Genomic DNA, 144,179 nt, shown 5'->3' with positions numbered 1-144,179 from the left:
GAAAAATGTCTAAAATTTTCATTAAAAAATAAAATGAACGAATTGCCATAAAAAATAAGTAACATGATGATAAAAGGGGATAAGAATAGTCTCATTGTTTTTTTCTTTGCATGATCTTATATCAAGAAAGTAGATCTAAGAAAACAGAAATCAAAATACAAGGGAAGGTGTAAATTGCATTCTTATTTTCGGTTATATTCCCCTTTCTGAACGTGCTTTGGGGACCTTAATGCTGTACCCAACTATTGAAGACCAAGTTTACCCATCCCCTATAAAACAAAATAAAGAGCGATTGAATAGAATGTAATCAAATCATGAATTGATTTAAATTACATTTAAAGGTTAAGTCTACCTCAACACAAAGTTGATTTGAATATATGGACAAAAAATTGAAAAGGCATAATGCTGAACATTTAATGAAAATCTGATGACAAAATTAATATAAAAGTTTTGACATTTTAATGTTTCGTTTAGGAGATATGCAAATGAAAGAGCCGATGATATCACTCACTCAATTTGTCTTCTGCATTTTATTATATTATGAATTAAAGAAGAGAGTTTTCAAGATTTAAAAATAAGGAAGTTCGTTTTTTTGTTGGATAATAGGTTGTGCCGATGGCAATCCCACATGTTCGGAAGGAATCAAACATTGCTTCACATTTAAATTAGGAGAAATGTCATTTTATATATGAAATACATGAGAAATAATGAGTGAGTGATGTTATCAATGCCCTTATTTGAATACCCACCGGGATCTGCATATAACTGTTTTTGTGAAACAAAACAGTTATTTTAAGTCCAATTTTAATGAAATTTTCTTTTTTATTCGAAACAACTGTTTGTTGTGATGGACGTGCCCTTTAAATAAAAAATAAAACATCAAACATTTTCAAAAAAGAAAGAAAGTGGAGGTAATGTATAAAGTATGTATTTTTCATGAATTTCAAATATTAAGTTGAGTGATGTGAAGAACAGCATACACCGACGGATTCAAAACCAATTTCGTGAAAAGGGCAGATGTTTAAATTAGAACTATAACAGATCAATCTCTTCATATCAATATGAGATCACAGTCTCCAAAATATCTACATTTATTTGGTTCCGGGTTTCATAATTGTTTAGGTTATCCATTAGAATTAAAGTTATACCTTATGAGAATTATGATTCATGTTAAATTCATATTACCAAGTCCATGAGTACTTTTACCATTAGAGAGGAGTACACTTCCTTCAACACTCAGAGCTACCCACAAGCTCACCCACACGCTCACTCTCAAGCCACGCACACTTCTTTCCATGAAGACCACCTTATCCTTCCGTTCTTTGGGATTGGTACGTGAGGCTAGTCGCTTCATCGCACGGCGCCTTGAACTCTAAGGCCAATTTAATCCCGTTAAACCCCTCAACCACTTCGGGCGACAATCTTCTTCAGATTTGCCGAAAATGGAGCGATTCCTAAGCCTTTTAAAACGTAAAATTGCCGAACCATATGGTCCTAGTATTATCCACTTTTTGTACTATCGGTTTGACGTTGAGTTCATACATCAAAATGGTTGGTGATTTCTTAAAATCAGGGAGTTTCCCTGTCAAAATATAAGTCTGCATATTTTCTTTTCAATTCATTTTTTGCTATCTAATTCATTTTGTCCATGTCAGATATTGATAAAACTATAGTGTTCGTATTGAAGGGGGTTTTCACTTAGGGTCCCGCCATGGACAAAAAATCTTCTACTTGATATTGATTGAGCCAATGGTGGTGTCGATCTTTTATTGGGTTTCGTTTTTCTCTCTTTCTACTTCTTGATTTATCTTGTTGTATATATTCAAATTGTTTTAATGTATTCTTGGCTTAGGTAAACACATTCCCAATTCACCTTTTTCTAACATTCGATAAAATATGTTTGCAGTTTACATGATTTCTAAAAGATGATTCATCATCATCTTCTTCATAATTATAAAGATCCAAGTCCATTCTCTTTCGAAAAAGATTCTATGGCGTCCATGTGTCCTTGTCTCAAGAATAATACACAAAAGAAATTCAGAATTAGTGACTTCACACATCTTTGTCGCATTGCCAAAGGGAGAATCTACATTTCAATAATGATCTAAACTTCAAATGCTCATAACTTTCTTATTTTTTATTCAATATTTCTCAAACTTTCGTTGAGCTGTTTCTTTAATTTTTTTTTTGTTTTCGCACAAGCTAACTTGTTCCAAAGGTTTCATTTTTCCTTTATGCTCATAGATTGACTCTAAACTAAGTAATAATGTCTCCTGCAAAGACCAATACTAATTTCGCAATATCAATTGTGTAAATTCAAAACTGATCACACGGCTAGCCAGCCCCTAATATCCTATCCCAGAAAGAATGTTCTATGTTGTTCATTTTATCTCTTTTCTCTCTCCCTCTCTCTCGCGCGCGTTCATACTCAATAGTCATCCACACTCGGACAGCATTGATAAACTAATTTATTTTCATAGAACAGTGGATTTACAGCAACATAGCAAATGATGTTTTTTCTTCTTTGTTTACTTAAGTCCATTCATCCTATTTAAAATGTCGCCGAGTTGATACTTCCTTTTATTTCGTTTCTGCTAAAATTGGCTCAGGTTTCGCGCCTGAAAATTCTGACACCCATCTGAGCTTGAAACATATTTCAAACGCGCGGGAAATGTGGCTTCCTATTTTCTGATCTGCTGATGTCGTCTGCTTGACGCCACCAAACACTGCCATTGAGAGTAGGCGATGACTCTAGCTCCAGGGCTATTTTCATGTTTACATTTGTCATCCCGCCACTGAGCCGGTACAATATGGACAGAATTTGTTTCTTCTACATTCAGTATTCACTACAAATTCTGAGTACATAAACAAAACGAGAAATCGTCTTCTCTCGCTATCTCTCTAGCCGCTTCTCCAACTACCCCAGCCCCCCCCCCCACACACACACAGACCCGCTCTCCATCCCCACCGTACCTTGTCAATAGGAGACGATGAAATCTCCTATTCAACGCCGAAATGTGTTGATGTTTGCTCTCCCCGGCCGTCCTTGTTATGTAAAAGAAGATATCGCATTTAATTTCTTTGCAAATTTCTGCGAGACAATTTCAGGGCTACCATAGTATTTATTATTCTGAATGGAAGGACCATTACCAGTACTTTCTGTGTTTGTTTCAAAATCAAAATGCCCAAGTTTCATGCAATTATACAAAATAATTTATTTAATTAAAAAAATTACATTTTTTCCAATTCAAGAGGTGAATAAATCAATATACATGAAGATAAATAAGTATGAATTATTTAGGGCAATCCTCAATTAGCAAAATGAGTGAGTTTACTGGAACTCATTTCATCATCATAATAGTCTTATTCATTATCAAAACAATACAGATTATGGTACGAGGTTAGTTCCAATTTGTTTGAAAGATATCATACGCATATCTTGATTCACTGTACCTTTTGAATTGATATTCTAATATTATTTTGTCGATGATGTATGTATAAATTTTAAATGCCAAATACAATGTATTCTCAGATCCGTTTAAACCTGAGCAATAAACAATAAGCAAACTTATGAGTTACACTTAAACAGTGACCTTGTTTCACCTGGGGGGGGGGGGTACAAAATAAAAAAGACACGCCTGTGCGATATCAGACGGATCGTGAAATATTACCTGGCTTTTCAATTCATCTATGTTGTCATGGACAAGTCACAGTTAATGAGATTAGTTCAACTTGAACCAAGATTCTTCGGTCCATTGAACTTTTAGTTGAGGTCACCGAGGAGGGGGAAACCTTGGTGTCTCAACATTGTCATGTCAGTAGTGTCGAGTGACACGGTGTCACATTACATCAATGTTCAGGATCAGAGAGGGGTAATGAATGTGCAGGGGTAAGCGGAGGGGTGTAAAATGTTCGGGTTTAAGAATGTGTATATACACGTGAAAGAAGCAACTAAGTGAATAATTGGTAATAATTTTGTTGTGAATTTCAATTGAGTTATTTGTATCAATGTGAGTAAAATTCCAGTGCATTTGTTCAGCTTTATACTTAAAAACAAGGAATGATATTTGGGTGCGAACATTCCTTTTTAAAATAAAAGACTCATAATCGTGTTTGGGCTATAGGAAGCCTAATAAATCGGATATTTCATAAAAGTATGCCACTCAATAAAGGTGGGATTTTTTGTCGATAAAAGTCAAACACTATTTATTTTATAATATTTCTTTCTTTCTTTTACATTTGTCGGTATGGAATGTAAGCCCAAATAGCGGTAGAGAATAACAGATATAAAAGCGGATTATTGTTATTATTATTATCATTATTATTATTATTATTACTATTTTATCATTATTACTATTATTATTATTATCATTATTATTATTATCATCATCATTATAATTGTTATTGTAATTATTATCATTATATATCATTATTAGTTATAGTATCATATACGATATGTTTCCATTTGAATATCAAAATGTTAAACCATTTTTTTTTCCAGAAAGAATTTGTATTTCTAGATTCTCTATCATCACCACAACGCTTTCGAAGTACAGCAGTCGTATGGAGTCTGTGGTTAGCCGAGAGCAAAAAGGCTTTCTCAAAGATAAATTAACAGTTTCTCCAGCAAAAGAAAATTCCTAAATAGAATAAGAAAATGATGGAAGTGATGTATGGCAAAAGTGCATATTCATTGAATCTCATGTATGAGTTTGGTGCTAGTTGTGTCAAATGTCATTAATGTAACATGCTCGTATTTTATTCAATTAAAATGCAAGCAGGACGAGTAGAGTAAGCTCATTATTTAGTCGTGTTATCACCACGTAGTGAAAAATTCAAGTCGTACATGACTTACTTTCTGTAATTCAGTTTTTCATACAGATTTGTATCATTTTTATCTTATTATAAATGAATTGGAATGACACACTCTTGGCCATTTTATTTATTTCATTTATGGTTTGGGTGTTAGCGTAATAAGGCAAAAATTCAAGGGCCAGACATGGCATATGGGACAAAATTTCTACAAACATGCGAGTTAGCAAAGCAAATCGCCAAACATTTTGACATTTTAATACAAAACTATCTTTCTGATATAGATTTTGACATAATATCGAGAAATAGATATAATTATCGTTTTCCTTTCCTTTTCTTTAGTTTTTTTTCTTTTTTTTTCTTGCTAGTAAAAATTTTGGTTCTATGTCACCAACCCTTGAACTGTACGCCAGTGGTATTTATTAACAGTTTTAACAAATATATTTCTGTTCTTTAAAGCAGTCAAAATACATCCCTCTATAGCTTTATTGATAATTGATGAGAACAGAAAACTGCCCTTCCAAGATAACCATTGTTGTTTAAAAAAAAAATCGAAAATAAAAAGGAATGTGATATAAATGGATTAATGAATTAATATAGGACTTTGAAATCAATCAATTAATCAATTCACGGATTAATTGATGAAATATTGAGTGGCTGTCCAATTGAGGACATGGTTAAAGTGCATAACAAATGCAATTTAAGACGATCAAAAGAAATTTATAAAAATGAAAATAAGAATTATAAGGCAGTTGAGAAGGTGGTTGAGTCAGAACGAGTTGGTGTCTTCCTTTTCTAGGCAATCTCCCCGTGTCCCAGGCTAGCTGAAGGAGCTACTTACCTATCGGTATACAGGAAACATGGCCCTTCGCCACCTTCTCCTCTTACCCGGCGGTCAAGGACCCTCTGCGCCGGAAAACACGGGACAGCTCATCGCTGGATTCAGCTACTTCTTCTCCGATGGTTTGTCGCTTCTGTTTCAAGATATTTAGTTGTAAAGTTACTTTCTCACCTGGGAGGAAAGAGATTGGTGTCTTCAATGGGTGGACATGGGATGAGAAGCTTGTAAGGAAACAATTAATTAATGTATGAGTGGCTTAATCACAAACCAACTTAATAATAAACCAACAATGAAGTGACAAATGATTAGTACTGCACGGGAGTTCGATGTCGCAATTCATTTTTCACGTCGAGAAAGAAGGTTAAGGAAATGATATATAAAAGAATTGAAATAAAAAGGTAAGGTATGTTGGGGAAGTCACTTAAATGGTAAATTCATACACTCTATAAAATCGAATGTTAAATCAACATTTAAAAGGTTGGAGGAGTGACGACATTTTCTAAATGTTGCATTTATGGTTCTACCCAACACTTAAAATGTTGGATTCAGCTTTATACAAGGTTGGATGTAACATTTGGAAAAGGTTGTCACTCCTCCAACCTTTCAAATGTTGATTTAACATTCGATTTTTTAGAGTGTATACTCTTCATTCCAGACCCATAATGATATAAAATTAACTTAAACAATACGGTGTATTTTATGACCCCTTGATCCTTAATCTAAATAAGAGAAACATTCATTTTATTTCTTGATTCATTGATCACAATGTTTATAATCCAAATGTTATATATATATATATATATATATATATATATACTATTTTATTTGGTATATTAATGCTTAAAATTAACCTGAAACCCAGAGTAGTCAGTTATACCTGGCGACTGGCGAGGTGGCTACCCCCCCCCCCTCGCTCATTGGTTTCGTTTTATCCCTTGATTAGTAAAAACGATGTCTTTCCATTTTCGTATGAAAATTGTATTGTGTACCAAAATAATGAAAATGAAAGCTCAGAGTGTTTGTAAGATGATAAATTAGCATGTTTGCATTGTACATAAAATATTTCTAGTTTTGCACAAAATTATGATGTCCTTTTTCAAGATTCAGCATTATCCATATTTTTGTCAGTTCTTCAGTAAAGCGCAATCAGACTTCATATCCTTAGATTTAGGAATAAAAATAAAAATGGTTATTATAACTTAATAAAATCATAGAAGTGTAATGTTATATTTGGTTCGGTAATAAAATGGAGAGAGAGTAGTAACTGCTGGCGGCAGTAGATTATTATCCAGGTTGATTAGGACAGCAAATTGAACTGGTATGAGTTGGTAGAGATATGACCAAGTTCATTATCCTCATGATGTTGTGTGATCAAACCTGACATCAAATCAAAATTCACTAAATGATACACGACTTCACCAGAGAAGGACATTTTCTTTTCCAATTCATTCATCACAGACAACGTCACTATACGTACAACTCCTGAAGCAGTGTTGCCAATTGGTGATCTCTGTCACCGAATTTTCCAAACATTTGTGATTCTGGCTGACGAAAAAGTAATTTGATTACGAGGACAAATTCAATGATTTTGCTTTCTTTTTGTCTATTTTTTTTATCCTAAGCTTTCAATCAATACATTAAGCCCTGGATCTCTTGAACTACAACCCCCCCCCCCAAAAAAAAAAAATATATATATATATTTATGAAAAACAGTCTTTAAAGGGTCGCTTGCTTCCATCGCTCACATTTGTTGATATTTTATGTCATTCATTCAAATTGGATCGCGCGAGATATAAATGTTTGTAGTATTTCAACAAAAAATAGTTATGGGCACTAATTACACATTTTAGTTGGGGTAAAATCTCAACCTTAGATTTGGACCAAACTGTTTGTCATAATCCTATAACCTTAAACCTATAATCGAATTCCAAGTTCAGTATACCGTCTCAGAGGATAAGAACAATATTCATGATAAGGGGGGGGGGGTCACGTGTCCTGTGTTACACTTTTGATAGGATCGTGGATGAGACAGAGTGTCTGGGAATGGAATAACTGAGATTAACTCAGCACTTTATACAACATCAATACCACCACCAGAACGTAAACTATACCCAATTTTTCACATTTCCGAAAATAATATATTTTCATCTGACCGCGTTGGCATCAAGTCCCTCTCTACTCCTCCCCCTATCCCCGTTTGTCTTTAAATACATGTAGGTTATGCAGGGAGGTGTTGAAATTAGGCGGCTTAAATTGGGTTTGGTGACGGAGAAGTTTATTTAGAGGGGCGGTGAAGAATGGCTAACAAGATGGTTTAGGGGACGGGAGACTGGTGGCGAGTTATAAAGAAAGTAAAAAACCATATCCAACAAGGTGTGAAAGAGGAGCTTGTCCGACATGTTTATACCACACAGGGGTCTGACATCCACATACCCCGTTCACATTAATATGAATTTCAAATATCGTTTTATGGAAAAGTAATTCACATTGGAATTACGCTCAATTGATATATATGAAAAGATATCTAATGAACTTCGTAATGGAAATGACTTCCAATGGTTGCCTTATCAGCTTCAGTGGTCTTTTCCTGATATCCTCGTAAATTTCGCTGGCGATCCAATTAAACTATGTACAGAGTACAAAATAACAATATTTGTCTATACAAATTGCGATTCCCAAAGAATAATTGGCTTGAATAAGGCGAATATACTCGAGGGTTCTCATCAAGTATCTTGTTGGTCAATTCATATTGAGCCTTTGAATCTACGAAATGAGGCAAAATGGTTGAAATCACAATGACAAGAACATCCCCCTTGCCTTTTTCCGGTCCTGATCTATTCATGGTCCATATTACGGACCAGGAGAATGAGTATCATAGACCACTGCTACATCGGGGGGGGGGTGGGGGTTGGCTTTCGTCAACATTTTTCGTCCAAGTTTTCATTATATGACAACTTAACTTGATTTTAACTGGCTGAGAGCCAATGATAGAACAGATTTTTGTTGAATAAAACGTCCGACAAGTTTTTTCATGAATCGCGATGACTAAAAAAATGTATTATATGCATATTATATTAATAATACTAATATTAATTGTGAGCAACTCAAATTATTGGCCTACGACATGGATGACATCCCAGTATAGCTTCCAGGAAGGTGTTTTGAGAGGAGTGGTCACTCCGCCAGAACTTTGCTGGAGCGGTCCTTGAACGATAGGGAGAGGGGTCGAATTTCGACAATGCTCATCACCGCGCGCAAAATGGAAACAAAAATCGAAAACACGGGCGTTGCCTTAGCGATGCACCGCTGAAGCCGACGTTGATTTAGCGTTGGTTTAACGATAGCGAGCGTTGGTTTAGCGGTGACACCTCCATACCAACAAACCAAACGAGTGGTGATGAATTTTGTTCACCGCTCCAGGACCGTTCCAGCAAAGTTCTGGCGATGTGACCATGACTTTACTTCAACAAGTAACAAGCACTACACGTCAATACGTTTTTGGTGGTCCCAGTGGGTTTGTCCTCAGATTTGGACATTTCTATCCAGCATTATCTTTTACATGTAAAAGACCCTTCTAATTCAGTGTATTTGTCCGCATTATTAGGGGTCCGCTTTGACGCCAATGCGTCAAACATATACAAATAGTGTATTCTGTTTCGTCGGAATTCTGCAATGAAAGAAAACAAAATATTTGCATTCTCCAAAATATTCGTTCCGTGAATTCCGGTCAGTAATTGGAATAAAATAAACTACTTCTTCATCATAACAACAAATGTCACAATTCATGTTATTTCTTTGTTTTCTCTCTCTCTTTCTGAATAAAGTATTAATGAATTTGTATGTAATTGCAGCCATATCCAGACAACTAAAACTATATTTTCTGATATCCACCTGAACAGGGAAGGATTACAGCACGAACAGCAGTGCCTATTGAAGTTTTGTCTTCTTGTGAATCATTTCCCCATTAATGAGGCTGGGGACTCGATGTTTCTTAAAAGACTCTAAATGACCACCCACCAACACAACCAACTAGTGACACCAGTCAAAAGAGCATTTCATGCGGTCAGAATTTTTTTACGGATTAATTCCATGTTCTATATGTAATATCAAACGCCGTCTCCGATTGGTTTTCATCAACCATGTGACAGATTGAACCGGGTAAAGGTGATTCTCTCTCAAAAGTTCTATATTCTTATTGGTGATTAGTTTTACATGGGATTTTCCCGTTTGTGGTGAGATGTTCTAGATTTGCATGATCTGTGGTGTCAGAATATTTCTTTATATTATTTTCACCAAACATGTGAAAAAGGATTATTCAATCTGACCCTAGTAGGTCGGCCACTTAACGAAGCATGAGTATTAAACCACATCGATCGCATCAGTCTCAGATTGACGATAAATCCCGGGTGTTTCCCAGGTAGGCCTATGTCATGTGGTTATTTAAACATGGTATACTTTTATAACGTTCAAAAATTAAAACTATGTATAAATATTAAAAAATGGAATAGAATAGTTCAGAATCGTTTGATTGATGAATATACATCTGATGCTGATGATAATTTTTATCTCAATTCCATATCAAATATAAATATTTCCTGAACTAAAAAAAGAAACAATCGCAAGAAAAACCATTCCTGATTATTGTATTTCAGTTAATATTCTTTTGATATTGTTTATCTTTTTAAACGAGTTCGAAGAGAGTTATTGTATGTTTTTGGTAATGCAATTTGCTGCTTTGGACATTTGGATGTTCCGCGAGAGGGAGGGGGTGTCATCACTGATCTAATTCAGTGGGTGTCATATAGGTGTTCGTAAACTTATGAATGACTGTAGAACGACTGGAATATGGCAAGCCAAAGTGGAGGAAAGCCAAAACCAAAGTGGATTTGCTAATCATTTTAGTTGCAGTAGCTGAAAGTTTAGTATGCAGATGGGTAACAGAGTAGGAAACTAGATATCTGGCGCTATTATTGTTGTAAAGTTGTAAACATACATTTTAACATAAAGTATTTTAGTATCATTTGAAATATCGCAAATATTTGTTGAAAAGTCGACAAAGCGTCATTGGGATTACATTTGGCTTTACAGTTTCTTACTGCCATGGCAAATAATGCCAGTCACGGCGAACGTTCCATAAAAATTGTTGTAACTTTGCCATTATGGCAACTACCATGGAAACCTCGCTTGACCATGTTGACTGCTGACCCCTGTTACCATGGCAGATTACATAAGATGTAAGCCCTTTATGAAATGGGCCCCTGGAAATATTTGCAATTAAATGTATATATATAAATCAACAACAAATCCTAAATGGACGCTTGTGATTTTTGAAACTCATATTGATATTTATTTTGTTTTTAGTTCCGTTTGTCCACCCCCACCCAAAGTTTTAGTCCATCCTTCCCTTCTACACACACACACACACACACCCTCACACACATTAACACCTTCATTCCTGTCCAGTTTGAATTATTGTTTGTGTGGTTATTTCAAAGGGCAGAAATGTCACACGAAATATATATTAGTTTTTCAAAAAGATGGCTGCTAAAACAATAGCTTTAAGAACATCTGCTGGAAGGAGACAGACGTCTGATTCCTTACCAAATCGATTTATCATTTTGGAGTAAAAATAACTATTTTTAGGATAATGGATATATCAGAAATTCTGTCAGATCGATTCGATCTAGTTTGTTTACAAAGTCCTTTCTTTAGTCTGATCACGCGGTTTCCTTTTCTGTATGAATAAACAATCGTTACTTTGTTAATTTTCTGTTTTCATTATTGGTGCCCTCATGCTGCATTTAAATCTTAACGCTTCCTTTCAACGAATCATGTTACGACTGATTCGTTATGTATACATCGGATTCGATGTAGCACCCAGCGTATAATTTGACGTTTTAATAGAAAGAAATTGTCACTTGATTTTTATATAGACTGATGAAAATATTAAATCGGCAAACAGAATGTCAAGTTCTTGTTAAACATTTTGACAATACATTATTTAGCTTCATTGGCGCTCTGTTGAAGGCGTTCTGTCGTGGCAGATACCGTTCCAAATGTTCAAGCTTTTACACATTTAATGCTTTGGATCACTGCATATTCAAAAGACATTCTTGATGCCAATTTCACACTGTACTCTATATAATACCGGTGTGTTGGTTCAGTTGGTAGAGCGTCCGTCTCACAACCGGGAGGTCGGGGTTCGAACACTGGCTGCGTCAGTCCAAAAGACGTTAAAAGATGGGAGTTGCTGCTACCCTGTTTGGCGTTCAACGAAAAGGGATAGAGCCTCGTCGATCTGGCGCTGCACAGCGGCTGCCGGGCCCATGATCAATTGGGCAAAGCAAATTTTCGGAGTATTTCACTTCATGTCTTTTTCGAACAATAAATTATGGATTTTCATCATTTTCTTTTTCATTTCATCATCATCAACCACATTTTGTTCAATTCAGTCTATTTGCAGATTTATTTTGATATAACTTCTTGATTTTCTCCTATTCTTTTTATTTTGTTGTTGTTGCATAAATCACTCTATAATGTACGTCTTTAATCCCGTATTCTTTCAATCGAAATTAATCCCTGGTTTTCTTTCCCTTTCTCCTGTTTTTTGTCGCTTGATCCCTGAAACTATCATATTTTCAAGTATATTGAATTTCTGCTTTCAATAAATCGAACCTATTCCAACTGCTGATCTACAAAAGGACGTTAACCATGCCACTCGAAGAAGTTTAAAAGCACAAACGGCCTTGTGACTCCACTATTGTCGTTCTCTTCTCCACCATACGATGGGATACCAAGGGATACAATGTGGATCAAAGGACTAGCTATCAGCTAACATAGGTACTCTCTGTTCCTCGAAAGAATGCCGGTCACTTCAAAGGCATATCTCCGAGTCAAACACAAGAATGGGTGTACCTTGATGATCTGACGTTGATACGACGAGTCGATTGAGATAGAGATGAATTACATTGAACATGGGTTGAAGGATAGGTAGATGAGATGGGAGAAATTTTCAAAGAAAGATGAGAAAGAAAGAAAAAGAAAGAAGACCGCAAGAACAGTTGGGCTGCAAACAAGCGAAATACAAACGGTCTCCTTCCCCGCTCTCTCCCATTCACACTTTTTCTCACCTATCTACATATTTATCTACATTTTACATACTTACTTACATCTTTAACATACATCTTTATCGACATCTCTTTCATACTTATCTACATCCTTAACTAAGAGTCTTTTTCATACGTATCTACATCTTTATGTACATCTCTTGCATACTTATTTACATCTTAATCTTCGTCATGTCATACGTATCCTCGCAATCTCACATCTAGCCAGACATCCCGATGTGTGACTGATCTGACGACGTGGGCGTGGTCACCCGTCAGTTACGATGCCATGATGGGGAAGATGATGAGTACCTCCCAAGGTCGTCATGGTAATAATGATGATGAGTAGGAGGAGGAACGTTAAGCAGATATGACAAGGTTTAACCCCCGTGCTCTTTACGTTCAAGGTGTTAGCAGTGCCAATGTACTTATCGTATTCACGTATCCACCCCCTAGAATATGAATACCAGAGGTATAGTTATCATTGGTATGGGGTTATAAAACAGAGGAGACGCTCGAAGTAGAAAGGATATTTCAAACAATCAACCCCTTAAAGGAGCAAGTACCTGAACAACAGTGATAATGATGAAGACCGAACGTATTATCGGAGGGTCTTCAAATGTCCCAGGGAAAGTATCATTGAATTCGTGTCCATGATTTGGTTACAACATTTTTCTTAGTGAAATGAGCTTAGGTCTACATTATTAGTTCAAAAAAGACGTTATCTAAAATGTGAAATAGGCATTACTTATCTGGTTAATTCATTTTAGTTCGTTCGATATTTCGTGTTCGAATAATGATCAAATTGTGAAGAAAGAAGAATTATTAATTAATTAATAATAGATTGTTCAGACTCCTGGTAGACATCGCTACCCTTAACCCACCCCACCCCCTCTTACATCCCCACCCCCATAGCTCAATTCTCAACACGTACTCACAATTTATTATTCAATTTTCGATTATTACTGTTTTTCAAAGCCCAGACGGACTGATTATTGTGAACAGCAAATGTCAATCAAGTGTAAAAGATCATGCCAATCACAGGACCGTGGCAGTGGGGAAGGGGGCAAGAAGAAAGACCCTCTACTCACGTTTTCACCAAGACGGAGATGAACAAGGTTGCTCATAATACGCATCCGTCCCTCTAACTTTTTGATGAGTTGCCCAGATATTTGCACTTTCGTATCGACTCCAAATCCCTTGCGTTTCTCCAAGTCCAATGGTTATAATTTCTCACCCCATCCCCATCCACTCTCCCTCTCTCTCTCACTCTCCCTCTCTCTATCTCAATATATCTATCTTTCTGTCTTTCTTCTTTCTTTCTTTCTTTCTTTCTTTCTTTCTTTCTTTCTTTCTTTCTTTCTTTCTTTCTTTCTTTCTTTCTTTCTTTCTTTATTTCTTTCTTTCTTTCTTTCTTCTTTCTTTCTTTCTTTCTTTCTTTCTGTCTTTGTTTCTGTCTTTCTATCTATCTATCTATCACACGCGCGTGCGCGCTTACTTTATGCATCGTTCTGTTTGCATGCATCGTTCTGTTTCACTCATATTTTCTTCCCCTCTATTCTGTTTTATCTTTCATCTTCTCCTCTCTTTTTGTATTTCACAATTCCTCTTGTATTTTCAAATGAGTTTTCTTGTATTTTTCACATTTTTATAGGTGTTGACAAAGTCAAGGCTCTGAACTGGATGACGTCGATAGGCTATAAATGCAGAAAAATAAGTGAGAAAAGATAGTAATGGCAGTGGTTACACATTTTCAAGTGTGATGTACTGTCTATTTTGACGACGTTAATAATGTAAATGATGCTGAAAATGGTGACGGTGAATATGGTGGAAATGTTGAGGATACTGACGATGTTTCGATGTTGACGATATTAATAATAATAATAATAATAATAATAGGCATTTGTATAGCGCCATCTATCTAGAAACATCTATTCCGAGGCGCATTGTTATTATTACCCCGGCTTTAGCTCGAGCTGCCTTTCAGCGCTCGTGCATTCAAGGAATTAATCCTGCCGGGTACCCATTCGCCTCACCTGGGTCGAGTGCAGCACAGTGTGGATAAATTTCTTGGTGAAGGAAAACACGCCATGGTTAGGATTCGAATCCACGATCCGCTGTTTGGAAGGCGAGAGTCAGATATTGAAGATGGTGGAGGTGGTGACGATGATGATGCTGATAATGACAATGATGACTACAGCTACAATGATGGAGTGATGGTGAAGATGCTGACAATGTTGAGTATGGGTCGAAGTCTTGCTGATGGCGATGCTGACGATGGTAAAAAATTATTACGTTGTTGACAATATTGATGGCACTGAAGATGGTGACAAAAATGTTGACAAAATTATCAGTGATGACGATAGCGACGAGGATTTTGACGATGGTAATGAGGATGTTGACGAAATTAAAGGTGTTGACGAAGGATGTTGGCAATGATGAAGAGGTTGTTGACGAAATTAACAGTGTTGATGATGACGATTATGACGATGATTTTGATGAAATTAATGGTGATGACAATGGTGATGAGGATGCTGACGAAGTTAATGGTGATGACGATGGTGACGAGGATGTTGACGAAATTAACGGTGTTGACGATGGTGACAGGGATGTTGGCGATGTTAAAGGTGTTGACGATGGTCACGAGGACGTTGACGAAATTAATGGTGTAGACGATGGTTACGAGGACGTTGACGAAGTTAATGGTGTAGACGATGGTCACGAGGACGTTGACGAAGTTCAAGATGTTGACGACGGTGACGAAAATATTGGCGATATCAACGGTTTGACGATGGTGACGAGGTTGTTGATGATGTCATCCATGTTGACAATTGTGACCATGGTCATAATGGTTTTGATATTAATGTGACGATTCCGACGACCTTTTTTTTCAAGGAAAATCGAATTTATTGTAATAACGATACTGATGATGTGGACGTTGCTGACTTTGTAGCTATGGTAACAAAACGATGAGTGTTATTTTGATAAATTTAGGTAGGATGGTTTTAATGACGATATCGCAAGATTTTAGATAAACTATGATGAATATCCTGTACCTAAATATGATAAGAGAATGGTTAAGGAATAAATCACCACTAAACTGGGAAATTCACCCTGACGATAACTTTTGATATAGGCAGAAAAATATGAGAAAAATGTTGGTAAAGATCTGTTGAAAATCCATCAAAGAAAATGACAGAAATTAAGTTTTAAATTTGCGAGTGACGTTATATGCGAGCAGCTCTCCACATGTCATCAGATATGATTTCCATAAATAGATATTTTAACGGAACATAGAAATATTTTCTTGTAGAAGGAGTTATGAAATGATGTTTGATGATATCATGCCCCGCATATGAAAAAATGAAATTAAAAACTCCATTATTCTTTAATGGTTAAGACCTTCACCAGTGTTTGTCCGTAATATATCTGCTTTTGATAAAACCGATATATCATCAGGGTGAACTTCCCTTATAAAGAGGAAAGGAATATATTTTTTTTATTTTCATATGATTTAATTCCTTTCTTTTTACATTACCGGTCTGTTTAAAAGTATGGATGCCTGGTCGAGTCCTGATTGATGTGGTTGGATTATGTAGTTGGTTAAGACATTCATGTTTTGTGGCCTTTTAAATTTCAGCATTTCTTAATGGTCTCTGTTTACATTCTGTGTTTTCTTTTAACGTGCGATATGAAAATTATATCTATAAACGGAAATAAATCTTTATTATAAACATTCCTATGGAAGCTCGCTCCACAACTGGCATTATCTACGAAAGCTTTACAGGGAGTCATAAAATCGTCATCCATAATTGAAACTTGGCTTATTGGATGAAACATAATTCAATAATCACTGACTAGATTACTTCTGCTGAGCGGGAGAACGGGAGTGGAAAATTCATAGAAAATATAAGAGGGTTGCCGGAGCTCCGACGTGATAAGATGAATTTGATATACATGGAATTGCGACGGCGAAATTCTACAAGATTGGGGTGAGTGAACCTGATAAAGTTGACCGTGAAAGGCTGGAGAAGGTAATTCAGTCGGCGGTGAAATGAAGAGGGAGGGAGGTGGTGAAAGGTAGGGGTACCTTGTGTCAAGGTCTACAGATATGTAGCTACACCAAACCCGCGTGATAAATTATGTGTGGGACTGAGGGAATTCAAACAGATGGCCACCTATTCAACTTATAATACGCGCCTTTTATTCTATACCATAGATATTTCTTTTTCTGCAATTTTCTTCATTTGAAGTAAGGATGGTCCGTTGATTGGTTTATTGATAGAATACCCGTAATTATTTGGAGAAATTGGATTTACGAGGAGTTAGAAATGCGGAGATGATTTCACCGTATGATTTCTGTATGAAGGACAAAATAGATTGCCGATTGGCAAGAAACTTGGGATAGAGATGTTTCGTTGATTTTATTCTATTGGTTTTTTTTCGTCATCATTGCTCCCCCTCCCCTTCCCCCTCTCTTCTTTCTCTCTATTCTTCCCTCTCTTTCTCTCCCTCTCTACTCCTCTCGTCCTAAATTTATTTCTATATCTCTTTCTCTTTTCCCCTCCTCATCTCTCTATTCCGTTACATGTGACCACAGGTAAGATACGAAGATGATTTAAAAACAGAACAGGAAATACATTATTTTATTTCTCCACTATCGGGGGGGGGGCATTTTTTTTTCCAGTTTCTCCGTAGATTCCAGGAGACATACAGTTATCATGGAAGCTTTTGAATAGTACCTTCGTCTATAAATGGGAGTAAGTGAAGAGCCTGGGATAATTCAGGGAGATATCTAAATTCAAAGAATACGCAATTTCTGCTGTCCTTTAATGGTAACCAGATTTTGTGACCTCTTTAAAAGGCATTAGCGTGGCGTCTCTGCCCGTGTCACGTGGTCACACCCAAAACCCAGTCAGAAAGCCGGAAACACTGAATACGTTATCAACCCTATTCTGACACCGATGTGGTGTAACTCCGTGCTATATTCAAGGAATACGCATATTGCATTGAAATGAAATTTAAAAAAAAATCGGTTGGCGAAGATTGTCAGTATAACCCAGTACAAATAGATATATTGAAACAATTTCATTAAATGATTGGTGAAACACATGCAAAAGTTTCTTTAAAAAATGAATATTTCATGAATTGATAAGAAACATGAGAAGAAGGCATGATGCTCAGTACAAGATTTTAGCAATACCTTAACATGATGCTAGATACAATTTTGATTGTTGTTACTGCTATATTTAACTACTTAATGTATATATTTTTAATAATATATATTTTGTTTTGTTTTTGGTTTATTGCATACTTCGTGTGTTTATTTCTGTCGAACTTATTCAAACAAAATTGAGCTTGGAAACGTACACCTACTTAGATGACGCATATATTTATATCTTTTAGTAATGCTTTTCATTTTAAATTGAAGAATCCTTCCGATGTATTTCATTACATATCATGCAGCGTATTCTATAGTCATAATGATATGAAAATGAATGAAAATTTGGCTTGAATTCACTTTAAAAGCCGTTTCTCTTTATTTCAAAAGGAGCAAAAAGCTGTAGACATGTAACTGATATTTATGTTATAAATTTGATGTTTCATGCTAGGTTAGTACAACGGCCTTGTGTATTTGTCGAAATATTTCAGCTCCTTTTTTATTTTAATGAGAACTTTTATATCCATCGAAATAAAACTGCCAAAGTAATGATTTCAAATCACGTGGGGGTTGTTTCGCGAAGCTTTTGTTAATTATATACAACTCATTGTGATATGTTATCTATTTCATAATATTCATTTTCTGTAATTTATTCATTTACTATGTATGTGTTCTGCTTTTCATTTATCATGTTTATGTTTCTTTTTATTCGTGGAGGGCTCCGTTGTAAAACAGTTTTGTAACTGAACCGGACTACCCTCCACTGTTCTTTTTATCGATTTTTTGTTAAATAAAACATGAATAAATAAATAAATAAATAAATATGATTTTGTGTTTAATGATAATATGTTCCTTTCCCCTTCTTTACATAGTGGGATTTAATTTTCTTATTATCCCAATGGGATGTAGACAAAATATATGCCGATGCTTGTGAACAAAATAGAATAGAATAGAAATGGTTTATTTGAACAAAAAAAATCATTCGCGGCCAAAGATCATGTTTAAAATTAAGTTGATGGGGGTAAAGATGATTAATTAAGAATCTGATGAACGGGTCGCCAGTCATTCGTAAAGTTTTGCATAACTTAAGCCCCTTTCACAAATGGTGGTGCGACTGCTTAGAACCGTTGCGATTGTGTGCAACATATATTGTGACCAAATGATCGCAAACGACCGCACAAGCAATTGTGAAAGCCCCTTTACACACAGATTTATGAAACACCACCAAGGATTACAATAGCATGACTAACGTAAAAAAAAACCAACATTCATGGCTTTTATGCTAGTAGGGCCTTTTGTGGTCAAATTCGAATTAGTAAAAACAACGATGACAATATTATGTCGAAAGAATTCAGCCCATCCCAATAATTTCTTATAACTTATCACCCCCACCCCCTCCTTCATGGGCCTTGGAAGCGGGGGTGCTTGGGGTGCTGCGTGTATTATTCTCCAGAGGTAGCACTCCCAGGTATTCTGGAAGGTGTGTAAAAATTGAAGAAAAAAAATCAACCAAAATTACCTTCATTTTGTAGTGAAACTTTTTGTTATTTATTTTTTTGCTTTTCAAATTTCTTGGGACCAAAATGACCTCAATTTTGTAGAGATTTTTTTTTTTTTTTTTTGGGGGGGGGGCGCTTTTCAATTTTACATCAGCACCTCCAGTAAAAAAAACCATTTCCAGGGCCCTGCCCTCCTTGACTCTTTATAGTGGGTCCATCATAATTTATGCTATAATAAATAGGACGATCTGTAGTTTTGATACTCTTCCATACAGTAAGTTGTATGTGGATTAAAAGATTACCATCTAACAACACAAGGGAAAGGATGGGGCTAAGGTTCTTCAAGTTCAGAAGGGGAACCATATGTCAATATTTGGATGCTCTCATGTGTGTGTTTGGAGGAGAAATAATTTCCACTTGGTGTTTGGTCGGATGAGTAAGGTTTGTCTAAAACCTGCCTGGCTGTCTCCTGTACAACCCTCTTGTTACTCAACGAGCATTCATCAGCCGGCGGGGCAATCTCTTCCCGTTCCCTTAGAGCTAGCCCTCGTCTCGCCTTGGGCATAGCAGGCATAGGCGTGGAGAACAAGAGTTCCACAGGTCTGCTAAACCAAACAAGACTGAGTTGATGAGTTGTTGGATTTTCCTGCCTCCCTGGGTCATAAAGAGCGCCGTTAACACAAAAAGTTTTAAGATGGTATTTAGAGAGGTTATTCTCGATTATGCTTGTACTAATTATCACACATGATATGTTTTAAATTATATCATGCCTTGAATGTCCCTGGGAAAGGACATAGGGCAGTTGGACCTCTGTCTGCAATTACTTCATGTTTTTAATTCTTAATAATATAAGTATGATTTATAATGTCTTTTGCTAAACGCAAGGGATTTAACCAAATGAAATCAAATTTTAATTCGATAATATTATTTCCCCTCTCTAGAATTTATGAACGTTGAAAAATTTAGATTTCTCAATTTGCCACTATTGACCAGTTTATTTTACCTTGATAAAATGGATAAAATATCATTATTTCAATACAATTTAGATGTAGATTTTTTGCCAGAACCATTTTAGAAAAAAAAATTGTGCATATCCCATGTATACCGTGACCGAGACATGCAGTGGGAAATCAGGCCTATTAGAATACTACTATACCCTGTGCGCCTCTGTTTGTGTTCACTCTCCTAAATCTCGGGAAAATATACCTAAAGAACAATGCAGCTTCTAAGAAATTTATTTCGCGAGATATGCCGTGGGCTGAACAGTTTTGCTGTAAGTGTGGACGTCGCTTTCAAGGTTCAAACCCCGTGAAGATTCTTTACCGGCAGCCGTTCCGCTCGAAAGCTACGGCTTGCAAGAATACCCAAGCCATGAAGCCGGATCTCACGGGGGAGAGATCGACAGTAAGACGGAGAGCGAAGCTTCCTCATCTCAATACCATCATACCGGCACACGGGTGATGAAAGCTAACCCCAAGCAAGTTTTCTAAAGAGAGAAGTCGAACTCTAGTCTACCCCTATTATAGGGGTATCGCCAGACTGTTTTATTTCAAGGATTGTCGATAGTATCCTGTCCTTCCCTTATAATATAATCCAAATAATGATAGAGAGAGAAAACATGATGGGTATTTAAAAAGGTAATTGATGATTTAACGCATTTTACTTGGAAACCTCCAATACCTTGCCAACATCAAGGGCTATCAAAAAGACAACAGAACCACATCGCACTGTACACGCAGCAAAAACTGTTGTATAAATCGGTGTACATAGGGATCACACCAGTCAGTTACGGTGTTAAAATTTTTGGTTGTGTCTGTGGTGTTATGTTCAAACGCTATGGTGTAATAAACGCCTTAAGATGTGATTCCCTAGTCTAGGGACATCAGCTGGTGTTAGTTTTAACATTCCATGTTTTAAAGTAGGGTCTACATATTGAAGAAGGTCGTCATCAATTCAGGGGCACAAAGCCTCAATTCGACAGCATGAAGAATAGGAGGCATCAAACCCTTCTCGATCCCCTGTAAATATCCCTTGCCTTGGTGCAGATATATCATCAGCTTTCAAAGCCCAACCCTTCGACACAGACCCGCCATGTTTGTCTGCATCTCAGCACCTTGACATTGTTCGCTTAAGTCTTTGAATGCCACCAGATTAAGGGGTTATGGACGGCCCTTAATGCTTCAGCAGTTCGTGTCTCTATAAAGTACAGCCTCCTATCGCTGGTCCAAAGGGGATTTGCACGTGTTAAAATCTTCATCACCATCGCTGTTCATCCACCCAACAGAATATATGTGTTAAAGTTGGCTAATCTTTTTATATATCTCGATGATTTTCCAACGAGAATTGATCCATGGGGCACCAATTAATGAGCTATAAGAAAATTCAATTTGAATTACAGTGATTTTAGTCCCTTACGTTATGTTCATACGATAGGAGACATGCACGTTATCAATGAAATATTAAAATCTATTATTACTTCCTAACACTTAGAACAGGCCCTATATTTTCTTGTATCTCGTTCTCAGCATACACTGACTCTAATAATATGTTTTGATTTATCAATCCGCTAAAATTTTGAATTTCTCTGTTATTTCAATAAGTGTATTGTGCTCAAGTCCTTAGTTAACTTTAGTTCCCACCCCACCCCTAGGCGTCCCCAATACAGCACAAAGACAATCTACAGAAGATATTAAAACACTATATTGGGCCATGTTTCCCAAATCATTTTGATAAGATTTATGATTACAAGAAGAATCATATATAAGGAAGGGAGAATACGAAAGAGAGGGAACAAAGAAGGAACGAAAGGAAAGGTACTGATAGTAAAAGAAAGAAAATGAATAAATAAAGAATGACGGAATCACAGAAAGATAAAAGAGGAAAAGGAAGAGATAGGAGAATAAGAGAAGAAAGAAAAAGAGAATAGTAGGCTTTAAACAAAATAAAAAGAAAGGACAGAAGGAAGAAAGAAAGAAAGGAGAAAAGCAAACAAAAGGAAAGAGGATCAAAAGAGAAAAATGAATGAAAAAAAGAAAGTAAATAAATAAGAGAAAAGAAAGAAAGAAATATAGATAGATAAATAGATAGATAGAGATACAAATTTATTAATGGGTAGATTTTACATAAGAATATTGAAAAAACGGAATGGAAGAAAGGCATTAGAAAAGATAGAAAAGAAGAAAGCATGAAAGAGAAGAAAACAGAAACATTTGTTATTTAAGCGGAAACAACGCGGTGGTGCTGAATCTGACATTTTCTTTATCATCATCGTACTTGGGAGTGAGAAATTCTTGATGAGATCCGCTGCTTTTCTTGTGAGGAGTGATATCAGCGTCTCGTAGACGACTTGGCGGCGTCCAGCCCGGGCCGGACAGACATGTTAGGGTGTCATCTTCGCGAGTTTTGAATTACTTCAATCTAACTGTTTATATTATCAGGATTGGTGGGATGATAAGACTTCACCCTAAGTTACAGTTTTACTCTCGATATGCAGGATTTCGACCAGATGATATATGTTTACACCAAGACCATATGAGATGCAAAAATATCGTAAATATAATTGTAACTATCAACAAAAACTTGCGTTTTACTTGATGAAAATGTGCCCAAGCTTCACATGATCACTATCGTAAAATGATCAGATGATCCTTTTTAACTTGTATGAAATAACTTGACCTAAAACGAAGGTAAATAATAACAAGATTGTTACGTCTTGTGCAATGATCATTCATTATTTTGTGCAAGACATTCGTATCGAGGCGACCACCTTGGCAGCTTTCGTCATTTTCCCACTCTCTTTGATCATTTTGGTGTTCTAACATTGCTGGTGTAACCACGGAGGGGCATGTATGGGAATCAGACTCCCACCCGCCTCTGGTAAGATCAGAGAGGGGGGGGGGGTTCAAACATACGGTATAGTATACTATATTTATAAAGTGACGAGTTAGAGATGGAATAATAACGACGCGAAGATGAATCTATCACGTTTAGCATACACCTGTAAGGTTGGAAACAAAGGCGTGTCTTTACAGGGTAATGAAAGATGGCGGCTAACTCTTCTCTTCGAACTTGAACTGATGGAATATTCGATGAAATGTTGTCTAACAAACATCCCATGGCGATAGGTGCTATGCGGTGAATATCCTACTTATACCGAAGATCTTTTTATCCTTAGTTACACAAAATAGAAAAACCTTCATACTACCAGACACCCCAACCAACACAGTATCTCAAAACAATGTATTCAGCCAAAAAGAAATCCCAGCTCCGCCATATTTACGAAAAATCCCGTTCGTTCCGTGGATGTAAATGTACGCGCGTGTATAATACAATGATGAATACTCTGCTGTCGATATGAGTTTTGCATTTGCATAATGTGGTGTTTCATGGCATTCATCTGCGGAAAGTCACGTAATTCCACTTCAGTCCATAAACATACAACCGAATGTATCCATATTATATTCAATAATTATACCGTTATTGTTCTTTATCGGACTTATCAATCCACGATGCATATCAGATGAACAATCTATTCTGCTGATAACAACATTGTAAAAGATGCAAAAATATGACCACGATACTTATTTCGTTTGATTTTGAATGATCAATTTTAGACTAATCAATCTATGTGGTGTATCCATTATCAATCAATAATCAATGATCCATTTCATTTGAAAATGTTGAAAAGTTGATGTGGTGTGTCAGGGATATTTTATCTTTACATGAAACATCTGACATAGCATAATAAAATACTTGGTTATAATGATTTTGGTTTATTCGATGCAACATGATAATAGTGAACACATGGGTGATCAAGGAGACATGACCATCCAAAGTGTTAATGGCATTACATTATTATCCGTTTTCAGACTGCCGTGAAACAAAGGTTTGGCAAATATCAAACAACTATTCTCATTGGTTCCAGGGCAATGTTTTAAGTAAAATGCGCATGCTACAACGGTCTGGATCGGTCATTTTGATTATTGCAAAATTGTAGGTTACGGAGCTTGTCGGACTGAATCATTATAACAACCCCTTTTAATTACCATTTTCTCAAATGCTTTTTTTCTGATTATGTCGAAGCAATACATCCAATAAACACATGTGATGTGTTTTATGAAGGATTTTTCAATGACATACATCAATAGCTACTGAAAATATATCTGGGCCCCGTCTTACAAAGAGTTACGATTAATCTGATCAATCCCAAGTATATGGAAATCCATCAATTTCATAATTTTTCTTTACTACAAAATTTGCCTAATGTCCTTGAAAACAAGGAGAAGCATACTGAATTGTCAAGAAAACAGTGAATGTATGAATATACATCATTTCTAGAAAATATTTTGAACAAACATGTAATTTTAGACGTTGACGTTGCTGGCCTTCCATAGTTGCGATTGATCGGATCAATCGTAACTATTTGTAAGACGGGGCCCAGATCTCTTCGGCTGATAACAAATTAATAAGTGAAAATCACTGACAAACTTAAACACTCCCCTTGACAATAAATCACAAATATCAAATTGTTGTTGAAAAGTATCTCACTATATATATTTAACGATTGAACGTCTTGTTTGTCACGTCGTCATCGGCATTTCGACTTCGGATCACGACCTTCAAATTAGCTCACCTGATGTCGAATAGTTGACCGCGGCTATCGTATTTTGTATTTGGGGGAAGACAGGGATTAAAACTTTCATCGACTTCTTCGCTCAGCCGTCGGAAACTAGGAAATACCAATTATGAACTCGTTCCCATGACAACGTGAAAAGGGATTATATTGCATCAGTGCTGCTTGACAAGACCAATATTCTCGTTCCTATCATTTTGTTGTTGTTGATGTTATACCAGAAAATGGATCAATATCTGATCAAAATAATGTTGGTCAGTATCCTCGATTAAGCATTTCAAGATTTAAACAAGTCAATTATACTTTCTTTTCATTTTTTCATTTAAATCGCATATTAACATGCTTAACATTTCATTTATATTATTTTGCAATATCATCCAATCCTCATTCTTAATTTTTACCTTCCTCTCTTTCTTCGTCAACCCTATACGCTATGATGAATTATGTCTCATTTATACATTTCACTGCCTTATTTTGATGTATATATCATTTAACTTGCATATCTGAATAGTACATGTATCAGCGAGATGTAAAATGTCTGATATAATGTACCACACTATCTCATGCATGTCATAGTTACCGAGCCGCTCGTGCATCTATCAAATTATCGTCTTTAAATCAAGACGTATTGTCTTTCCATTACCAGTTCACCTGAATGGTTTCCCAATCATTGAATAAATCGTCCCAACGCCCTGAAACGTGACCGTATTGAGCTCAAGGTATTTTATCAGCCTCCCTCTTTCACCCTTCCACCACAAAGCTGATTGTTCCATCTTTTGTCATCGCTTTTCCCTGCGTTCATTTTGGGTCTCATTCACGTTTATTTACCTTGGATCAAAAAGTCTTACCAAGTTAAACTTATTTTAAAAGGCATTTTCTTTTTAGATGGCGTGCGCAAGTTCGGTTATGCACGATTTGCAAGTGGGTGCAGAAGGCTGCAACCGATTTGCTTAGACCCATGCTTAGACCTAGACGCAAAACGAGCACGGCGCCATGATTCCATACATGCCATATGAGTGCCCCAGTCAGGTCCGCAGCGTTGGGTCTTCTCTTGTAATTCTCCAGCCGCTTAGACGTCGAGAGGGATAGGGGCGGCATGCTTTCAAGTTCAAGAAAGACTAATGCCCAGATCTGAAAGGAGAGATGGGGTAAAACTGGAGCAGAGAACTTGTGCCCTGAATTGGGGGTCGAGCCAGTGTGAAGGTTATAGGCGCAAATGTTATTTGTGACGAGGAAAGTGGAGAAGGTGCTGATAGATGTCAAATTAAGGCTAGTATGACAGGCGCGTCCTAGGCCCAAAACGGCAGATCAAAACGCCCTCATCCCCCACTTATTCATCTCTTTAATATCTCTCTCTCTCTATCTTTCTCTCTCACACACACACCCACCCACCCTCACCTCTCCCACAGGGACCTGGGAAGCGGGGGTGCTGGGGGTGCTGAAGCACCCCCAGAAATTTTCCTGGGGGTGCTGCGTGTATTATATTCCATAGGCAGCACCCCCACGAAATCAGGTTCCCCCTGTATTTTTTTAAAATATGTAGTAATGTACATAATTATCACATCCGACAATCGCAAATCATTTACATAGTCTTTCACATATTCTAATAACATCCCTCCTATAACGCGACTCAATCAAGCTCCGGCATTCCGATACAGACGTGGTCGCGCGCGATTGCGTGATAACCATAGTTTACACACTACTCGATAGCAGGGAGGGACATAAATGACATGTAATGAAAATGAACGACGTTTTGTAGAACCCCCCCTCCCCCCACTTCAGAATTTTCCGACACAGTATTAAAAATAGTGTTTAAATTCACCCTTTTTGAGATCGGAATATCAAATATTTTCTGCTCGCGCTTCGCACTCGCATTATTGATTTTTATAATAAAAAAATGTATTTAGAATCCCCAGATACTAGGTCTAACTCTAAACACGCGCACCCATGTTTAGTCAGATACGCAGCTTGTTTTGGGGTTACTCCTGGCTGAAAATATTTATATCAAATACAATTTTATGAAAATCTAATAACAAATAGTTAAGTTATTTAATTCTAAAGTTTAGCAATATTTTATGAAAATGGTGATATGCATGTCGTCATGAATATTTAATAGGTGGGTTGACATGGGCGGAAATATGTCCCCAAAGGTAGGGGGACCAGGGCCAGGAAAATTTGACAAGCAAAAAAAAAAGGTTATCACCCTAAATTTAAGTCATTTTAACCCTAACAAAATTTGACAAGCCCCCCCCCCCCCAAAAAAAAAAAAAAAAAGGTTTTCACCCAAAATGTAAGGTCATTGGGTCCAAAATACATGTATTATTTCGATTGTGAAGTGATGTATTTTTCTCCATGAAAGACCAAAAATAGTAGAGGGGACATTTGATATTGTGTTCCCCTACTATTTTTGGTAGGGGAGACACGTCCCCCTGTCGATTCCTCTGAGATTTCCGCCCATGTGGGTTGAAGATGTCACATCCCCACTATCCTCTTTCTTGTGTTATTACATGGAATCAAAATTGTTTCATTTTTTTCATACCAGTGTGAATGATATGTCTCCCTTATAATGAAATAAGTTGCAGCAAAGAATATCTAATAGACTAAATCAGTTGTCAATTCAACTGTTTTTGGTTCTTGAAGGGAAAATATTGAATAAACCTAATAAAATACAAAAGAACAAGTGGGGATATGACATCATAAGCTTGCTCATTGAATATTAATGAAGACATGCTTTAAACCGGAATAATGCTAATCTTTAAAATGCAATGACTTTGATATTCCTTGTCTGATTTTAATCAAATCTTTATTCTTATATTCGTCTGATTTTTCTTTATCTGTTCAAACCATATTACATTCAGTGTGGAGTTTCAGATCAGAATATCAAAAAATTTCTGCTCGCGCTTCGCGCTCACACTATTAATGTAAGAATATATATATCCAATTACCCATAATTTTCTTGATTTACAAAACATGAATAGAATGTTCCGTTTATAGGTCTGAAATCTCAATTTTGTTTGCAGTCGCATCAATTGTATAATTATATACCTAATCCTGTTCATGATTAGAAAAGTGCTTAAGATGTCCTGTTTTTAGGACTGAAATTTCATTTTTATTTCCGCTCGCCCTTCGCGTTCGCATCAATTGTATAGGTATATACCTATCTTCTTCATGATTAGAAAAGTGCTTAGAATGTCTCGTTTTTTGGTCTGAAATCTCAATTTGTTTCCGCTCGCGCTTTGCGCTCGCATCAATTGTATAGTTATATCCCTATCCTGTTCATGATTACAAAAAGTGCTTAGATTGTCCAGTATTTAGGTCGGAATGTCAATTTTGTTCAGCTCGCGCTTCGCGCTCGCATTATTTGATTGTTGATATATGTATCGTCTTAATGGCTAACTGCAAACAGTCCTTCTTACACTTCCCTTTCGATCAGACCAGAGCGTATATAAAAAATATCTGCTCGCGCTGATTACGTTCGCAGTTATTATTTGTTACATACGCATCTTGTTCAGGACCACAAACATTGCTCAAAATGTTCAATTTTCAGGACAAAATACATGAAATTCCCCCCCCCCCCGAATAGCACGCGCTTCGCGCTCGAGTTATCTAATTTTATATCTAATTATATATCCATGTTCTTTTATAAGAAGCCTGAAAGCTAAGAAGTGACTGTCATATATATGTACATATGGGTGTGTGTGTGTGGTGCCCTTAGATGTGTGTGTGTGTGTGTGTGTAATTATGGAAAACTCAATTGTGTCCCCCCCACCTTTGAGGAGAGATTTCAGCACCCCCACTGAAAAAATCGTTCCCAGGTCCCTGCTCTCCCACCACAAACACACACCTTTTCTTCCGCCTCCTTCTCTTCCGAGTTGTACTTTTTTTCTATCAGTTTCTGTTTCTTTATCCATGTGTCTCTCTGCTAGCAATGATGTTGCCAGATCTATTAAATTAAAAGTAAGAGGGAGTCGGACTCTTTTACCATGAAACCCCGAACTAACACCAGACATTTTTTATCAAACATTCGTCATACCCAATTTCATCAGTTTAATCACTAATATTATTTTGTCTTACTCTCTCACCTATACATCTTTTGTAAAGAAATTTACCTGTTCCCTTGTACTTCCCATAAAACTTTACCCCCCCCCCCACTTTACTGTATCTCTCCTACTACCCCCTCTCTCTTTCTTTCTTTCTTTCTCTCTCTATCATATCTTTCCTTTTGTCATCCACTCTTTCTTCATGATCATTTCATCTTACATCCACCAATGCCTCTACTCCTAGGGGCAAACTAGTGACGTTCATGCGACAAATTACAACTGAATGAAAACAAACAATAAATGTGTGTTTGCTGCCATTGCAAAACATATTTGCAAATTTGAAAACCTGCAGTCGATAATGTCTGACAGAAAATGGCAGGCATGACGGATGTATTCACGTAAACTTTATAGGATAACGAGATGTAAATCAAGAATGTTTGTTTCTTTATTATAATCTATTCTGGTGAAAGCTACGTACTTCATTGTGTACGTATAACCTTAATTAGAGAATTGTTTGTGTATATATTAAAACGGTACTTCAATGCCTGAACAACGATTTGTTTATGACTGAAATAAATGAACTGACCTCCAATCGTGCTGGCAAACTTCAATTACATTTATTAACACTTACATTATTATGTCGATACGCCAAAAAGAACACGAAATGCGTAACGATCATTAAATTCCCTTATATTGGGATAAAATATAGAACAGGATTCAGGACATTTGATTATTAACTCTTTTGATATCATTCGTCACGATGATCAGCCCTCTCCATAGAACTTCAAAATATATTTGAGTAAGATTTTTGTCATAAGAAATACACACAAGTCCCTCCCCTAAAACACCTAATCATAATTATACAGAGCGTTTTACTCTCATGTCACTGTAAAATAAAATCCAAATATTTTTTTGGTAATGTCGAATGATTATTCCTTCCATTAACTTCATGCACATCTCTAATTATATGACATTATTTCATTATATCAGGGATTGATTTCATGTCCCAAAATGAAATATTTTTTTCGGTATATACGAATATAATCATTAATGAACTGTTTGATCGGAATCTTGGCTTCCCATTGTCCTCTTGTTTTTAATTGAGTTTTAATTATTGTAGAGGTGTCGTGACTAAGTGGATAAGAATCCCAGTACTTTGAACCACAAGGCCTAGGGTGAAATCCCACTGCAGCTCTGAGCACTCACGTCCTTTGGCAAGGCGTTTATCTACATTTGCCACTTTCTACCCAGGTGTAGTAAATGGGTACTCGTTAGGAAGGAATTCTTCGAAGGACCGATAGGGTGCCCGGTCAGGGTATGGCCGTGCTAAAGTCGAAGTAATAGTATGCAGTGCCTAGAAACATTTGTATTAATCGCTATATAAATGTTGCATATTAATGTTATTGTCATCATGAATGCTGACAACTAAACCATTCTTTTGGAATTTCAATCATCCCATAATAGACCCAGATATTTAAAAATCACTACTGGTATCCCCTCACATGATTCCTGCGTTTTTATTATAATTTCATTTAAATCATAACAAAAATATCTACCGTGAGGGAGAATGCGAAGTAATCCTTTTTCATGAAACTATTTTTATTTTTCTATGTTTAAAATATAACGTTTCATGATGTGATAACTTCTCATAATCAAAAATATGCGAATGAAGCGGGGTTTTAATACATTCTCCGTCTTTATAGTCAGTCAAAATTAACTCCAGATTAGCTTGTAATCAATACCGGATACTCCCTCAAAGAATAATGTATCGAAATACAGAGAAGACCGACCAGAATAACGGTTGATTGTGGCCGTTCCCATAACTATCAACCACTGATCACAATACTGATGGACAAAATACGGTTCATATGAGAAATGAATACTTGTCGGCAAATTATCAACCGAGTTATGATTTGAATGAGATTGTATCCCTAGGGTTTATATAATCCCGTAGAATGTCGGCAATGAGGAAAATCCTTAGCTCGATGTGATGTGGGGCTAAGCTTCATGCGAAGAGTAAGCCCTCTCTGCCCCGAAGACCGACCCACTCATTCTCCGATGAATCTCGCTCGTCAAGGATCTGAGAATAAAGCGCGCTGTCGTGGACGAAATAGGATTTCGAGTGAGCAGGATTTCGAGACGAGATGGTTTTCATTTCGGAGATTGTGGTTGGGTTTCTGACATTTGGTTTGAGAAAAGGAGTTCCTGGATCTCGATTCATGCATGCTGCAAACAATCATGAAGTTTAGAAAATTGCTTTGATGAACTTGTAGTATCTACTCAATTATTAGCTTCACTTATATTGCTTAGCTTATAGAAATAACTCGATATTACATTTTGGTGTATACATATTTGTTGCGTCGATCTCTCCAAATCAAGCGGAAACGATGATTTTTAAATAGCTCAAAATTCGTTCTGCTAAAAAGCTATTCATTATCATGATCATGCTATAGTATCATGGAAATATTTGTCATGTCGAGGTTTGTGTTGATTTTGTTCTTGTTAAATGTTCAAGAATTAGTTGTATATGAAATGTCGCCAAATTAAAAAAAATCCGGACATAAAGAAATGACCTTTCATAATTACCGACCTATATCAATACTTGCCGATATGTAGGGCGCAAATTCATAAAGCAGGTTTGAAAACTAAACGCTAATAAAATCTTGCTTTCTCAAATTTGGCTTTATTTTCGAGAAGCCTGGATCAGTTCCCCAGTCGGGAACCATTTTAAGCAATCATAACAATAAAGTTGTGACTTTAAATCCACTATCAAGAGCCTTAAGTTGTAGTTTTTATGTGAGCCTTTTCGTCAACAAATTCGACATTATTTTTTTTACTAATGGGCTACCGTTCGTCGCCATCTATATAAGGTCGACTGAAATGATCAAGTTTTATCTTCTAAGATATGTTAATGCGTTTCTAGTGATGTACAAAAGTACATTGATATTAAGATGGAAAGCTCTTCGTTCAAACTCAAACTTTTACAGAAATTATCTCCATGAAATCGAATAAGGACCATGGTCCGAATTACGACTCTCGTCAACCGCTGCTCATCGCTTTTGACACCCATTATCTTGCCAAACTTCTACATTATTATTTTCAATATCATACCTTGAGATAAGAGTGTCAGTACCTAGCTTCAAACCACCATCTCAAACTATGACCATAAACTCCATCCTAATCCCAAACTATGACCCTAAATCCCATCCTAATCCAAAACATAATCCCAAGCCCAATTATGACCACAACTTCAAGTTCATGCTTTTTGACGAACATTCATTCTCGAGGAACGATGTCAGCGCCCGGTCAACCCGTGACCGCTACTCACCCAGCCACAACCCGGTCACAATTCAGACTAATTTATTTAAAACAATTACTTCCCTTCAACTTGGGCAGATGTTATCACCGCTTGTGTTAATGAACTGACAATTATCCGCCTCATAGTCCCATACGTAATAAAAAGCTGTGGTGCGGAAGAGTTCGCTTGTTCCAATTACTGCGTGCACATCCGTTTCGTCATAATTGTAATACCATAATGACCCTGGAGAGATATGAACATGGGGATACAATAAATAAAAAAGGACGCAATTATTGCGAATTAGAACTCTGATCGTGTTAATTTTTAATCAGAGAAAGTAGTGGAGGTTGTGCAAGTCCATCACTTCAATACGTCAATTTCTTGTCGAAATGTTACCGATGTCATGAGGTTTGTAGGGACAAAAAACTGATAGTGATAACCACTCATTATCCATCTCTTTGTATTCTTAACGTGAAGCTAAGCAGAGTTCATAATAAACCTTTTATTTAATTTTTTTTCACCGACTGCATACTAAAAAAGAAATTGACAAAATATAATGTTAAAATGATAATGATTATAGGCCTACATAGTAGGAACTAATATAAATTTAAAAAGTGTTTGAAGTGCAGAGTCCCTTGAAATAACATCGTAGGTATAAGCAAATCGATTAAGTAAAACATATCTCGAATAAGCATTCCATTTCAATTCGTCATTAAGTGTTTAGCTTTTGATTGTAATCCTAAAGTGCATGTGTATATTCCTTGCAGGGACAATGAACGGCCAGAGAAGTGGGTCTCGTTCAGAAGACATAAGATCTCAAAGCAAAAAAAAAGCAAAAAAAAAGAACCCAAAAAGGAACCTATCACCTCAAACAGGGCTGAAGTTGGGCTTGTGCCCCTTGAACCCCCCCCCCCTCCCATTATTCCCCAACCTCCTTTGCTTGCGACTGCTTGATGTATGTTTTTTTTTTTCACCTTTAAATCACTTTATATATTTTTTTTAATAAACACGACGGCGGGTAATTCATGCATTTTTTTAATAACACTTTAAATCAATCAATTGGTTTTTACCGATTTCACAATCTCTTAGAATTAGTGGGATGTGTGGGTAACTGTGCCCCATTTAATCCATCGTTATAAACACCTTATTTTATTTCATTTTGTTTATTTGTTCTCTATTCCGCATTAATACACTCTAAACACGCTGATTAAAATTTTACCCAATATTGGGTAACATGAATATTCATGTTTGCTGGGTATTTTCCCCCAAGTTGGGCTATTTCAACGCAACATTGTGTAAAATTTACAAAATATTGGGTTATATCTTTTTACCAAACCTACATGGATGTTCCCATTTTTAGAGTGTACTATTATAATATGAATATGTCAATAATCAATTGATTATTGACATATTAATACAGAGCAGAATGGATTCATCATAAAATGTAAAAGTATAATAAAAATATAGGCAAATGGTATGATTTCATATTTCTTTTCAATATATTTTTCAAGACAGCTATGTTGCTCGTAATAATGCAGTATTGAAGGTGAAAGTATGTAATTACAGTCAAGTCCATCACGTTCTTTGCAAGGAATTATTTTGTTCATCGGAGCAAAGAATCTTGACAGACATACACTCCAAAACAAGAGCTCAGAATCTAAGGCGGCATGCAGCGGAATAATCATGATAATAGATATTAATTTACCGCGTCAACGCTCAGATTTCTAGCAAATATTAATATGAAGAATATCAAGATTCGATCATCTTAATCTTGATCTTCTACCTTATTTTCTTTTTGTTCGCTGTATCGTCTGCTTACATTTCTTTCCTTATTTCTTCCATCAATCAACATTTTACAAAATGATATGTGCATATGATAGGGGTCTATGTTTATATAGTAGGATCCATGAAATAACAAGAGATGATTTCACATCATGGGGAAAAAATGATTTTGTGATAATGACGATAAAGTTTAGAATAATTGAGAATGACAATAAAATTTAACAGTGTTTTATTGTACACTATGATGCAATATCAGCCTCTTCTCCATCTCCATTGATCTTTGTATTTTGTTTTTATTTGTTTATCTTTTCTTACATTTACCAAAGAAGTGCTGAAAAATATAACAATTTAAATAAACCAGATTGATTCCAGTCATTTTGCCCCCAACCTACCTACATCCCATTAAAGTATAATATGAAAAGAGATGCATTAAGATGTCATAAATGCAAAATTGGATTTCGTTCTTGCATGCTCATGATTTCAAAAACCATTTCTAAGAAATTATTTGGTTCACGTACATCTATAATGATTTTTCTCTCACGATCTAACAAAACCATGTTTTAAAAAAATTGTTAATTTGGGGGATTTTTTGAAGATGTTTTGGGGTTTATTACCGTTTGGAGGTGGAGGTTCGATTATTCGCATGTTAGGTCTATACAAAATCATTATTAAACTATCTTTGAAGAGAACCCCTTCGATAACTTAACCCCCCCCCAAAAAAAAAAAAAAAAAAAAAAAAAAAACGTTATTCAGAACTTCCATATCAATCCCTTGGCAACCACACTTCGCCTGCATCTCACCAGCCGACCGGATGGCCAAGCCCCAGCCGGACGGAGACGGCGGCAACTGATGCGAGTTATCTGGTGAAGATCGTTGGGCCTTGCTGATTCCACTATTCATGCGAATGAGAGGTGAGAAACGACCTGAGAGATAAATTGGAGGAGGAAGAGAGAAAATGGAAGGAGAAAACAGGAAGAAGGAGAATGGGGAGAAAAGAGGAAGTGCATGAAGAGTAGAAAAGTGGGAGAGAAGATTAAAAAGAAAATTTGAAAATTCAAATTAATTCCAAGCTTTGACATGTTTGACCAAGTTGACTACTGGTCTTTAACCACAGTTTGGATATAACATTTGAAATCAATGTAATCTAGAGATGTACGAAAATCAACATTTGCATTAAATTCCTTGAATATCTAGTTGGGATTGTTAACGGGTCAACATCTTTAATTCTTTATGTTATTTGCTGGTACTCTCCTTTTTTCATTATATATAGGAGTTCAAACCGACATTTACTACCAATGATGACATTTAACAGGAAAATTGTAAACCTAAAATGTTTAATTTCAACTCCTTATCAGGTTAGGTGTCGTTTCATAACGCCATTGTACGAACCTGGCTAATTACAACACTAGAGACTGTTTGACTCAATGTTGAGGTCTATATGGAATTGAAAACAGTCACCAAAACAGTCACCAATAGATTGATAGAGAAGAAGAAGAAAATTATTAAATTAATAACTATATGTATTTCAATTGATGAATAAATGAAAGAATAATTGATTAGAACAATGGATATCTGAAGTGACAATAAATCAATTGAGTTCCAAATGACATGAAAAAATGTTAAATCTATATTGATTTATCAATTTTACAGAATTAAGATGATAAATATATTTAATTCTGGCATTATTGCTGTATATCATTTATCATGTATATGAGACACTTGAAGTGAGACTCATTTATCTGAGACGTCTCATTTTGTCATTGCACACTGCATTAGTCATTATCATGAATGGTATCACTTTTAAAAAGTGTAATGTTTCATTCTTTACCTTTCTTTAAGAGTGCCTTCTAAGACTTTCCTTTTTAGTCATTTCGTCGGCAAATATAATTTACAAGACTCTTACCCTCCCCCAAGACATGACCATTCCCGTTGCGATGACGAATAGGATGTTTAATTGTTCCACCTGTATGACGTCATAAAGAAATTAACCCCAGAACATTTCAAACATGATCATGAACATGATGGCTAATTTGTCGCAGATGAAAGTATCTTCTGTTCCTATCTCTTCTTGTTTCCTCTCCATCAATCAAAGTGATGTTTTCGAATGAATTGTCTGTTTTGTGTCGTTGATCTGGTATCCCATCCCTCCCCTATTTCCGTTTTGTTTAGGACCACCCCCCCCCCCACCTCACTCCCTCTCTCTCTCTTTCTCTTTCTCTCTTAGCCGAATGGGGAAGGAAAGAAGAATACTATCATGACGATGATCCCGTGCTGAACATATAGGTCTATCAATATTATTTACCTCATTTATAGTGTCAGGAAATTCTAATTTCTGAAATATTGCCACCGGCATTATTTGATGATAGTCAAGGGGGCAGGGGCTTAACTATGTATCTTCTTGTTTTCTCTCTACTCCACATGCTCAATCTTCAGGGTATTTGACGCGTAAAAATGTGTTCGATCCTACTCGACAATTCCTGACGATCTATGCCATGGGCATACGTATAATAAATAGGCACAACGAAGGTGGTAATTTTTTTTTAAATGTTGAAATTTGAGTTATAGGCTGGGATTCGAATCCTTTAGCTGACAATCTACAGCTCAATGGCTATGAGGCATGAACATGATAAACCGTGTTATTTTAAGTGAATAAAATGTACTAAACCGATATGAAAGTCGGACAAGAACACAGACATGACACGGCTAGTACTTGCCTGTATTTATAAGGGGTAAGACGACTCGATTTCATTTTCATTTATTTTAACACGGCAAGACCTATTCAGCAAAAGCTGGGTTTTTTATAGGTCCGTGAATAAAATTACAAACATTGAAATATAACAGCATATAAACATAAAACATCAGTTAAAATGCAAAATATACATAAAAACGTAAAATACAAAGTAAAAAGGAATATGAATAAAAGAAGTAAAACCTTATAAACTAATAGACATTTATATCGCAAAAACTTTGAAAAATATTCAGAAAAGATAGGTGAATATAACGGTTAAAAATGAATAAAAAGTACAGATATAGACCAAGACAATCTAGAGTCATCAAGACAAACACAACAATACTTGAAAAAATATATAAAGACAAAAGAATAAAAAAGACATTTATAAAATTGTACATATTGGGTTAATAAATAAATCAAATCAAATTAAATAAAAAAGGGGAATGCACAATGATGGAAAAAATAGAGATACAGTTTGATGAATAAAAGTTTTAAAAAAATAAAGGAACACACACACGCACACCCGTCCACATGCAAAACACACAAAACGAGCACACACTAGATTCACACTAGATTCCCTAGATTTCAATAGTGATCATATCTTTCTCACAATAATGACTAGCATAATAAATTACAAGACCAAGACATCTCTTCTGATATTCTTCGTTCTTCTTTCTTTCTTCCCCTTCGTCCCCTCTCTATTTGAAAAACAATATGGGCATCGGCGCATTGCCCTGTGTAGTACCATCTTGCAAGGAAATCATAAAAACGACCAGAAAAAAGTCATAAAAAGGACCAGAAATGTAGAAGTGGTTCAAAATTTCTTGCCGCCTTTCGTCGGTAGAACCGCCATCAATTGCTCTGACGAATGTGCGGAAGACGACGAAAGCTCAGGCCGGAGATGTCGGCTGCAGAGCTGCCGATATGGGAAATGTGGTCGTCGGGCTATATTACATCACACGTTATAGGGATGGTATAATAAACAGAAGTATATCATAGTTTTTTTTTGTTACAAGTGAATTCAGCCCTCTTTTACTTTGTGCTCTTCTAGCATTTCCTAAACCAGGGGCCTGTTTCATACAGACTTACAACTGTGGTATACCGTATAACTTTACCATTACTAAAATTACCATGGGAACCTTGATTGTGATTGGCTGCTGAGTCATGTTACCATGGTAGCTATATCATCATGGCAAACTAATAACAGTTGTAAGTCTGTGTGTAACTGGTCCCATGTTCACAAAACCATGCTGACAGTCTTACTCTATAATTTACAATATAGTTGAATACCCACTATACATTTTTTAACGTTTTTTTATTGTACTGTAAATGTAAGTTAAAAAATAGTAATGTACCGTAACTATGCCAACGGAAAGCAAAATTCATTAAATCAATTCATGAATAAACCAAAAGCATATAAATTGAAATGTGAACTGCATACTCCATTACTACATGAGGAATACGTTATTGTTAGTATTGAATGACGAAGTGCGATACATATACTCTATTGATTTATTCTTATGAGGCTATGATAATTACCAATGTAAATATGAATATCAAAAATAAATAATTTTTCCTTTTAAGAAAAATTTTCATATCAATCCATCATTTCATTCACTATATGAGCATATAAGATTTTGTAAAAACATGCCAGTGAATGCCGCTAGCGAAATAGATTTATCAAGAAAACATGAATAATATCTAAAGATAGTGTTAATAATCAGACATAAATTCATACACCTGAATTGTTGAGTAAGACCGGATAAAGGAGGGGTATAGGGGAGGAGAAAATCCCGTGAGTTTTAGGCGAGAAATTGCATCGGAAATGTGACGGAATCATCGCCTGAGGGCTAGAGAAAAATATGATATGAGATATCAAATAACTGAGGGCAACTTTGGGTCTCCGCTCAACAAGAAAACCTTTTCTTTCATATCTTTGTCTCTTATTTTTCATTTCAATTTGTCATAAACTTTAAAGGGGTTAATACCTTATTGTTTGAGAGCAAATCGTTTATGAAGACGTGGAATGATCTAAAACCTTAAGAAATGATCTAAAACCTTAATAAAGGTTTTGTGAAAGTTAAAATATGGGATTAATAATTATCACATAAGTGTAGTGAAACTAGTGATATTTTATTCTTTTTTAATGGTTGATTCTTTGTGAAGATTTGAATTTCACATTCGAGGATAGTTAGCGCCATCTCTCGATGATGTATTCCTTTTCTTTTTAAAGGGCCATTTTGCACACATTTTTAGAAATGTAAATACGTAGAAACAGAAAGATATTAACAGAAATAACATCTTGAAATTTGCAGTATGCTCCATCTATGAAAAATGAGTTTACCAGAAAAAACACTGCAGTTTAATACCAGGTTTTGTTCATGTTGCTTTCTACAACACATACAGTTTTATGATATACATATTCATATATATTATGATATGAAAATATGAATGAAATCATATAAATGGCCAACATGGTTGATGTTTTATATCAATGCACTTTTATTAAAAATTGAAACATTTACTAAAACTGCAGTCAATGACGTTTCTTTGGCAAAGTGTCAACGGTTTTGAATAATTTTTGACGAAATGCAATAAAGATGACCTAGAGAAGAGCAGAATTCAATACTAAAACATGTTAAAATCATCAAGAAAGAAAGGTGATCAGCAAGTTATATTTGTTAACATGGTTAGCGATCATTAAATTCCTCTTTATTGATCTTATATTTTGTGTATTTAATTTTTTTAAAGGAATTAAATGAATAAAATTTTATCTAAAATAGCGAATGTACCGTCGAAAAATAAATCGGCTGTGACGAAGAATAGAATCGGAGAACCAGAATAATAAAACACCGTATATATAAAATAAAACATAAAAAGGACTTTGGATAAGCCATATTCATGATTTTAGAAGAAATATGTTCTGCCCCTCCCCCCCCCCTCCTCCCACCCCCCCCCCCTCTCTCTCTCTCTCTCTCTCCCATCTCTCAGTTGAAGTGCAATGAACTCTGCTGCACTCAGAGAACGTGACATGGCAAATTGCATTAATGACTCTGTTCAGTTATGATTCGCAGTTTACATAGATTTGTTTCCTCAAATCAGATTTGTCAATCACACTTCAACTCTACGGCCTTCAAACTCTCTTACTATTAACCGTCTCACACCTGACGAAATGTCATGCTGTGTCAACGTTAATTTGATAAACCGTTTTCTAAAACCCTCTAGTTTTTCTTGCTCCTTTAATGACCAAGTCGGTGCAGGAAATATTCCATCAATTTATCGGATTGCCATGCTCTTCTTTGATTTGAAGTTTATTGGTACCGAGGGAGCAATATTCAATATATGCATTTGAATTAAGTTTAAAAATCGTTAAAGGTATTTAGGAAAATTGCTCTTTAGTAGAAACCGGGCGAGTTGGTAAAAGGGAAATTCATTGCCATATGCTCGGGTAGATACCAGATGGGAGTTGAGACGTGTTGACTGAATACATTGAATGTCGCTGGTGAAATGATGACCAAGAGACAGCAACATTACTTACTATCATGTCGAACAAATACAAAAAAGAGGTCTATTTAAGATTTCATTGAATTTTTTTCTTAAAAAATTATGTGACGGCAGATTTGATAAAATATGGGTACCATCGAAAACTTTCCCCGTTCCCAAGATAAGTGTTATAATCTAACTTCTATTTTTTTAAAGGCCTATATGAAAATGAAAGTTCATTCTATTCTACCAAAAGGCAAACCAGGTCAGTTATAGCTTGGATAAAATATTATTTCATTTAATCATGGACCTACTGGAGTCTTAATATGTAGCAAAGAAAGGGGAGGATATTTTTGAAAAATGCATTGCGTCGGCATAATTTTTAGAAATATCAAGTACATCCATTGCTTTTGCCATTCAAAACATCATATTCTTACTCCCCCCCCCCCCCCCCTCACTATTCTAGCGATTGACGGTGTCACTGCTTTGGAATGTTAATTCAATTAACACATGAAACGTGCTAATAATCAGACATATACAGGAAATTGTTTATAAGTCACTAAATATCATAGCCTATAAAGTTCAGCCTCACGCATGTTCAGCCTCATTTTATGTGCCCTTTGTACAAAGAGATTCCCTCGTTTCTCTTTAGTGTACCTGAATAACATCAATGTGCTCGAAATTTTATTTTTTTAAAGCATGGTACCAAGCGGTTGGACATTTTTTTTCTCGTGTGTTTGCATTTTATTTGTAAATGAATGAAAATGATCTATGAAACTTCAATTGACCCCCTAGTCCATATAAAATATAATAAAATATAAAAATTCATATTTTCACTGTTTTCCGCAGCACAACTATTAAGAATAATCGTTAATACAATCGGGGAAAAGGTGTAGAATCGGGAAGTGGGCACTTCATGACTATCAAGGAAAATTGACCCTACCTCAAGGACCAGGTTCTCTTCGGAGACTAGTAACAAATCGAGGGGCAGTGAGATATATTGGCATGTCCTTAAACCAAGGTCACTGAGGTTATGACACCTAGGGTCGATGCCCTCTCTTGGCTTTTCTACGAATGGTTCGCGGGGACGTGATGACGTATGAGGGGGGGGGGGGAATGGAAAGACCCAATCAATCAAAATGAGGGGCACTCGCCTTACACCGTAGTATTCACTCTGGGGGAAATATTGATAATTGTTTGTAACCTAATTACATCGATGTGTGAAGTTCAGGTCCGTAAGAAAAAATGTAAGAAAAAAAAGTTCGTGTTTTATGACGAAGCGACACGATTTAAGGTGCTAATTCTTTCTCTTTCGATTTACCATGCCATGAAGATAAGAGAGACTTGTATTGCTGATTGATGATAATCTACAATCCTATCTTGGTTATGTTGGCGTCGATAAAAAAAATCTCGTGTAAGTGGAAGAATATATAAATTTCTTGACTGGTACGTTGGCTGAGCTCAAGTTTATCAAAAAAATTTAAGGGACTCGAGACAGACGAAGAACGTCTATCTTTAAAACAGAATTCACTAGATTTTTACCATACATTGTAATCAATCACTTCATCAAAGGTAGAAGATATTACCAATTAACAATTTAAAATCATCTTTTCTTTGTGGAAAAAATATTTATAAAGTATTTTTCTCAAGATCTCAGTAATCTTGTCAGCGAGTCTATTCAGAACTATGCCGAGGAAACCCCATAGGTAACCAATAGAGGGCAGCAAACTTCATAATTGCATGGTTAAAAAATTAAACTTTAAATCGTGTACAAAGAATCTTGAACCTTTGAGCAATACTAAACTACATGTACATGATGAGTTCAGTCTGATAGCAATGTCAATAAAATCTTACTTCTACTAGAAGTTCTATTAGAAAGCATTAAGATGATAGAGGCCAAACCGGTGGGTTATATAGACCGGGTATATAGAGAGCGAGACAAGGCAACATTACATTTACTGGACCTGCTAAATAATTTCTACAGAAAATATGTGCCAATTAATATACTGTATATGTAAGAAAGTGGGGGGTGCTAGTCAGATACTAAGGACTTTGGATGACAATCACTTAATGTTCTTTGAACAGCTTTACTCTTCCTTTGCTAACAGGTAAGGAAAATATTCTCATTGAAATCTCACCATCAGAGCCTCTCCCCCTCTCATCTCTTTTCTATCATCCCAAGGTAACCATCATTCTCTTTTCATCCACTTTTTTTTCTCCTTTTACATTCCTGAATTGATTTCATGGTGTTGAAAGAAAAAAAATACATCAATAATGGGAGCTTTAATTTGTTTGAATATATTCTCATTTAAAATCATATACGCTAAAATATACAATGTTATATATACACATCTTACATAATTATATAGAATTGGAATTCTAACAGAAATAGTAATGGGAACATATTAACTTTGGCTCATTCAGTATTTATAAATAGTGTAGTTTCAAATCAAAGGACATACATGTATCTGACGCAAGGAGAACATGTATTATGAAAATAAATGCTCAATGGAGACCCTGCTCAATACATGTTTACTAACCCAATAAACTTTTAATTCTGATGAAATATTCTTACACCAGACAATGGATGGTTTACTCATAAGGAAATGTAACTCAGAATTAAGTCCAGACTAAAAAGAATTTCATTCTAAATCTCTATCACTGCTACTTTCGTGTTTTTTCCATTGCCACTCAACATTTAATGACAAAGTTAATGCACATACAAAAAACATTGAAATTCAAACTGAGCTGATACATGCATTACTTCTTTGTCTTCACTTCATTGCAAAATAAATAAATAAATTATCTATTTTGCACTTTTAATTGCAGGATTAAGGAAGTCTATACACAATGAATGAGTTGGCAATGGCCACTTCATAAGTGAGGTATAAACTCAACCACAGGTTCACTAAAACACCAAAATGACTGATATATTTCAAGGTGGTATTTTTAAAGGAAGCCTTTCACTATTTATATACCATAATGTTTCTTTATTATTTATATAATGTTTTCTTTGACCATGCTAACTTGAATTTCTTACACAACTCTTGCATAAAAAATAAAAATGCAGGTATTTTCAGAATACAAAACCTAATCAGAACAATTAGCTTGCATATATTCAAATCAAACATGAAAATGAAAGACATTTATCTGGAAAACAGTGTTTGAGAAAGAGCCGAGACCTGCTGAATATGTTATCAAGGCAACAATTGTATACAAAGGCAAAATACCTACCATCAGTGATTCTATAATCTACAGGCATGCTACAGCAAATTTCAGTGCTAATCATCTATACCGAACGTAAACAAAAATCTTCCTCTCCAATTCTTCCTTTTAATACAGTAACGTAAATGTAATGATAACTTTGACCTCAACATGCAGGTCAGTGAGAATGAATATGAATCATTCATGTTCATTTTGAGTTAAAGTGCAAGCTAAACTCCACTTTGTACATCAATATGTGTATAAATACAACCTGAAAAATGAAAATGATCTAAAGATATTGAAAAGAACCAAACTGTTTCAGAGCACTTGGTCATGTGTCGAATATCAAATGATCTGTACAGAGTCAGATTACAAAATGCTTTACTAGGAATGTCCGAGTTTAAGTTTAATAAAGAATCATAAAGAATTCATCAAAATTGAGAGATGTATCCCCCTGTGTATGTGGCATCACACACAAAAATTAATTCCATTTTGTCTGATTTATTTGAATAGCCACAATGATGCACCAAAGTTAAAAGAATCACAAATAATGTGAAATCTATTAATTTATCGCTTTCCCTTCTTTCCTTTCTTTCCTTTTTTGCCCTTCTTTCCCTTGTTCTTCAGAGCTTTCCTACATTTATACGACCTCCAGAATGCTTGGATGATTGTTGAAGCCTTGATCATCATAGCTAATTCCCTCTCTTCTCGTTCCTTCTTTTCTTGTGCAATGCGCCTCTCCTCAACAATTCGCTTGTATTCTTCCTCCAGGGTCTTGAATCTCTCTTCGAGTTCGTTGAGTTGGGCTTTCTCCTCAGTGTAGATTGCGTCAAGGTCTTCAAACTCAGCCTGGAGATAAACAAAAATACGAAGCACAATAATTAACCAACTTCCTATGAACATCATTCTTATTTTATAGGTTTACTCTTATAAGATACATAAAGATGTTTGCATAACTCCACAAATCCTTTCAAATAAAGATGCCACTATCTAAATGATATGTGAAAGTCATGGACGTGTTAACTCACCTGTCTCTCGCCCATATCTTGATCATATTTCTGGATCCAGTTTTCTACTTCAGTTTCAATCATATATTTTCTCTGTAGAAAAAAAGAATGCAAAAACTTAAAATTAGCTGCTTGGAGGGAGTTTATTTTTGTACAAATATTTCATAGTTATGGGATTCTCAGAAAAAGTTTTAACATTATTCTTACAAATCTAACGCTTTTGAGTGTAGACATCAACTACATTCCTCATTGAAGATTTTAATTATATCAAATATGTTGATAATTTATTTAATGGTATAATACATATTCTGTTTGAAAAAGACTAATATAACATGTAGAATTTTTTTAAGAAAGAGAAATTTTTGAGTACCAAATGTCTTCAACAAAATACATTTTATTCTTGGATGAAATAAATAGAAAAAAAAGGAAAATATCAGATGGGCTACATGTATTTTGAATTAACTGATTTTTCCCACTGCTTTATATCCCAAAATCTACAAATAGATGAAAATCGTCCTCACTTTTCTCAAAGCTAACTCGCTCTCTCTGTGCTCTGATGTCTGATTGGTCAGCTGGGTACGTAGACCCTGAAGATCAGAGTGTAACTTGGTCTGTTTGACTTCAGAGTTCTTGAAGTCTGCCTGTTGCTGTTTGTCAGCTTCTGATTTAGTTCTCCTGATGTGCTCCTCAGAGAATTTCTCTAACTGGTGGAGGTCGCCCTTTAGTCGACGAATTTCATCATTTTGTTTGGAGATCTGTAGAACGTAAAAAAAAAAAAAAAAAAAAAAGTAGAACAATAAAGAATATTTAATCTAGTGATTTTCCTTTTTTGACAATAAAATTGAAAATTATGATTTGTTTTGTATGGGCAATATACTGCCAGTGTTTAGCTCTGCATGCCACACACACACACAAAAAAAAAACAATAGACAAGGACAAGGCAATTACTTTTTTTGAAAGCATTGATCATGTTTCAAGTCAGCAGTCAAAAAAATATCTAATGTTGTGTGAAAGGTATCCAAATCTCAAAATAATTTGACCAATTTAAGACAGTTTCTGCAATTATTTTTAAAGAAAAAAGTGATGATAATATATAAACAAAGTGAAAAAGAAAAGGAATAATTAGCAGTCTAGTAGCAGACCAAAAGCTTCAGTCATGGTTTCGTCTGCTGTTCCACTAGACTACATGCACTGTACCGGGATCTTGCTTTTATTACACCTCCTCCATTGGAGAATCCAAAAAGACCCTCCCCCAAAAAACAAAGTTTTAAAAGCCCTTCAGACAGGCATAATTCAATACTAGTAGGCTAGATCTACTCAATAGCAAATAATGGAAGAGGGAAGGGGGCTAGAAAGAGAAAGAATAGGATACAAGTAGGTAGAGGGAATGTCAATTAGAGAAAGAAGAAAAGAAGTTTCGAATCTCCCCTTTATACCTTCATGTCTTTATCTTCAATTGCCTCCTGTAGCTCAGCAGAAAGTTTCTTGATGACATCAGAATTCTTATGCTCCCTGATTGTGATCTCCCTGAGATAATCTGTTTTCTCTTTCTCTTCCAAGGGCGTGGTAAGCAGTCTTTCCAGAATAAATGATCTCAGATCCTTCATGTATCCAATCATAGAACTAGACTCTGGGCCTCGCTCTTTGATCTCAGACCTCAGGGCATTGACTGCTGCTGGGTTCAAGCTCAGCAACCGCAGGATATTTCTACATGAAAACTTCAACTGCTGCGCTTGAACATTCACCATTTTTGAAAGCTGCACTTCTTCCTCATCAATAAGTGAAATTGAGTCAACTTTGTCTAATCTATCGGATGGAGTTTGCCTCCTGCTCTCAATCATCTGAACTTCATCATAATTATCTTCATCATCATTGGTGGGTTGTATCTCAGACTCAGCTGCGCGTGCTGCTGGGGTAGATTTTCGAGACTCGACTTTGTCCATATTTTTGTAATCGCTAAGTTTTTTTGCAGCATCTTTAAATGCACTCTGGATCTTTTCATGCTCCTGTATAGTAACAACTGTCTCGATACCAAGAACAACGCTGAAACGATTGACATTTTCACAAGCGTAAGGTAGCAAGCTTACAACCTCAGCATTCTTGATGCTCTCGTCCAATACTGCCAAAATTCTTTGTGATTCAACTGTTGTAAGTTTCTTCCTTCCAGGGTCTAGGATACGTAGAGGATCGGTTCTTTGGTTCTTTGATTCCTTTGGCTTATTCGGTTTGTGTGGTTTGACCTGTGGAAAATCTATGTTAGGTCTTTCTGGACGTTCTTTTGGACCCTCAGCTCGAACCTTGTCGAGCAGACGAAACGTCTCCATCACAGCCATGTCGGCGAAAGACATCTTGCAGCTCGTTACGTATTTCCACCTCTCGGATAAAAACTACACAGATTGAATTTTAGGTAAGGTAATTAATTTGAACTCTCAAAAGTTTATGCAGAATTCCACATTTGTTTCCACAAACACTTGTTCTTTCCTCCTGAACCTCCAGCACTCTCGATCTCATAGACAACACACGTAAATAGAGTAACCGCACCACAAATCTTGTTTGTAAATATTCCTCCGCGAAGGGAAAATGAAGCCTCACATAATTGCCGTGTAAATCTGTTCCGATTTTGAGTATTTTCAAATCTGCGAAAATTCGATGACTTTACATTACAAATGGTAATGAAAAATAGTAAAGCTTAACAAAATGGTAAGTTTTTAACATGAAATATTATCCATCCGCTTGCTCGTATTTGTGTAATACGGTTTCGTTGCTTGGTGACTTCCGAGAAAAGGTCGAAAGGGGTCAACTGGTGTAGCGAAATCTCGCCAAATCTCACCTCGAAAAGCGAGAATAACAGCTGACGGATGTAAACATGGCGGAATTGGAGGACGACCTAAATCGTGTCTCAGTAGAACTTGAGAGTCCTTTATTGGCTGAACAACAGCCAAGTCAGAGCTTTAGAACAGTTAGGAGTGGTGAGAAATACTTCCTGTAGATACATGTAGTATTTGAAGTCAATGTGACAGTCGTGATATAGGTTTAATTGCGTTTTAATTGACTCAAATTCAACTCTTCGGCGTCTGCTTGTGTTAATGCACTGCACTGCATTGACAATCCCCTTGTCACTGACACTGTCTGTCTGTAGCTGCGACTCGGCCCTGCGCGCGTTAGCCGTTACGAATTACCCAGGGGCCGATTGCACGAAAGGGTCTTTCCAAGGACCGTCTTTCGTGTCGCCCATCTTTTATGATGCGCTATAAGCGGGGTGTTTCTGAAATTTATGATAAACAAATAAAATTCGTAAGCTTGCTTTTAAATCAAATTTTATACAATTTCATGAAATATCACATCATTTTATAAACAAATATTTTGTTTATTTTAACGGAAAAATAAAATATATTTGCAGATAATTTATTTGAAATGCGTTTCACATGGCGTATCATAAAAGATGGGCGACACGAAAGACGGTCCTTGGAAAGACCCTTTCGTGCAATCGGCCCCTGTGTTTGTTAGAGTTAGACAGCAAAACAATTTGTCTGGAGAAATTTTAAAACGTTTTTTTTTTCATTTTGGATATGGAATAGCCAGTGAAACATGAAGAATAGAGTTTAGACTCTAGTCCAGTGTATTGTAAAACCGGTAAGCAGCTAGCAGAGACTGAGTTGAGCTGAGTGAGAGAAGTTTTTTAGTCTTTTTTGTACTGCCTACTCTCTGGAAAATTGCCGCTGCGCACCAGTATTTATGCACCTATCAATTGTATGACGCACCCCCCGACCCCCGGGAAGGGTGCGTCACTTGTCAAACGTGAGTCAGATTTTATGGTACGTGGTGTGGTGCGTGACGCACATGTGTGTCTTAACAATGACGCACCTTTACTTACAATGACCCTGCCAAGAAAGAAAAAAGTGACGCACCAGTTCAAGATTTTGACCAACCATGACCGTCTCCCTGACGCACCTTCGTCAGAGTAAAAAGTCAGATTCAGACTAGACTCTGAAGTGTGATGTCTCGTGCGTGCAAGTGCTGCGTGGGCACAATCGAGCTAAATGCAATGGAACGCGATACATGTATTTCGCTATAGTCTCTGACAATGTTTTCTCTTCAATACAACCTCGTGGTGATAGCAGAGGCCGAGGCGAACTCAAAGGGAACGCTTTCCTTTCCGACGATGTCGGGAATATGCGCCATTTACATTTCTTCTCGGAAATCAAGGCCAGGGTTCATGCGAAAAAGTTCATAATATAGATTTTAACTCGTTAGCACCTCAAAGCAATTTTAAAACATATCCCAATCATTCGTTCATTAATCTGAGATGTTTGTGACTTCTATTCTGTTTTATTTTCCTTTCCGACGTTGTTGGAATAATTCGTCAATTATATTTCTTCTGGGAGAACGGGAGTTCATAACGAAAGATATATAAAATAAATCTTACACTGTCAAAAACGAAGTGCTAATTTAGCACTTAAAGTGCTTGTATAGTGACTGCACTACGAGTGCTGATTTTCTAGTTTAAATTTGAACGAGAAAATCAGCACTCATGCTCATAGTGCAGTCACTATACAAGCACTGTAAGTGCTAAATTAGCACTTCGTTTTTGACAGTGTAACTCGTTACACGTTCAAAACAATTTAAAAACATTTCCTGATAGATCGCCAACTAATCTGAGATGTTACCAACTTCAATTCTGTTTTATTTTCCTCTCCGAGGTTGTTGGAATAATTCGTCAATTATATTTCTTCTGGGAGAACGGGAGTTCATAACGAAACTTATATAAAATGTCTTAACTTGTTAGCCGTTCAAAACAATTTTAAAACAAGTCCTGATCAATTGCCAACTAATCTAAGATATTTCCAACTTCTATTTTGTTTTATTTAAGTTTCCAACATTTTCGAGAAAATGCGTCTAATATTTTTCTTAACAGAGAAAAAGCGGTCATAAAGAAAGGTATATGAAATATGTTTTAACTCTTTAATTCCTCAAAACAATTTTAAAACATGTCCTTAGAGCGCCAACTAATCTAAAATGTTACCAACTTCAATTCTGTTTTATTTTCCTTTCCGAGGTTGTTGGAATAATTCGTCAATTATATTTCTTCTGGGAGAACGGGAGTTCATAACGAAAGATATATAAAATATAATTTAACTCGTTAGCCATTCAAAACAATTTTAAAACATGTCCTGATAGATTGCCAACTAATCTAAGATGTTTCCAACTTCTGTTTTGTTTTATTTACATTTCCAACATTGAAGAGAAAATGCGTCTTTAATATTTCTTAATGGAGAGAAAGTGGTCGTAATGAAAGGTATATATATGAAATATATTTTAACTCGTTAGCACCTCAAAATAATTAAAAAACATGTCCCGATAGATCGCCAACTAATCTGAGATGTTACCAACTTCAATTCTGTTTTATTTTCCTTTCCGACGTTGTCGGAATAATTTGTCAATTATATTTCTTCTGGGAGAACGGGAGTTCATAATGAAAGATATATAAAATATATATTAATTTAATAATTTTTGTATCACTGAGGCATCATGACGCACCCAGGTAACATGACTGACATTAACGCACCCCAATCCTCAAACTGTGACGGACCAAATGTTTCTATGACAGTACCCTGCTTCACTAATTTGTTGGTAAATGACCCTACCATGACACACCATTCCCGGGGGTCGGGGGTGCATCTTACAATTGATAGGTGCATTAGTATTAGTATACTAACCTCGCAATACATGTGAGTGGCTGCGCACTAGCCTTGAGGCTACAAAATGCCATTTTGAAGAACAATTTATAGATAAAAATGATTATTTAACAAATAATAAAATTTAATACGTGAGTATAGATAATCATAATAATTATTTATAAATAAGTTTCAAATTTCATTATTTGTTAAATAATAATTTTTATCTATAAATTGTTCTTCAAACGGCATTTTGTAACATCGCTTGTCGAAGGTACGTCATAATGAAGTGGTTCAAGGGTCAAGCCTATTGTATTTGCATTTTTTACAAATGGATTGAGGGATCTACACGAGATCGGTCTGGTTAGCCAGGAGGCTTCTAGAGAGTAAAAATCATTTACTAACGTATGCTTACTCTCCACGAAGCCAGGGATTCTATTGCATTCATCTACACAGCGGTGATTTGAAGCCAGTTCGCAGTACCAAATTTGTATTAATTCATCGCCGAATCCAAAATGGCGAACGCGAATTGCGCATGGGTCATGCGCTTTACAAGAAAGGGCAAGGAGTGGGTCCCGGGGGGGGGGGGGGGGGGCACTCAAATTATTTTTTGATGGGGGTGTGCCTCATGAAATCATTTAGGGTCAACAAACTTTGGTAATGTTGGGGGTATTTGTGGAATTGTCTATGGATTTAGTTCATGAAACCTGGACATAAGAGCAGCAGTGTATCCCTGAATACCCTGTGTGTGTTTCAGGAACATGGCCAAGGTCCAAGGTCATAAAGGTCAATGAACTCTGGCCGTGTTGGGAGTATGTGTTGAAATGGCATCATAACTTACGAGTTTATGGTACTTGCTCATGAAACATCGACATAAGGGTAATCAAGTATGAATGATAGTTTTGCACAATCCTTAGGACACATGATCATGGTCAAAGGTCATTTTTGGTCAATGGACATAATATCTTTTTTTCAAAGGAAGCACTGCTGCTATTTCGAATTACGTAATGCAGGCGAGACTGCCAGAGGCGTTCCACTTGTTTATATTTTTTTTATTCTAGCTGATTCTGCTTGATTCTTGCTGATCCAAAATAAGTTTAACAGGGCCTTGACAAAAGAAATTGAACAAGGGCTTATGGAGATTATCGGGAAAATATGAAAATGAAAGACAAAGAAAAAAACTCATACAAACATAAGAGGGGATCTCTCATAATACAGACCACTAATTAATTTCCTACTGTTATAATATGAATATTCCTTTATTGCTTCTGTTTAAATTACTTTTTTTTCTTATATTGAGTACAGTATGTAAAGTGTACCTCTCAATGCTGTGGTGCCCTTCTGAAATTGCCAAGGCACACTTAAAAAATAATTGAATTCCATGACTGTTTCCATGTGCCATGAAAAACGTACTTTACCCTCACAATAAAGGGCTCAGTGCAAGGGCTGGTTGCATCAATAATGTGCACATTCAGAAATTGTAATATTGAGGGCAATACAACGATTTCTACAAAAGAAATAGATGAAAAGCAAAATAAATACATCAGAAAATTGAGAAAATGATGGGAAAATACAAGAAAGGATGGGTAAAAAATGAAAAAGAAGTAAGAGCTATTAAGTAGAATGATGGAAATAGATAGGATGATGTGAAAACAGGGATACACAAGAAAAATAAGAAGAAAGGAACACATTAAGAAAGGGGAGATGATATAATGATAATCTATTGAAATTGTAATAAAGATATTTCAAGAATAACTGAAAAACAAAGATTTATTTTCACTATCACTATCCACTGTAAGTATTTTATTTCTGAATGTTCAAGAATCAATTATTGTAATTTCAAATGGACATGTGCACTATTTCCCGTTATATTTCCAGACTATCTGAACAATGACTCTGTTGCTACCAGCCCAGGTTTTGTCTCCAGACAGACCTCTTCACTCTCTGTGCCTGCCATTGGAACCTCCCAAGACTGGGAGCTCAACTACAGAGAGGCAGCCATTTATCTTCAGGAGGGGGAGAATAATGACCGATTTGACACCCATCCAAGGAACCAAGATGCACTCCCAGCCTATGTCATGGTCCATAACTTTTACTTTTACATCATGGACTTAGCAGCAGCCATGTTGGTGCTACTTCTTGCGTTGGTTGAAGAGCCAGCTGTTGATGCACTACAGCTCCAGCCGATTGTAAGTGTATATATATATCCCTGTCATATTTACTGCTGAAAGGTTTTTTATGACTGTGGATCTAGTCCAACCCAAATACACGGTATATGTTTTTAACACTATATTTCACTATATTGAAAAAAAGGGGTTTCCAGTGACCTTATTTCCCTCTGCGCATAGATAGCATAATGTACATGCTCTGATTGCTCTCTTAAAAGAAAAATCACATTCTTGGTAAAACTTTTGAAAATGATAACATTTTAATTATTTTGGATCAAATGGAAGACTTGCCCAACTGTACATCACAATTACTTAACCTATGCTGCCATTTCTGGCCAGTTTTGAAATCCCTTCATCAAGTTATGATTTTAGGTTTTCAGTCGAAAATTCTTTTTTTTTTTGTGGGGGGGGGGGGGAAGGATGAAATTTGCTTCTCTTGTCTACAATAGGTAATGAAAAAAAGAGAAAGAAAGAAAAATAAAATGATAAATGTAAGACAGACAGATGAAAGAAGGAATGAAGGAAGGAAAGAAAGAAAGAAAGAAAGAAAGAAAAGAAAGAAAGAAAGAAAGAGAAATAAACTTTAACAAGGTAGAAACTAGAACGAAACCATAAAAACCATAACCATGATTAAACCATAAAGAAACAAAAAAATCGCAAGAAATGTAGAGAAAAAAATACTTATAGTGAACAGCTGATTACACTTGAGAGACATGTTTTGTGATAAACGCAATACAAATATTGTTAATAACTATTATCATTATTAAATTAATATATTCCATCCAATTATTGCCTTACTTGGTCTGTAATTCATTCCAAGATGCAATACTTCATCAGTATTAAAGCATAATATAGACCTACCCATGTGTTAGCATGATCACTGGTCTGTCCGAATTGCTGATGTGAAGATAAGATTCTTTTAATTTTAGGAAAAGGATATCCCTTGGACGGTGTCATGTAATATAGATGCAAAGGTCAAGATAACACTCTTGACTAAAATTACCCTTCATCAGCAAGTATCTACAAGGCCTAGTATCTACTTTCACAGTGACTAACCGGTACATAATGTATATGTATGTATGGGTGTACGTATGTGTGTATTTCATTCATTGAAATATTGATGTGTTTTTTCTGCTAAAGAGAATGTGGAGAAAGTTAGGATCCAATGACGGGGGTAGGCCTACAGTTGTTGCGATGTACTGCACTAAACGAGCATGTACAGTATTTGGTAAAGATACATGTCAAACTTAAGGCTTTTAACAATTATAATATTTGAATAGTGTTATGCTCACATTTTCTTTTCATCAAATTTAGTTTTTTTGATAATTATGTCTATTCATGAATTCATTTAAATGCAAATGTTCATTTTGTATTTTTCTTGAAAGCTATTGAAGAATGATAACCCATGTTTTTTTTATTACACCAATTTCAGAATGCAAATTTTGTAATGGGTATGCTGTCATTTACACTATAACCTTTGTGAATTACTGGATTGTGAAAAAGTTCACATACATATCTTGTTGTTGTCAAAAGTTAAATCAATTTTTCTGCTGTAGTTTTTAAACTTGAAAAGTTTATCTCATTTAAGTTTGTTTTCAGTTGTCAGTGAATCACCTCATAATGTTTTATGAAAAATGGAAGCTATTCATGAAGCTGTCTAAAGCTGGGGTAATACTATGCAGCTGTAATGAAAATGAATAAATTTACAAAATTTTAAAACAGAAAAATAGAATGAAACACAAGAAAAATGCTTCGATTGTAGTAAGCTTTTTGTAGATTGTAGATCATTTACATTGCACAGTGGATACATCATATATTTTCAACAATCTTTTAATTAACGCTGCTGTCCCAAGTCTCAGTTCTAATATGCACACTTGTTTTTAAAGTTCATAAAATGCAAATTTATCTTTGCTTTTTGAAACAGCTTTTATGTTTTTCACAAATGATATGTGTCAAGTTGAGGTCATCATGTTATTTTTCTGGTTTGTCTTTGTACTCTTAACCCCAATGTAAATAAAACGTTTTTTATTGCGTATTTGTAGAGGAGTGTAATCATGTGTGCTGTGCTAGCTAGACATTGTTCATCTAAAGATCATGAAAACATGAATAATATCTTCTTTTTTCTTGATTTTTTTCTGGGGGGGGACTCAGTCTTTAAAAATGTACTATCGAGATTGGGGGCATTTCACCACAAAGTACAGTGAAACTAGGACTCTCCAACAAATAGTCCTAAGCACTTCTTTCAAGTCCTCCCAGTCTAATGGAAAATTAAAATTCAGTGAACAATTGGCTAAAATCCGCAATCGATGGGATCCTCGTTCAACTGTGCTGTCATCAAATGTTCATTTCTAATGACGGTGCTACCGTGATAATCCTTGGCGTAGTAACACTTAGTTTTAACGGAGGAGTGTGTTGTGTTAAAAGACACTTTCAAATTGCACTCCATAGCTTGAAAGCAGGTGTATTCATCCAAACAGGCTTTGGCCTTGAGGCAACTTGTTTACAAAAACTTGCACAGATCGTACTATATATCTCACCCTATATACTTTTTTTCTTTATGTCTCTTTGGTATACTGTTTCAAATTTAGATTTAATTATGTTGCTGGCATGTTTACTTTCTAAAGTTAATTCTTGTTACCTGCTATTTATTCAAGCATTAATAGCATACAAAAGTATGTGCCATTGGTATTTCTTGGTTCTTCATCCCTGCCCCACCCCCTTCCTATTTCATCCTTTTTTTCTCTCTCTGTTTCTCTCCCCCTCTCTTTCTCTGTGTTTTTTCATGGTACAGTTGAATAGTGAAGTGAAAGGAAAAGTAAATGTATATAACTGACTCTTATTGTCTAGTTTGAATGATAGTTCCTCAAGTTATCTGGCCATCCACCCACAATTGTTGTTGACTTTTCACTCCGTTTATTGCAATTATCATTAACTTTCTATGCTATATGTGTATCTTACGGTCACTTCAGACTGTTTTCTATACAGCCGTGCACAATTCATGTACCATATAAAACACAATTACTTGTATTTGTGACTGTTCAATCGGTAAACTTAAACAGTACCTCAGTGTTTGTTTCTTTTATAGTGTTATTGCCATTTCTGAACCTATTTAGCTTGATTTCTTTATACCAAGTGACATCAATATACTTGGAATATTGAATTCGTGATATGCAGCAGATAATTCTTATTCCAGCTGACATAGTATATTTGAATTGGTAAACGCCTTCCCTATACCTAACACAATAGAGAGTATGTGTTGCCTGTAAACAAAGTGCAATGGAGCACAAATTCTTTAATACAAATTGCACTTTGACACGATTGATGAATGATGTACACAATTGCAGTATTTGAACTGCGACATTGTGCCAGGCTCTTATTGTCATTAGTATCCCCATAAAAAATACCATTTTATTATATGATACTTAACGGAGAAAATTTTAATGACAGTGCTTCATTCTATGAGTTAAATATTTATTGAGCTTCCAAGCAGCATACAAAATTGATAAAATTTGTTTGGATGTTAAACTCCTTTGTTTTTGTTTATTTAATTGAAATGATAGAATTTGAATTTGATTGCTCTTTGGGTTTGAATAGTTTTTGACACAATTGGGTATATTGGAATTAAAGGACTATTGTGGGATAATACAAAGAATATTCCATACATTTTGACCAAAATAGCTTGATTTTGGTGCTGTCTCTTGTTTGGTAAGTTTTAGTACAGTCTCTCCCTTGTGAGATCAAGATTTGTCAAAATAAGAGCAAGTATTTAGCCCACTCTATCACAACTCTATCACAACACCTTCTCTGTCAACATGTCCAACTGTTTACACATACCCACACTCACACCACCATCCACGCATCCACCGGCTTTGTACCACTGGGTATTGTTTTTTCTAATTATCTTATTTCGAGGCGTCGGCAGCGATGGCGGCGAGGGTCCGCACTCAAAGTCTCTTACTGATCCCAGGGCTTAGTGGCTAGATCAACATGCCGGCAGCCTCCACGGTCTCCCATCTTTTGCTTGGCTTACGTTATCCATATTTGTCTTTCATTGCCTGGAGTAGCAGTTGCAGAAATTGAGAAGTGTTAATAGCTATGGTCCATGGCTGCACTTTTGTTGTTGATATTAACTACAAAACAATTTGGGATCTCAACAGGCCTATTCTTTATAATATTTGAAATCCATTCGCCAGCACACATGTAGCATTACAGATACTTTTTATTTTCCAAATGTATAACTTTATACATCACATACTGGTCACTTTACACTTTGATTTTTAATTATGTTGTAGATTCGATACAAGACTAAATATGAAACTCTTTCCACCCTTTGTCCTTCTCCCTAATAATTGTATACTTTATGTTCATATTATTGCATCCATCTTTTTTTAATAGATCCATGCATCTTTGGAACTCTTTGGACTGACAATTATAGCACTTGGTCTTGGTCTTAAAATGAGATGGATGGGTTTAAAGTCTTTTGCCAAACATAAAAGAACATTACTTAAGGTAAAGTATCTTTAATTCATAAACATATATTCATCCTGTCCGTCTGATTGGCTGTGTTTGATTCCCCTAATACAGGCCCCTATTTAAAGATTTTATTGGTATTGTATGTCGTTTATCCATTTGATCACAGTTTCTGCACAATTTTCTGGAAGTCATTATTTTAAGTTGTACTTTATATACAGGCATATGTTTTAAGGTTTATATTTGAACTTCATACACAAAGTCTGTCAATTTGATTGCAGAACGTAGGTTGTCCATGATTCATATTTCAAGGAAGTTGATTTTTGTTTTCATCTACTCTCACAGTAACTATTAAGTTCATTGAATTTTATTCAGTCTTTTTGTCATTCAGTACAAATGCATTATTCTAAATTGAAAACAAACTCAAACATCAAACATAACATGCACACTGATATGACTGGATTTTGGATTGTGTGCAAGTTAAATATGTATTCATTATGATCATTATTTTCTATAATTGAATATCTCTTTACATATAATTGAATGATATTTTTTATTCTCGTTTGTTTCATAACAGGCTATATTTCTATTAGTAATGTATAGTGAAGCCTTGGTAGTGATAGTAAGACAGCAATCTCATTTCAGAGTTACCAGAGCATTAAGACCAATCTTTCTCATTGACTGCCATTACTGTGGAGGAGTCAGAAGGTGAGATTCACTGCTAGAAAAAAGATCAGTTCTTGGAAGAAAATTTGTGAGCATTACATGTCATCCATAAAGGATGATAATTGTTGTTTAAAAGCCTCTTCTGTATTATTTAGGAATTGGGTTTCAGTTGCCCTTATTTTCAAATAGCATTCTCTTAGAGATAAACTTTAATTGCACTTCATATCTACTTTTTTTTATTTATTGTTTTACCAATTTGAATTGCATATTTGATAATTTTAATGTAGTTTTGATTTCAAGTTAATATATTACTTGCAAGATGACATGATACATGGAAATGTGGCGTGAATATGACAGTTGATATGGCAACATTTTGGTGTGGGGAAGCTTATTGAATTTATAATGATCTATATTGAAATCATTTCTGTCATCATTGTATTTACCGTATTCTATTTCAAACATGATATTCAATTATCAACCACTTTGCAAGAAACACACCAAACCTTGGTGAATCATTCTTTTCTGTGTTTTACACTCTATGTTTACAACTTTACATAAAACATATTGTTTTTCTTGGTGTGTAGAGTTCTACGTCAAATCATCCAGTCATCACCTCCTATCATTGAGATGTTGTTCTTACTAGGCTATTTCATGCTCATCTTCTCTATATTGGGTAAGTTAAATCACAGAACAATGAAATCTGGGAGCCGTTTTATAAAGCTGCTCGTAAGTTAAGAGCAAATTTAAGAATGACTGGTAAACATTTATCATGCACTTAACCATCGCCAATGAATTTACCATACCACAAAAAAGGATCACCAGTCGCTCTTAACTTATGAACAGCTTTATGAAACAACCACCTGGGGCGGTATTCTGAAAACGTTCTTATCTTAATTTTGTTCTTATCTACGTCATGATCTCAAATTGGTATTCTGAAAACGTTCTTATCTTTTTCTTATCTTTTGTTCTTATCTTTTTCTTATCTTGCTTTCCATCCTATGCTGAATTTACTACTCGCGCACATAATACAAAAGCGCGCTAAAAAGATAAGAACAAAATGAAGATAAGTGGTATTCTGAAAACGTTCTTATCTTTTTTCTTTCTTATCTTTCACGATATTTAAGATAATATTTAAGATAGCTAGAGGGTAATCACATCTCACGATGTATGCGTTCTTTCTTGCTCAAAATCGATGGCCACTAGTAGTAACAAATACCCACAAGTATTCCTCCCACCCTTTCTTTAATTCACCCTTTATTTTGCCCGTCTCTTCTTTTCTATCCCTTCTTTCTTTTCTTTTATTTATTTTCTATTTTTCTTCCTTTCTATCTGTCTGTCTTTCTTCTTTTCTTTCATTCTTCAATTATATCTTTTGTTTTATTCTGTTTGAATCTTTCATTTTTTTTTCTTTTGCTTTGTTTCATTTATACTTCATCTTTCTTCCTTTTTATTTTCCCTTTTCGTTTTATCTCTTTCTTTTTTTCTTTACTGAGTCTTTATTACTGCTTTCCCCCTTTTCTCTTCCTTTCCTTTCCTTTCTTTTTCCTTTTTTTTTCTTTCTTTCTTCCTTCATTTATTTGTAATCTTTTTTTTTTCTTCCTTATTTTTTCTTTAATTCTTTCGTTTTATATATGCTTTTCATTTTTTTTAATCATTGATTTTATTTTTCTCCCTTTTTCTTTTTCTTCCTTCCCTTAATTCTTAATTTTTCTTTCTTGATTTTTTTTATTTCTGCTTTCTGACACTTTTTGTGTCTTTTTTTACTTTCTTTCTTTTTTTCTTTATTTCGCTCATTTTTTGTTCGTTCTTCATTTACTATTTGTCTTTACTTTCTTTCTTCTCTCTGTCTTTCTTTTATTAACTTTTTCTTTATTCTTTCCATTGATGTTATTTTTCGTTTTCTTTTCCTAACTTTTTATTTTCCCTTTTCGTTTTTTGTTCTTTCTTTCTTTGAATTTAGCTTTCTTTCCTTTAGCTTTTTGTAGTCTTCATGTTTGCGTTAATTTTCCTTTCATTTTTTTCTCTCTCATCTGTTTCATTTTCCTTTTTTTCTTCCTTCACTTTTTAAATTTTTATTCCCTTTTTCTCTCTTTCTTTCTTTTTTTATCTTTCTAACTTTCTTTCATTCGTTTTTTTCAAACCTTTTTTACTTTTCGGTTCCTTGTTACTTTATTTTTTATTTTTAGTCTGACCTTTTTCTTTTTTTGTTCCTTTTATAGATTCGTTCTTTTCTTTATTTTTTCTTTATTTTTTTCCCTTCACTTTATCATTGATAATTGTTCTATTTCTTTCTTCTTTTTCCTTCTTTTATTCATTCTTTTTTTTTTTTTTCTTTTTGAGTTATTTTGCTTGCTTTCTTTTGTTTACTCAATTTTTTTCATTTTTCTGCTTTGTTCCTTTCATCTTTTTTTCTGCTTCATTCTGACCCTTTTCTGTCTTCTTACTTCAATACCTACTTACTTTCTTTCTTCATATTTTATTCCTTATTCGTACCTGCTTTATTTACTTTTCTGTCTTTATTTTGTGCACGTGGACGTCTCGAAATAATAAAATCAGTCATTGCGTACAAAATGCCTATTTCGCGCAATGCGCCAGAAACAGTGTACGCGCAGTGCCCATGATATTCTCTTCACATAAGGAACGCTTCTATTGGTTAAACTGCCAATATAAAGCGCATTTTGATTGGTAATATCCTAAAAATGGGCGTGTTGAAGATAAGAAGGAGGCAGTCCTTACAGAGATAAGAACGCGTTAAGAAGATTTTCAGAATACCGATTTGCAATGATTTTAGCGTCTTCTTATCTCAGTGAGATAAGATAAAAGATAAGAACAAAGATAAGAACGTTTTCAGAATACCACCCCTGGACCCCATCTTTAATACAAAGATTTGTGAATGATTTGATAAATCACAACTAGAGAAGAGACTTATGCCAACTATCTACATGTACAATGCATATAATATGTCAGTTCAACAAGCTTTCTTTCTATAAGATGTTACCCTATACGCGTCATTTTTTTGAAAGATCAGTATGCTCCTCTTTGTATCCAAATGGATGTTATTTTAATTATGATGTTGATGAGATGTATCACAACACCTTTTTAGCGCTATGATTCATTTTGGGACCTGTATGTACAGTAAATTTGCCATACAATCTATTATAATTTGAAGAAAAAAAAACTTCCTGCCATCGGTTTGTCAACAGCTCCAATTTGATTAAGAAGTTTTTATTATTAAACAGCATTTTTCATTTTGAAAACTTCAGTTTTTATGTGCTTCATGTACGAGTAGAATCTATGACTTGTTTTTATCATGTTTTAAAGGTGATATAAGTAGGTCACTAGCCAGATGAGGTAGGAAAATAATTAATACTGAGAATAAATCAATGAAAAAGATAATTAATTATTACATGACTTGTTCCACATCTACTGAAGATAAAATAGGCTTGTATGTTCAGAAATAAGTTTTGGTATTGTAATTTCTATTCAAAATGAACATTTTCTTTCTCTTTTTTTGTCAGGTTTCTACATATTTGTGAATGTGGAGGATGACATTTATTTCCAAACTCTGCAAGATAGCTTTGTAAATCTCTTTGTGCTTATGACCACTGCTAAGTGAGTATTGATTAGTTTAATACTTATACTTTTATTATAATAAAGCTACAGCTGGGGTAATGATATCTAAGTCCTTTGGAAGTGCATAGAGACATTATTCATAATTGTGATATGCGCTATACAAGAACTGTTTATTATTATTATTATTAATACTTTTCAACTTAATTCAAATACCAAACCTAATTTACATGCAAAAATTATTTTTGTCTCCTTTTCTTTTGTATAATTATACCTCTTCAGATGACTTGTTTGCATATATTTTTAGTAAATATGTACATGTATTTCCAGAGGGCTTTTTGTAAATCCTTTTGATGATTGGATCTATGAAATGAAGTATAAAATATTTGCAAAATTTAAATAAGGAGATCTTCTTAAAACAGCTAAGTATTTTTCAGTTGTTTAATATTTGATTTAAAACAATGACTATTAATCTAGTCTTCATGTCATAATGCTTCTTTTCAATAACAAATACAACATTCGTTTGGCAAATGTGATATCAGCTGATCAAATGTTATGATTTCAGCAGTTTTTAGGCAATATATTATATTTTTATTACAAGTTTTCTGCAACAAGACCCTGGTTTGAATTTCATATTGCTTCCAATAGCCATGCTTCTTGAAACGATACAGGAGAAGAGTTAGTCTTGAAGGTTACGAGTAGGTACTATGATTCTTATATTCTAAATCAAATATTCACAAATTACTTTGGATAAAAATTTTCAGCTTTCCTGATGTAATGATGCCTGCCTATAATCACAATCCATGGTCTGCAATCTTCTTCATCGTCTTTCTCGTTCTAGAACTTTATTTCTTAATCAATCTGGTAAGTCAGAACATTTCTTATCCTTATTATGCACTTTGTTACAATCCAATTCCTTATTACATGAAACCAATGCATGAAGTGTTAATGGCATTCATTCAAAAATGTTAAGTGTCTGTCTGGCCAAATTCACAAAGAGTTGGGATTAATTCAAATCCTTCCTCACTATATAAAGCCAGTAACATGTTATCATCTTGAGATTTTGGGCTCTGCCCCTTTGTAAACCTGAACGAGTGTACTGCTGTGTGAAATTGCTTTGTAAGGGGGATTTTTCTTTTTTGCAGTTATCAAACTAGAAAGCTTTTAACTTTTCTTCTTTTTGATGGTAGATGAATTATTTTATGGTGGTAATGGCTGTCTTTCAAGGAAGATAGTTGCATGAATATGAATTCTATTCCCAGGGTAGCCTCATATATTAAAAAATAAGTTTCTATAAGTCAGACCTTGTTTAAGTATTGCCCATTTTTTTCTCAATGAAATTCAAATTGTCAGTCAGCTCCAATTAGATGAAACTCTCATGAAAAAGTAGTCTTATTGGGATTTTTTATTTGAGTACTGAACACACACCTCTTTGTGACTTAACCTGTTGAAAAGGTTGATAACACATTTTTTTTTCCCAGCGACATCCTGGACTTTTCCAGCAATTGGCTAAATCATGTGACAGTTTAGTATCATGGGATGGTTTTTGTCAAATCACTTTCCTCTCTCACCTTAATATAGGATCAAAATTAAATGCTAGATGACAAAAACAAAGGATTCTTAAAAGAAGAGTATGATTTTTGCTTTTGTCATGTCAGATTCAATTGTCTGGTTTCTGTATAGACCAAAAGAAAGGAGCGTAGGTCTGGTTCAAATTTGAACATATTTTCATTAATCATTCTCACATGATTGTGATAGAAAGTCATAAAAGATATTTATTTTCTGTCTTATGCTGTTGCTGGTATAAGCTGGGTGGGTGATAAAGTGAAGAATTGGAAGGAAAGAAGGCATTCATCTGGTATAGACTATCATTTTAGTCATGATGTCAGTTTCGATTGTCTGCTATAGGAATGCAATGAAAGAGTACACAAATTGGATAGGTCTGCCTCAAAATTATTCCAGTACTACCCTCCGGTTATTCTTGGGCAATCTCCCTGCTAACAATGACTGATGACAAATTGGTTGTATCCTACGGGATGTAGAGCTGTTCTTGCATGCAACTCCCAGTTCTTTACGAGATAGGCTTGTGAAATAGACCGGGTTGGTGATTTTTTTTGTTTCAACTGAGAACAAAGAACAGAGATTTCGTGCAACACCTGCTAACAAACATGGTACATGCCATCTATGTGAAATATAGACCATTAGCCATAGTACCAAAGATTTGTGAAACGTCATTACCCCATTATTTTTTTTTAAAGAAATAGATATGCATTATTGCACGGGAAATGTACGAACATGAATTAATTAAGCTGTGAAGTTGTACAATTCCAATAATTTTATAATACAGATAGATGATGTAAAAGAAAATTTGTTCAAAAGATAAATTGTGGTTTATTGTTTCTATTGTTATAGACCTGTATTAAAAATGTTTAAAACTCACTTGAGAGATAATTTCTTTGTCTTTTCGTATTTGTCAAATGGGCTGTTGGTTGTCAACCTATTTTGAATCAGTTTATTTGATTTCATGTTTTCTTCTTTGACATGTAAGCGCAACTGAATTTACCTGCAAATAAATGGTTATTTATAGAGTTTCATCTGAAAATAAAGTCTGCAAGATAGAATAGAAGGAGGAGGAGGAGGGGGCAGGGTAGGGAGGATGGGTTGTATACGCAAGGGTATTAGGGAAAGGGGCTGTCTAAAGCAATTAAGGATGATTGTTTTATTGGTATTATTGTTACAGGAAATACAATGCAGAAGTACAATATTTCCAGCATCTGCTCACAGAAGCACAGATTTCCCCTCTATTCCACCGGGTGGTTCATCGGAGATGTCATTCATTTCATTTTGACATTTGATATAATGAATTGAACATCTAATTTGATTCACCTGTAATATTTCTTCTATCATCCAGCTAGTTTTCTTTTATTATTGAGACAATGAAAGGTGCAGCGTGGTAGAAGGAACAGAGAAAGAAAGATAGACAAACTTAGACAGACAGAGACATAGACAGGGAGGAGAGAAATGAGTGTGAGATTGATTTATATAGTATGTACTTGTTCTTGCAGACTGGTTTAGTAATTGAGGGGTTGTACTGAATATGTCATTGTCCTATAGTACAAATTATGAAGTACTCCTTGTGTTACTTGCACTCTTTATTGCACTCTTTGTCATTTCAGGTCACTAGGCACAGGTTAAAGGTCATGTGGGGTTAAAAAAAAAGTGATATCAACTTTTAAAAAAAATTTAGACCAAAGGTTAAGATTTTGAATATTCAAGACAGTATTGTGATCATTAATAATCTACATGTATGAATATTATTTTAGACTTAAATGTTATGTTTTACAGGTTTTAAAAATAGATTAGTGTAATTGCAGGTAACTCAGTCAAGGTCAAAGGTCATTTATAATCATTAATAAATCAATAATATTACGATTACGTGTATGTAGTGATGACAGTGTGTGAAATCTTCTTGTACACTGGTTGGTATTCCTATGCCAAAGCATGCTTGTTAATTTCATCCTGTAATTTACAGTAAAGTTCTGTAAATTATTTATGTTGATTTGTGTCCTTGACATGACCTTGAGGTCCTTGATATGCCAGCTTGTGATGAGGGTGATGTGAGATGTGCAGTGGAGTTTACAATTCATTCTGCTCATCATAATTAAATCTGTGCAAATTATTTTTTGTATGTGAGCAGCAATATCATGTACGATGCATTTACATAGTGAAGAAGGCTTTATGGGAAGTTGAATGACTATAATTAAAATATCTGCAGAAGAGTCTTTATATGACCATGGCACAGTATGCAAATGAATGAACACCATGAACATCTAAAATGTATGCAATGCAAAAAATATTTTGAGAAGAAACTGAAAGAATGGTGAAGGAGTAACGAGTGTTAGTATTTGATTTTTTTATTGTATGATTTTCTTTTCCTGATTCATTGTTTAATGGAGAATGCTCAATGCTGTTTATAATTTAATTTAATGCATAATTTCAATGTAGAAGGTGCAATTTTCTCTACTCTAGATTAATTAATTAGTGCTTAATAATTCATTTGACTACCACTTCTCATCATTCATAGAAACCCCATTGTAAATGTTGCTCCTTTTGAGAAGAACTCATGAGATAACCATGCTTCTTGAATCTGGTGACTTGATAATGATAAAGAAGAGAAATTGGGGAAGGTTTTGAAGAGGAAAAGAAAGGAATGAATGAGAGGAGGAGGAGGAAGAGGTATGAGGTCGGCCTAATGAAGTATACTACCTGTACAAGGTAATAGGGAGGTTATGGGCGGGGACATAGAACCAATGAGTATGACAGTGCCTGTCTAGCAGGTGCTTAAGGAAGTAACTCTCTCAAACATTTATGACTCACATTCTCTCTTTTATAACAGAGATAATGAGTCATGGTATACACTTTTCAGACTAGGAATTAGGTAAAATTATAACTTGTAAATCATATATATATTGTTCAACGAAGGAAGAATCAAGTTGAATGTATTTACATTCTTGATTACTTGTATATGATTTTTTCCTTTTACCCCAAGATCAAAGACTATCTTGGATATATACAAGCAATAAGAAACATGATGGTTCAATGCAACATTACAATCATTTTCTGTTCCATACTTACTTTCTTGTACTGTATTCCACATAAACATTCATAGTATTCTTCAAATTGACTCTTAAAGAATTTGCATTGTATTTCTTGCCCTTACACTACAGTGGTATACCATCTTTAAGTAAAGTGATAATGCAATACCAGTAAACATTATGTTTGCATGATCAGTATTGATTGTACTGAATGTTGATTGTCTATAAAATGTCTTTTTCTTGGTTTTCGATTACTTTGTATTTTCCATTGTTGTATACTGTACTTGTCATATGACCTTAGGATGACTCTGTTACAAGAAGTACTCCAGTGATGATGTTTATTTCTCTTTATACTTTAAAGGAACAGTATATATGGAAAAATAAAAATCAGGTGTTCATTCATTCTCAACTTCATATTACCCTTATCTTTCTTTTCCTGTACTCATTTTTTCCCCTTTTATTCATCACATTCATATTCTTTTGTTATGATCAGGTGTCAATTCATTAAGGCCACCGCACACCTTATGACTGTTCGCGATCCGATTTTGGAACAAATCGCATTTTGCTCATTTTCTGAAAATGTGAATGAAACATATCATTTTATTTGAGGTTAACATTAATTGAAAGAATACTAATATAACCATTTTGAAAGATTGCAAGCCTTTATTTAGAGTATAAGGCCAAATTAGTTTCAAATTGTAGCCAATCGTACGACTGCTATGACGTCATTACGACTAGATATTAAATTCGCTTTTATTCTAAGAAAGATGATAGCATAGTCACAGATTTGAACATACATGTAGGTATCCGTATGATGATTTAGAACATTACACAGTAACATAATTCCAAGTCTCAATATTAGCATCAAATTCTACTACATTTTATTCTGAAATCGGGTCGCAGACCAATCGTAAGGTGTGCGGTCGCCTTTACTCTTCTTTTTCTTTCTTGTTTTTGCTCCTCCCCTTTCTTCTACTTTCCTTCTCATCTTCCTTATTCTCTTATATTAAGCCTATATAAATATTGTACAATCTATTGTACAATATACTGGAATATATGTACGACAAATTTCACTGAGGCCAGAGGCCGAGGTGAAATAGACCTGCACTCGGGATAATTTTACTTTTGGAGTTCATATAGTCCAGTAATACTGTATGATAGATATTCTCTATTTATTATAGTAAATTGTACGCCTACTTAGCTTGTTGTACATGAGCAAACGGTAGGCTGAATATCAAACATTCATAACGTTGCTCACGTACCATCCAAAAGTACCGTACAATATAACTATTTGAAGGGAGGTCATGTGTTACCAATCTAGCCAATCACAGCTCGTATTTTACTACCACTATTTACTATTGTTTAATGTTATCTTTTTCTTATTGTTGATTCCTATTTGTTCTTTCTACCCTCATTTATATTATTATTACTCTCATTTTGCTTGCCCCCTTTCCATTTCCTTTCCATATTGATCATGTTTCCATGCTCAACATTTCTTTCACATTAATATAGACATCCTTTTATTTGAATCAAGGTGTTTCTCAAAGTCTAGCTGACGTTTTACCTGAAAATCTAGCATTTAATAATGGAAATTCTTTGAATGAATTTTTTAATGGTCAAGATACAGTATTAAAGGAATGTTAATGTTTATTTTAATCCTTCTGCAGCTTCTTGCTGTTGTGTATGATACATTCACTGGTATTGAGAAGAAGAAATTCAAGAAGCTCACACTTCACATGCGGAAAGCAACCAGCAAAGCATTCAGATTATTATGCAGTAGAAGGGTAAGATAATTATTCTGTTTTATTGTAATCCAAGCACAACTCAGAGAACCCATAGGCTTGAACTTGTAGGGATAGTGTAGTTATTTATTTTTTCATTAGCTATACATAACTTAGGTTAATTTCCTTCATGAAGGGAAAGCTCCCTCTGACCTCTTTTCCATGAAAATTGCAGTGATTAAATTCACTCCGTAATCCATGGCATTATGAGGTTTGATATTGAAAGTATTATGTAAAAAGATTGTAACTTGTAATATACATGAAATTGCAATTTCCTTGAAATTGAATTTAAAAGGTCAGTGACTGTGCAAGCATGAATCACCACATTCATAGAATTCATAACTTTTCTGCAGGTCATTTATATAATTTTTCAAAACTTTTCACAGAAACAGAGAAGGATATTTGTTAATAGATGAAGATCAGATTTGGAAGTCTTATTTTCATTTAAAGTGTCACTAGTTAGGCTTACCAAAAAGTTTGCAAGTTAAGCATGTATAGTTGGCAATACATGTATTTTCTCTCTTGATTTGAAGGTCACTTGACCCCTGTCATCAATTTGAAAACTTGTTCATGTAGTTCTTTTTCATACTTACAAGTGTTTCATCTGTCAAATATAGCAACCTTAAATTTGACATTCAAGTACAATAGGCTGTGCAATTATTTAGTGCTGAACACCATCATCAGATTATTGATTAGATTGGTATTGCCAAAGTTTACAAGCAATTTTATTTAAAATCTATCAGTCAATGTTATTGAAGAGCAGACAAAATTTATCTGCATTCCAGTCTTGACTGTGCACATGTCTTGCAATACATACTATACATATGTACCCTATTAATGTTTTCACTCTTTAAATTCATCATTTATAAGGAAAATACCTAATTATAGGAAGATTGGTAATAATGAATTAACCAATCAGTAGTATGGATATTGAGAAGCAAATTTTGTGCATTCCAATGTATGTCTTTCTGCATGTCCTGATTTATCAATTTGATGTTTTCACTATTGAAAGCAACTTTACCCAAGGCTAGTAAAAAAAAGCATTAAGCAGTCAATAGTATAGATGATGATAAGCAATCTATCTGCATTCCAACCTTGGTAGTGCATATGTCTTCCTATGTACATCGTCAGATGTAATTACTTTAAGACAAGGCTCTCTCTTGTTACCTATATCTCATTTCCTAAGTTTACCTCTTGCCTCTTATCCTGTGTAGACGGAGCCAGGGAAGCATTTCATGATACAAATAATCAGTGATTTCCACTGACTATTTGTTATAAGCTACTGAAATCCTTGCTTCTGATTGGCTCAGAGTAAATTTGCCAGTAAAAATCACAGACAAGATTTTTGATGAAACACTACCCAGATCTTGGTGGAGTGATGGGTAAAGTCTGTCTTGTGAAACCATTACGTGATGTGGAAGAGTGCTGATTCGGCTAATTTAAAGATGATTAGGGTTTATAAAGGATTTACGTGTTTTTGCCTGAAATTTTAATAAATCGATGTTATATCCCCCCCCCCTCCGCCTCAGTTATTTCAGTCTTTTGTGCCTGATATTTAAAGAAGCCCTTTTATGTGACCTAAAGAATTCAAAATGTTGTTTGCTGGAGTTGGCAGATTTTCAGGTTGTGACCCTTTATATACACTGCACATTTAATTATCATTCACATTTGTACTTTTTGTATGTTTAGGTGGAATGTATTGATTACCAGATGCAGCAAAAAATGATTCATATTTAGTAGCGATTAATGAGAGAAAATATCAATGTGGATCAATTGTCCTAGAAATATGTCTAGTTTACTGTTAATATTTTGAATCAACAATCATCAATCAAAGGAAGTTGGTTGACACGCTATTGATCCTGCGTAAATCTCCCTTCCTTCATCAAATCCATGCATCGATCCACCAACACTATGATTCGCCATCAAAGGTGGCTTTAAAAGCACTGCTGACAGGGAAATCAGGAAGAAAGGATAAGAGAAAGAAGATGCATCAAGTCTCTTTTAACAGTTTTTAAATATCTCACTCGACATGAGCCATTAAGAGAATAATCCTGTTGTATGTATGTCCTTCCTTTCTTTTGAGGTTTTATTACCAGTTTTATTCAGCTACGGTCATGTGAGCATCAGAAGAACACATTTACAACATGTTTGTTACCCTTTTCAGTCGCATGATGAATCTAACTGCCAATTTTACTCACTAGGTACAGTAGTTAAATGCTTGATAGGAGGGCATGAATGTTTTATATCAAACAAAAATAAGGATTTACTTTCAAATTTCATCATGTTTGGCCTATCCATTTTTGTCCTTATGCCTATCAAACACAATGTCATACATCATGGATTCCCTTGTTAGGACGTCTTTACTCTATAAACAGATGGTTATCAGCGAGTGAAAATTGATTCTCTATTTGTTTTGAGCTGTTTACCTGTACTAATGGCCCTACAATCCATTTCATTGATGTGATGTTTGCGCTCTCTGGGGTTAATGGGTGAAAGGCTATAAAGTACAATCCTAGATGGCACATGGATCCTCTAAGGAATAAACAACATCAAAGCGATTTGAACTTTTCTTTTTCCTTTTCTTGGAATCAAACTTGCTGATTTGTTGAATTTCTTAGATTATGATCTTCTTTTGTGTTGAATCTCATAAAAAATAATATTTTGAATGATGAAGCAAAGTATGCAATAAATCTGCAACACCAACTAAATAGTAAAAGATACATTTAATTATAGAAAAGAAGCATGTTTTAATTGTTTTAGATTTGTCTAATTTCTTGTATCCTGTCATTTTATCAAATCTGTTAGCTAATATGCTTCTGAAAGTTACTGGTATAAAAAGATTGATTCATTTAACGATGTATTTTAAGTCTAGAGACCTGTAATTCAAAGCAAAGTGTTAAGATCTAATGATTGATTTTAATGATTGATTGCAAATAAAGATCAATGTAATCAGTCATAATAATCAATCAGTTGCTTTAATAGTTTTTGTGTTACTAGTCAGGTATTCTGTAACATAACAGTTCAAATTTTGGTTGTTGAATCAAACACAACTGTAATGGGTCTATTACAAAACTATATACATAGAGTTACAGTCATTTGTCAATATCAAGTATACATATTATGCTACACCCCTGAGATGCCAATTCTTATATTTTGATTTTTAGTTTTTTTTTTTTTATTTGGTCTTATACAGCATCCTGGTAAAGTGACCTTTGCTCATTTTGAAGGTTTGCTCAAGTACTATTCTCCTAACAAGAGTAAAAGAGATGTCCTACTCACATTCAAGACTCTAAACACTAGTGGGTCAGGCAAGTTAGATCTGCAGGTATGCTAATTGATCTGTTCTGTTATTATTGATTTCTTTTACCTTATTACTGTTCATTACAATGCTCAAGCTTTATGTAAGAAGAGTCGAGCCTAGTATAGAGGTTTTCCCTAGTAATGTTCTCCTTACAAGACTAATAGAGATGCCCTACTCATATTCAAGACAGGTGGGCTTCCAGAAATGTTGTATCTAGGAGTAGATTGCAACAGAAGCTTTGAATCCTAGTTCAGAGAATTAACAGGACAAATTTGATAAATATTGATGTACAAAAATGATAATTATCAATCAACCTTGAATATCATTAATGAAGTTTGATTTCCTTGAATCAGTTAAAAGTGTGGTATTTTTTTTCTCTGATTGATACGATTTTATGCAGGAATTTCACAATGTCTTTGAAGTGTCGAGGTTAAAATGGAAGTCACAACGAGAGGAGAGACTCTGGTTTGAATCCCTTCTCAGTCCTATGGATGTTCCCTTTAGATTAATTCAGAAGATGGTTTCATCAAGAATATTTGAAGCAATTGTATGTAAGTACTTATTCCCTCATTCAATGGTCAGTTTTTATATGTCTAGGATTTTTTTTCTATTCCCATTCAGACCTTCTACTACTACTTCCACATCTCCAAGGATTCTCTATTCATTCTGTTCCAAAAGTGTTTTTTTTTCTTGAATACCTCATTCATTCTTTCCTTATCTATCATTGTACAAGTTTACTTCCTAGGATGTCATGACAAAGTATATGCAATCATTTATCTCTTGATCTGCATTTTAAAGCCACCGTGAATACCATACTTTACTATGATGTATGATGTCAGTCACAATGGTGAAGGTTTCTAAAAGATTCAGAGCAATGGATATTGCTGGATACATCATTCATCTTTCCACTAGTCTGCTCTGATGATACTTGTTTTATTTTCCTGTATTTAGGATTTATCTTTACCAGGTTCATAAAGAGCAATTCTTTGCAGTGCACCTTTTAATTGTTTCTTTTTCTGTAGTAATATATTTGAAATTTTACAAATTACATTACTTTTCCCCACAACATGATTTCCCCATTAATTCAGATGAATGCCGAATGCACAAATGGACACGATTGTGAATATATTTCTTCCCTCTCTAGTTATGATATGAATGACCAAGGTAGACTTGTCAGCAAGTAACCATCAAGTCAAAGGCCTAGGCGGGCAAGATCTGTCTGTCCGATTCACGCAGGTGGCAGCATAGAGTCTGCTAAAAGAAAAAATGCCTTGCAGCAAAATTAATCAATATGCAAACACTTCCTCTCTTAACCCTCTACGCAGGGATTCATATTGTAATATCTTGCTTTTAATTCCTATGTCTCACCACTTAGTAATGAATGCATGAAGATGAAGACAGTCGAGGGGTGGTGGATGCGTCGTGCCATTGAAAAAAAAAAAGTTCAAATGCGGGGGTTTGTCTCATGATTTTTCTTGATTGTGAACTTTGTTGAAAGGTTGAAGGAAGAAAGAGATGGAGGGAGAATTGATATGAGAAGGTGGAGGAGAGGTTGGGCATGGGAGACTTGAGATGCTGATAGATATGAGTGTTTTAAATGTTATAAGGAGAAGGGAAGGAAAGGTATTGAGCAGGTATTTGATGTGAACAACTGTGCAAGTGTGTTTCCATGGCCATGATTTCCAAGTTATAGTAGTACATGTAGGTGTGTACCCCAATGCACAGTTCTTTCTGGACATGAAATTTCATTCTCAAATTTTGGAAGAGACTTTATCGCCTTTGTCTATTGTTAAATGGGGATGATCTAAACGTTGAACCTTAAATGGGGGGGGGGGGGTAATATAGAATGAATGCTTATTGTTGAGCTTCAATGCCCTTTTTTGGCTGTTTGTATGAATGCTGATGAATTTTAATGTCTGGTCAGAATTTCATCTGATCATTTTGAATAAAACCTAATCAGAGAAACAAAACAAAATATGTTTTAATTAGGCTTATAATACACTAATATTTAAACATGTATGGTTATTTCAAGAGAGAATAAATACTGTTTGAGAACATCTACCTTTCACATTTATTTATTGGTCATTGACATCATGAGGATTGATCTATTTCCCAACCTGGGCATAAGCCCATGTTTCATTTGTCCTTTTGTTGATGATACAAGAATACTCCAATCATTTGATGGAGAAAAGAGGGTTGTGCATTCATCAACATGCAATCATTTTGGCAGTGAGCAAGTACCCACAGAGAGTGCATGTGGCCAGTAAGAACAACATATGGTGGTGTCATATGCACTCTTGTTCCCTTGATTCTTACCGACCAAGGGGGGAACTATTAAGGTGACTGGATCAGAATGCTGGATTAGATGAATTCTGTCTTGACTCTTGTCAATACCCACTTCACATTCTAAATTTAAGAATCAAGTTGATTACAGTAGAGTAGATAGACAGGGGTAAGGTGAAATTAGCTTACAAATATTTTTTTTTAAGTTGACAAAAGCTCATTTAAGTTCCAAAAGAGCATTGGAGCTGCTGAATTTTTTTTATTCTAAATGTATAGAAGTAGGGAAAGTAGAGTCTGTGACTTTTTTCTCATGGTTTGAAGAAGTGGAAAAGCATATTTAGCTGAATCCTCTGTACATGGGATTTTGTATTTCTCACATAATAGTAACTTTCATGCAACGGGGCCCAGGTAATATTACTTTAGGCACTTAACATGCAAAGGTGGAGAGTCTCCTCTATATGAGGTCATGATTTAACACCTTTTCCAAGGGACATTATTTTTTTTTCACACAATGTAGACTCTAGGCATCTCCCCTGGGTGGACACGAACCCATGATCTTTGGTTCCACAGGCAGACCATGACGATCTATTTCATAGGGTTAAATTATTTCCACTGACATAATAATTTTTTTTTACTTTTATGAATATGGGTTGATAATATAAACAATATGCCCTGAATATCCGTGCCCAAAATATATGTTTGTTAGCTTGGACTTTATCAGATTTATAGTAGGTATTATGGGAAGGGTGGGGGATACTTCTTTTTCTCAAATTATGTGTACTGCTACGGCACCGTTTCTTTGAGTATCCATTTGTTTGTCATATGGAATAAGATTTGAAAACATAACTTGCATTTCATGTCCCATGTACATTCCCTGTTCATATTACATATTTTTCTCCTCTTAGCATGGTTTATCTTTTAGATGTGAATAGGGTAAGGAAGGGGTGTAATCAGGACCTTAGTGAAGGTGTCAGAGGGGTTAATCTTCCACTTTTGAAGGGTAAACACACACTACCACTTGTGGTGGTATTGGGGAGTAGGTCTGAGGTTTGGGGTATAGATTTCAGTCCACAGATTCAATGGTTAGGCAGTATTTCAATCAATCCAGGAAACAAACCTCAGAACCACAATTGAAAATCTGTAAAATTCTAGCTACCAATTCTTTTCCAAGAGCATAACACAATTTTTGAAATTTTCTTTCACACAAAGGAAAAATTTGAACAGCCTGAGTAACGAAATAGTATTGTAAAGTTCAAGAGAATGTTCAAGGCCTACATAAGCTGATATAGTTATGAGCAAAATTGTTTTACTATTATAACAAGTTATATTGTAGAAAATCAGGATTTTAGGATATTTGCTGAAAGATGGGGTTTTCCTCATAGATTGTTCTGTTTGATGCCATTGGCATTGACATGATGTATTGCATTGTATTTTGAAATGAAGGTTTTGATAGCATCGTGGTGAGGCGTTTCTTGTCTCATGAAGAAGAATTGATGACAGTAGGGATGAAAAGAAGATTTACACCAGAGTGACTGATGACAGTGGCTAGATCACACTCTCAGGAGATTGTCAATGATAAATGCTTTGCTTGAGATGACAAATTCAGACACTCCATTATGGAGGACAATATGTTTACCCTGCATACCACCATCTCATGTAACAGCTATCCGTTTTATGCACATACATAGATCAAAGTATTAAGCTGATCTTACGGTATATGTGGTGATGATTTAGCATGTGCATGTGATAATTACATTGTTATGGGTACCTTGTACAGAATAAAGAGGATGGTAGAAATTGGGAAAAAGTAAAGTTTGAGTGGGAGAAGGGTTATATGAAGATAGAAAGACAGAGAGAGGAGGTAAGGGAAGAAGAGAGGGTGGAGGGGATAGGTCGATGGGCAGAGATAGAGTGGGAGAGAGAGGGGAATAAAGATGAGACAGAGAGGAGCAGAGAAATGAGACAGAGAAGGGGAGAGGGCGGCATCTTGGTCTAGTGCTCTTAACTCTTGTCTCTCATTCGGAGAGACGTGGGTTCGATTCTCAGCCATGGCGTGTTTTCCTTCAGCAAGAAATTTACCCACATTGTGCTGCACTCAACCCAGGTGAGGTAAATGTGTACCCAGTATACTAGGATGAAATTCTAAAAATGCTTGAGCGCTTATATGGGCAGTGAAGCTAAACCCGGGTTAATAATAGCAGCGCGTTGTATATCCTTAGGCAAAAAGCGCTTTATATACCCAGCTATTTTATCAAAGAGAAGAAAGAACAGAGAGAGAGAGAGAGAGAGAGAGGGAGGTAAAGGAGGCAATGAGGGTAAGGGAAGGGCAAAAATATATCATGAGTTGGTATACAATAGATTCCCCCCTCTCTATTTTACCATTTGTCCCCTTTTCCATTAGATCCTTTTAAATTTCATATATCAGCTGATATGAGAAACAATTCCTCTCATCCAACATCTCTTCTGTCATTTTAATCTTCTACAAATTGAAAGTTATGGAAAAAATAAGGGGTAGAAAAAATACAAGAAAGATGTGAAAATGTGTATACAATGAGAGCAAGGCAGTAACTGATCAGCACCTACTCTGTCATGTGCACAGAACTAACAGATGGTTGAAACTTGATAGTGATAGCATTCATGAGCTAGGATGACTTAGCATCTTTTAAGCATACAAAGACTTTCAACTGAGGGTTGTTTTTTCAAAAGCATATAAGTGATGCAAAGAATACATTGATTATAGATGGTGTGACATGGTCTTATTCCAGTAAAATAGTGACTCTTTTGAGACAAAAATAGTTCGTAACAATTGATGCTATACCCAATGCTTGCCTGAAATTGCATGAAATAATGTATTCAGAGTTGCTTCTTGAGCTCTTTGAAAGGAGACAGTAACTAGGCTTGAGATCACCAGACATTGTGTATGATATATGGAAAGAGGCTGTGATATACATGTAGGTGAAAGTGAGAAAGAGGGTTTTGAGATCATAGACTTGTCTGGGATGGACTGTTTGTTTTTATAGTGTTATGTTTCTATAGTTCAGTACATGTGTATGCTAGAGTTAACCAATGATATTGGAGAACATGTATAAGAAAATACATTATTTTTGTTAACTCTTGTATGGATGTAGAGAATAAATGTATTATGTTGTAATGCAGCTTTTTTGGGGGTGGTGTCGTTGCTTAATGATTCATATATTGTTGTTATGAGATGTATGATCCGGTTTTTTTTTCAATCAACAGAACCTTATTTTAAGTTTAATATACAAATTATTATCAATCATTCTTCAGACTAAGTTTTTTAAGTCTACATGTACTTATATTGGAAATCAATAAAATTGCATGTATTTTAGTCTCTATTTCCTACTTATGATGTGCAATATTTGATTCTCCCAATACAGATATCATCATTGCAATCAATGGTATAGTCTTTATCATCAAGACCATCATAGCATCAAGTAAGTAATTTCTACTTCCCTTTTTTTCTTAATCTTGCTATAGGCCTACAATTAAATTTACTTAACTGTTTGGAAACTCTATTTTTCTTTAAAAAAACATTTAAACAATTTTTCTATTAATAGGACTCACAGTACGTAATCTGTTTTCATTTACAGTTATATTTTGTATTTCTTTATAAATAATTGACCAGTTATATATACATATATTTGTGCATGTCATATTTGTATTGAAAATGAGATAAGCATTCATGACACAAATCATAGTTTAGGGAACTAATTCATTCATCCACATCTATGCCAAACACTGTTTATTGCTGTAAGAATGAATAATCTAAGAAATGTGCGCAAAGCCTATATGTCAGCAATAGAGCTTGCAACCGTACATCAATCATTGAGTTTCTTCCCCTATAGATGTCACAATGAAATTAAGAAGTAAGCAAAGTCAGAAACTGGAGCAGAGAGAAGACACACTACTTAGTCCCATGCCAATGGGATTGAATGGGGGGCAAGGGATTTAGGGATTATTAAATCCTAATCCATACAAATTGTGGAACTGTGATTTGACATGTTGGATTTAAGAATGGGGGATTTGGAGCTAGAGTATCGCTGAGATTGGATTGGGTTTTGGTATTGCATTTGCTGCAATAATTGGAGTTGATTAATTACCTGCAGCAATGATGAACATTTAAAAAAAAGATCGAGGGGAAATGGCTCTTGGCGAAGCATTAGTGTACTATTTGAATAGTAAGTGAAGTTACACCGACCTTTTCAGGAGCAGGCAGAAATTGATTTTCGCATTTTCAGTTATTGTGCATACTTGCCAAAATAAAATCAATATTTGCATTTTAGTTTTATTAATAATAATAATAATAGGCATTTATATAGCGCCATCTATCTCGAAATATTCTATTCTGAGGCGCGTTGTTAATAATACCCCGGCTTTGGCTCGAGTTGCCTTTCAGCGCTCATGCATTCAAGGAATTTATCCTGCCGGGTACCCATTCACCTCACCTGGTTGAGTGCAGCACAATGTGGATAAATTTCTAGCTGAGATTCAAACCCACGACCCTCTGTTTCAAAGTCAGAAGACTAATCCACTGGGCCACAACGCTCCACATTATTGATGATTAGTTGACTTGTCTGTTGTCAGAGTATTTTATAATACACATAATAATGAATTCTAAAGGAAAACAGGCTATGTTGATTATGAAAAGGGTCTTTTCTCGTGAGTGAAGCACTTATATAAGCTGCTTTAGTGTCCTTAGTCAACAAACTGTACAAATTGCCTTTACAAAATGCCATACCAAACTTTTTGAGACATGCATGTAGATATTCTTTGACCTTTGCCCACCCATAATGCCATATCTCCTCTCCTGTGAAAAAAAGTAAAAAATAAAGATAAACTGTTTACAAAAAACAACAACAGGTTGCTGTATGCTATGCTTGGTTGTGTCATCATGGGAAAGTTTTGAAAGTTTGTTTACCTTTGAAATGTAGGTCATATTGTTGTTTTGAATGCTGCGTATCCTCTTGACATGATCATCTAAACGTAGTGGGTAGAAATAGAATTTATCCTAATAAAGAAGAGGAGATTAAGCCCACTTCTTGTTTATGGTTTCTTGATGGATCATATGCATATTGTATAGGAATAGTCTTCTTTTTATTTGAAAGAGTCAATAGCCGAATGATACAGCAAAGTCTCTCTGTACACCTGATATATTCTCCTCACTGTCTATGGTGGTTGAAAAGAAAGTAAATTATAACTCAATCCATCATCATTGATCAGTCCTTTGTGATACCTGCCTCTAACATCAATCAAGGTAGGGATTTGTTAGAGGAAGGTGACAATTGTCCCTAACTGAATAAACATTCAACTCCAAAGAGAAAAAGAAAACTCACCAGCAATCATGACACGGGGTTGTTGAACCCACGTTCGATGACGCCGCAAAATAAGCGTAGCTTAAATGCTTCGTGGAGACACAGAGATTTAAACCCCCCCCCCCCTGCATTCAGTCTTCAAAAATTTTCTCAAGGGAATGATATATGGTAGAGGTAAGGGATGAGTTTAGCTTAACTTTAGGCTGTTGTTCAGAGGTTTCGACCAATCAGCTTTCTGCTATGGGGAGTCGAATAATCCACTCTGGACCAAATCTTGATCCAGCATCCGTCGTCAGGCACTGATCCTATCCCAACACTCCATGTGACCCCCTTTGACCTCACACTTCCTCTTGGCAACCCCAGAGTGTGGCAGAGAGATTAGGGACATGGACGAGAAGATCTCTATTAGAACTCATTTAGAACAGTCTGCATTTCCAGTTCTGTGGGAACTTCATGTTCTGTTTAATAAAGTGCGTATTCATTGTCATGTGGGTTATTGGACTTTTATTCAGGTCAATACTGTCTAAATTGTGCATAGCACTACACTCTGTGAGATCATGTTTCCTTCCTATCAGGACACATTTGGAGATTCCTGTATATGTCATGTTTTCAGAGTATTAGAAAATAATCTCAACACCATGAAATGAAATAATGATAATAATATTCCGCATTTATATAGCGCTTAACACATCGGAATAACGTCTCTTAGCGCTTTACATTGCAATTATTATTATCCCAGTCACCGGATCCTGGCATGCCCGCATACAATGTATGCACTTTCTCCACTCCCTGGGGAACATTCCAACAAGAGTTCCAAGACTCAATTGCTAGGCATACTACCCATTTAACACCTGGGTGGAGAGTGGCAAATTATGGATTGACGTCTTGCCAAAGGACGCTAGGCCATGGTGGGATTCGAACACATGACCCTCTGATTACAAGGCAAGAGTCAGAACCGCTACACCATGGCGCTGAAAGACTAAAATGTTTGAAAAAAAAATATATGCTATCGCGGAAGAGGTTTACGATACACCATGTATAAAGTCCTGGAGGGACTAAGATAAGAAAAGTAGATAGAATTGGAAAGAAGAGAAAGTGGAGGTTTGAAAGTAGAGTATTCTTTTTTAAATAAGTGTAGTCCTTAAAAGGACTGTAAACCAGGAGTGGAAAGCTGAGAAGTAGAAAGGCTTGAGTAGTTGAAAGAAGGCTGGCTTGAGTCAGCGAATTGAGTAGTCGCAGGAGCAGCAACCAATAACAATTAATTTAATCAAAAATAATATATAATAATTGTTTCTCTTGTCCCCTTTCCTTTCTCTGTCCTGTCTTTCTTTCTCTCTCTCTCTCCTATTCTCATACATCACTCCCTGTCACCCTCCCTCCTGCCCTTTTCTCATATTTTATTCAAATAATAACATTAATATTCCACTTTTGCCTTTTATACAGTGCTTTATTAATGTCTATCTTAATACTTTTCTTATCTCCACAGGGCACACACTTTCAGAGGAATATGATGTAGCTTGGTATGACTGGTTTTTTGTTGGATGTAAGTGATGCAAACTGTTTTCACTACAAGATGATTTTTTTTTATTTAAGAAGGTCATAAAAAATATAAAATGCATACTAAGAGTGTTATTTTGTACATGCAGTTAACACAAAATTACAGTTAAAAGAAAAAAAAAAGCTTTTTAGTTGTCTGAAGAAAAGTCATTTTTTGTGGAAAAACAAACATTATTATATGGGCAACTTTATCTTAAAATCTAAAAGTAAGCTTGAACAGAATCAAGTACATACATGTATGTTCATGTTCAATCTCCCTTTTTAAAGAATCCTAAAGAATAGGAAAAAGAAAGGTCAATATTTCATGAATAGTATGATGTGGGAATTGAATAATCTTAGAATAAGAAATATAAACAGGAATAATGGCAGCTTTCAGATAGTATTTTTTTTATGTTGATGCTTACTTAATTGTGTAAAAATGACCCTCACTCTCTAATGGTCTATATTCTTTCAGTTTATGTCATGGAGGCCTTGCTCAAGATTCTTGGTTTTGGACCAAGATGTTACTTCACTGTAGGTTGGAATCTGTAAGTTGATAAAAATCTTGCTTACACATGTAGGCCTATTGATGAATCTTGCAACATTTTTCTGTGTCCAAAAGATAGGAGGCATAAAAATATATTGCAAAGGCAAGGAAGTTTTATTGTTGAAAAAGCAATAAAAAATGTGAACCATTCAAATTCTTTTGAAAACTTAGCTTAAAATGTCATGAAGTCAAGGACACCAGTCAACAAGACTCCTGATTTAGTGATGAAATTTTGACATCATATTAAATGAGTCTTGCTGTCCTAATGAAAGCATTATGATGTCATTTGTGCAACTTAAACCATTTTGTTGTGTACTCAAAGCATACATATATTATATGTGTGGAGTTGAATAAGTGATTTAATTTGACTTTATGACTTACCGTATCTGTACATTGAAAAATGTTGTTGATCTTTTTTGCATCATTAATTTTTTTTCAAAAGCTTAGGTGCAAAGTTCCTTTAAAATCTACTTATATATATAAAAGTATTTTCTGAATTCTAATTGGTGAAATTCCCTGATGTTTTTATCTTCATATATCTTTGTCCTTTTTATTGTACGTTGTGGGTTAATGGACCTAAAGCGTCATGTATAAGATCAAGTGATACATTCAGTATTATCATTTTATATTTGCAGCTGAGTCTTTGCCTCAATGTCATGGAATACATGACTGATGATATGATATTGGATAGATAAACCTCACATGTCTTCATTTGGCTCTTATTTCCTTCATTGTGTATTTATCATTGATGTTTATCTGTGTTGTGTATCTTTAGGTTTGACTTCATTATCACTGTCACAGCTTTCATTGGTGTTGTCACACAAGCAGCAGATAAAAACTTCCAGTATATCATCATATTGAGACCTATAAGATTACTTCGGTAAGTATAAACATTCTTGCCTGAATCTGCAGAGGTGGTTTCAAATGCACCATGGTACAAAACCATGGACTATGCAGATTTGTGTATTTAGTGCCCATTGGCAAAAGCATGTATTTATGATTGACTTTTCATACTTTAATTGATGAAATAAGCATAATTATGTACATAGAATCTGTATAATCCACAGTTTTGTACCATGGTACCATAAGAACAGTTTTTGCAAATTCTGGCCATACAGTATAGTATAGGCAATACATGTGACTCTGCCTAAGTCAAATATCTGTGGACCACAGAGATCTGTACGTCTTAGACAAAATTTGACTATTAAGAAGATGTAGTTAACTCACTTTTTGTATATTCTGCTCTAGAATAATGATTTGAATTAGGCAATTATTTGACTTATGGAAGGTTGACTAATTCATAGTTTACTGTACTAACAATATGAAGAAGAAAACCTCTGCTCTGTGTTCAATATTTGACAGGATATGCTAAATGCAGACAGAGCAGTGAGAGATGGCATTAGTACTGAATAATACCAGTAATAAACAGATCTCTTTTGAAAGAAATGGGAGCCATTCTGTCAAGTTTATTTCACTTAGAATTAATGTTGAGGTACAGAATTAAAGAATGACCCATAATCATTTTCTGATATAATCTCTTTAAAGGACAAGTCCACTCCAACAAAAAGTTGATTTTAATAAAAAGAGAAAAATCCAACAAACATAACACTGAAAATTTCATCAAAATCGGATTTAAAATAAGAAAGTTATGACATTTTAAAGTTTCGCTTAATTTCACAAAATAGTTATATGCACATCCTGGTCTGTATGTAAATGAGGAGACTGATGAAATATGAAATATTCGAATTTTCTCCTCATTGCCAAGTGAAACAACGATTAATTCCTCCCTGAACATGTGGAATTGGCATTGTTTGATACTATATGGTTCAGTCAAGTCGGTCCTTATTGTCAAATTTGTAAAAAAATGAAATATTGTATAATTCAAACAATAAAAAACAAAAGAAGTAGTGAGTGAGGGACATCATCGACTATCTCATTTGCATGTCACTCAGTTGTGCATATCACTCTTTTGTAAAAGATAATCGAAACTTTAAAATGTCATAACTTTCTTATTTTACATCCGATTTTGATGAAATTTTCAGTGTTGTGCTAGTTTGATTTTTCTCCATTTATTCAAATCAACATTTTTTCTGGGGTGGACTTGACCTTTAAGTTTGCAATCAATCGCCACTAGAACCAGTGGTGAATTGAAACAATGTCAGTTGCCTCTTAAAATCTTGTCTCTCAAAATTAAGAAAAATTCTGATGACAACTCAGAAAAAGCTATGTTTTAGCATTATGCATGACTATGGTGCCAACCTCATATTTACTGAAGAGAACAAATTCTATTCAAATCATGGTTGCCACTTAATGTATGTCATAATTCTAAAAGTGAGCCCTTTCTAAGCTGTCATCAAAATTCTAAAATTTTGAGATGATAATAAATTTAATAATAATAATAATACTTTTCTTATATAGCGCATAATAAACTGTAAGTTTCTCTACGCGCTTTACAATAAAGGTTACAAAGTAAACATGCTACAAACAAAGAAAATAGACTTGTGAATTACAGAATTACTTAATATTTAAACTTACAATTATTACCTATAAAATTAATACCTATACTACACCTAGTTATGAGTTTCGGAAAAGGTGGGTTTTGAGTAAGGATTTGAAAGTTGAATAAGTGGATGCCTGTCTGATATGTAGGGGTAATTTGTTCCAAAGGGTTGGTCCAGCTACAGCAAATGATCTGCTACCATAAAAGCTTGTGTGGGTTTTGGGAATTTGAAGAAGTACTTGTTTGCTTGATCGAAGGTTACGGGGTGGGTTGTAATAATTTAGTAAATTGGACAAGTATGATGGAGATAAGCCATGCTGAGCTTTAAAAACTAAACAAAGAATCTTGAATGTGATGCGCTTTTCAACAGAAAGCCAATGTAATTTCTTCAGGGTGCTGGTAATGCTGTGTTGTCTAGGAGTGCGAGTTACCAGCCTAGCTGCAATATTCTGCAGCATCTGTATACGGTGTATGTCTTTTTGGGGAAGACCAAAAAGCAAGCTATTACATGAGTCGATTCGACTGGTGACAAATGCATGGACCAGGCTTTTTGTTGCCTCTACATTCAGAAACCCTCTTATTCGACTGATACATCTGATTGCTATCATGGCAGATTTGCAGATAGAACTAATCTGCTCTTTCATATTGATATGTCTATCAAATATAACCCCTAAGTTTCTAGCATTGGCAGCAGGAGCAACATGATTGTTGCCAACCCTTACATCAATCATACTTATTTCTGTACGAAACTTCGAAGTGAAATGTATAAGTTCAGTTTTTTCATCATTAAGAGACAGTTTATTTTTGGTTGCCCAACTCCTAATATCAACGATGCAGGCATTCAGTTTTTCAACTGAAAACTGGCGATCACATTGATTGAAGACAATATACATTTGTGTGTCATCTGCATATAACATTACATCAACACCATGAGATCTTATAATGTCATTGATAGGGGCAGTGTACATTGTAAAGGTAAGATGAAAGGTTTAACAGCCCATGGATGTAACTATTTCACATAAAGTTATGAAAATGATATCATAAATCTATCCAACCCTATGACTTCTTAATTAGTCTCCTGAAAGACCATCTAAAGGATGACAACCTTATAAAGACATATTATCACAGGTAACTTCTATTAGAACATCTTATAGGTCTTCATTTAATCTTGGTCATGGTCAACTTAAAGGTCAAGTCCACCTCAGAAAAATGTTGATCCTAATCAATATAGAAAAATCAGACAAGAATAATGCTGAAAATTTCATCAAAGTTGGATGTAAAATAGGAAAGTTATGACATTTTAAATGTTTGGCTTATTTTTCACAAAATAGTTGTTAGTTAGACACATGCAAATGAGAGACTCTATGATGTCCCTCACTATTTTTTTTTTCGTTTGAATTAGACAATATTTCCCCATAAAATGTTAGACAATGGTAATTCCACATGTTTAGAGAGAAATAAAACTTTGTTTCACAGGACAATGAGAAAATTAAAAATTTTCATATTTCATATAATAAAACACAAAAGTAACAGTGAGTGAGTGAGTGATGACATCAGTTTCCTCATTTACATACCAACCAGGATGTGCATATAACTATTTTGTGAAATTAAGTGAAATTTTAAAATGTCATAACTTTCTTATTTTACATTCGATTTTGATGAAATTTTCAGCGTTATGCTTGTTGGATTTTTCTCTGTTTATTCAAATCAACTTTTTGTTGGGGTGGACTTGACCTTCAAATAGCCATCTAACATCACTGTGGTTGAACTTGCAGTAACCATGACAATTTATTCAAAGCGCTGCAATGGATATGTTAACAAGTACATTTCATAAGGGATGAGGAGATGAATCTTAAACATAGGCCAGTTAAAGTGTCTGTATGCATAAATTTTGAAAATATATACACCTGTATGTGCCCAATTCTAGTAGAAAAATGTTTATTGCCAAGAAGTGGACAAAATAAGCAGAACATTCCAGCCAGGTGTCTGGTCTTATGTCCAAGCAATAATACTGTACTGCTTCATATGTGCTTATCTGTCTTTGTGATCTTCATTGTAATAATTTTTAGCTCAGATTTCATAATTTCACAGAGTGAGGTTCATGTTTGAATCAGATCTACAATGATATTGTAGCAATGAAACTTTATTATAAGACTTTCTCAATCATGTTTGCTGCAACAACTGGTACTTCATAACTTAGTATCTTGGAGACAAACTATTTTACTTGGTTCTTCTCTTTCAAAGATGGGCTAACTATACATGTATATACATTCTACAAAATGTTCTTTATATCTATTTACAAATGATGTGCTTAGTGAGCTGGGATATATTATACATACTGTATTCAATGCATCAAAGCATAAGGTGTACAAAGTTCATTTATTTGTCATCAGCCATTACTTTCTACACAATCTTCTATGTTTTTGTGAAATTCATTATCAAATTAGATTTTGTCTGCGTATACATTTTGAAACTCAATCTAATCAAAATTTTACAAGCTCTTTTCGCTATGACTGTTCTGTCTAACCCTGATATCTACAAAGTCTGTATGGAAATAGTTTAACTGTATGCTTGGAAAACATTCATGGATTTAGAAACTCGCTAACAAATTAAACAAACATTCTTTGCAGGGCTCTTTCAGGGGAAATTATATTTTCTGTATGAGGGCTGCCTATTATTCTTGAGTCACACCAAATTCCATAGCCATTTACTGGAGTTTAGACACACTGAGGATTATTTTGGGGCAATTGTCTCTTTTCCTTCAAGTGTCTTTTTTTTTCCTTTCTTTTCTTTTCCTTTAAGGCTGCACTCTTTATTACATCGCAATCCTCATTGTACATTTGTTGTTGTGCTTAATCTAGTACAGAAGATTTCAAGTGATGATTGCGTCAGTGTATTGTGTTTAATTTGATTGTTACAGAAAGTTGTAAATCAAAAGTAAATTAACTTTGGCAGACTTTTGAAATCAACAAACAAAATCACTTTTCAAAAGATTTGGCCTATTCTCGAAACTGGATCTCCAATTTTGGGCAAAATATTATTTTTTTAAACTACATACTCCATGCAATGTCCTGTTAAAATTCCAGCTTTCTATCTCGAAGCTACTGTGTCTTGTCAAATGAAAGACTATCAGAGATACAATGTTATATGGGTCATATTTTGTTCACATTCTTGAACATATAATCTTTATTTGAAATACTAGGAACACACTTTTGATGCCCCACTAGTTTCATACAGCCTTGTTTTGTTCAACCTTATAGGTTGTATCCGCTTCTAGTCTACTAGCAGATGCTTTAAAATTCTCAGATTGTCTTGCACCATCTTGGCTACATCCACTCGGACTATTGACATCTAGTCCAATAGACATTTGGTCCAACCATCACTCGGTCTAACTGTCGTCTAATGCCAAGATGATCTAACTTTACTTCTTTCTTTGCACTCTGTCAATAAAAATTGGGTTATAATAGTTAATTGATCTTATCATATAGACTAAGCAGTGTTGGACAAAGTGGATATTAGACCAAATGGTTTTAGCTTAACTGGAACTTAGACAAAATGGTAAATGGTTTAAATGGCAATTAGACTTAATGGTTAGTAGATAAACTGTAGATGAACTAGGATTATACCATGTGGAATGAGACAAAAGGAGTGAAGAACAAGTGGTTGTAGACCAAGTTGCAATTAACTGACATGACCATTCTAGTGTTTAGACAAACCCCACCCACCTTCTTCTGTTCCTGTCAAATTCCATCAACTTTCACTGAAATGCATTTAAAAAATAAACAATTCCCCGTTGTCCATGAATATAGACACATGTCAACTTTATCATACATGTACCTTTCATTAATTGATCAAAGATGGCAGTAGTACACTTTGTCTTTGCATGTATGAGACTCCCTTTTGTAGGATTTAGCTCTGGGTTTGTTTTTTTGTGTGCAATATTATTATTTCATGCATTGCATTATAGCAAATAATACACAGATCTAATCATAACATGTGTGTCTGTATAATTTATTAATTCTTTTTCAGAATATTCAAGATTAACAAGAGATATCGTGATGTATTTGGGACATTATATGAACTTACACCAAGGATGGCAAGGTGAGCTTTGTTGGCTTTGAGGTCTAGATTCTTAGAGATTTAAAATGTAAAGATAGTATGATTTTGGTTAAAATTAGTAAAATTTAAGTCAAGTTATGTTAAGCATAATATTGAATATTGCTGAATCACATTGAGCTGTAGAAAGATTCAATTGAAAATATAAAGTTCTGCCTGAATCTGCAGTTATATTCTTAAGAAATGAATAAGTATCAAGTTAGACAAATGTAATAATTGTGATAAGAGTGATTTACTTGCCAATTAGAATGTTTATAATTTGTTATGATCGATTATGATTTTCTTCCTGTCAGTGTTGGAGTCTGTCTGCTCATTATTTATTACTTCTATGCTATCATCGGTATGGAGTTCTTTGCTGAAACTAAATTAGAGAATTGTTGCAGGTCAGTATTTTTGTTTTATCCTATGGGCCTGTAACCCAAAGTCCAGTTAAATTAGGCTGTGTTTAATTTGTTCTAAGAATATTGGAAGCCTGAAATATAAAATTTCGTTTGCATCGTATGTTTCTTACAGACCTATTCTTTATGTGGGGCCAGTAATAGTAATATCAAGGGAGGCCTGTCACAACATGTAACGTTAGATATTAAATGTGAAAAGAGCATATATACCGTGGAATCTATCTCCTTTTATTTTCATATTTTACCCCCTTTTCCCCTGAAATATAATATATTTCACAATAATAAATGTATCTAAAACTAAAAGCATTTCATAAATAAGGTCGATGATTAATGAAAAAAATCTACACATAGTGGGAAAAATACTCTTTTTGATGGGAAAATACTAATCTTGGAGATAAAGAGTCAAATTTGTTCTTAAAAAGGTTGATAGCTCTGTTCTGATGTTTTTTGTCTCTTTCTTCATGATTTATTTATGATAAAAAAGTATTTTATTCATCATTCCCTGATGGTTATGAAAGGTTTGAGTGTAAAATGAGCTGATAAATTCAACCTGTACAATACATTAGCTATCCAGTTTGAATTATAGCAGAGTTCACAATACGGGCCTTTATATCTACCTTTTAGTAAAATTTGATGATAGCTTCAATACTTTCATTACGATGGACACACAATGTATAGTTATAATGGGCATTTCCGGCAAGCTGCAATATATCAGCTTCTCAATACAATAATCAATATCTAATAGGATAGTAGAAGAAATACTTTCCACTGATTGATATAAAATATGTTTGTTTGTGGTTAAATCTCCATATTTCTTTAATGCTTCAATCCTACCTTACCTTGATTCAACAAAGCAAACTCAGAAATATTTATTTTTATTTGCTGTTATTCTGAAGCACATGCTGACATTGTGTGATATGCATCAAACGTGCTTTATAAAAACAGACTATTATTACTAGTACTTGTATTGTAATAATTATTATTATTTGCCATCAATTGTTATTTTTACAGGAATGATACTTTTGCAGATTACTATAGCAACTCTTCAAGATACAAGGATTATTTCTATTTAAACAACTTTGATGATATACTGAGGAGTTATGGTAATGTATAAATGATTATCAATGCCATGTAGACTATAAACTCATGTAGGAATAGTTATAGTGCAGTCATATTTCCCCTACAGCGGCTGTATGGCGAGTCGAAAACAGCCGTTTTTAAATTTTTTGTACCAGCTACATATAGGTGGTAATTTGAATAAACTGAATAAAACTGCTGTTTTCAACTCACCATACGGCTGCCATAGGGGAAATGTGACTGTAGCATGATACTTGATCTTCATCTGCAGACCTCCTCTCTCTTATATACATGTTCCAATGAGAAGCAAATGAGAAAACATTACAACTATACGTTTGCATGAAAAATGGGGTAAAGATCAGATTCTGAAAAAATAAAATCGCAAGTTACCACTTTACTCTAAAAGCAAGCAAACATGGAAAAAATGCATGTTAAAAAGAGAAAATGTTGGGCTTGATATAAGTACCTTTGGTCTGATCTTGTTAAAGTGTTATCTGTAATTATAAGTATCATCCTTACATATGTTTTTCTTCTTTTGCCTTGCAGTTACATTATTTGAATTGACTGTTGTCAACAATTGGCATATTATAATGGTGAGTGATAGAAATTTTACTGAGATTATTCTCTATTTTTCTATTCATTTTTTTCATGCAGCTTGAGTAGTTTAGCAATGTTTATTTGTCTATACTGTAACATGATGTAAAAAAGAAAACATGTATTTAGTTTTCCATATAATCTTTTACTTTTCACCTATGATTTGTTAAAATGTAAATGCTTAATGGCTCTTAGTAAACAATCATATTAAAGTACCATGTCGCGACTACAGAGAATTGTGAGTTTTTACTTTACAATTTTCACAAATTTCCAGTAAAGATTCATAACTGATTGATATTTCGAGTTTACTGGATGAATCATAACATTCATATATTTTCCATGTCTTGTTTCATAGATATGGAATACAAATAAAAATCTCTCTTTTGTGTTTTCAGGGAGGATATGCATCTGTTGTTTCAGAATGGAGCAGAATATACTTCTTTCTTTTCTACCTATCTAGTATGGTAAGTTTATAAAAACATCACCAGATAATATCATTTATTTAATGATCAACTTTAACTGTTGATCATGAACTCCATTGTGATGGTTTATAAAAGAAGATAGCCAAGGAGATGGAGAGTGGACGGTGATGGTTATTGTGGTGATAATTGTAATGTGGTGATTATGATTACAATTCTCAAGAAAAAAAAAATACCTGGAACATTAACACCAAAGTGTTATCTCAAGGATTCTAATAACATTGCTTTAGCATTGGCCATAGAGTGAGAAATAACCTGGGATGCAAGATATAATTCTTGTTAGACAGTAGGTGCTTCCAGACCAACTTGATCACCAAAATACTTTTTATTTTAGGAGAATTTGTTAAGCCCTCCTAATACCTGATAATTATTTTCCACATTCATACCCACCCCCAAAAACAGACTGCTTCAAATTCTCAGAATTATGAGCAGGCACCGTACAGTCCTCATAGCAGTCAAGGCATGCCACTTTCAAGTTTCCTACTGTGCGCAATGTACTCACTGGGATGGAATAGAAGTTAAAATTGCTTTCACACAGAGAGAATACTTGGAAAAACACTGCAACAGTTCATGTGATATTGAAACTATCTACTAATAAGTGGATATTACAAGCAACCTTGCTTTCACACTGTTAAAAATACCTGGCCATGGCTGTAGATAAGGGTAGATTTCCCGATCAGAAAATGACAGGTATTTTTGTTTTTTGGATGGGTTGCAAGCAATTAGTTTGGTGTGGAGATATCTTTATGGGTTATCATCATTGTGATAGACCTTATCGCAAATAGATTCACGCAAAGGATCATGGGATCAAAAAGGGAGCAATAGCGCCGCTATTGTCCGGATGCGACCATGCGAACGCAAGCAGCCGACAATATAGTATACGATTTCCATAGTGTATCAAAATACGATCGACGCCCGCAGCCAACATTTTGCTAACTTCCAGTCAACGCCTCATCATATTTGTTCCAGAGTCTAACATCAATTTTCTTCTTAATTATGGGTGGTAGAGATAGATGTGCTTTCTATAGCTGCAAGAATTACCGAAGATTTAAATAAGAAAAGTGCAGTTTTGTTTAATTTTCACGCACTGTATGCGCGTATTCTGAGCTGTGCAGCTGTGACTGTGAAAAGTGTGCTTGTGCACAGACTGTGTGCACTCTCGGTCCAGTGTACAGTACGTCGGCGAGATGGAGGGAAGTCCCTGAATTCCAACAAATTAAAATAATATAATGATGATCATTAAAAACATAAACTTTGCAGTAGATTTTATTACTTTATTCTAGTTGTATATTTTAGTAATATGTATCAATTGATTGTCAAGAATACATGTTGAATAATTATCTCAATCATGATTTTGTTTTATTTTTCTCTCTACAGACATGGCCAGATATTCTGAAGTTTCATTATAGTGGCCTGGTCGCGAGATTTCATATTACTGCAAAGACAAAATAATGAATTAAATCTAATAAAAATATGAGAAAAGATAAAAGTATGATGAGAGAAAAATGGATTTAAAAAAAATAAATGAGGAAGACGGTGATCTGTGAGAGACATGAATGAAAGGAAATTAATTGAAGATGCAACTTTTGAAAAAAAAAAGTTTGTTTCATAAATAAAATTGTATATGTAAAAATGAATATATATATGCATCTGTAGGCATAATATATCTATGAATAAAATATCAAGCAGCTGCTTCGGACAAAAAAAATTATGGTGAGGTTATAGAAGGGAGATCATGAAGAATATTAGATCAAGTATAGGGCCTACATCATAAAATGTTTTAAATTAATGGATTTATTTGATTTTATATACTGCATGACATATACATACATATATATATTCTTTTAAATATATACATATTTACCATCTTATTTTTATATATATATATTTTAGATTTGGTTGATCTCATGATCCTCGAGTTCACCCCCCCCCCCCACCTCCCTCTCTCTAACATTATGAATTGATCAAACTCAAAAGCCCGATTTGAAAAGGACTATGTCCCCCAAAATAAAAAACTAAATTTACTAGCTATACTATATAAAATTAATATGGTCTAGGCCTATTGATTCGAATAAATATTCTTTTAAAATAGCCTAATGATCTCTCTTCGTTCGGATCGCCGACGTGTTCTTTTCTTCAAAGTCGATCGGCATTGACCTTGAGATTCTGTGACCATGCATGCTCACTTTTTTTACAAAACTGCACGAATTCAGCCCGAGAAAACAATGAAAATATTGTGAGCATTAAGTTCATACTTTCACTGTGCAATCATGATACAAAGATTGTTCTATAAATTCATATTCAAGTATCCAAAATAGTTTCAATACGAAGAAATTCGACTTTAAATAAAGCCTCGAATTTGAGTGACAGTACACAAAACATATGGCGTTGTATGGCTTCCCGAAAGCCGATTTCGCGTTTGCTCCCTTTTCATTCCCGTGATCCTTTGCGGTGACATACGCCTTCATGCGACAAACGCTATTTGCGATAAGGTCTATTGGTGTGAAAATGCTTGGTTTTCTACCAAGCCACTTTTATCACAATACATTATGGCTATGCTATTAACATCATTCCCCTCATACTTTAACTTTGAGGAAGTACAGCAGGAATTATTTGTAACTCAACTGCTCTAATCAATAATGTTTCATGCTTTTATTTTGTATTCATCTTACAGGTAGTTGTAACCATAGTGATAGCATTCATCTTAGAAGCCTTTCTCTTCAGGATACAATATCATCAAAGAAAAGCAGAACAAACAGATGAGAATCAGATAGATGATGGTGAATGTAAGTCAGTCATTTGATGTTTAGTGTTGACCTCTTGGTGTTTGGTGTTTGGCCTATATTCAAATCAGCACAGCAGCAAACTTAAAATAAAACTGAGATCAATTTCAAAAGATGCTTAGCTATCAATAATAAGATTTTGATTACCCGGTATTTGATCTGCCTCCACCCATTGTAGCTGGTGCAAGAATTATGTTTCAGGTTGTCCATCGGCCCATCCTCTTTTTGTTTAGATTGCGATAACTTAAGAACATTTGACGGATTGACTTTCTATTTGGATCGTGTATGCTTATGGGAGTGACAATTAACTGATTTGTTTTTGGGTATGGATGTCAACGGTACCAGGTCACAGAGGTCATTATACCTTAAATCACACTTTTATTGTGATAATTTAAGAACCCTTTGACTTGTGCTTTCAAAATCATTGAACACCAAACTCGGAATCACCCAACGGAACAACAGAAGTTAAAATTTAAAAATATCTTATTTCACTTTTTTTTTACTAGTTTTGAGACTGCAAATAAAGCCACTCATGAAAATTGGAATAAGTAATTCACAAAAAAATTATCTAACCAAAAAATATAGTGTGTATATAGGCTTATATTTATTCATTCAATTTACAGACAATTTTCAGTTTGCCAAGAATACCTTTTCTTTAATAATTGAGTATCAGATTTGGAATGAGCTTAGCCATAGGGTAATTACATAAAGTAATCATCCTTTTCCCAATTTTCGCATCCATTCATGAACCTCAACTCAATGGCATTATAACTTTATAAATTATCAAGAAAACAGTGGCAAATCATTCAAACAATGAAAGGAGTGGACATATTGATGGAATTGTCCCATGAATGACTATCTTTGGTATATGGATGACAATGTAACTGTCTTCTTTCCTCAGCTGAATCTATTGTTGAAGTAGCGATGAGTCTGACTGCTGATGAAGTAGATGAATTCTTCCCCAGAGCTCGGGCTGATGTGAGTCTAGCTCTCCTGCTAGGAAACCTTCATAGAGGGGTAGGTTATTATTTATTGTTCAACCCTAAATCAGAGAGTGTGCTCAACTTGGTAAAGTTGGTCACAATCCAGCAAATCACTGCTTGGGCAATGAAACATATCAAAATATCAACTGTTACCTCAACTGTTACCAATTTAAATAAGACTCTACGATGACTGGGAATGGTGGCTCAGTGGTAGAGCGCCCACCTCATGAATGGAAGGTCTTCTGGGTTCGATCCATGGCTGAGTCAAACCACAGACTTGAAAAAATTGACTTTCTGCCTTCTTGTCAGGCACTCAAATTTCAAGAACGGAGAAGGGTAATAATAACATGATACGCAGGGCCTTGCCTACCCTGGGTAAATTAGTGTTATCATTATCATCTAGTAAAGCCTTGTAGGGCTATTCAACATTTTGTGAGAAATTTGTATTGATTTTTTTAAAACAACATTGTAGTGTTAGCAATGTTTAGCTGAGAGCAGAATGTCGAGTTGGCTATTTAGACATCACAAAACTGATAAAATCATGGATGTTCCATCTACAAGTACCTTGCAATTCAACAATTGATATAAGTCATTCTTTACAGGTAATGTGAATAAAAGGCTGAGAGAATTCATGAAAGCAGTACTTCATAGGTGAAGGAAGGATTAAGAGCATTGTTGTTCATTGTGAATATACCACACAGAAGCATGATCCCACTATTGTAGCCTAAGGCTGAGTTACCTTTTGTATAGAGAGTGCTCAAATGATAAGAGAAGATGAGGGATTAATAACAGGAAGTTCTTTGTGAGCATCTCACAAATGCATGATCTTATTTCAAAAGATTTTGTAAGTAGTCAAGATTTTTATTGACCCTGGACTTTTTCTGGTGTGAGTATTATTGCTGCTGAAAAGCCAGGAGGATTTGGCAAGACACAACATTGTATTAGTTTAGAGATCACTTTGTTGAAGCAATTAAACTAGGATTATTTGAAACAGATACATTATGTTACAGGTAACCCCCCCCCCCCAAATTTGTTTTACTTACCGCTCTCACCGCAATCCACATCCTGATGGTTTTATGTATTTATTTTATTCATTAAATGTACAGTTTTATACCTAATCCTTGATTGAGTCAAGTTTTGGGGAGAAATTTTGTACTGAAAGTATGAACAAGGGTGTTGGAAGATTTTTATAATCACTGAAACTAGCTTCATGCTTCATGCTGTACAAAGTTCATGTACTCCATTCAGTCCAATGCCAGTTAGCATTCTTTGATGATAAAGGAACAACAAATTTGTGGATCATTTCTATTTTTCAAGCCTTTTTAGTGTCGAATCAAGTTGCTTTTAGATGAATCATAATAACTAATTACTATGACAGATGATGTTGTTAGTAGTATATTAGCATGGACCTATTAGAGATGGACATTCAACATTGTCATTTCTTTGATCGAACGAGATCCGCCGCCTAGTGATATTGCGCATCTTAATGAAAACATACAGGTGTTTTGACAATAGCGACTACCAAGGCGTATCTGATTATTTACAAAGGCACTGCTTTCTTGGTTTTGTTCTTGTTGGCTGATGCCATATTTGAAAATGGTTTTCAATCATTATGCTTTAGATTTGAAGCAGAAAAATTAAGAAGCAGACGATTTTGTGACGTAAGATATGTTATTATTTGATTCACACACTTCCGCACCCTCATAATGACCTCGATAACATTTAGAGATAAACGCTCTTTACACGATATGAGCCATGTATCTCTGGAAAATTAGGTGAAAAATTGAAAAATGGAATGATAAATAATGGACAATCAATGACATCTTTGATTATGAATACACTTTCCCAAAGAAAATAGATGGAACTAAGATTGCCAAAGGTAAACCCGAAGTGCACATCGATTTTCCGGGACTTAAGTGATTTATCATCTTCTGTGCATACAGTTTGTGAAATATCAATGTCTAATCATGAACTGCTTCTTTCAACTCATGGCCTAATTGACGATGGAACTTGGTAGGATGAAAGTAGAAAAACATGAAGAGAATGTTATTCAAAGCACAATGATGGTCATATGCTAGTGAATTCATTTACTATTCAATGAGTTTCCATCTCTGATAGGTCCATGATATTAGTGTTACTGATTGTAATATTCTTTCTCCCTTTTTTCAGGGTACAATAGCCTACAGAGGAACAAGACAGAGAACTAAAGCTGACCTAAGCAAGACAATGTATGCAGAGGAAGTCAAGGTAGTTTCCAAACATAAATTTCATAAGTCTAAGAGCATATTTTGTTTGTTTCATCATATGGAGTTTAAGGGGCTGCAGAACTTGGGATGGTGGGTCATGCCCCCCCCCCTAAAAAAATGTTCAGTTGTCCCTTTCTAAGCCTGTCAGTACATACATGCACCCTTATAAATTACGCTGACCTACTCTACAGTAGGAAAACAGCTTAGGAATCTGAACTGTTAATATAGTAGCTTGAAAAAATAGTCAGTAGATTAGTTTAATTCACTCTCCTTTATTAATTAATGAAAACCAAATTCTGTAAATATATTTCTGTTTCTTATCTACTGAAAGGTGTTCAGGATCAGTGAATAAGTCCTCTGAAATTTCAACCCCTAGGTCCTGGGTTCAGATCCCATTGTGTTAAGACAATTCTTAATATGGCTGCTGGTAGGAAGGCATTCTTTGATTACTGTAAGCACTGACATGTTTAGACCAAGTTCAGTAGCACCATGAGTTCTTAGATTGGTGCACATGTGGGCTACCAAATACTGTAATAATTATTCAGCTTTCAATTGAGATCAAGTTTTAGATCATTGTAGGATCTTTAAAGAGTGGAAGGTTCCTTTCTTTGATGATACAGGAATGGATCAAGGAAGCAGACAGAGAACATCACCAGGACCTCCAGAACTTTGTCCGTCAGATGAGCCGTAATACCCTCCTCACGGAACTTGGTGATTCAACCACCTCCACCCCAACTGATGATGGAACCACACCCACCGCTCCACCCACTGCCACGCCCATTGTTCAAACCTCCACCGCCACTGCCATGCCAGCGAGGATGAATCCATTCCTAGGGAGGCCCCAGCCGATGTCTACACCCAACCACCATACCCCTACTAAGGGTAATCCCAGTATTAACAAGGAAGTGATGTCTGAACAGCAATATGATGATAGTGATGATGATGATATTCTTGGAGATGAATTATGAAATGACTCATTAACATCTCATCTGATCATCATGCAGAATCATTGTGTATTCAAGAATTAAAACAGATTTGATTATAACAATAGCTTGTAACATGCAATCAGTTACATGTTTATCAAATACTACCCAGATTTCACACTAAGAAAAGTTGATGAATAGAAAACAAAATCACATTTCATTTTTCATCTAGCTAATTGATATCAGAACTGACTGCCTATGAGTATCAGATATCCAATTGTTCTGGCATCAAATGAATGAACTTTTTAGATGTGCTGTTATAAGTTTGTGTGAAAAGCTCTTGTGAGTTAATATTGATAACTCTACTTAAAAGAGTTATGATATTTGAAGCCAAAGTGTATTTGCAAGCAACCTCAGGCTGTAGGATATTGTAATCCTAAAACATTTTTCTGAAATACCTGTTTATTTTATGTGTTCATTGAAGTAAAAAATATTGATTGATATTAACTCATAGTGATGTACTAAAGAAAATATTTTATGTTCATTGAGAAAAATTCTAATAACCCTTAAATATGGTGTGATTTCAGTGTAATTCACATTTTCCAGCCTGAGTTGACATGGGGATAGTGCTCAATTTGGTAATCTAATGACTGCTGAATTCTGTAATTATCATTTTCATAGGGACTATCAAGCCCCCAATAGGAAACAGATAAATATTGGTGTATCTATAGTTGTCGATCAGTAGATAAAGAATTCTTCTCATTTGATGTGGGTTGGAGTCATTCTCAATGTAATAGTGTAGATAGATGGACTGCTATGAAAGGCATCAGTCATTTCTAGAGGCTCAAGGGCACCGCAGCACAACTATGACAGAGGGCATGGTCAGGTCAGTGTGGTACTTGCAAGCAGAAAGAAGCAACCAAGTCTGTACTATCAAAGCAGTCCATATATCTTTTATAAAATTCAAATCTGTATTTTGATCCATCTCAATAGCACTGCTATGCTAAACATTGCCAATGTGTTTGCATGTCCAAAAGTTTATCAATCTCTTGTACATTTATGAAACACCCACCCTGCCAAATTAACATATCAAGGAGACCTAGGCCACATTGGATAATATTTACCATTATTGTAACTTTGCTGTCTAGTGGTAACTTTCACAGCAGCGTGGTATTACATCAAATCAAACTCAAGGACGTTATCATTGGATGGCAGTTTCCATAGTAACTACTATGTGACAGTGCTCTGGTCCTGATATTACTAAATAATCACTGTTACTATGTACAGTAATTCCTGCTATATTTATAATCTCCGCAGAGAGTGGTTAATGTCTGCATTTGTTCATATTATGAAGTCCAGTTTAAATTGGGCCATGGTCTTATCAACTAAATTATTGGGAAGCCAACAATGTCAAAATTTTGTTTACATTGGGATATAGAATGCAAAGAACAATACAAGATGGCACCTTGAGAAGAAAGATCACATGTAAGCTCATTGAAAGGTTGGGATTGGAACGGTTGTAGAAGTGGGAAAGAGAAGCAGTCTGGGATTGATGGGCCACATGTTGAGGAGATGATGAATCTGTGAAAAGATCATGTGACCTGGAAGTAGATGGCATAAGAGGAAATGGAAGACCATAGATTACATTGGAAGATATGGTAAAGAAGGAAAGCACTAAGGTTATCTGTACGAGGAGGACGTCCAAGAAAGAAAGAATAGGAAGGCGTGTCATCATTCCACAAGAGTCGGTAAATGCTGACTGAAATAAAATGATGATGATGATGATGAAGTATTGCATGTTTCTTATTTTACTCTGCTCTTTCCTGGTACTTTAATGATAAAGGAAGCTATTTTCTTATTGCCAGAAAGTTATGGATGAATTGAGTATCAATTGAGCTGACAAAGTGAACCTGTATTGTTGCAGATTTGTGTCACAGTTGGCTCTCCATAGTTAAACCACAGCTTTAGAACAGGGTTGAAATTAAACCAGAGTTCATAATATGTTTCATTGTGTTTGGCAAGCCTGAATTCAATGGCAAGTGTATTTATAAATATATCACCATCATGCTCTGTTTAAAGAACAGATGATTATCAGTTTTTGTTAATGCCATAATTACATGAACTACTTGTACATGTATCTGAATACCAAGAGTCTGAAGTAGTGACATAATTAACCAGTGTAAGGATATTCTTGATCTGTAAATACATGAACAACTTATTTATTATTACAACTCAGAATATATTTTAGTTCCTAAGTACAACTTTTTGATAAGTAAAGAACATTCATTACAGAAAAACCAGCAGACTATTTCAGTGTACAGTGTATATATACGAGTCTGAATTCTCATAGTACTTCATGTTGCAGCTTAATTTCCCTTTTGGGGTGGGAATCATTGTTTTAGGATTTTTTTTATTTTTTCAGAAGGTTTTCCCCCTTTTTCTATTATTTTTTGTAAAGATTTCAGCCTTTTGATTATTATGTGTATCAACATTGTTTCAAGTCAGTGGCATTAGAGTGTACACCTGTAACATAAAAGTCCGAGTTCATGTGATTTTACACTGATGTGAACCCAACATTCAGTAAATACTAGCAAATACAGTATGCAAATTCTAGAATTTCACTTGTAAGTGGCAGTGGCAATGCTGATAAGCTGTAATCTTACTCAAAGTATATTTCATCTTTCTTATTAATGGTGCAATGCATGTCTGTTAATGTTTGTAATTTCTTATAATGTGAAAAGAGTGCAGTGAAACTCATTGTCTGTCTTTATCTGTCAAGCATCATAAAATAAGGAGGTGCTGCTCTCTAAAGGTCCTGTCACTTTACTGTCTGCCTCTGTCTGATCAGTTTTATCTGGTGGCGATTCAACAGCTGCAAATTCTCATTTTTTCCCCTCAAACAGCAGAAAGAAAAGCTCTGTCTGTTGATATCTAGGATTCTAGGACAACTGCCCCTGGAGGACTACATTCACAGTACCATAAAGTTATAATGGGAAGAGTTTTCTTTTGGGTAAGGTCATCTATGGTTTCCACTGGGTGAGGTCGTGTGGTCTAGTGGTTACAGCATACATGAAACAGTATTGTTCAATGTTTCATATGGCAGGGCCTGGAGTGTTTATTTGTTTCTGTATATGTACATACAAGTTGACTAAGTCCAATGTATCAGTTGTAAACATTTTTATACGCCCATGCTACGGGACGTATTATGGTATCACGCTCGGTGTCCGTCTGTCTGTCCGTCCGTTAACTTTTCCTTGTAAACGCGATAACTTCAGATGAACTAAACCTAAGCTCATATAATTTGGTGTGTATAATACTGGCATGAATCCCAGGAAGCCTATTGATTTAGAGGTCAAAAGGTCGAAGGTCAAGGTCACAGTGACATGTTTTTATCTTGCCCTTCTGCAGTCCTTGTAAACGTGATAACTTCGGTTTAATTTAACCTAGGCTCATATAATTTGGTGATAATGATACTAGCATGGTTCCCAGGAAGCCTGTTGATTTTGAGGTCAAATGTCAAGGTCACAGTGACATGTACTCATCTTACTCTTCTGCAGTCCCTGTAAACATGATAACTTCAGTTTAACTTAACCGAGGCTCATATGATTTGGTGTGTATGATACTAGCATGGATCCCAGGAATTCTATTGATTTTGAGGTCAGAAGGTCAAAGGTGAAGTCGCCACCTTCAACTTTCCTTGTTTGACCAATTACTCTATTTTCCGTGTTACAGGCGGGCGTATTACGTGCTCGCCTTAGCGACACTCTTGTTCTCTGATGTAAACACACTTCTAGGCCTGAGGACATAATGGAATTGCAAGATTATGCATCAGCAATGTGTCAAAATAGTCATTTGTAGTTATTAGATAAGCATGAGTCTAATATCTTTATTTGATCCAAAGTTGCTGGATATATATTACCAAAACAAAAGAGGTATTTTGGTGTAGAACTTTGCTTTCATGTCATTACAACGAAATGTGTCAAAATATTTGTGAAAACGTTCATGCGTTTTAACTACCAGCAATTAGTATAAAGAAAGACATTTTAGAATTTGTTAAGGAAGTGAGTATACTAGTTTTTTTCTTTAGGTTTTCCAGAGTATCCAAAAAGAAATTCACTTGCTCATATCTGTGTTATTTAAATTGTAAATAATTGCCCTATTTATCTCTTTGTAATTCAGAGGCCATTAGGTATATTTAATTCTATGACACTGTAATGAATGGTATAGCCATGTGATAGTCATGTAGCATATATAATTGTTGCTAAACATATGATATTACAATAATGCCCCCTTTTCTTTTACTTTGAATGATAATACATCAAATGTAGGAAGGTGAACATACAAGAAAATCATACAATGGTTAACGGGTGCTAAGCAAGGCTTACGGTAATTCCTTGTATTGACAAGTTATGTAATATTACAAGGACACATATTAATATAGATGGGATGATATAATTGGAGACACAACCTTGTATTTCCATTTTACAGAAATTGTTTTGATAATAATATGCAACAACATTGATATGGTGTCTAGTACAAATACTTCTTAGTGCTGCACATTATTACCCCCCCCCCCCCCCCATGGCTTAGCAAAGCTGCCGGTAAGGTGCTTTGGTATTTGTCCTAAAGATAAATACATGATTATCCATCATGTTATGCCTAAATCTAAATCATCTTTAGGGGCGGATCCAGCCTTCGCCAAAAGGGGGGGGGCAGAATTTTTTCAGCCACATTTTCCCCGATTGGTCGCTAAAAGTAGATTTTTTTTGTTTATTTGAAGGGGTAGTCCTAATAGTCACTTCTAAGTTTTATTCTTATAAATCAACATAAATATATAATCTAATCTCATAAGCCTTATTTAAAAAGTGTGAGCGCTAAGCGTGAGCTATTTTTTTTTTTTTTCATTATTTTTTCCTAAGATTTAAACATTCTGGGCAATGTTTGTGAAATATACGTTTTGATCTGATCAAAAATGAATCTGTTAACGGCTGCTTGCAGTTAGCCATGAAGACGTTACATATTTCAACAATCAAATAATGCGAGCTGAAAATTTTGACATTTCTACCTGAAGAATGGAAATTCTAAGCACTTTTTGTAATCGTGAAAAGTATAAGTATATAACTAAACAATTGATGCGAGGGCGAAGCGTGAGCAGAAAAATTTGAGATTTACATCCAAAAATGGGACCCTCTGTTCATGTTTTAAAAATCAATTTGTAAATCAAACAAAAAATGAAATTTTGATTTCCGAGCTTAAATACGTTTTATATATTGACTTCAAAATTTGATATTTTAAGCTCCACTTTGAGCAAGATATGTAAATCCCCGAAAGGCATTGCGAGCGCGAAGAAAAATTTAATATAGTGACATGAAAGATATTTTTTTCTTATTTTCGAAGTCTTCCTTCATCTCATTTTATTCCCCTTCTTTTTTCTCCTCTTTTCCCTTCTTTTTCTTTATGTCCCCCTTTTTTTCTTTTTTTTTTTGCTCCACCAATAGGGGACCCCTGGATCCGCCTATGATCTTATCAAAACAAAAAAAATACTGGCATGGCATGTTGTATGGTTTATATAGCATTGAAAATGCATATTGTGAATTACACTTTTAATTGATAAGCAGCAAACCCTTGAGCAAACTTACCAAAGTTAAAAGAAAAATTATAATGATAACCCAGTTTAATCCATACCCCTTCAAAATATATCATAATGTCTAATCATTATGACATTTATTTAAAAACAAAGCTTTAAAGGTTGATTTGGAGAGAAAGGGTGATTCATGAGAAAGAAGCTTACACTTGAAGTGTCTCATTTAATAGAATGTAGTGTATAAATGTTTGAAGATTCTATCATCTTGACACATTTTTGTTTACTTTGTTCGTTTCTTGTACTTAGTGTATCGTGGGTTGGCTCAAAACCTTATACTAGTATCTAGTGTCAAAAGTTTTAGGACAGTTCATAGATAGCTTGATTTTAGAGTTATAAACTTGACTTGCATTCTGAGAGTTCTCTGCAGGAATTAGGAGATTGTTTTCAGCCAATCTGAGTTTGCCATATTTCTAAAATACTGCTTTTTGTGAGCTGCTCTAATATTTTTAAATTCTGAGATAGGTTTTGAACATCCCCGCAACCATATGAAGTGATTCAAATCTATATTGATGCACTGCAAGTTTTATATTGTTTTATGTATATCATTTATATTTGGAGATTGTATATGATTTAATAATGTGAATATCAACATTTCAGATTGATTTATTTATGCTTCATAAGAGATACATTTATTTTTAGCATGATAATGCAAAATAAAGCTTAAAATACTATTTTAGTTTGTAACTTTTTTTAATTGATTGTAATTTGTATTAATGGTTCGAATTGGTGAACACTTACAGAGAAAGAAGAGGATAAAATGAATGGGAAAGAGGGGGGGGGGAGTGAATTAGGCTAAAAGTGAATGAGACCAAGATTTTGTTTTGATTTTGATGATCGGTCACAGACCAATTTACAATTGAAATATTTAGAGGATGAATCAGAATAGTAATTTAATTGAATCTACGACCAAATCCTGGAAATTGACGGAAATCGCAAAATCTTGCCAAAATCAAACTTTTTCTTTAATCCAAATAAAATATATCGAATGACATATATCAGGAATAGTGTTGGGATTTTTTAGTTTTCCTAAAGCCTATATACACTGTTGGTCATAAAGGTGGAATAAAATATTTTTGAAGAAAAATCGACAGTTTTGTTGGTATTTGAAAGGCTACGCGTAGACAAAATGGTAATTGAGTGATTACATAATGTTTCCCCATTACACAGGTGACATTATAACATGAGAAATTTTGATTACGTAATAAATTAATTTGTTGTAGACTATAAAAGCCTATGCATATGATATTATGTCCCTTTCCCTGATTTAGCACTGTGTATAAGAAGGTTGCATTTTTCAAGTTCCTTGTACCGTTTGAAATAAAAATCGGTAGAGACGTTCCCTGGACTATGCCTGGTCCAACGGCAACAGCAACACGCGAGAGAGTGGTAGCACTGCGACAGGAGCAGAGGCGTCGATCCTGGGGGGGCAGGGGGGGCGATCGCCCCACCAATGAAAATATTGGGGGGGCAAACATATCATTTTGCCCCCCCAATAATTCCGGATATGCATTTAAAAAAAACAAGATTGTAATGTTCAGCAAGCGAGATTGAGATACACAACTCGTTCTTTATTTAAAATCGTGCTCAAAATGTCCGCTTTTCAGATTGGAATATAAAAATTTTCAGCTCGCGCTTCGCGCTCGCATCATTTCTGTAGCAAAAACCCATACTTTTCATGATTAAATTGGTGAATGTAAATGTCCCATTTTCAGTTCTAAGCCTCAAAAGAACTGCTTCAATTTGCAATCATCTTTTCTTGGATATATAGCTTGTTCTTTATCAAAAACGTCCAGTAAACTGTCATTTTTTCAGATCGAAATATCAAAATTTTCAGCTCGCGCTTCGCGCTCGCATCTATTCTCTTTTAGATACAAATCTTAATCATTGGTACCAAAAATGCTTAGAATATCAAGTTTTCAGCTCAGAATATTAAGAAATTTGAGCTCACTCTCGGCACTCGTACTATCTGTGTAGTGAGATACGTGTCTGTGTCTCATGAGTCATACATATATATAGATATATACATATATATATATATATATGTGTGTGTGTGTGTGTGTGTATATATAATATATATATATATGTATGTGTGTGTGTGTGTGTGTGTGTGTGTGTGGGTGGGTGTTTTGTACGATCGAGCGCCTTTGGAACGTTAATGATTTCGCCCCCCCAATCTGAAAAATGGATCGACGCCCCTGGACAGGAGGGCTACAAGCAGACTGATATCGCAGAAGTCCTAGGGATATCACAGAGTGCAGTCTCTAAGATCCTGAAACGTCAACGTGAGGCGGGGAACGAGCGGCCACGGAAATCTCTAGGACGTCCCAGATTGACCACAAGAAGAGATGATCGCCAACTGTTGAATTTCAGCCGCAGAAACCGGAAATTGCCCACAAGCCGTCCTCGTCGCTTATGGAGGAGATATCATGGGATCAACGTTTCCCGGTCAACCGTCAATCGCAGATTGCTCCAACATGGTTACTGAGCACGACGGTTGACCAAATGTCCACGCCTGTCTGTTCGCCACAGAGTAGCTCGTCTTCTTTGGGCTAGGGAGCACAGAAGGCTTCATCCAGGACATTGGCAACATGTGGTCTTCACGGACGAGAGCCGGTTCATCCTTGACCGAAAGGATGGGAGACGAGTTCGTCGATTAGCCGGGGAAAACCTTCGCGATGAATGTATCCACGAGACGACTCAAGGCGGAGGCGGCTTAGCGATAATATAGGCCGGCATCCACCATGGAGGGAAAACGCCACTGGTGGTTCCGGACGGAAACCTCAACGCCGCCGCCTACAGGGATATCTTGCATGGAGTTCCACTGTCTTCCATATGCAAGACGAGTGTATGGGCACAATTTCCGACTGCAGGATGACAACGCTAGACCGCACAGGGCCGCTGCAGTAAGGGAATTCCTGGAGGCAGAGGGTGTCGTACAGTTGCCATGGCCAGCTTGTTCGCAGGATATGAACCCCATAGTCATAGAGCATGCATGGAATGCCCTAGGCCGAGCCATCAACGACAGAGAGGGGCAGAGAGGTCATTCCTCAAAATCTGCAGGAGTTGGCAGATGCTCTGAGGGAAGAATGGGACGCTATGCCTGTTGACGTCTTCAACAAGCTAGTGGACAGCATGCCAAGACGTCTGCATACGCTGGTTCATGCCAGGGGTGGACACACCCGATACTAGTGACTGAGTAAGAACAATGACTCAAGTTTGATGCAAATTTGTCCATGAAATCACAAAAAAGAAGTCATCTGGAAAACTGAGAGAGATTGAAAATAAATATCTCATGATCCTTCAATTTACTGTATATTGTCGTCATTGTTGTTCTATGCTCATGACATCCATCGCTAATTATAGACATAAACTTGTAAAAATCACTGTCAAACGTGTGTGAAAGGCAGAATAATAAAGTAAAGTGGTTATCATGGACCATAAATGCCATATTCAAATCATGTTGTAATAATTATGCTGTGAACATTTGGTGAAAAAAAAATATTCCACCTTTATGACCAACAGTGTAGATATTACCCTTTCACTTGGTATAGGTCCCATTCTGGAACACTCGATCTAACACTAATTGTTTACGATTGAATCTACGACCAAATCCTGGAAATTGGCGGAAATCGCAAAATCCCGCCAAAATCAAACTTTTTCTTTAATCGAAATAAAATATATCGTAAACAATAAGAGTTAGATCGAGTGTTCCAGCATGGGACCTATACCAGGTGTACCAGGATAATATCTAAGCTTTAAGAAAACGCCAACTACTATTGCTAATATGTCATTCGATGATTTTATTTCGATTAAAGAAAAAGTTTAACACTTTATGAGTTCCTAATAACTAATTTGGGCCTTTTCAGAATAGAATATCGACAGGCTTAGGAATAATAGGAAGATAGTCATCATTTGCATTTGATGACAAAATGTCCTTAGAATTAATAATAACAAAAATATCAGCATGCGCTTTGCCCTCGCATCAATCATTAAGTGTGATCTTTATTAAAAATGTGCTTAAATGATCAAGTTTCAGATCAGAAATCAATAATTTTCGTGCTTTACGCTCGCATTATTTATGATACCCAATTAACCATATGCTATTCATTATTTACAAAATATAGTGTCCCGCTTTTAGGTCTAAAATCTCAATTTTCTTCAGCTCGCACTTCGCGCTCGCATATTGTTTAGTTACATGCCTTTTGGTCGGAATGTCAAAAAAAATTAGCTCGCGCTTCGCGCTCCCATTATTGAAATATGTACCGTCTTCGTGGGTAACTGTTAACAGTCCTTAACAGGTCCCTTTTCGATCATGCCAGAACATTTATTAAAATTTCTGCTCGCGCTTGGCGTTCGCAGTAATTATCTAGTTACATACGCATCTTGTTCAGGATCGATATCACAAACATTGCCCAGAATGTGAAATTTTCAGGACAAAATACATGAAAGTTAAAAATAAATCGCTCGCGCTTCGCGTCGCACTTTTTGTATAGGGCTTATGAGATTATTTCATATTTATGTTGTTTTATAAGAATAAAGCTAAGAAATGACTGATCGGGGAAATATATTGGTGAAAATAATTTTGGGCCCCACCCCCTTTTTGGCGAAAGTCGGATCGGCCCTTGTGACACACACAGAAAGAATTTTGCCCCCCTGAAAAAACAAGGACCCCCAGTGCCCCCAGGAAAAAAAAACCCTATCTACGCCACTGATCAAATAATGTTTTATTTATTACAGTTTGTAGAATTGATGTATGGAGCTTACTTTTTGAGGTAAAATGAGAAACAGCTTTAAAGATTCACAAACATAATTGGATAAAATGGAAATTTTCATTATTTTCCTTATCTAGAATACATGCCCTTTTAAGGAGACCTTTCATTGATATTTCAATGAAAGAGGCCCTTGTTCGAAAAATAAAAGTTTGAATTAACTAAGTAATTTCAACATTATATCATTTCAATATTCTGAATTTTATTGAATGTTAATTTCAAATTATAATTTTGCAAATTATGCTTTAAATGTTATTTGTTGAAGTAAAATAGGGTTTGAATGGAGTAAACAAAATCAACGTGTCTGACTGTATGAAACTAAAAAGGAAAATATAGAAATATAAAGGAAGTAAAACTATATAAAAACTAAAATGATCAAATGTAATGCGATTTATGCAAGACTAAGATCAAAGAATATTCAATAAAACACTCAAAGACAATACAGAAGGACAGAAACCAAATACAGTGCGTCCCAGAATAAACGAAACCGAGATTTAGCGACGATTTATCATAACTTAATCTCAAATACAATAGACAAATGACCTACCATTGTAAAGCTTAATTAGAATCTCTTCTTTCATCGGAAATTACTTAGATTATGTCACATGTACGCATGAGTGAGCAAAAACAATTTGAAAAGGGGATACCAAAAAGTCATTTGGCGGGCTGTATCTGGGTTTCAAAAAGAAAACCACTTTTCTAAAAAGTTCAATATCTGCTCTTTAATTTGATACCTCAATTACAGAAAATGGTCAATAAATAACAAAGTTCTGGTTATTTGAAAAAATGCTTGAATTTCAATAATTTCATAAAATGAAGAGGTTTTACAGGCTAGCGTTCAAACTCACTCGACACTCCGTTTTGTTGACGATCAGCCATGCATTAAGTCTTTTGTTAACCGTGCGATAGCTTCTGTGGGAAACCGGTGAAAGCACGTTTATTTAACTGTTTAATGAAATTATGGAAATACAAGCATTGTTTCGAGGGAACATAACTTTTTTACTTCTTGACCATTTTCTGTGATTAAGGTATCAAATAAAAGAGCAGATATTGAACTTTTTAGGCATGTGATTTTCTTTTTGAAATTCAGACACCCCCCGCCAAATGAGTTTTTGGAATCCTTTCTTCAAATTGTTTTTGCTCACTCATGCGTGAATGAGGAATAATCTAAGTAATATCAGATGAAAGAGGAGATTCGAAGCTTTACATTGGTAGGTCATTTGTCTATTGTATTTATGATTAAGTTATGATAAATCATCGCTAAATCTCGGTTTCGTTTATTCTGGGACGCACTGTATATACCTTGCAAAGTAAACGTGAAATCCTTTCGAAAGAAAATGATGCTTACCCGAGTGGCAATAATCTCACTGAACTTAACGATGTTACTAAGCAGATTAATAAATTAACTGAAGATAATTAACTGAAGAGGGCTCGCTTGCCTCTTGGCAATAGTACTGAATTTTACTTTTGCGAGCCCTGCATGGCCCATGGAAAGACCGTTTTCTTACTCTTTTCTTCTTTTCTTTCATTTCTACTTTATCCATATTCAATTATCCAATTTCGAATTGTATTTTTGTAATTACATTGTACAATTTTTGTATGTTTTTATGGCCGAATAAATAATTTTAAAAAAAAGAAGAAGAAATGTAAAGGTGCCTTTGTGAGATCCCGTGAAAATGGATGGAAGAAGGCGAAAGATCATCAAAATACTTTCTCAACTTGGAAAAAAGAAACGGGATAAAGAACCAACAAGACTTTTTGAAACGGTATAAAATGTAATTTTTGATGGAAAAGTCATTTTAAAAGAAATCTATGAATACTACAAAATCTATATTCAAATAGAAATGTTCTTGTAACAAAAAATAAATGATTATTTGAATGTTGTTGAGTTTACTACCTTGTCGGAAGAAGAAGCTGACCTTTGCGAAGGTTTACTTACAGAATCCGAGTATTACAAAGCATTGAAGTCAATGAAACGTAACAAGACTCCAGGTAGTGATGCACTATCAGCAGAGCAATGTTTTTGACAGGACATAAAATATATGATTATCAATAGTTTGAATGAAGGCTACGGAAAGAATAAGTCGTCAGAATCTCAAAAGCAATGTATTTTGATATTGTTACATAAAAAAGGTGACTGAGATTTACTTGACAATAATTGGCGTCATATATCTTTTTTTAAACATCAATTACAAAATTGCAGTCAAAGTCATTTGTTCACGTCTTCAACGTGTTATCGATAAAATCATTTCTAAGGATCAAACTGGTTATCTAAAATTGCGTTCAGCTTCAGAAAATGTTCGTTTAGTTGAAGATGTAATTGATCTTTGCTTGTACCTAAATCTTCCTGGTTATTTTATTTTCTTGGATTTCAAAAAAGCTTTTGATAATATTAACCATCAATTTTTATTCCAGTTATTACATACATTGAAATTCAGTTATACTCTTATTAATTGTGTGTGTGTATTTAAGGTTTGTCAGACGTGTATCAATCAGATATTATTATTTACGTCTGGGACCGACCTTTAACGTCACCATCCGAAAGACGTGACCATGGCTCGAACCTCTGCATCAATTTGTAACTTCACCCACTTAGCATGGATTACAAGCGCACACCACAACGCCCAGTTGGATTAAAGTTTTGTATAATGATGCTTCAGCGGAAGAGTAATTAATAACGGTTGGATGTCACAAAATTTCAAAATAGAACAAGGTGTAAGACAAGGCTGCCCACTCTCAGCCTATTAATTGCTGATGTTATGGCAAGGAAAATAAAACAAAACGATAATATTGAAGGAATCATTATTCCAGGAGAAAATGAAACCCAGTGTTCAGAAAAAGAAATTAAAACATCCCTGCTTGCTGATGGTGCAGTAATTTTTGTGAGTTCTGTTAATTCTGGGAAAATTGCGATAAAAGATATAAGGCAATTTGAAGAAATTGCAGGCCCTAAACTTAATCTAACAAAAACTCATGCAATGTCTATCTTCCCTTAAAATGAAACCCCCAAGAGATATACAATGGACAAATGATCCAGTGAATTCCTTGGTATTTTTGTTGGTACAGATAAACGTTAAAAAAAAGAATAAATTGGGATACAAATTAGTTAAAATTCAATCTATAATGAACATCTGGAAAATGAGAAATCTAACTATATATGGCAAAATAGTAATACTTAAATATTTGATAATATCACAAATTGTTTACTAAAACCGTTTCACGAAAGGCTTCCTATCTAGAATCCCTATCGGTCCAAAGAGCAGACGAGACGTAGCCTTAGTCACAAATTAGCATAGTATAACTTAAAAAAGCAAAATTATGATAAAACTGCCATTATTGTAATTATACCTCTGTCACATTTGTTCTACGGCGGCCGTACGGCGAGTCGAAAACAGCCGTTTTAACATTTTTTTGTACTAGCTACATAATTATAGGCGGTTTGGATACAAATGAATAACGGCTGTTTTCGACTCGCCGTACGGCCGCTGTAGAGAAAATGTGACCGAGGTATTAGGAAATACATTTAATCAAAATAACAACAGAGGTAAAAATAATACGCATCATAATTATTACATATACTTAAACCGTGAAGAATGGAGTATTCAATTTCTGAGAAAATGAAATTTTCAATAATTAAATTTAATGACTAAAATATCACATTGTGGACGTTTAGATGGGTACCCCCTTGATATCCAATTTTAATAGTTTACGGAAGTAAACCATAAATGTTTTCTTTCTAAAATTATGATAATTATACGGCTTTTTTTACTAATTAACCCGGGGGCACTTCCATTGACGAGTGGATACCACGCGCGACCATGCTGGGTTCTCAAAAATCACAAGTATTTTCCATATTCTGAAAATGCACCCCTTAACAAGTATTGGCGTGTAAAACCCTACCCTTAACATTACCCCTTAACAAGTACGGCGATATTTTAATTGTTATGTCACGGACGGCGGTCGTCGGTTTTTCTCTTTACCTACATCATTGGGTTTCTCACCTCCCACAAATCGTACTCTAAACACGAAGTGTCGACTGTTGGGGCAAAAGGTACATCCTTTATAAAACATTTTATTCTTAATTTTTTATGCCCTCGCAAATTTGACCCTAAACATGCACGTATAGCTTTCCTAGCGAAATAGATACCCTTTTTCATTATTTTAGTGTTTTGACACTAAAGCCAATTATAAGGCTAAAGCCAGGTCGAATACGCGTCTCGTAGCAGACGATGATTGCATTTTAAAAGTTGAATAACTTTGTTATTTCGGGGCATACAGACCTGCCCGATTCATCAAATTGTAGTTAATAATGTTTTCTATTCAAATATTAATGTTGATATGCAAACCTTCATTCTCCGTTAATGTCGAGACGAAAGCTGGCCGGATGCGTCCCTGATTGGAAATTGGAATACCGATTTAGAGTGTATTGTATTCTACCATAGAGGGTGCTGTTTACACTATTGACTACTGCAGGGACATTATTAGCGCGTTTTCGCCCAGCGTCGTACGACGCTATCTACGACGTAGAACGATCTCTTGGTTCGTGCGTCCGTCGCGCTCAACTCTCGCTTGTAAGCAGTTTCGCAAATCGCTGAACGCGGCCGGATCGACCGCCAACATATGCATTGTATATGTTCCTACTATGTGCACACAACTGGCAGTGCCATGTGTCTTGCAGTCGCGTCGTCGACCGAGCCATGCAACGGCTTTTCAATCATATTTCAATAATCATACTTGTTTAAACTTCTACTGTAACATTTTGAAATTATACTTAGCTTGATTTTAGTATAATTGAAATGGTACTCGCCGAAAAACTCGCATTCGAGTCCATGTTTTGAAGCTTTCAGCTATCAGTGTAGTCAGAGTAGAGTACAACATGTGCATGCACGCGATGGGCGAATGTGTTTACATCGGCTCAGCTTGCTCGCTCTACAAGCGATCTGATTGGCTGTTGACGGCTGTTGACAAATCCTACGTTCTAATGCGGACGCCCGCTAATTTGCGCAAGAACCGTCCGTGATTTGAGCTCAAGAACGCTCGGGCCTCTGTTTCCATGGAAGTTGGCGATTTTTGCACACGACCCTTACGTTCTACGTCGTACGACGCTGGGCGAAAACGCGCTATTGACTACTAATGTGATGTTTGATGTTCCCACCAAAAAAAGAATAACCTACTTATTGTTTTCTGTTGAATACAGCATTATACCTCGGTCACATTTGTTCTACGGCGGCCGTAAGGCGAGTCGAAAACAGTCGTTTTAACATTTTTTTTGTACCAGCTAAATATAGGTGGTTTGAATAAAAATGAATAAAACGGTTGTTTTCGGACTCGCCGTACGGCCGCCTTAGAGCAAATGTGACCGAGGTATTACTGATATCATGGAGATAGTAACGGACTCTCGGTTTGCAAGAAATTCTAATTGTGAATAGAATGCCTGATACCATTGGATGGTTACAATAGTTAGTCGAAAACCAGATGGTCAATATTATTACCACTGGGCTCCTCTTTCTTTTGTTATGTATCTTAATAAAATAAATTATCAATCTACACTACGATTAAAAAAATTGACCTTTAAAATTATGAATCGTTGCTTCAAATCTGTTCTTTTCACTTTGATTTTATTACGACTTTTTTTAGAAATTCATAGTATAGTAATGAGTCAAAGTTTTGAAGGGGCAAGATGGGGTTGGATATAAGTTTTGTTGATGATGTAATATCAACCTATACCTAAAGGTAGCAAGATACCTTGGCGAGAGGTCATTCTGCTCGGAGTTCCAGAAATCTAGGGTGACTCGTCCATTTCGATGACATTTTGTAAAAAACAGATGTTCAAATTCCTTGTATTTTTTCCTATACAGACAATCATGGATGCAGTTATAATATTTTTTGGGGGGGATAGAAAATTATGATATTTGCTTACTGAAATATGCCTTTGATACTTCAACATAATTATGTTGTAAATTTTGCGAAAAAGAAGGGAAAAGAAAATGGCTGCCCAGTGGTGCTAGTTCGCTCCTTTTGCGACGGGGCATGTCCGCCCTACTTTTATCTACATAATAGGCTAAGAGGCCTACAATAATATCGTTATGAACATGACATGACATGCAAGTATACAGGGGTGGATCCAGCCTTCGCCAATAGGGGGGGGGGAGAAAATGTTTTCAGCCATATTATCCCCAATCGGCCGCTCGAAGTTGATTTTTATTGTTTCTTTGAAGGGGTAGTCCTAATAGTCACTTCTTATTTTATAGCTTTATTCTTTTAAATCAACATAAAGCGCAAGCAGAAAATTTTTATATTCCAATCTGAAAAGCGGACATTTTTAGCACGATTTTAAATAAAGAACGAGTTGGTATCTCAATCTCGCTTGCTGATTTCTGTGTAAAATTACAATCTTATTTTATTTTTGCACAGTATGCGGAATTATTGGGGGGGGGGGCAAATTGATATGTTTGCCCCCCCCCCAATATTGGTGGGGCGATCGCCCCCTCTGCCCCCCCCCCCCAGGATCGACGCCTCTGCATGAAGACGTTATATATTTCAACAATCAAATAATGCGAGCGCAAAGCGCGAGCTGAACATTTTTTACATTTCTACCAAAAGAATGGAAATTCCAAACACTTTTTTGTAATCGTGAACAGGATAGGTATTATAGGCCCCTAACTAAACAATTGATGGAGAGCGGGAAAATTCGAGATTTAGACCTAAAAACGTCACACTCTATTCATGTTTTGTAAATAATGAAAAGGATAAGTAATTGGGGATCTTCCTAAATTAATAATGCGCCAAGCGCGAACTAAAATTTTTTGACATTTCTACCAAAATAATGGAAATTCCAAGCACTTTTTGTAATCGTGAACAGGATATAGGTATAAATAAAAACTCGATATTTAGACCTACAAACCCTATTCATGTTTCGTAAATCATGAAAAGGATGAATAATTGGGGATATTCCTGTAATCATATACATTAATAATTAATAATGTATTTTATTATATGAAATTAGGTTTATTTTTCTTCTTCCTCCTCCTTCTTCTTCTTCTTCTCCGTTTTCTTATTCAAATTCTTCCAAACAATACTTTAAATACAAGATTTGTTATTATGTAATTTTAATTTTTGCTGTGACGTTATGTGCTTGGAAACTGAGAGTTCCAGAGATGTGGCGAGTTCAACGTGAAGATAAAAAAAATCTGAGGATAATCTCTAAAACGGCAATGCAGTAAAGTAGCCCGAGCTCTGTTCGCTTATCCCGGGATCGTCTCCGCGATAAATATACAACGCGTATGTCAGCGATCAATTGTGCTTCAGCAAAATTTCATTGACTTGCGTGTAATCTTACTTACATTGACTTTGCACGTAAGTCAATGAATGGACTCAATACAACGAACTAAGATTTTTCTTCTTGGATTATTTGGATTTACACGCACCGCAGCGATATTTTGTCTCAATTCAGGAATACTTACGTAGACGATTGGATTTATTCAGAGAAGTTTTACTTTCAGAATGAGAGATCGTTTAGGGTCGTTGAAAAGGGTAAGTAAACAGCGAAATGACCGGTCGGCGGTACGGACTTTTGTCAATTTGTGATGACTGTTTCGTCCAATGACACCTCTGTAAATGACACTATTTTTCATATTCTAAACGGTATGAATAAAATAAGATATAAGCCAGATGAATTTCACATATGACTGCATACGTGTATTCGAATTTTCCCCATTTAAGGATGTTTCTATCAATCGAAAAGTGTGTTAATTTTAAGGTGTTTATTTTTTTTCGTTTCGTTCAGTTGGAGCGACCCCACCCACTAGTCGAACACTGTATTCTCTCGCCTGCGCCGCTGGTTCGGGGTCACTCACTCATCGCCGATCGATCAGGTGTCATACCTTGGGGCGTTATTATGAGGCCATTTATCTTTAAAATATTTCATCTTATCTTTCAATATAAATTGATATTCTGAGATCTTTTTTTATCTCAGATAAATTATGAAATTTTATTTTTACCTTGAATTAATTTTTATCTTTCTTGAACTATTATTTTTATTATTAATTACGTTGTCGTTAGTCGTTAACCCAGGGAGCTCCGGCCCGCAAAGGGGGCCGGAGCCCAGGACTCGTCCGTGTAATACTAGTCAAACATATACTCGGCATAATTGTGATACAGTCCCCAAATCCAAAAATGGGGATTATTAGAATCACACCTACCAGAACGCATGAAAATCACTTCCTTTCTCCAGAACACAGTCCCCAACTCGATCTCGCACAGCTCGAGAACTTGCGAAATGATAACACACACAAATAAAACACACTTACACTTGGGTTTGGGTATTAATTATTATCATAATTATTATCATCATTGGCATCATTTTCATTATTGTTGTTATTATTGAGAGAGTCACCCAAAAGCATTAAAGTAATCAATACAAATATGTGATGGAAATGAAAGTAAAGTAATGATAACAACAATAGTATAAATGTATAATGATGGGGATGATGAAATAAAGATTAATAAAATAATGATTTTGATAATAATTATGATAAAGGTTAATATAATGGTAATAATAGAGAATAATAATAATGATAATTATTATTATGAAAATAATAAAAAGATAAATAATGTTAACAAAAAATAAGGATAACAATAATAAGTAAAAAATAAATAAATACCATCAAAAATAATGACAATAATGATGATAATAATTACGATAATACCCAAAAGTTATGAATGAGTCTACAATGATTTCATTTGAAGGAATTAAATGAAATACAAGGATCGGACTGGATGGAAGGGGCACATTTCCAATGATAAAGAATAATAATGATAATAATAATATAATAATTTATTATACTATTTTATCACTATTATGATGATAATAATAACAACAACAATAAAGAATAATATTTATTATGATGATGATAATAAAACTATATTAATAATGATAACAAAATATTGACAATAAAAATAATAATAATATAATAAAGGATAATAACAATAATAATAACAACAATGATAAAGAATAATAATGATGTATGATGATGATAGAAATAATAATAATAACGATAATTATGATTAAATAACAATAAAATAATAATGATAATTATAATAAAATGATCATTTTATCATAATTATCATTATTATTATTTTATTGTTGATAATTATGATAAAATGATAATTTCGCCATAATTACCATTATTATAATTTTATTGTTATCATTTTATCATAATTATCATTTTATCATAATTATCATTATTATCGATAATGATGATTATAATAAAATAATAATAATGATAATTATGATAAAATGATAATAATGATAATTATGATGAAATGATAATAATGATAATATATATGATGATGACAATAATAATAATAATTCCCGAAGGTTTTGAATGAGTCTTCCTTGTCACGTTGCACTGGGAAACTGTCCCCATCCTCTTGTCGAACGAGCACGATCTTATGTTGTGAGGGGACGGTATTACAAGTATAATATACTGTTGGAGCTATCCCCACTGCGTGCCAAACGAAATGTGTATCCCATAGCGTGGGGATTGTATCACGAGTATAGGTTATACTGTTGGAACTGTCCCCACTGCGTGCAAAGTGAACTGTGTATCCCATAGCGCGGGGACTGCATCACGAGTATACTATACTGTTGAAACTGTCCCCACCGCTGTGAAAATCAAACTTGATTTCCCGTAGAGTGGGGACTGTATCACGAGTTTATAATAGGGAGAGAACCCAACTTGTGTAAGTGTGTTTCATTTGTGTGTGTTATCATTTCGCAAGTTCTCGAGCTGTGCGAGATCGAGTTGGGGACTGTGTTCTGGAGAAAGGAAGTGATTTTCATGTGTTCTGGTAGGTGTGATTCAAATAATCCCCATTTTTTTATTTTGGGACTATATCACGATTATGCCCATATACTTTCCAAAATTGGGTAGAATGTGGTTGCACTAGCACTCCAAATAAAAGGGGAAAAATAAATTATGTACTTACCTCGATTACATGGATGAAGGTCTATTGTGAGTTGTGACACACTAATCCTTTACATCAAGGCACAAAACTGGACCCTCAATAAAAGGAAAAGTTCTGTCTCGTTCTTTCTCCTTCTGTCAAAATTGAAAACAAAATGGCCGATCGATACCAAAACATATACGCGACATAGACGTCTAACTTTTCCTTTTTTACTGCCAATAAACTTTGATGATTTCTTCATTGTCATTGTCATATATTTAAGTTATTAATGAATACATTCTCACCAAATTTAGGCTCCCCCATAGAGAAATGCAATTTTCGTGGAGATCTGCATTTTCAAAGAACTTCAGGAAAAGTTAGGGTATACATTGTATGTGTCTTTATTACCATGGCCGAGTACAGGTTATTGTACTGGAATAGAGAGAGTAGAAATTAGATATTGAATTCATTAAATATCCAAGTTCAACTCACAGTCACAGTACTGTCACACCCACATCCAAGATTCTAAACATGGAAAAAATAACTTATAAAATCATACAATATCAAACAATAAGTAGTAATTCATTGAACAGGTATTCCTCCAAATACAAAAAAGTAGCATTTGAAAAGAGCCCCCGAAATGCAAAAAGTAGCCCTTGAAAGGTAGAAATGGAGCACTGGAGCCTAAATGACATGCCCCTCAAAATTGACATTTTTCAGGATGATTCTTGAAATCATCGAAATGAAAAATAAAGGCAATGACTCAGAACGAGTAAGCCGTCAGCTACATCTTATCGAACATTGGGCAAAAATTGACCAATATGTACGGAGTTACATGTAGCGTCAAATTTGGATAATTATGATGACCTCATAACACACAAAATAGAAATTTTGAGTTCTTACGCCATTTTGATGACATCATGATATCATTGAGGGTCAAATGACACATGAAAATCATATCGATGATTTATATTTTATCGAAATATGAAAAAAAATCAGAGGTCCCCGTTCGTGCTGAAGAGCTACTGCCTACAGGGAATAGGCATGTTTTTGCCTAAACAGTGCGTCCCAGAAAAAACGAAACCGATATTTAGCGATGATTTATCATAACTTAATCATAAATAAAATAGACAAATGACCTACCAATGTAAAGCTTAGAATCTCCTCTTTCATCTGGTATTACTTAGATTATTCCTCATTCACGCATGATTGAGCAAAAACAATCCGAAGAAAGGATGCCAAAAACTCATTTGGCGGGGGGTATCTGAATTTCAAAAAGAAAATCACATGACTAAAAAGTTCAATATCTTCTCTTTTCTTTGATACCTAAATCACAGAAAATGGTCAAGTAGTAAAAAAGTTATGATCCCTCAAAACAATGCTTGTATTTCCATAATTTCATTAAATAAACGTGTTTTCACCGGTTTCCCACAGAAGCTATCGCACGGTAACAAAAGACTTAATGCATGGCTGATCGTCAACAAAACGGAGTGTCGAGCGAGTTTGAACGCTAGCCTGTAAAACCTCTTCATTTTATGAAATTGTTGAAATTCAAGCCTTATTTCAAATAACCAGAACTTTGTTATTTCTTGACCATTTTCTGTAATTGAGGTATCAAATTAAAGAGCAGATATCGAACTTTTCAAAAATGTGGTTTTCTTTTTAAAACCCAGATACGGCCCGCCAAGTGACTTTTGGTATCCCCTTTTTAAATTGTTTTTGCTCACTCATGCGTGAATGAGAAATAATCTAAGTAATTTCAGATGAAAGAGGAGATTCTAAGCTATAAAATGGTAGGTCATTTGTTTATTGTATTTGCGATTAAGTTATGATAAATCATCGATAAATCTCGGTTTCGTTTTTTGTGGGACGCACTGTATATATGTAGAACCTATGGAAAGAGCTCGCATGCTGCAAACTTTAATGGGTGCTGTACATCATTGATGCAGACACATAGAAAAAACAGCGATTTTTTATTGTGTAAGGCTGTTACACCCGAAAATGCGCTTGAAACGTACTGAAAATCAATCATAGGCGGTTTTGAGCATTTCTTAATTTTGACACGCGCGTACATAACATGTACACACGCGTCATGGCCTCTGCATGACCTTTGACAACTTTGACAATTGACCTTTGACCTAAAGTTTATTTGATGTAAATGTGATTATTGATTATCCGTTATGTAGATATGATCAAACGAATTTGATCATATAAATTTTACAAAATGGCACCTACATGTAGATGACATCATCATGACCAGATGACATTGAAAAGCTGCTATCGCATCTCTATTAGACTTTACAGATGACATGAAATTCAGTAAAATTGAGAGAGCCAACCCGGAGAAAACAAGAAAGTTTGGCTATAAAAATTAAAAAAAATAAAATAAAAATAAGAAAATTCTGACAAAATTAAGAGGTGATCCGTCATAGACAGACAACGTATAAAATAGAGTAAAATTCACCAAGCAAAATGCAGAAAATGTCATAAAAATCTCTGAAGAAATAATGAAGTTATTGAATTATTATATGCCCGTCCTAGACGGGACGTATTATGGTATCACGCTAGGTGTCTGTCTGTCCGTCCATCCGTTAACTTTTCCTTGTAAATGCGATAATTTCAGTTTAACTTTTAATAACCTACATGTAAGGCTCATATAATTTGGTATGTACAGTATGATACTAGCATGGATCCCAGGAATACTATTGACTTTTAGGTCAAAGGTCAAGGTCATAGTGACATGTTTTCATCTCCCCCTTCTGCAATCCTTGTAAATACGATAACTTCAGTTTTTGTCTCACCTGCATAGCAGAGTGAGACTATAGGCGCCGCTTTTCCGACGGCGGCGGCGACGGCGACGGCGGCGTCAACACCAAATCTTAACCTGAGGTTAAGTTTTTGAAATGACAGCATAACTTAGAAAGTATATGGACCTAGTTCATGAAACTTGGCCATAAGGTTAATCAAGTATTACTGAACATCCTGCCTGAGTTTCATGTCACATGACCAAGGTCAAAGGTCATTTAGGGTCAATGAACTTAGACCATGTTGGGGGAATCAACATCAAAATCTTAACCTAAGGTTAAGTTTTTGAAATGTCATCATAACTTAGAAAATATATGGACCTAGTTCATGAAACTTATACATAAGGTTAATCAAGTATCACTGAACATCCTGCATGAGTTTCACATCACATGACCAAGGTCAAAGGTCATTTAGGGTCAATGAACTTTGGCCGAATTGGGGGTATCTGTTGAATTACCATCATAACGTTGAAAGTTTATGGATCTGATTCATGAAACTTGGACATAATAGTAATCAAGTATTACTGAACATCCTGTGCAAGTTTCAGGTCACATGATCAAGGTCAAAGGTCATTTAGGGTCAATGAACTTTGGCCAAATTGGGGTATTTGTTGAATTACAGCCATAAATTTGAAAGTGTGTTGGTCTAGTTCATAAAACTTGGACATAATAGTAATCAAGTATCACTGAACATCCTGTGCGAGTTTCAGGTCACATGATCAAGGTCAAAGGTCATGTAAGGTCAAAGAACTTTGGCCACGTTGGGGGTATTTGTTGAATTGCCATCATATCTCTATAAGTGTATTGGTCTAGTTCATAAAACGTGGAAATAAGAGTAACCAAGTATCACTGAACATCTTTTATGCGAGTTATAGTAGTTTTAAAAATCAGCACTGCTGCTATATTGAATCGCGTGATGCAGGTGAGACGGCCAGAGGCATTCCACTTGTTAAACTAAACCTAGGCTCATATAATTTGGTGTGTATGATACTAGCATGGATCCCACGAAGCCTATCAATTTTGAGGTCAAAAGGTAAAAGGTCAAGTTCACAGTGACATGTTTTCATCTTTCCCTTCTGCAGTCCGCAAACACAATTACTTTACAATACATACAAGTAGTTTAACTTAATCTAGGCTCATATAATTTGGTGTGTATGATACTAGCATGGATCCCAAAAAGCCTATTGATTTTGAGATCAGAAGGTCAAGATCACAGTGACATGTTTTCATCTCACCCTTCTGCAGTCCTTGTAAAGGCGATAACTTCAGTTTAACTTAACCTAGGCTCATATAATTTGATGTGTTTGATACTAGCATAGATCTCAGCAATTCTATTGATTTTGAGGTCAGACGGTCAAAGGTGAAGTCGCCACCTTCCACTTTTCTTGCTTGACCAATTACTCCATTTTTCCACGTGGTGTAACTCTGATATCTCGGATGCAAAGAAGATGCGGCGGAGACTTAAAAGGAGATGGCGCAACAACGGCAAGCTCCAAGCAGACCATCAGTCATTCTGTGCTCAGCGAGACTGTGTGAACTACCTTGTTTCACAAGCCAAGCGCTCATATCACACCAGACTCATCGAAAATTGTGGGAATGATCACAAGAAACTGTTCAACGTTGCAAATTGACTTCTGAACCGGAAGCAGTCTGCTCCTCTACCAACTTACACCGATGGTAGTTCGATGGCTGAAACATTTATCAAGTTTTTCACTCTAAAGTAAATAAAATCCGAAATAGTCTACATCATAGTGTGCCATCTGAGTCAGAGCCAGTCACCTCTTCCTACCTCGGGACTTTTCAACATACCAGCGCAGACAAAATTCTTTTGTCTTTTGGCGCGATAGCTCAGTCGGTAGAGCGGGGGACTCGTATTCCGGTGACCCGGGTTCGATTCCCAATTGGTGCGCTAGTGCCCTTTGGTAAGGCATTAATCCTCAGTACCAGGTCCTTCGGAGAGGACCTTAAGCCGTCGGTCCTCTGGTTGCTTGCTTACAAGCATTCATGCTTTCTTAGCAATCAGGTAAAAAATCACCACCAATTCCCTAATTCGTAAACTGCCTCCCAAATCTTGCCAATTAGATCCTGTTCCTACTATTCTAGTAAAGGACTGTGCTTCCACTTTTGCCCCAATTATTTGTCAAATTGTTATTCCTCAGTATAGATCAGGCTACTAAGCCTTCTGTTTTAAAGTCTGCTCTGATTCGTCCTCTGTTGAAAAAACCCTCCTTGGATCGGGAATCCCTGAAGAATTATCAGTAAGTTTGTAATCTTCCCTTTCTGTTTAAGATCCTTGAGAGAGTTGTGTTCACTAGACTGAAGGAATATTTGTCAAAACACAATTTACTTGACCCTTTTCAGTCGGCTTACCGACCTCATCATAGTGTTGAGACCCTACTCATAAACATTTCTAGTTTTATATTGCAGAAAATGGACTCTGGATCTGCTACAGCATTGGTCCTATTAGATCTGTCTTCGGCCTTCGATACAGTAGATCACAAGATACTTGTAAATACTCTTGCAAGCTTAGGTATCCAGGACCAGGCTCTTGAATGGTTTAGATCTTACCTATCATACCATTCACAGTCTGTCGTTCTTGATGGTTTCACATCCTCGGATCCTCCTCACGGTCATTAGGTAGTGGAGTACCGCAGGGCTCTGTAGGCGTACCGACCTTATTTTCAATTTACCTACTTGGTCTTCGCCATATTTTTCAAAATCACCCTGTTCATTACCATATTTATGCCGATGATATACAGGTTTTTGTCTCTTTTCCACCGGACCAAATTCAAGCTTCCCAAGCTTTGCGCATTTTGGAAAATTGCATTTCTGCTATTGACATCTGGATGAAATCAAATTCTCTGCAACTGAACCACAGTAAATGTGAGTTCATGCTTTTTGGCTCCAAATCTCAATTAACTTAACATAGACTCCATTTTCATTTCTGGTAATCCTGTTCCTCTCTCTGATTCATGCTGCAATCTTGGTGTCATTTTCGATTCCCAAATGTCAATGTCAAATCAAGTCACAAGTATTTGTAAATCTGTCCCCTATCAATTGGGTAACATTGTTTTCATTCGAAAATATTTAACTCGTTCTTCAACAGAGAAACTTGTGCACTCACTCATCTCCTCACGTCTCGATTTTGGTAATAGTCTTCTCTTTAATATCCCTAACTCTAAAATTACCCGACTTCAAAAACTTCAGAAGTCAGCAGCTTGCATTGTTTCTCTGTCAAATAAACACGATCACATCACTCCTGTTCTTAAAGACCTCCATTGGTTGCCCATAAAGGATCGCATAGTTTTTAAGATTCTACTTTTGGTTCATCATATCATCAATGGATCCACACCCAATTACAAGAAGTCTCTTATACACCACTATCAACCTGCACGCACACTGCAATCATCCCAATCTAGTCTCTTACATATTCCACTATCTAAAAAATCATGGGGCGATCGAGCCTTCACTCATGCCGGACCAGCAATGTGGAATTCACTACCACAGGAGCTGAAGAACTCAAACTCTGCAACAATTTTAAGGGCAACCTAAAATTGCATTTGTTCACCAGCAGGTACTAGGTTTGAAGACAGACATTTTTCCTTATTTGTAATATACCCTTTCTTGTACATCTCTTAATACTGGTAGTTCTCTTTACTTATATGTTTGCTCTCTTCTAAGCGCCTTGAGCATTTAACCAAAATGGAAAAGACGCTATATACATCATATGTATTATTAATATTATTACAGGCGGGCATATTATGTGCTTGCCTTAGCGACACTCTTGTTATCTACATTGTATAGGCCTACACGATAGTGAAACAAGTACTTGTAGGCAAATACATGTAGATATTGTGCTCAAGTACAGTCATTGTCATACCTGCTATCAATTGTAGGCCTACAATGGCCAGTAGATCATCTGAGTTGAACATGTACATGTAGGCCTGCAGTGTACATGGACAATGTACCTTCATGTAGTGTTTTGGCACAGTCTGTGCAAGACATTGTCATCATTCCAATTGATAGTAAAGGCAACTCTTTAAAATGTTGATTTTTGTAAATGGCATGTACATTTACTGTACAGTTGGACCTACATATACATTTTAATGTCAAATGTAAATTTACAGAATAAAAAAATAATACCCTCCCATCAACTCCAAACTCTTCACTAATTATAATTAAATATGGTCCTTTTCACGGTCAAGGGTGTAACTTTCAAAATTCAAGATCAAAATTTCAAAATGGACTTTCTTAAACATTTCTAATAAAAACAGGTCAATAAATGTCTAAATTCTTCATTTCTGTCTGTTCTGGAGCTTAATCTACTTGAGAAACCTCAAAAAAATTATGTGCAACTGTGAAAAATGAGAAAAATTGAATAAAATCAGCCTTTTGATTTCATTACCAAAATTACAAATTTTTTCGTGGAAAACATTTTCATTTGCACTTTTTCATTCACAAATTAAATGTTCTTTGAGGTTTTTAAAAGTTTTGGAGTCAAAGTTTATTAGTTTTCTAAAAATTTCTATGAGTTTTTGAAATTTATCACAAATTTGGATTTTGACAACAAAGTGTTTAAAATTACATGTCTTCCAAGAGGAAGAGGAAAGCAAAAATTATTGTACATTTACTTCTCCATGAAGGTTAATTACTAACACAAATCCCATGGAAATCAGATACCAAATAAGAAAGTTGGAAATTTCTCCCAAGTGTGTTTCGGAGGCTTCAGTTAACAAAAATATGTGTTTCGGAGACTTCAGTCATGTTAGCACTATGAAAGTCCCTTATTTAAGTTGATTACTTTTACAAATCTATCTTTTTCAAATGGCATATCAGTATAAGACTGAATGTAAACAAAATCAAACAAACTAATGTCTCGTGAATGGGAAAATGTAATTCACGAATGTTAACTACTGCACAAAGACATCATATTTCAATGCCTTGGTGCCAAGATAGGTAATTGTTCAGCTTTAAAGGGAATATAGTAATAGAAGTACATCTCATACAGAAAAGAATATTCATGATGCATAAACAAAGTGATGAAATACTGAAACTTGTGTTTCAGTGGCTTTGCTAGGGTTCCCAGAGTGTTTCGGAGACTTCAATCATGTTAACATATTGCATTTCCCATCATATAGCTAACAGCTTATTTCAATTTTAACACTTGTTTATTATTATGTTAAATCCAATTGTAAAAAAATCCAGAATTATATGTTAAGTTCAATGCAGAAAGTTGGTTGACAATTATTTTTTGTATGCCTTTAGGTAACAACAGTGTATGTTTCGGAGACTTCAGTGATGTTAATAGTCCAACAGTTTCTGTAACATATACATGCATATTAAAGTAATATCCAATATTTTTACAATGAACATGTCCAGGAAATATTTTCTATATTTAAATTCTGCTTGTTAGGTAGATGTGCATTACCCAAAATACCAAAGTAAAGTAAGTGCATCAAAGTCACACATTAAAAGGCAGTTTGGATTTGAATTGAATTGACACTAGAAATGTATGATTTTTTTTAAACAAATGCACACCTAGTTAATACCAATAGCATTTCCATTTATTTGAATGCAGGATAAAAGAGCATTGTCAATTAAATGCCTTGCTAACGGGCATAGGTGCCACGGCCGAGGATCAAACTCCAGACTTTCCAAGTACATGGATAGCAAGGCACCTTAGACCACTTGGCCGCGGCACCTCGACCATATTGTTGATATGACAATATAAAATTGAATATTTATTCCTTACTGTTTTATCAAATGGAAGTGTTAAGGAACATAGCCATGAGCAAACATGTACATGTATGTGTGATTAGTGAAATTTTCTATGCTAGGGACTTGAATTTATTAATACTGCACTTTCAAATTAGTGCTTAATAGCACTTTACTTTGCATCATTCAACAACAAGCTTTTAAAAAAAGTACATACAATACATGTAAGTTATGATTATAATTCAAAACAATTGTTGGTATTGGAATCACTTGTAGTGAATGGAGTTAGGGTAATTTTATTTATGGCACAAGTACTGTCTGCATACCAACCTAGAGCTTAAGCTCACAAAATTAATCAAATTATACTTGAAAGGTTTTATATCATGCTTTGCTTTCATCTTGATCTTTTTTCATGTTACCATATCTTTGGCACTTGGTTAACTTCCCATTTTTTTTTCTTAAAAAAGACAATCAAGACATACATTGTAAGCTGTACATTAAGTATTTATAAACAAATCATTTCAAATCATATTCTAAAAACTGAAATGAAAATCCTTCAAGGCAAACTGATACAACTCTCACAGATAGTAATTTTATTTGAGAAAGTTAATGGGATTAACATTGCTTTGATAGGTAATTTGTGACCAGCCATCCCGAATCCAACTACAGTGTATATGTTGCCAAAATGAATTATGAAATTTTTATTGAGTTTAAATTATTTCATCTCAAGCTTTTAAAAGGTATATAACATGTCAAAATTAATCCATTATAACCCACATACATGTAAGTCATTGATTGAATGCAGAAGAAACTTTTTAAATAAAGAAAAACAATGTTCAAAGTTTAGGGTCCATTCAAGCTTAAGATGCAGCGATCTCAGAGAAAAGTCCAAACAGTCCACAAACACTTCTGTCAAGACTATTTTATCTGATTTTCTATCTAAGTTTACTGCTTGAGATTTTGACTGTATATGAAGAAGAAAAATTACTCTTTCCAATTAGTTTTTTTTTCTATTTTTTTACAAAAACATAATATTCTGGCTATTTACAGAGAACCTTCCCTAGTGACTTATTGTAGGTTTGGGGTGGCTGGTCACAGTCTAACCAACCTGTATTTCAGAAGAAATCAATGTACAAAATGGATGATCACAATTCACAATCACTGATTGCGAACATGATAAGGCTGTGTCACTCTGCATTGCTCATACATTACTCAAAAAGTGTAATGCCAATTGTTATGTACTTATTACCAAGAGCTCATTGAAATAAATTGTAGTGACAGACTTTTATATTTTGAAAATACTTGAATTCACAATTCCATCAAAACAAATTGTGCAGAAAATATTGATAAAATAATGATAATGAAAAAAGCAAATGTACTATTATGGACTAAGTGCTTGGAGAATGAGAACCCTGTATTTGGTATTCATGCCTATCTTGAAGATACATATGCTATTAGATGTTGCTTAAAATATTTACATAAACTTCTCCATACCAATACATGTTCATCATGATCTAGTCATTTGTGGTAATAACACTATTACTTCCTCAGAATCTATAAAAGGATGGTCTGTCCACCAATTTATGGTTTTTGGATGACAAACTTAAAACCTTAACTTATAATGGTATGACAAAGAGAATGAAGCCTCTGAAACATAGAACTTACATGTACATGTATTTACATGTACATATATACATACATGTCTCAGATACCTTGAAAATTTGAGAAAATGCAAAGATTTATTTAAATCTTTGTATATTAAAATGTTCCTAAATATTGTATTTGTGCGTATGTGTGTAAGTATGCATGTATCTACACACTGAGTAACCTGAATTTGATTGAGGATAACACACGTTTACAAATGTAAAATTCAATCACAAATACAAGTTCTTTTGTATATCATTAAAAATTTGAAAATCTGATGAAGAAATACTCATTCCTGTAATTTTGTAGATCAAAACCAAACATGCTGTTGAAAAAATGCCTAATTTTTCTTATCCAGGACATTGGAATAACACAAAATATGGTGTTAACTCTTGTTTGAAGCCTCCGAAACAAGTGTTAACATAAGTTTAGGATGCCTGTCAATTTGGGAAAATGCAGAGCTTTATTTTGAGACACTGTATATTACAATATTAATAAACATTACATGGTTTATATGTGTGACTTTTCTTTCTTTTAGTTGATATCTAATGTTTATATTCTGAGTTAGAAATAGGGAAATGCATGTTTTATGAGTGGAAAATCCCATCTCAAATACTTAGCTCAGGTATAACTTAAGAAATATTATTAATTATAAAATCAAATATGTTTCTGTTCTTAAGTAGATCAAAACCAACAACAACAAAATAAAATGTGAACACTCTCTTATCTATGAATTTAGAATAACAAAAAAAAAACATGTGTTAACTTATGTTCGAAGCCTCCTAAACAGAATTTTTATGTTATCAGCGAATTCTGAAAAAAATTGAATTGATATTCATACAATTTCTACCTGAGGCCAGTCTATACAACATAACATATGATTATAATACAAATTTAACCTACAAATTTTGGACTGAAGTAACAAAAAAATAAAAACAAGTGATTTGACTGTTTCGGAGGCTTCAAGTGTTTCGGAGGCTTCAATTGTTAACGGAAAGTTAGTATCATCTCTTATTTTCAAACAGCAAGGAATATCTCTGCTATTTATTGACAGGTGAACTAGGTGTCCATATACTACATTGTGATGTATTGATTGGACAAGTTCCTTCGTTCATATTTATATGGGCAGTCTGTAAAGTTTGTTTCGGAGGCTTCAAAACAGTTAACGGAAAATTAACCTTGATCAGTTAGGCTTTGAAAAAATTGTAAAAAGAAGTGTGATCCAAGATATTTTGTTTTTATTTGGAAGTTTATACTTCAAATGTTGCATAAAGGTCCTAGGGAGCAGAATTTTATTTTTTGAAAACCAATGCTCGGAATACAAAGTTTGTTAGCTATTGTTAACGGAAAATGAAGCCTCCGAAACAACAAATTGGACCACCCCGTTCTCAGAAATAAAGAAGCAGTCACACTAAAAACCTATCTGGTATTTTTCATTGAACATCTAACTTCACATTCTGCATAACGAAAGTAATCATCAACATTCCAGAAATAAGAAAGGGCATTCCAAAAAAAGTCTATGTATTTTATGTACACAAAAAAGGTGCAACTTAGGGTACTTATGTGCCTGCCAAAATTAAACGAAGTAATGAGTGAAGATGTCTATGCTACCCGAGGTAGCACTCATTGAGGTTACTCATATGCCAAAGCATCTTTAAATTATGTGGCTTTATGAGACTGCTACAGATAAAAACATTGAAATTTCAGAGTTACACCATATATTGTGAAAATGACCATATGCTAGTCATGCCAAATACATGTATGGAGGCTGGTTGCCAAGGAAATGTTGATAAACTATTTGTGTAATCACCTATTACTGAAGGCTGTATATGTACATGTATGAATAGAATGTTCATGATTAGCAACTCGAGGGAGTCATTACTTATACACTGTAGGTACATGTACATGTACATAGTTGCTGAATCCACAAAGTGGCACAATGTCCCAAAATCATGTGAAAGGTCAATTTTTAGTTTCTTTCAGTTTTAGTATTCTTAGTCAAGGTCTATTATTTCACCGAAATTTAGAACCCAATTCTTTCTAATTAATGAGATAATTAAAGTGAAAAAGCGATACAAGCCTTAAAATCCTTTGTAAAAAAAATCCACGAAGTGGCACACAGGTGCGCGCCGTTTCTACGCACAAAACGACACTTGTGTTTGAATCACTGCTACGTCAAGATTTGATGTTCATACATTTTTAACATGGAATGCAGCAGTAGATACCTGGCTCTTGGTATGTGCATTCTTCATTCTGTTAAACTTCACAGTCATATAGCAATGGGCAGTTGAAAATGTGAAAATCTTTATTCGCGTTTATCTCGAAAAGTGATTTCACGCATCAACGGTCGCGTGTGCCACTTCGTGGAATCAGCGACGATATAGTTGTTTTTTCTGTTCTTGTACATTGAGTTACATGTACATGTACATTATCTACATGTACAAAAATATACCAGCCATACCATACAACTAGATACCCTAGGCTTCAAATTTCAAGTTAAACCAATCAATGAAGAATAATTATTTTTGGCTAGGTACATGTCTAAGAGGTGTAAATCTAAGATTTCACTGCCTTTCACACACAAATGACCGAGTTACATAATCCTAAAGAGATGTCAAATTTGCATACTGTGCAGTGTAAAAAAGTATTTTTTTTTTTTTGTCAGTAAAATGATTCCATCTCATCTTAGAGCCATTTTAACACATCACTTTAATAATAATAATAATAATAACAATTTTATATACCGCAAATTTGCAAATTGCCTCTAAGCGGTTAAGAGAAAGGGAATATGAAAGGAAATAGAAATACTTTGCACAACAAAATGTATCAAAACTAATATTACAATTTACAACTTTTTCTCACCAGATCATAAATAAAGAAATACCATCGAATGGGCCAATGAACATATATATGATCAATTTAAGATTTAAAAAGATGAGTTTTAAGCATAACTTTATGTATTAACACAGTTAGCATTGCGAATTTGTAGGGGGGGATTGTTCCAAAGAAATGAAGCTGCATACGTAAGAGAAAGAACGCTGACCGTATTGTTTGTAAGAAGTATGAGATCTAAAAAGAAGAGATTGAGAAGCAGAACGTAGAACTCGAACTGGCTGATATCGAGGAAGGAGTTCAGAAAGGTATGAAGGAGCTAGACCATGATATGACTTGAAAACAAGAAGAAGAATTGTGTAGTTGATACGAGAAGTAATAGGAGCCAGTGGAGTTTGCAAAGCACAGGAGTAATGTGGGAAGAACAAGGGACACAGGAAACAAGACGAGCCGCTGTGTTTTGGATGCGCTGGAGATTTGAGGTCATTTTTGTGGAAAGGCCAAAGAGAAGGGAATTACAATTATCCAAGCGAGATGTGACAAACGCATGAATAAGACGATGGGCTGTATTCTGGTCAAGAAACCTACAGATTTTACTTATTTTTCTTAAAGCTACAAAGGCAGACTTACATAATATCAACATTTTGAGACATGGAAAGGGATGAATCCATGACAGCACCAAGATTCCACACTATATTTGAAGGCTTACTGTAATTACAGACTGCCGGATCCTTACACTAATTTGCAGAACATCAGAACAATACAGAATGAAAGTGAACAAGTTCAGTCTTAGAATCATTTAAAGAAAGCTTACATGACCAAGTTCTAACATTCTTCAAACAATCTTCCATTTTTTGGATATTACAAGAGCGATCCCTAGCACTAAAAGTGGTATATACCGGTAATTGAACATCATCAGTGTACATCATACATGAAATACCGTGTGCCCTTATGATATTCTGAAGGGGAGATATAAACATTGTAAAAATCAACGGACCAGCCACAGAGCCCTGTGGAACTCCAGACCACAGGTTATGTCTGTCAGAATTCACAGATTTAACAGACACAGTCTGGAAACGATTAGATAAATAAGATACATACCACTTCAAAGCAGTACTACCAAAGCCAAACTGTGAGGATAACCTTTGCTTCAATAACCAAATATCAATTGTTTCAAAAGCGGAAGAAAAGTCTAAAAGTACCAAAATGGTTTCTTGCTTCTTGTCAAGGCCATATAAGATATCATTTTGGACACGGACTAGGGCTGTCTCAGTGCTATGAAAAGCTCTATATATGCAAACTGAGTAGAATGAAACAAATTATTCTTATCAAGATATTTTTTTTAGTTTGACTGACTACCACTCTTTCAATGAGCTTAGATACAAAAGATAGCCTAGAAACAGGACGATAGTTAATCAAAACGTCTGGATCTAAATGTGGTTTCTTTAACAAGGGTCGAACTGAAGCTTTGCTTTTTGCACTTTTATTGTCCGAGCTTGCTAATATTTCAAGTTGAAAACACCCTCGAAATGTGTCACGTGAGTTACAAAAATACACCGATATATTTCAGTTTACTTATTAGGTAGTGTAATTAGAACTGTAGTTGATAAAAAGAAAGGAGCATAAGGTCCTAAATCAATCCAGTAAAGAAAAATGCCAACTGTAAACCCCTTCATTATATTACAAAAAAAAACACCCTAAAGTGCTGTCACGCGAGTCACATCGCAAAATGAGCAAAATTTTTTGGGAAAATGATCATTAGGATTTTTGGGCAGATGTCATTTATTTACATGTAGACCTGAGTGATAACTTTTATTTAGAAACACATTGTTAAATGCTATTAATAACACGTTTGGGTCTTTGGGATTATAGTCCAACATATAGACTTTCATGTACAGACTATTTGTAAGTGGATGTATCAGAGCTTGACTTTAAATTTCCTTTGTTTAAAAGATAAATGGGATGTAAATATCCATAAATGTTCTGTTCGATTAATAGTTGGCCCATTTTACTGTATAAAATCATGAAAATTGATTCAAGTTTAAGTCTAAAATGACCCTTGTCACGCGAATCACATTCTGTGTCACGCGAGTCACATTTTCAAACGGCAATTTACTCAAAATAAAAACTCAGGAGTTAATGAAATTTTAACATCATATTTCCAGATGTTTCAAAATAAACTCCAGAATATTTGATCTAAATCTGATGAATATCTTTTTAGGAAATTCCAGTCATATACAGTAAAGTCAGGAATCTTCATAGTGTTGCGTCACACGAGTCAAAACAAACAAATTGAAATATCTCCTATAATAACCTACCGTAAATCAGAAGTTGAAATTTTGTGTAAATGTCACGCGAGTCACATTGGAATGGCTGATACTGTATATTACATGTAAAACACAGGTAAAAACTGGGGGTTGGGGGAGGAAGGGGCAAACTTAATTACACATACATGTAGCTCACTTTTGATTCTATGCATAAATTAGCATACAATGTAATTCCTATAAAAAAAATATTTTAGAAAGATACCATACAACCTTGTAGATTTCAACACACACTATTACTTTGTAATTTTTTGCAGCGTTTGCGCGATCAGCGCGCAAGATCTACATGTATCATCTCCAGAGCTGCCAACCAGTACGTTTTTGGCGTATTTAGAATGTTTTTGCAACCAAAAACTTTTTTTTCTTTAAAAAATATGATTTTGTAAAAAAAAATTGAGAAAAGTCATAGCTCTCTATATGTCTCTATTTCATAAAACTTTCACAAATATGGTTATTGGATCAATGTAATTTCAGGTAACTTACATTTATTTTTTTTAATCATTTTGTTAAAACCAGGGTGAGATATATACACATGTTTCAATGTTTTCTTTTTCATCTGATCTGCAAGAGCAGTGTGCATTTTAGCTTGCATGCAGCTTGAGTGCCGTGGTGAGCGTGCGCGCCACACATTTTATTATGAAATACATTTTTTTTAAATCACAGAATACAATTTTTCATTGCCAGAGGTTGGCAGGACTGCATCTCGGGTGGAAACCGCCCCTCCCCCTTGACTGTGAGATGGGTCGAAATAATCTTGGTATTGAAATGATATACTGTAATACATGTATGTTCCTGTAGCCCCCTTGGTTTTGTATTTACTTGATTAAACCAATGACACATGGCCCTACATGTATGTGTAGGTGTGCAAAAAAGAACGTACATGTATGTAAAAGAGAGGAGCCTTGTTAAAGTTGTCACACAATTGTTACTTTTAGCACTTGTGATCCCATATCTCCTTGTCACACAAGGTATAACATTAAGGCTGAACACAATTTGATTTCAGCCCCTCCCCCATGAATCACTATGTATGATTTAACTTTGATACCAAGTTTATGGTAATATTTTGTGTCTTTATTAATTTTAGAATGAGGAAGATGATGTGGGCCCAGAGGTCGCGGTCAATGTGGAGTCAGAGAAGTTCATGGAAGAGTTCTTTGAACAGGTAAGCTTCATGCTAGTTTTGTACTTTTTGAAAATAATGATTCAAGGCATGGGGTTGATGATGCACAACTGTATAGTACACATACATGACTGAATTACCATAAAATATCAGCCATATTACAAATTACAAAGTAAACTGTTACCCTTGCCTAAAAGACCTATGACTTGGTATTCCATCTAAAGGGACTGTACAGTGTATTCCAGGAGATAATAGATCAGTTTGTAGTTTCCATTCCATGCATGATCAGAAAAAGGTAATTTCAACGAAAATGGCATGGAGATTTAATACTTAATGAGACAAGCAACAACTTTGATGTCTTGATTATTTATTTTGAATTGTACAAAAATCCAAAATGTGTCCATGTACATTGTAAGTAGCGACTGGTATTTAACAGATGGCGAAGTACATTAGAAATACTACAAAAACCTATACCTTCATAACATGTTATTGATGTGCTACTACTATTCTAGTGGTAAATTGCCAATTCGTCTGCCAACTCCTCCACTCACCACATGGTCTACTTTAATTTTAATAGTCTAATGCCATTCCGTCCATCAACATTTCGTCTAACAACCATTTGGTCCAATCATTTCGTCTAATCACAATTTCTTCTATGACAGTTTCGTCTCATAACCAGTTGGTCTGATGTCCATTTCATTTTGATATATTTTGCACAATTTAGCACAAGTTAGTCCAATTAGACCAAATGGTATATGGACTAAATAGCTATTGGACCAACTGGTTATTAGACAGAATAGCATTAGACAACATGAAAGTACATATGTGGTGAGTGGACGAACTGATGGTAGACCAAATAGTAGATGAGTTGACAATTGGACAAATTGGCATTAAGATGAATTTGAAATAAACCATTCTAGTCACCTGGTCTATTTAATTTCTGCATCCTGCTATGTCAGGCATGCTTGCATACTAACTTGTTTTGAAATTTGCCTATTCTAATGAAACAAGGGAAAAGTCATTGGAACAAACTTTTTTTTACTATTAAGATTCATCTTCGGTCATTAAGGAGAAACCTGTTAAGGCAATATTTTTAAAAGAAAAATAAAAAAGTGATATCACAATAATTCAGAATTTTCAGATAGTGGTATCGGACAGGGATATTTTACTTGCTTTGAAACATGAGGTTCTGTGATAGGGCGTCGTAATGTCATCATCAAGGTCACTTTGCTCAGAAGCACAGTTTCACTAGTGGGAAAAATATCACCAAAATGTTAAATGCACTGAACATGTTTTTTTCTGCAAATTTTGGACATACATGTAGCTTTTAGTATTCATTCCCAGACCTACATTAGTGACTAAATTTTATCATTCTTTATTTTTAATTTTCTTTTGATTTATTATCAATTGTGCAGGTGGAAGAGGTGAGAAATAATATTGACAAGATCTCAAAGAATGTGGATGAAGTAAAGAAGAAGCACAGTGATATCCTCTCAGCACCACAAGCAGATGAAAGTAAGTCCTTCATACTCTGTGAATTCAAAGAAAACATTTGAAACAAGTTCAGTAGATAATTGCAGAACATGTCATTGTAACAATCTCTGTGTTTTGGAAGTAAATAGTGCAGACAACTGGGGGTGAATTTACGGTTCCATGACATTTGCTCTGGCATCAATTACTCTGCTGCAAATTCCACACATTAATTGGAATGACCAACTTCAACCATGGATTTAACACTATACCCTACACTCACTGAACCTATCCCTAAACCTAACATAAAACCCTATATAGCAACCCTAATCCTATATCTTAGACGAAATAATGCCCGGAGCAATTGTCGCTGGAGTAAATGTTGTGTCACTGAAAATACATCTACACAGAGACTCCAAGTATAGGCTATGCCTCTATGGGGTTGTTGGCATCATGTTTTGCCTATAGATCATACATCTTGTTCTATTCTTATAATGGGATATATACTAGCCTATGTTGCCAACAATGTACATTCAAGTATAGGCCTACATGTAGAATCTCCCATCTAACCATACCAAAGTACAATATGTTCATCATAACATAGGCCTGTACATGTATGTACATGTACGTACCTATGTACATGTAGTGTCTTTGTTTCTGTTGTCAAGTTTATTGTTTACATAGTACTAGTCGGCCTATTTTTCTGTTTGTTTAATTGTAAAGTTAAATTTTTCTTTAACCTTTATTTACATGGTTTTATTTTGTTTAATTTGTATTTGTTTTTATTTTATTTCATTTGTCTTCTTTTTTTTTTGGAGGGGGGGGGGGATAAACCATGTATATTTGACCCCATGTTTAGGCCTACTGTACATTAACATACACATTTATGTAGGCCTACATGTATGTAGGTATTCTTTGCTATAAAGGATGTTATTGCACATGTAGTGATAATATGTGTAATGTTCATAGAATGGAGCCCAGATTTAATTTGTTTGGATTTGGTACTACAGCACATGCATATCTACAGTAGCCTTCTGTCTGTTGTGATATTTATATCACATACCTACATGTACTGACTGGAAAAAAGACTTCGCAAAAACTGAGTGAGTGTCAGGATTTCGAGCTCAGTCACAGGGCCTTTACTATTTAGGAACCTGATTTAGATTTCTTATGTTAACCATTGTTTACGAATCAGAATCGCTACCTGAGAGGTAGCAGCCAATCAGCGAGCGTCATCAATGAACCCTACGTATGACCCTGTGTCACAGTTCTAAGCAAATAAACCCGGTCCCATGACGTCATAGACACCGATGGTGCGGATTGGCGCATCAGCATGCTTATGAATAATTCTAATATTCACGTCTTCACCAGATTCCGAAAGGCCTCGCGACTATAGTCGCTCGCTCTCACGCTCACTCAGGTATCGCCAGTTCTCTTCGTTGGTCACTTGTCTCGTCTCAGCCACCGCTTGACGAGGAATAGAGCCAAGTCAAGAGGCCTTGTCAAAAGGCTAATGCATATCAGCTGTTTAATAATCATGATTCATTCCAAGAAGATAATTAGGCGTTTCTATTAGTAATACAGGACAATTGACACAGCTGATTACTGTAGTTGACAATGGAAGTCTACAACACCTGCTGAATGTACACATACAGTCTAAACATGTATCCTGATTGCTTTTATTCAGATTTTTATAGAATGTTTAAAATAAAGAGATTATAAAGAGTTTTTATTCGGCCAAAAATTATTAAAACAAATATCGTACCACTATAAAGTGTCTCGTTATTTGCTAAATGATTCTGGTAGAAATTGCTTGTGAATAGTATGTGTTGTGCTCATGAAAGTAGACATTTGATAATTTTCATTTCATGTGCGTAACTTAAACTTGAGTACATGTATATCATTTTAGATCACAACTTTTACCTGGTTTTCACTGTCTTACATTTTTGGCTTGAATCGCTTTCTTACACAATAAAAATAAAGATACATGTACATGTATGTCAGATATAGATCTAGACAGTATACCTACGTGTACATGTACATGTTTAACGAGAACATAATGTACATGTATTTTTGGTTTAATAACATGTAGTAATTGAGAGATTTTTAAAAGACTATTGTTGCATTGTACAGTAGGCCCATGATATAGGATACAGATTCCCAAAACGGTTCAGGGGGCTGCACAATGATTCTGAAAGAGGGACCTGAACATGCAAAAAATCAAATATTTGATGGTAATTTTTACACATATATATGCTAACAAAAGTGGGGAAGGGTAGGCCTACTTAAAGCCCTAGCCCCCCCCCCCCCACCCTTTTAAATGGTTCCTGAGGCTGACATCATCAGAATTATTATGGTACACCATTGAAATTGTTCATGGAATTATGCAGAATCTCTAACAATTCCCTGGTACAAATGTGCAATGATCTGGTTTATTTGTGCATGCATACATGTATTACAAACCACATAGGCCTACATACATTTATATACATGTACGATGGAATGCCTCTTCTCCAATCCTTTATGATACTAGGGTTGAGGCTGCATGTACATGTATGTTGCTTGATTATTCATGGGCGATAGTTGTATAGGCTACTGTGACAAAATGACTCATTTCATACTCATTATGTAGGCCTACAGGTACATGTACATACATGTGCATGTACATGTAAAGGCCTACCGGTACATGTTCCTCTCCCACCATACAACTAATACTTTATATTCCTTGTGAAAGATGTTACATTATTATGCATGTATTAAAAATTATAATCTCAATAAAAAAAATACATACTTGTACAGTGAATGGTATGAGAGCCAACTCTGTGGCTAGAGCTTTACAGTGTATGTACATGTACATACATGTATGTACAGGTACATGTACATGTAGTGCACATTTTGTGACGTCAGATTCGGGATGCTCTACTGACAGCTCCCCTACTCTTGAAATGTCAACCTCAAAACAAAAGAAGACTGTTCCCAAGAACAGAAGAAAGAGAAAATTCAATTTTGTTTAAAGAATGCAGCTGCATTGATATTCAGGTATATCAGAAGCATTTTGATATTTCCCCTATTAAAGTTGACTCAGTGTAGTGTTATTGCCAATTATTCAATACGTACATGCCCTGTTATGAATATTTACCATGAACTTACATGTATTGCAGTATTGTTGCAGATCTAACAGAATCACATAATGTAATGTCAAAGAATACAGGTCTACAAATAGAACCATAGAATTAACAAATAATGTTTTCTGCATTAAAGCCCTACAAGGCTACATGTATACATCAGGTGTGGAGCCGTGTAAATTTATAGCATACTGTACATTTTGTTTTATTTGCACACCCTGTAAAAATTACAAATGAGCAATGACCTTTTTAAAATTTTTTGCTTACAAATCAAGTGTGTATAAAGACACATTTGCACCCAGTCATAGTCTGATTTTGGATCTGCTTTTGTCCATATTTGAAGTTCATGTTTTTCTTGAATACAGGTGTATTTGAAACTTAAAAAACAATGTAGATAAAATTTACACTTTATGTAACATATTCTGTTGATATTGTCAAGCTCAAGTATTTGATGTACATGTAGGTAGGAAAGTTGAATGTAGTGTCCTGAAGTGAATGTAGGCCTATTTTATTCTTTGATGTATAAAAAGCATTAAGATACATGTAGTCTCAATTGAATAGACATTGATAAGGTCACCATGCCTTTTGAAAAAACAAAAACCCTCAAACAATGTTTACATTCATGCCAGGCAGCATGATGTATGCAACCTGCACTGGAAGGATTATTTTAGAGGTGTAATCTGTCATTCTCCAATATCTGTTTTCGGGGGGGGGGGGGGGGGGGGGGTTCTCAGATGGAAAAAAAAAGAAGAAAAAAGGGTAATCTAAAAATAGCTTTTAAATCTTAAAAGGTATTAAAGCTTTATAGTACTGGATAATGCAATAAACAAAGAAGAAAATACAGGTTATTTTTAGCCCTTAAAATGTTTATAATTAGACTATTAAAGACCTTAAGAAACATGTACAGATCTACTTAGTTTTATTATATGATTATTTTAGTTTGCAAACCTGTTTGTGTACATGTACGGAAGAATACTGTGAATGAAGGACATAACTCATCTAATTACACCTAAAAACCCAATCTGATCTATAAAAGTAAACTTAAGATTTTAATTTAAGAAAATTATTTCCTTGATGCTCTTCTGTCAGACATTTCCAGAGGCTACATTAAGAGATGTATAAACCTCATACATACATTGGTATTGGGAGTAACCATTACATGTACTTCCATAGTTCTGAATGAACTTTGGTTAGGGGTTGATTCATTGATTGAGCTTTATTTACTAAGCATATACATGTAAATCTGTTACGCCCTGTTACAAGGTGGGTGTGTTCAAAAGATAAAGATTAAAAATAGAAGAGATTGAAAAAAAAGGAAATCTATAAAATCAATGTACACTTCTGTACTCGCATTTGTATTTAGATTTAATTGATTTGGTGAACATTTTTTTATTACTACCGTGGACCTACAATGTACTACTCAGAGTAGTAGGTCCATGGTAGTACTTAGTAGTTAGTAGTAGTAGTAGTAGTAGTAGTAGTAGTAGTAGTAGTAGTAGTAGTAGTAGTAGTAGTAGTAGTAGTACTAGTAGTAGTATTAGTAGTAGTAGTAGTAGTATTAGTAGTAGTAGTAGTAGTATCAGCAGTAGTAGTAGTAGTAGTAGTAGTAGTAGTAGTAGTATTAGTAGTAGTAGTAGTAGTAGTAGTAGTAGTAGTAGTAGTAGCAGTAGTAGTAGTAGTAGTAGTAGTAGTAGTAGTAGTAGTAGTAGTAGTAGTGGTAGTAGTAATAGTAGTAGTAGTAGTAATAGTAGTAGTAGTAGTAGTAGTAGTAGTAGTAGTAGTAGTAGTAGTAGTAGTATTAGTAGTAGTAGTAGTAGTAGTTAAGTAGCAGTAGTAGTAGCAGTAGTAGTAGTAGTAGTAGTAGTAGTAGTAGTAGTAGTAGTGGTAGTAGTGGTAGTAGTGGTAGTAGTGGTAGTAGTGGTGGTGGTACATTAGTAGTACTAGTAGTTGTAGTAGTATTAGTAGTGGTGGTTTTCATGATGGTTTGAAAGCACCTCGTGCCAAATGGAAGAATGCTAAATTTGACATGGCGTTATCATTTGTGATAGCATCAACGCTGTTGGTAACAATGTCTGTTCACTCTCCTGAACATTTTAAGCTAAAATATAAAAGTGGTTTGGAATTGATGGATTATAAATGTACATATTTCATACATTCCTTTTGCTTAATTCAGTGCATGCATGTATTTTATAAATGAGTCCAATAATGAATTGTACATGTAGCACAGTTAGGGCACTAGTTGCTCATTCACAGTTGTTCCTTAGGTCATTAAAAAAGTACCGAGTTGCAGCAAACAAATTATTTAATGTGTGTGTTCTACATTACGCTTTTACCGTAAATATGGATTTATAATTATGCTGTACTATGTTATTTATTGCATTCAGTCTGTGATATATGTGTACTTTGTAAAATAATACCACTGTTATGAAACTGTACAGATGCATGATTTAATAAATTATACCATACCATACCAAAAAGAGAAAGTCTTTAAAATCAAGGTTAAGTGCCACCATATTATCATCTAGTTCTGGTACATTGAAATAAAAACTTATTTTTGTGAAAACATGACATCTTAGCTGAAAACCGATACAAAAAGGCATACGTGGGACCAGGTGCGGATCCAGGATTTTCCTTTGGGGGGGGGGGGGGCACATTTTCAAGAGGAAAAATTTGACAAGCAACAAAAATAAGGTTTTTAACCAAAAATTAAGGACATTTCGTCCATGGAAAAGTTTGAAGTTTTTACAAAAAAATTTCTTCACTAACAAAAGGGGGGTGCACACTTCTGTTTTAACGGCATTTTTACATTACACATTTTAACTGTGCTTCTCAAAAGGGGGGGGCACGGGTCAGTTTGGCCACCCCCCCCCCCCCCCTGGATCCACAGTGCGTGGGACAGTGTATTTATATTGTTTTGAAAAATACCTGATATTTTATGGAATTCCATGCTTATTTTGCTTATTTCTCAGCAATTACACATTATTTTCCAGATCCATTTGGCCAATATTTTTATTTATAATACGCATACAAACACTTGGGTGGTCATTTCATTGGATTCTGCTCAAACTCATTTTGAGATCGTTACCAATACTGGTATTTATCTTTAATAAGTCCATTGTTTACAAATTAGTTTGCATTCAGCTTACATGTGTAATAAACTGTAACATACTATGTATACAAGCATGCATGTAGCCCCCGTTGACAAAACAAAAGCCCACAATCATCATTGGACTCCTTTTCATTCTTTGTAGTTTTAGTCAATAGACTCCGCATTCAAAACCATCATGGAATCTGGCCCCTATCTTTTTCAAGACACTTATACATGTACATGTAGGTATTTTGTTGCCATCCCAGCAGTGATACACTTGTCTTTTCTCATTAATTTGATATAAAAACTTTTCTCTGTATTCTTTTCAATCCATTAAAGATTTCAAAATGTGATTTAATATTTTTTTAAAACTAAATTCCAAATATGTTCTACATACACAAAGACATGAGATTATTGTCAAACGCCACCATGTACATGTATATTGTATAATTGGTTGATTAAAAAAAGCAAATTAGAATACATGTGCATTGTGCATGTACATGTCTATCCAACATTGACTGTGTTAGGTATCAAATTGATTGCCTGCACCTCAAACTTATTCAGTTTTAGCAATTGAAAATCTGCCAATGTCTATATTTGAATAATTCACACACCATTAGTGTAGCATGCTTGTAGTTAATTAGACGCTGGCTCGATATGGGTGGTAGAATGCATGAATTTCTACAACAGCTGTCTCCATTAGCCCAACCCATTATTATTATTCTAACCCAGCTTGCTGTCATCATTATTGTATTATCATAGCTCATATTCAGAGTGGAGGGAAAGTATAACAGTAGCAGTCTTTGTAAGCCTACATACATAATAATCAGGCTAAGTAGTAGTACTTCAATGGGGAGAAGGGGGTATGAGCAAAAATGAGAATAAAAGCTAAGAGAAAAGAGGAAAATAAATATGAATGAATATACAAAACGTACAAATGAATTAAAGTAATAAATAAGAATTTGATCTGTTGATGAACATAGTCTATTAGAATGAATGAAAGAAATTCATGTAACAGATACACATGCACATGTAACAAATATTGAAACAAAAAACAATCAAAATAGAAAAATGGAAACTGTGTAATGCCAAATGTACTCTCTTTGTTAAAAGTGCACTGCAATGTGTTTTACCTTTAATTAAACTGTTATTGTATTAATGTAGTCTTAAAGTGCTCTTCCACTTTAAAAGCATTTGCACTCTGAAATTACCCAGGTTTATTAAATGGCGCACCTACATTGCAGGTAATTCCAATAATGTACATGCTCGCTTATAAATGTTGCACGGCAGAACACTTTAAACCAGCGCTTCTCAAACGGTGGGCCGCGAAGCTCTCTCAGGTGGGCCATGAGAAGTTCAAAGGGGAGAAAAAAAATAGGAGAAAATATAGTATATTTCACAGACCTGTCCGAACATAGTATGTCCGATCAGTCTACGTGGGTCAAATAAAACTAAAGCACGCATGCCCGGGGGGGCCACTTACATTGACGAGTGGATACCATGCGCGACCAAAAAAACATGTAAAAAGGGTGTCTTTTTAAAGATAGGTAATAAGGGTGTCAAAAACACTAAAATAATGATAAAAGGGTATCTATTTTTGCTAGAAGAGCTACATGTACGTGTTCAGGGTCAAATTTGCGAGTGTATAGAAAATTAGGACTAAAATGTTTTATAAAGGATGTACTTTTTGCCCCAACAGTCAACACTACGTGTTTAGAGTACGATTTACGGGAGGTGGGGCCATAACCCAATGATGTAGTTAAAGGTAAAACCGACGACTGTCGTCCGTGACAAATATCGCTGTAATTGTTTAGGGGTTCAATTCAGGAAATACTTGCCAAGAGTATCGTTTTGTTTTCAATACTTGTTAAGGGTAGGATTTCACACGCCAATACTTGTTAAGGGGTGCATTTTCAGAATATGGAAAATACGTGTTTAGGGTGATTTTTGAGAACCCATGGTCGTGCATGGTTTCCACTTGTCAATGGAAGTGGCCCCCCTGGGCACGCATGCACATGCACACTATGATGGTTTTAATGCATATTGTGTATGTACAGGTAGTTAATTGTTGCCCATTTACCGGACATTTGTGAACGCAGGTTAGTTTTCAAACTGTTTGTTTCCAATGTGCTTCAGAGCTTTGTGTTCAAATTTCACGAAACATTTTTTCATCAAATGGACGTTTTCTAAAAATTTTGGTTGGTGGGCCTCGAAAAAATCTGAGAGTCAAAGTGGTCCTCGATTAAAAAAATGGTTGAGAAGTGCAGCTTTAAACCATACAAGATTTCAGTCTAGATGTACTTTGTGAATGCTCCTTTATCTTTAAATTTTTTTTTATCGGTTCTCATGTGGATTATAAAGCAAATCATCACGTTTTGGTTAATCTACCAGCTTTGGTTCAGAGACCTCTATGTATTCAAATTGCCTTGTCCCATTTCAGTCTTTCAGCAAACAGTAATTATTTGCTGTAATATTGTAAGAAAGATTACAGATGGTTGGAAAGACAGACAAAAAAAAACACACAAAATGATAGGAATATTGATTGAAAGGTACATGATAAACATTACAATACTGTACATGATTTTGAATGATGGAGGGCTAATTTTTGTCTTGCCTGCATGATTATAGGCGGCGGGCGGGGCTGTCAACATCAAATCTTATCATAAGGTTGAATTTTTGAAATGACATCATAACTTAGAAAGTATATGGACCTACAATGTAGTTCATGAAACTTGTACATAAGGGTACTGGGTAAGGTCAAAGGTCATTTAGGGTCAATGAACTGTACCATGTTTGGGGGATCAATATCGAAACCGTAACCTAAGGTTAAGTTTTTGAAATGTCATAACTCCTAGTTCATGAAACTTGCACATACAGGTAATGAAGTATTAGTGTGCATTCTGCCCATGTTTCAGGTCACATGACTAAGGTCAAAGGTCATTTTGGATCAATGAACTTTGGGCATGTTCAGGGTATTTGTTGAATTTCCATCTTAACTTTGACTGTTTATGGAGCTAGTTCATAAAACTTGGACATAAGAGTAATCAAGTATCACTGAACATCCTGTGCAAGTTTC

At 35.1% G+C, this 144,179-nt stretch overlaps 2 protein-coding genes across 2 annotated transcripts; one reads left to right on the top strand and one right to left on the bottom strand.

The window, feature by feature from the left end:
* Positions 1–42,667: 42,667 nt before the first annotated feature.
* On the bottom strand, positions 42,668–47,898 carry LOC129254976 (dynein regulatory complex protein 10-like). Its single transcript, XM_054893526.2, has 4 exons — positions 46,033–47,898; positions 45,118–45,351; positions 44,618–44,689; positions 42,668–44,438 (listed from the first exon to the last, which is right to left on the bottom strand). The coding sequence occupies exons 1-4, from the start codon at positions 46,942–46,944 to the stop codon at positions 44,157–44,159; spliced, it is 1,500 nt and encodes a 499-aa protein (XP_054749501.2). The 5' UTR covers positions 46,945–47,898; the 3' UTR covers positions 42,668–44,156.
* Positions 47,383–99,431, top strand: LOC129254975 (two pore channel protein 1-like). The gene is made up of 23 exons (XM_054893525.2): positions 47,383–47,565; positions 52,150–52,460; positions 56,835–56,948; positions 57,487–57,617; positions 58,160–58,248; positions 61,094–61,187; positions 61,910–62,009; positions 67,408–67,524; positions 70,715–70,846; positions 71,223–71,373; positions 76,504–76,560; positions 79,925–79,981; positions 80,450–80,522; positions 81,297–81,401; positions 87,051–87,122; positions 87,431–87,520; positions 88,547–88,638; positions 89,159–89,205; positions 89,602–89,670; positions 92,360–92,471; positions 93,370–93,485; positions 95,621–95,698; positions 96,318–99,431. Exons 1-23 carry the CDS (start codon positions 47,463–47,465, stop codon positions 96,663–96,665), a joined length of 2,658 nt encoding a protein of 885 aa, XP_054749500.2. The 5' UTR covers positions 47,383–47,462; the 3' UTR covers positions 96,666–99,431.
* Positions 99,432–144,179: the final 44,748 nt, after the last annotated feature.

This window comes from Lytechinus pictus, chromosome 2 (assembly GCF_037042905.1).
Source record: "Lytechinus pictus isolate F3 Inbred chromosome 2, Lp3.0, whole genome shotgun sequence".
In the NCBI taxonomy this organism is placed as follows: domain Eukaryota; kingdom Metazoa; phylum Echinodermata; class Echinoidea; order Temnopleuroida; family Toxopneustidae; genus Lytechinus; species Lytechinus pictus.
The sequence above is the reverse complement of the archived record's forward strand: the minus strand, read 5'-3'. Positions and strand labels throughout refer to the sequence as shown.

Coding starts and splice junctions, on each gene's coding strand:
- LOC129254975 (XM_054893525.2), top strand. CDS start 47,463: ATGGCGGAATTGGAGGACGACCTAAATCGTGTCTCAGTAGAACTTGAG. Junction 70,847..71,222: donor CAGGCAAGTTAGATCTGCAG/GTATGCTAATTG, acceptor GATTTTATGCAG/GAATTTCACAATGTCTTTGA. Junction 71,374..76,503: donor AATATTTGAAGCAATTGTAT/GTAAGTACTTAT, acceptor CTCCCAATACAG/ATATCATCATTGCAATCAAT.
- LOC129254976 (XM_054893526.2), bottom strand. CDS start 46,944: ATGTCTTTCGCCGACATGGCTGTGATGGAGACGTTTCGTCTGCTCGAC. Junction 45,352..46,032: donor TTGAAGATAAAGACATGAAG/GTATAAAGGGGA, acceptor TACGTTCTACAG/ATCTCCAAACAAAATGATGA. Junction 44,690..45,117: donor GCGAGTTAGCTTTGAGAAAA/GTGAGGACGATT, acceptor TTTTTTCTACAG/AGAAAATATATGATTGAAAC.